The sequence below is a fragment of the Cervus elaphus genome, chromosome 4, assembly GCF_910594005.1.
Source record: "Cervus elaphus chromosome 4, mCerEla1.1, whole genome shotgun sequence".
In the NCBI taxonomy this organism is placed as follows: Eukaryota; Metazoa; Chordata; class Mammalia; order Artiodactyla; family Cervidae; genus Cervus; species Cervus elaphus.
Window position 1 is genome coordinate 12,470,575 of NC_057818.1, and position 135,315 is coordinate 12,605,889.

General features: G+C 47.2%; 2 protein-coding genes and 1 non-coding gene across 5 annotated transcripts; 2 read left to right on the forward strand and 1 right to left on the reverse strand.

The window, feature by feature from the left end:
- The first annotated feature begins 9,034 nt into the window (after positions 1-9,034).
- On the forward strand, positions 9,035-20,707 carry KLHL36 (kelch like family member 36). Of its 3 annotated transcripts, none has more exons than XM_043898195.1 (5): positions 9,035-9,207; positions 11,659-11,737; positions 16,392-17,465; positions 18,988-19,145; positions 20,008-20,707. In XM_043898195.1, exons 2-5 carry the CDS (start codon positions 11,678-11,680, stop codon positions 20,561-20,563), a joined length of 1,848 nt encoding a protein of 615 aa, XP_043754130.1. In that variant the 5' UTR covers positions 9,035-9,207; positions 11,659-11,677; the 3' UTR covers positions 20,564-20,707. The 3 variants fall into 3 exon arrangements, with proteins under 3 accessions (XP_043754130.1, XP_043754132.1, XP_043754131.1); XM_043898197.1 differs by lacking the exon at positions 9,035-9,207 and adding an exon at positions 9,215-9,657; XM_043898196.1 differs by lacking the exon at positions 9,035-9,207 and adding an exon at positions 9,272-9,635.
- Positions 20,708-42,173: 21,466 nt separating this feature from the next.
- USP10 (ubiquitin specific peptidase 10) lies at positions 42,174-107,043 on the forward strand. Its single transcript, XM_043898198.1, has 14 exons — positions 42,174-42,404; positions 73,650-73,718; positions 78,151-78,211; positions 82,614-83,660; positions 93,337-93,428; positions 93,954-94,063; positions 94,576-94,631; positions 94,858-94,961; positions 97,286-97,385; positions 98,163-98,340; positions 100,649-100,814; positions 101,914-102,058; positions 103,310-103,375; positions 106,055-107,043. Exons 1-14 carry the CDS (start codon positions 42,213-42,215, stop codon positions 106,240-106,242), a joined length of 2,574 nt encoding a protein of 857 aa, XP_043754133.1. The 5' UTR covers positions 42,174-42,212; the 3' UTR covers positions 106,243-107,043.
- On the reverse strand, positions 79,043-79,149 carry LOC122692914. Its single transcript, XR_006340728.1, has one exon. It is a non-coding gene; the product is annotated as a U6 spliceosomal RNA (small nuclear RNA).
- Positions 107,044-135,315: the final 28,272 nt, after the last annotated feature.

The following is a 135,315-nucleotide window of genomic DNA, read 5'->3' on the forward strand; positions in this document are numbered from 1 at the left end:
CAAATTTAAAAGTCACAATTTTCTTCAGTATTTGTTAAAATAAGCATTTTTAGCTTTCAGCAGCCCATAACAGCAGCCTGCAGTAGGTAAAGAAATATTGTTTAAGTTAATTAACAGCAAATACCCCACCAAAGTCAATAAATATAATAAATTTAAAATAAATTTTAAACTTAATATTAAAGTTTAATACATTTAAAGACCAGTTATGAAACTGGTATGAACTTGGACATTTAGTAGAGAAAAAGGAAGGAACAATAGTAGAGAAAAAGAGAAATCAAAGAAATCGAAAGAAAAGGGAGAGAAGGCAGAGAACTTTAGAAAGACAAGGAAGCTTTCTTATCCTATAAAATCAGGATTTTGGTCAATCAGTTAATAGTGCATCTGAGAAGTCAGTTGTCCCAGGGAGAATTTAAAATCATCCATACTAGGTGTATTTGAATGGACCTAACAAGTATTACTCCTTGGAAGGAAAGTTATGACCAACCTAGATAGCATATTAAAAAGCAGAGACATTACTTTGCCAACAAAGGTCCATCTAGTCAAGGCTCTGGTTTTTCCAGTGGTCATGTATGGATGTGAGAGTTGGACTGTGAAGAAAGCTGAGCACAGAAGAATTGATGCTTTTGAACTGTGGTGTTGGAGAAGACTCTTGAGAGTCCATTGGACTGCAAGGAGATCCAACCAGTCCATCCTAAAGGAGATCAGTCCTGGGTGTTCATTGGAAGGATTGATGCTGAAGCTGAAACTACAGTACTTTGGCCACCTAATGTGAGGAGTTGACTCGTTGGAAAAGACCCTGATGCTGGGAGGGATTGGGGGCAGGAGGAGAAGGGGACGACAGAGGATGAGATGGCTGGATGGTATTACCGACTCGATGGGCGTGGGTTTGGGTAGACTCCGGGAGTTGGTGATGGACAGGGAGGCCTGGCGTGCTGCTATTCATGGGGTCGCAAAGAGTTGGACACGACTGAGCGACTGAAGTGAACTGAACTGAACAAGTATATGTATATGTTCTTCTCTGAGCACAGGCTGGCTGAAATACACTAGTGTATTTTTTTTTAGTTGAAGTATAGTTGATTTACAATGTGTGTTAGTTTCAGATGTATAGCAAAGTGCTTCAGTTATATTTATATCTACTCTTTTGCAGATTCTTTTCCGTTGTAGATTATTATAAGATGTTGAATTCAGTTCCTTGTACCAGATAGTAGGTCCTTGTTGTTTACCTGTTTTATATAGTAGTGCATATCTGTTAATCCTAAATCCCTAATTTATCCCTCCTCCCTCTTCCCCCTTTGGTAATTATAAATTTGCTATGCCTGAGTTTATGTTTTGTAATAAGTTCACTTGTATTATTTTTTAGATTGCAGATAAGTGGTATTATATGGTATTTGTCTTTCTCTGACTTACTTAGTACGATAATCTCTAGGTCCATCCATGTTGTTGCAAATGGCATTATTTCATTCTTTTTTATAGCCCTGTATCTTTCTTCTTGCATGGACCTTCTACTACAATTTCCCATTTCCCTTTCTTTATGGTGGTTAGAGAACCTAAAGAATCTTTCAAAACCATTAATGTGCAGAATGAAGCCCTTCACCTGGAGTTCACAATCCCTTCCACCTTCTCTTCCCTGATTTCTACAGTTCATTTGATGTCGATTTCCTTAGTCGGTGGCTTCAGGTTTTCCCAAGTTTCATCTCAGCTTTCATAGAGACAATATTCTTTCTTTTTACCTTCATGTTTCCATGATTTCTGCAACACTTGGTGGAATCAATTATTGACAATAATAAACACAACTGTCATACACAAGCTTGGGAGCAAACACACTGACTCTGCCTAAGGGTAGAGGACAAAGATGAGGAAGAAGTATGTGGGCGGAGAGTTCGGTATGCACGTGTGTTTCACAGAAGAAACGGGACAAGTTCATTAACCTAGTGAGTCAGTTAAATGAAAACTGGTTAAGAGAGTGTCTTTAAAAAAAATAACTATAAAAATTAAAACTTGCTTTGAAACTCGAGGTGCCTTTTCTGTGTGTGTCTTAGCTCATATTACTTGGTCATCCATCATGTGCTCTTTCAGTCAATAAATATTCCTTCTGTGAACTCACAATACTAGACATGTTGCTGGCTACAGGCTGATTGGCAGGGTCACTCTATTATGCCCATTTTATTGGTAGGGAGACTGAGGCTCCGCCAGCTGTCATTGCCACACACATTTAAGTACAAGTGCCAGGTCTTTTGGTTGTACATCCTCATGTACATCCTTACCACGTAAGGCAGAGGGTTCAGATTTCTCTTCCTCTTAAACCAGAACTTCAGGTTCTCCATGTTGACAGTACGAGGGAGAAAGCAGACTATTCTATAAGCCATTTTGAAAAACTGACAGATAAATAGATTGAAAGGCAAATTTTCCCAGTGTTTGGAGTCAGAGTGCTGACAGCAAACAGAAGGCACATTAGATGGATTCTGAAGAGAATTTATTTTTTTGAAATAAGTGTGTATGTATATATCTATGTATGTATTTATTTATTTATTAGGGCTTCCCAGGTGGCTCAGCTGTAAAGAATCTGCCTGAGATGCAGGAGACACAGGAGTTGCAGGTTCAGTCCCTGGGTGGGGAACATCCCCTGGAGGAGGAAATGGCAACCCACTCCAGTATTCTTGCCTAAAAAATCCCATGGACAGAGTAGCCTGGCGGGCTACAGTCCACGCAGTTGCAAAGAGTCGGACACGACTGAGCATGAGAATACAGTTATTTATTTGGCTGCACTGGGTATTAGTAGGGACACTTAGGATCTTCAATCTTCATTGCAGCATGCAGGGTCCCCCTTTTTTTATTAATTAGTTTCATTTTTGGTTGCACAAGGTCTTCATTGCTGCACGTGGGCTTTAGTTGCATTGAGCGGGGGCTACTCTCTAGTTGCAGTGCATGGGCTTCTCTTCTGCCAGAGCACAGACTCTAGGGTACACGGGCTTCAATGGTTTAAGCACAGGGGCTCAGGAGTTGTGGCTTCATACTGTGTGTAGGATCTGTTAGTTGCCACATGTGGGATCTAGTTCCCTAACCAGGGATCTAATCCGGGCCACCTGCATTGGGAGTGCCCAGTGCTAGCCACTGTACCAGCAGGGAAGTCCCTGAAGAGAATCTAAATTAGGGACTATAGGGAGTTCCCCACTTCTCTCCTCCTGCCCTCCAGTCTCCATCTGGTGCCTCCCACTGGTTGGACCCAATAGGAAATCACAGGGGAGGGAGCCCGGGTGATGCCTTCCATCAAGGTCAGGCTTCTAGGACACAGAGAAAGTGAAGAATGAATCTGAGCACAAGCAGATGGGTAACAACCAGAGCCCACCCCGCTTGCCAATTGGCATCACTGACATAATTCTTTTTTCCTTTATGGTGTTAAGAATTCTCTGAGACTGATTCAGAAGGAAGGGGCAGGGGGAGGACATGCCAGCCCACCAAGGGGGTCAGAGGGAGAGGGTAGGGCCTATGATAGACACAGGGAACTGTATTCAATATTCTGTGATAAACCATAATGGAAAAGAATGTATATACACATATAACTGAACTACTACTGTACAGCAGAAGTTAACACAACATTGTAAGTCAATTATACTTCAATAAAATAATACATACAGATATACACAAGTAAAGCTACTTCAACCACCCTGGCCAGGCACCCAGCTCACTGCCAAAGGGTTTCTGTTCTCATAGAGTCCAGCTTCCCCTCCATGGACCCCTGCAAGCACCCCATGTCCAGCCAACCAGAGTTCCTCCTCAACTGTCTGCTGCTTCACTCCTCCGGGTCTTTGCACATGCTGTTTCCTCTGCCTGGGACCCCCTTCACCACTCTCATCTGCCTAGAATCTCCCACTTAACCTTTCAAATACAGCTCAGGTGTCACTGCTCCACAGTTTTAAGTCATGCACAGAAAAGCTTTATCTCAGGGGTGCCAGGGAAGTTTAGCATTTGGAAAAAAAAAAAAAAAAAAGTTCATTCCTGGAATTAACCATGCCAACAGAGCAAAAAAAGAGTGAAAAAAAAAAAATCTCTGGGGATCTGGAGATGTATGTGTGAATGAAAATAACAGTGAGCCATTATCACACACAGGTCATCATGCTAAGCCTTCTCCATGGAAGGGGAGGCAGGTAGACTCTACTGTAAACCTCATTTCTCAGAGGAGGAAAGCAAGGTAGAGAGAGGCTGAGTAATTTGCCCAAGGTCACATAGCTGGCAAGTGGTAGAAGCAAGGGCTGAACTCTGGGATCTTCACACCACATGTTGTAACCACGTGGCATACTGAATGAATGATTGAATGAATGCAACCACCAGAACCAAAATAATGGTCGATCCAGAGAGAGGACAGCCTTGCTGAGTCAGGATGGGCTGTCCAGGTCAGTCCCTGTAGTGGGGGAGAACAAGAGCAGGGACAGGCAGTTCAAAGATGGAGAAGGAGGACACCCCCTCCCACGGAGCAGACCCTTCCCTGGGGACCTAGTGTTCCTCCTCCCCTGGGTCCCGATGGCTGGGGGCCAGCCTCCACCCTCCCCTTATCTCACTATATTACAACTTCGAGTTCATGTGTCTCTCTCCCACCTCGGATGCTGGGCCCAGTTTCACTCAAACTTTTCTGGCCAGGACTGTTTGTCCACCTCGGGACAGTCCACTTTTCTTGAATAAAGGAGACAAACAATATTCAAGACTTCGGGAGCCCTGGTGAGAACACAGCCAGACCCCACTCCAAGAAGCAGTAGAGCAAGAAGTCAGTTTCTGGCAGGAGGTCAAAGCAGGACCAGCTGCTTGGCTGACGAGGTATCAACCAGGCACTTGCTCTTTTCCCTAAGAAGAGTCAGGCTTGGGCCTGAAGTCTGAGCTTGAACTCTATAGACAGGAAATAATGGGACCTGCAGCTCATGGGGGAGCTTGGAAGAGATGTTGAAAAGGATGTGTCTGAGAGTGCTGCTCCGTGCTGCTCCTAGAATCCCATCAGTACCTCTGGGCTCAGTGGGAAAGTGCTGTGATCAATTAGCAATATCTGCCATGCGTACTCTACCAGATGTAGAGGTATGCATGCTATCTGTTTACCATCAGATGGCAGGGCTGTGGGGGAAGGGGCTGGGCAGATTAGTAGTCATAACAGAATGAACATTTCTCAAGAACTTGGAATGTGCCCTGTTAAATGCTTTGCCTGTTCTATTTAATTTAATCCTCAAGATAACGCTCAGAGATAAGGGACTCTGGTCCCTCCCCTATGGCAGCTCTACAAGAGTCACAAGTTTACCTACTTATATATTTTTTCATATTTATTTATTTATTTGGCCTCGCTAGGTCTTAGCTGTGGCACATGGGATCTTTAGTTGGGGCATACAAACACTTAGTTGTGGCATGTAGGATCTAGTTTCCTGACTAGGGATCGAACCCAGGCCTCCTGCATTGGGAGCGTGGGGTCTTGGTCACTGGACCACCAGGGAAGTCCCACAATTTTATTTATCTGTGTTTAGCACTATATCCGCAGCACCTAAAAGAGTACCTGGCATATGGCTGGCTCTCAATAAGTATTTGCTATTGAGTAGATGAACTCCCATTTTGCAGATGAGGAAACTGAGGCCCAGAGAGACAAGTAACTTACTCAAAGTCATGCAGTTAATAAGAGCTCCTCTAGGGCAGCATCTCTGGAATATTCTGAGAAGTGGCATTGTTCTATAATCTGTGCTATGCACTAGCTACAGGTGACTAGTCAGGACGCGACATGGAGGTAAGGCAACTGAGAAAGTGAATTTTAAATTTCATGTAATTCTAACTAATTGAAATAGAAATGGCCCAGCACAGCTCTAGAGCTTGAGAGCTCAACCACCCTAGACTGATACCAAACACCCGGTCCAGGTTTTCCAAGTCAAATGAAAACACTGAGATTTCTTTTCAGTTATAATTCCACTGGGAAGGGCAGGGGGGTGTAGCAGTGAATGAATCTACAAGTAATTGTATTACTTGCGTGGCTCTCTTGGCCACACAGTTCTGCGAAGGCTTTTATCCACGCGCCGGGTTTCACACAAGAGGCTTGAAGATTCCATAGGAGACGTGGCTAGTCAGGGTTACCTGCTGACCTTGGACCACAGCCAGCTGTGCAGCCCTGAAATGCCAAGCATTTCATTTTCACAGCTGGCAAACCGGGAACCATGGCAAACAGAGTCAGGCTGTGGGCAAGGCCAGCTTCGTTAGAAACCTCAGCAGTAAGTGACCAGCAGTTCTGACCTGACAGGTCCCAAGACAGCATCAGCTCCAGGAGAAGCCATGACACGCAAGAAGCTTCATGTACTTCGTATCTGCCTGCCCTGCCCCCTTCTCTCTACCCCTCTTAGGGGCTGGCGGCTTCCTTTCCCTCTGGTCAGGAAACAACAAGATCTTAAGAAAGCGCCTGAAGCTGATGAATGAATGCTAAGTTGTCAATGACTCATAGAGTCCATTTTCAAATGATTTCTATTTTAACAGGAAACAAAGTCTTCAGCTAAGGAAGTTTTCTAACTGGTAGACCGGCATCATCAACAAAAGTTCAAATTTATGGAGCTTTGTGCATGGGGCTTTATGCTTCACTGGTGGCTCAGATGGTAAAGAATCTGCCTGCAATGCAGAAGATCTGGCTTTGATCCCTGGGTTGGGAAAACCCCCTGGAGAAGGAAATGGCAACCCATTCCAGTATTCTTGCCTGGAAAATCCTGTGGACAGATGAGCCTGACCAGTTACAGTCCATGGGTCGCAAAGAGTCAGACACAACTGAGCAACTAACACGCACGGAGCACTGATGGGCGTGGTCTGCTGCTGCTGCTAAGTCTCTTCAGTCGTGTCCAACCCTGTGCAACCCCATAGACGGCAGCCCACCAGGCTCCTCCGTCCATGGGATTTTCCAGGCAAGAGTACTGGAGTGGGGTGCCATTGCCTTCTCCTGATGGAAGTGGTCAGCATGTATTAATTCATTTATTATTCATTCACTCATTATATCATTCATTCATCATGTATTAATTTGTCAACACCACGAAAGGAACAAAGGCTACCCCATTTGGAGATGGGAAACGTCGCAGCTGGTCCAGTTGGCACCAAGCCAGGGCCCAAATCCAGGCACAGCTGGGGAGGCAAATCCTGAGGAGAAGGAAGCAGGAAGCAGAAATGCCATCTGAGGGGAAGAAAGTCTTTCTTTTAATCTGAGATTAGGGACGACCAAGGCCTAGGCCAGGAAACCTCTGTGGCTTCACCCATTTATTGGTCTGTTGCTTCTTACCCTCCAATCTAAACAGTTACAAATTTACTGGAGGGATGGAGCCAAGAATTCCACTTGCAGACGTGATCCAGGGTGGCCTCCAGGCCAGTTCACTTATGCTGGGCTGCAATTTTTCTAGATTACTCAGCCTTTGGGAGGAAAGCTGGGCCAAGGACAAACCTCTGGTGAGAACAGAGTGTTTAGAGAGCTGCCTGCCTCCTCCTTCTTCCCTCCTCCTCCAAGAGACTCAGGGACCTGGAGCCTCCCTGGGGAGCTAAGGCTGCAGCTGCATGGAGCAGTTCTCCTAGGCCTCACCCCATCCCCAACACCTCCCTCCCTATCCCTCCCACCCACCCCCCATCCCAGGCCCAGCTGTTCTGGGGACATGGCTGGCAGTTCACTGACACCTCTCCAAAGGGCCTGCACCACTCAGAATCACGTGCATGCATCCGTGAAGAACACAGGCATGCAAAAAACATAAGGCTGATCTACACTTAAGTACTGACAGCTGTTCTCCTCGGGTGGGTAATGTTTTCCCTTTTGTGCTTGTCCCTTTTGATACTGAAGTACTTCCTTAGTTTCTTTTCTTTGTCTGTGCTCTGCGGCCTGTGGGATCTTAGCTCCTCAACCAAGAATCGAACCTGCTCCATGACAATGAAAGAGCCGTGTCCTAACCAATGGACCGCTGAGGAAATCCCAAATCCACCCTTTTTAAGTGTACAATCCAGTGGTTTTTCATCTATTCAGAGTTGTGCAACCATCAATATGACCAAATTTCAGAACATTTTTATCACACTCCCGCCCCAAAACATCCCTTAACAGCCACACCATTTCCCTCAACATTCCAGCCCTGAGTAACCACTAATTTCCTTTCTGTCCGTATGGATTTGCCTGTTCTGGACACTTCATATAAATGGACTGACACAATACCCGGTCTTCCATGTCTTTCACTTAGAATAATGTTTCCAAGGTTCATTCAGGCTATAGTATAAGTTTGACAATGATAGATACGTGGTGGTTAAAGCTCATTTATTCCTCAAATACTTAACTAACAGGCTACCAGGTGCCAGCGTTGGGGCTGGCAGCAAATCCTGCCCCGGCGGGCTTCCAGGGTTTCCAGTCGGGGAGAGAGAAAGTGAAAGTGAAAGTCACTTAGTCGTGTCCGACTCTTTGCGACCCCATAGACTATACAGTCCATGGAATTCCCCAGGCCAGAATACTGGAGTGGGTAGCCTTTCCCTTCTCCAGGGGATCTTCCCAACCCAGGGACTGAACCCAGGTCTCCCACATTGCAGGCGGATTCTTTACCAGCTGAGCCACAAGGGAAGCCCCAGGGAGAGAGAAGAGTAAGTCAAATGAACAAGGAATGATTGAGAAGATTAGAAAGAGAGGAATGGTGACTTTAACACAGGGGCCAGCGAAGACCTCGCTGTAGGTGAACGCAAAGAGGCCGGCCGAACGCGATGTCCCCGCCCAGCACTCAGGTCCCCCAGGCCCGGGACCTCGCCTGTCCGGTCCACGCCTTGTCCCTGCGCCTGTGACGGCGGTCGACACCCAGGAGGCAGGTCGCGATGCCTGACTCTTGAGTGCCCCGCCGGGGCCGCAAGCTAGTCCCGGGGTCGAGGGTGTGCGGGCGGAGGGGTGGGCGAGGACCCCACGCAGGCCCGGACCCCGCGCAGGCCCCGCCCTCCCGGCGCAGGCTCCACCCCAGCGCAGGTCCCGCCCACCCGGCGCAGGCCACGCCCCTAGCAGGCCCCGCCCCCGGGCCGCCTGCGCCCACCGGCTCCCGGCCGCCGCCATTGGCCGCGCGAGCCTCCGCCTCGACCTCGCACTTCCTGGCGAAGCCATGGCCGCGATCCCGGCCGGCCCGCGGGCTCCGGCGCTCCCGCCCCGCCGCCCCGCCCGCTCGGCCCCGCCGCCAGGGGTCCCTGCGCCGCGCCAGTAGCGCGCCCTCCCAGGTGGGCCTCTGCGCGCGCCCCGCTCCTGCGCGGGCCGGGAGCCGCGCGCCGTCCGGGGGCCGGGGCGGGGGGCGGGCCTGCTTCGGGAGGGTCGCCGGCGCCGCGGTTCCGCCTGCGGGAGCCCTTTGTGCTCGGCGGAGCGCCGGTGAGGACCGCGGGGCGAGGGGCCGGCCCCGAAGCTCGGGGCTGGGGACGGGGCCGCCGCCCCCGCAGGTGGGACAGGTGCGGCCTGCGCGGCGGCGCGCGGCCCTGGTGGGCGAGTGTCCCTGCGTCCCGCCCCCGGCGCCCTCTCCGGGCGCCACCCCGCTCCGCGCCCTCCCCCGCCTCGCGCCCCGCGCGAGCCCGCCCGGCGGCCGTTGTGCCGGCGGTTCCGCCTAGGGGTGCCGGGTTCGAGGAAGCGACGGCGGCGTCCGCCGAGAGCCGGGCCGGTGAGTGCGGGCAGGCGTCCAGGTACACCTCCACCTCCACGACGCGGTTACCCCCATCCCCGGAGCGCCGCGGTCCGGCAGGTTTCAGGGTTGAAACCCGGGCTCCCTGGGGACCCTTCCGGCCGCCCGGACGTGGCCTCTGTTCCGTGTTTAGTAAAAAGACCTCTCAACGCCTCACTCGGTGTCGCCACTGTGCCTGCGGATGGCCTGGACCTGCTTGCAGAAAGCACAGGAGGCAGCTGACACCCACACTCCTGGAGCAGCTGGCCCCCCGAACCGCTTGCCCTCAGACAAAAGGGAGCCTCCGCACGAAGAAAACTCTCTCTAGAAACGTTGGCCTAGAAAACAAAGCTTTTAGCACTGAAGGCAGACCTGAGACCTGGCTGGCTGCCTAGGGTGGTGGAGACCGTCTGCTGCGGGTGACCTTGGGCGGGCCCCACGGCCACCTGAGCCTGGGCATCAGGAGCGGCGGTGACACCTGTCTCGGAGGGTGAAGGTGAAACAAGGAAGTCAGGGGTGAAGAGTAGGATGGATGCTGGTGTCCTTCCCTTCCGTCTCTGAGCCCCCAGCATACTAGGGGCAGTCAGAAAGGATTGGGGGGAGGGCTACAGCTGGTCTTTGTCACAAAGCTGCTAATTTGCCAAAAGAAATCTACTTATTCCTTCCTTCCCCCCAGGAAACTGGCAGGGTAGACTGCACGGGGATCGCTTCCTCCCCCTCCCCTGCATCACTGGAGCCCCCTCTTGGTTTCCCTGATTATCTTAACAGAGCGCTGACTCCTTGTCACACTGTTATTTGTTAGCAAAAGCTGTGTATTCAGCAGGTGACGCATTGACCCTTCTCAACTTGGATAGCAAGGCATAGATCCCTCTGGAAACCCTCTGTCCCAGTATATGGCTTGTGCCCATGTTGCTGGCTTAATCCTTCCTCCCTGTGCTCCCATCCTCTGAGGTCCCCCAGAGCCGGGCTGTGTGCCCTTAGTGAGTTGCTTGACATTTCCGAAACTGGAAGAAGCCTATCACGGGGTGAGTACACCAGCCCTTGCCATAGACTCCACCATGAAGTGTGTAGAGGTTAAATTGCTTGTTCAAGTTTATCTTGGATGTTCCTGTCAGGGCATACCCCCGTCCCCTCCCCCATTCTCTCTCAGAGGTTTCCTGCCTCTGGGTGTTTGTTTAATGGCCAAGTGGAGTAGCCTAGGGGTTGAGAGCCTGCGAGCCTCCCTACCTTGGAATCCTGACTCTGCTGCTGCTTCCTGAGTGTGAAGCTGAGCAAGTTCCTTCCCCTCCTTGTGTCAGCTTCCTCCTCTGTAAACTGAGGGTAATAATGGTGCTGGCCTCCTGGTGATGTTGTGGGGCTGAAATCAGTGAGACACAGAAAACAAGACAGCGCCTGTGTCCGGAACATGTTTTATACTTGGTAGTCATCACCGAACCATATCCTGAACATCACGAAATTTTACAAGGATGGGACTCTCAAAGCCTAGGCCCCTTTCAAGGGCCCATGTCTGTCCAGTTTTGAAGCTGAACAGATTCAGGTTTGATTCCCAGCCGTTCACTAGCTTTGTGACCTTGAGCTCAACATCTTCATCTGTGAAATGGGTTAAGTGACATCAGCTTGGTCAAGCCGTTGTGGAAGTTTAATGTGATAGCAGGTGTCAGTCCCTTAACTTGGTCCTGGGGTCATAGTCTGGGTTCTGAAATGACAACTATTGATATTGTGGTCTTGATCTATTGGAAAGACGTCCTTCTGATAAAACATCCAAAGGTAGGTGTTTGTAGGCGAGCTTAGAGACAAGACGAGGTGGGACTTTAGCTGAGAAGGGAACGCTTACTATGTGTTGTCTGATTTTAACACCCGAATGTTTCCAGCGCTCAGCGTGACAGAGTGCTTGGAAGTACAGTGTTCTCTCTCTCTTCCCTCCCTTCGCTCTTGCTGTCACTGACACCTGCCAGCAGAGCCTACGATTTGTGAATGACCTCGAGTTATTACCGCACGCTCAGAAACCCTATTCTTGTCGTAGGGCTGCGATCTCGTTTGTGATGGAGGGAAGCCGGCAGACGCGAGTGTCTCGGCCGTACAAGATCAGCGAGTCCTCAAAGGTCTGTGAACGGGTCACTGTGCCGATTGCCCAAGAAGCGTGAGGTTTTTCTAACAAGCTCATTCTCATTGTACAGGCTGATTTTCTATTCTTGGCATTGGTGTTAATCTCCTTAACGATGACTAGAGGCGGCACAGGCAAGAAGTGGAAAAATCATAAAATCAGAGCGGGGGTTGAAGGCAGTGGTGGATGTTAGAAACACAACTGGACTCCTTTATCCTGCACCTCGACCCTGAGAGGTGTACAGGACAGGGTGGATGCCATGGGATTCCTGTTTCCACCTGAGGCTCCAAAGATGTCTGTCAAGAAGCCAAGCCCCCAGCCTTATAGTGGGGCAGCACTTGGCATACCTGATGTGAAAGGCCAGAGCCTTTCCTGGTCGTGACTTTCTGGGACCCTAGGGGTGAGTGAGGGTGGGTCCCCAGGGCGCTGCTACCTACCTGTGTCACACTGACTGCATCAAACTCATCCTGGGAAGAGGGAGGGGGCAGGCGTCTCATTGGCAGTACATATACCCAGCCCCACCCCAGACCTGCTAAATTAAAATCTGGGAGCAGGACCTGGTAATCTGTAACCTTTAGCAGACTCCTCAGGTGACTTGAAACGGCCCTTGTCCCCACAGTCACTGTAGATAAGGTTCAGGGGACCAATTTGTGGGACAGTCCCCATTTACACCTGTTTCTTTATAAATATCAGTAGCATCCTTTTCTTTAAAAGTCTCCTTTTTTGAAGATTAAATGTCATCGTTGGACTAGATCATGCATTCTCCATGGGGCTGACGTTGCTCACAAGGAGCTGCAGTGTGTTCTTGGGGGTGTGGAAAGAATTTTACCCTTTCAAAGTACATATAATACGTGCCCAGATATATAGACTATATTATGTATTTAAATGACACAGTGAGCTATTAGGAAAAAAATATCTTAAAAGGAGACAAATGAAGAAAGATAAAGAAATACCATTTTAGATAAAGGGAGCTGCGAGCAACTTATAGATGAGGAGAAAAAGAGGGAGTGAGGTTCAACAACAGATGTGTGAAAAAGAAGAATGGGGTGTAATTTTCAGGGGAGGCTGGTCCCCCTGAGAACTCTGTTTCCATTTGAGCGGACTGAGAAGGCTCTTGCCAAGCCCAGCTTTATCTGCTGTGAAAACCCAGAAAGGTCTCACTGCTGCCTCAAAGGGGCTTTGTTTCGGAGCTTGGCTGCCGAGACAGCGTAGCTTTCTAAGTTCGACGGCGCCAGAAACCTTTGTCCCTTCAAGCCAGATTCTGAACCAGTTTCTCTTTGAATTGAAGCTTTCAGGAACAGGCTTCTCTATCCCTTGGTTCGTTGTATTTATGTTCCTAACATTTTATACTTACCAAGTGCCCAAATCATAACGTGCCCTTGAGTTTCTAGACATTCATCACACCCATGTGGCCCGAACCTGGATAAGTTAAAAAGAACATAACCAGACCCCTCCGGGTCCCTGCAGTTGGCAGAGCCACTCTCCCAGCTTTCAGCTGCGCGGTTTCACCTGCCCTTGAACTTGTATGAATGGAGTCAGGGGCGGATCCTCTGTGTGCCTGCTCCCTGCTCTCGTTACCCTGCTTCTGAGGGTTACCCCAGTTACTGCGTGTGGTGGTACACCTTGCCTGTCTCAGATCAGTGGAGTCTTCCATTCTGTGGCTGCCCCTGCTCATTTATCTCCTCTAAAATGTGTCGATCCAATTTGATGGTGAATTCTTTGTTTTTTAATGTTTGTTTGTTTATTTTGGTTGTGCCACGTGGCTTGTGGGACTTTAGTCCCCCGACCAGAGATTGAACCCATACACCATGCAGTGGAAGCGAGGAGTCCTAACCGCTGGACCACCAGGGAAGTCCCTGAGTTCTTTTTTAGTGTAAGGTACCCCGTCCTCAGGTTCCTTACTGGCTCAGCGGCAGAGGGTCCACCTGCCAATTCAGGAGACACAGGTTTGATCCCTGGGTTGGGAAGATCCTGGAGGAGGAAATGGCAACCCACTCCAGTATTCTTGCCTCGAAAAATCCCATGGACAGAGGAGCCTGGTGGGCTGCAGTCTATGGGGTTGCAGAGTCGGACACGACCTTACAACTAAACAGCAACGACAACCCCATAGCTCCTCCTTTCTGCCCAGCGTTAGACCCTGAGTACCTGTGTTTCTTCACCTTGCCTAGCCCTTGAGGATGGTGCTAAAATAAGAAATGAAGGAATGAACAGGGTTAATGTCATGGGAGAAAGTCAAAGGTCAGAGTTTCTAAATTACGTGAAGTGCTGCAACTCTTTTACTGATGACCCTTTAAAGTCGGGAAGTTACGTTTGTCTGTTTTTAGTTCTTGGCTCTGCTGCTGCACTAAACAGCTGGAAACAGGCTGTGATGGAGACCCAGGTGAAGAACTAGACGAGCCCACTTAGCCTGGAGGCCCAGCTGTAGAAGCAGTGAAGGCGTCCCTGCCTTGGCTGTCTGCAGCAGATGGCCCCGTGGCAGCTGTCCTCCGGGGCTCTCCCTATCCTTGCCCCTCCCCAGGGCTGTTTCCTTTTCACTCCGCAGCTAGGGGCGTGTGTACCTCTATTTAACTGTGATAGTGCCGGTGCCCCCACCAGCTTGGAAGCAACCAGGAGACCAGGGTGGGCTCAGAGCCCACCTGAGGCCCCTCACTTGCTTCTCAAGGACACTAGCCTTCACTGTCACTTGATAGCCCACTCCTGTGGTGCCTTTTTATTTCCTTCCTTCAGTCTGCACCCAAGAGGGGCCCCAAGCCAGCTTGTGCTGGAGCCCAGACCTTTCCTGCTCAATTGTAAGCCAAAACCAGGCCAGCCCAGCTCTCTGTGGATAACCAGAATAGGCAGAAATATCCATGTGTGGACCTCCAAGAAGCCACCCTGTAATGTCAGGCCGGAGAGACTGGCTCTGTAGACTTGGAAGAGAAGGGAGCTGTAAGGATCGGCTGCATGGTGTCCTCAGATTGTGAGGATGTTGCCTGAGACTCGTATGGATGGAGCCATGGGTGTTGGAACTGGCTGGACGGGAAGGACCACAGGGAGATAAAGTGGCCCATTACTAGTGCATCAGAGGTGGTAGCAGATTTGGAAGGGAAGGAAAAACCAAGTCCCTCCCATAGAACACATGTTGAGAAGTAATCTCTAGGGACCTGTGTGCAAGTCAGCCAGCTGCTTGCACCTGCACAGCCTCACCCCCCGTCTTCCTTTCTGTCATCCCCCACCTCCACCCTCACCAGACTTAATGCCCAGCCCTCCCAGCCCTTTTTCCCAATCACCCTTGAATCGCCCTGCTGATGTTTCTGAATGGTCTGTTTTACCACATATTGAATCATCTTGTTTTTATAGGGAGTAAATAGAGCAGTGTGAAATATCCTGATTATTCCATCCAGGATTTAGAAACTGTTGTCTAAAGTCTGAGTTTTCTTTGTATCTTTAAAAGCCCAGGGCAGATAGACAACAGTCAGTCAATGTCCACCAACCTGAATGTATTGAATTAACTCCTATTAATTATTCGTGTCAATTGATTTGTTACTTCCTATGTAGTGTGGTGATGAAAGGTTTGGGCTCTGGAATCAGATCCAGGTTGAAATCCCAGCCCTGCCTGTCAGTCACTGTGGGATTTTGGACAGATTTCGTGGTCTCTCTGAGCCTGACTTTTCCTCATATGGAAATACAATTGACGCTCCCTTGGAGGGTTCCCATGATGCTCAGACAAGAGCATGCAGTCACGTGCACAGGGGGGTGTGTAGCAGTGTTCCTGCAATTTACATACGTTTCTTTTAACCCGGGCCATGACTGCTGAAGCCGTGTTTCTGAAAGTAAGATTCCCCAGGCACGTTAGTCTCTGGGCCCCACAATCTTGCTGGATGGTCTCTGTAGCCTGTGTTGGCACTGTGCCTCCGTGGGGACTGAAGGGCCCAGCAGGTGACTCTGCTGCCGCTCCCCTGGGGCCAGCTCTGTGCCAGGTTCTGTCTCAGGACCCCCGCAAACCTGGGTGATGAACACCCTCAGCCTCACTTGTGAGACCAGGAACGGAGGCTCAGAGCCTGCTTGAGACTCAGAGGCTGCAGAGCTGGGGCTCCACCAACTCCCATCCCACCGGAGAGGCTCCGCCCCACATAACTTCACCCTCCCCATGGGACAGCATTTGCAAACCTCTGCCATGACACGCACTTGCTGAGAAGGAAAGAGAGATGGGAAAGGAGGGAATGAAGAACACTTTGGGGAATTCTGTTTATAAAGGAGGAGGATGGGGGAAAAAGAAAGGAAAAAAGAAAGATTGAGTAAATTTAATTTGTAAAGAAACGGAACTGAAAGTTGCTCAGTCATGTCTGACTCTTTGCTGACCCCATGGACTGTAGCCCACCAGGCTCCTCTGCCCATGGGATTCTCCAGGCAAGAGTACTGGAGTGGGTTGCCATGCCCTCCTCCAGGGATCCTCCTAACCCAGGGATCCAATCCGGGTCTCCCGCATTGCAGGCAGATTCATTACCATCTCAGCCACCAGGGAAGCCCAATACAAATGTAGACACACGCACGGTGGAACACCCTTACTTTCTGCGAGGCGCTCTGGCGCTGTGTCTCCCATCCTCTCTCCCTCTGCCGTGTGTTGAGTGCTGGTCGGGCTCCCCTCCTGACGGGCGCTCTCGCCGCTGCAGGTGTACCGCTGGGCCGAGCACGCCGGCACGGTGCTGCAGCGGCTGAACGAGCAGCGCCTGCGCGGCCTCTTCTGCGACGTGGTCCTGGTGGCCGACGAGCAGCGCCTGCCAGCCCACCGCAACCTGCTGGCCGTGTGCAGCGACTACTTCAATTCCATGTTCACCCTGGGCATGCGCGAGGCCTTCCAGAAGGAGGTGGAGCTGATCGGCGCCTCTTACATCGGGCTCAAGGCCGTGGTGGACTTCCTGTACGGCGGGGAGCTGGTGCTGGACGGCGGCAACATCGACTACGTGCTGGAGACGGCCCACCTGCTGCAGATCTGGACTGCAGTGGACTTCTGCTGCGAGTACCTGGAGCAGGAGGTGAGCGAGGACAACTACCTGTACCTGCAGGAGCTGGCCTCCATCTACAGCCTCAAGCGGCTGGACGCCTTCATCGACGGCTTCATCCTCAGCCGCTTCGGCACGCTGTCCTTCACGCCCGACTTCCTGCAGAACATCTCCATGCAGAAGCTGTGCGCCTACCTGGGCAGCAGTGAGGTGCAGCGGGAGTGTGAGCACGACCTGCTGCAGGCCGCCCTGCAGTGGCTGACTCAGCAGCCCGAGCGCGAGGCCCACGCCTACCAGGTGCTGGAGAACATCCACTTCCCACTCATCCCCAAGAACGACCTGCTGCACCGCGTCAAGCCCGCCGTGTGCTCGCTGCTGCCGCGCGAGGCCAACTGCGAGGGCTTCATCGAGGAGGCCGTGCGCTACCACAACAACCTGGCGGCCCAGCCCGTCATGCAGACCAAGCGCACGGCCCTCCGCACCACCCAGGAGTGCCTGCTCTTCGTGGGCGGCGAGGTCTCCGAGCGGTGTCTGGAGCTCAGCGACGACACCTGCTACCTGGATGCCCAGAGCGAGCAGTGGGTCAAGGAGACGCCCCTGCCAGCCCGGCGGAGCCACCACTGCGTTGCCGTGCTGGGGGGGTTCATCTTCATCGCCGGCGGCAGCTTCTCACGGGACAACGGAGGGGATGCGGCCTCCAATCTCCTTTATAGGTATGACCCCCGCTGTAAACAGTGGATCAAGGTGAGATTAAAGCCAGATTATTTCTTTACTCTTGAGGACTTTCCATCTCCTTAACCTTAGTCTTGACTGCCCCCCCACCCCCTTCTCTTGGGCCTGGATGGCCATCCTGCTTCTGAACTAGGTGTGATAAAGTGATGAGCCCCATCACGGCCCCCTAATGGGGGCGGTGAGGGGTGACTGGCCACCTTCTGCAGGGATGGGCCACGTCCAGAGCACCGCTGCCCCATAGAACTCTCTGTACCGGCAGAACCGTTCTATGTCTGTGCCATCCAACGGTAGCCACCAGCCACCTGTGGCAATTGAGGGCTTGAAGTGTGGCCCGTGGGACTAAAGAACTGAGTTTTCAGTTTTATTTCATTTTCATTCATTTAAACTTGAGTGTGAATAGCCACGTGAGGCTAGTGGCTACCACCCTGGATGGCACTGGTCTGGGGACTTGACCCATAGTTCTGACAGCCTCCCCAGGTCTCGGAGTCTCCGCCAAGCCCCTCTCTGGGACGGGCTTGGAGGTGCTTCAGGGAGGCTGCAGAGGCTTATTCCTCGTAGGAGCCATGGCCCCGTGGCAGGCGTGGTGGCTAATTCTGGGAAGGGCCTGGGTCTTGGTATCAGACCCAGGTTCACGGCCCAGCTTGGCTAAATTGTAGCTGAGAGTTTCAGGCCGGTTCCATGCCCACTCCAAATCTCAGCTTCTCCCTCTGGAAACAGGTCGGGGGACATTGACCTTCCAGGGTCACGGTTGTAGCTCACATTTTGGGGGGTCGGGGTTGTGCTCCTTTGCTCCCCAGAACCACAGCGCCACCCACTTGAGTCTGTCCCGGTCTTTATACTCACATCTCAGTCTGCTGACCTAACTCGGGGCTTTCCTGAGCTCAAGGCTCAGAAGGGACTCAGATGACCTTTTGATTTTATTCTCAAAAATCTAAAACCAACCACTTTGTAAGTCTTGCCACAAGAAGGAAGCTCCCAGCCTTGAAGGCTGGCCTCCAGACCTTCATAGCAGTGGCAGCCTAACCGTACGGTCGCCTGTGGGACTGTCTTCATTCGAATGTCCTGCTTGTCGTTAATATCTTTAATTCGAATGTCCTGAATGTCTTTAAAAAAGAAAACAGAAGCTTGGATCTCCTGTTGGTAATTTCCTGCTGAGTGTCACTTTCTGCCCGTCAACATGGATGGCAATCAGTACTAATTTTTAAGATATCTGATTGTGGGGGGCCAGGGGAAAGGTGAACTTACATTTCAGAAAACCAGTCCATCAGCCGCTGGGACCCATGTGTCCTGCAGAATTCTATTCCACGTGTGCCAGACAGGTTTGGGGAAGTGAATTCTCCATGCCCTTCATGGGGATTCATGAGGTCTTGAGGGTCCCACCTTCTTCTTCCAGTTTGGCTCCCTTCCCCAGACTCACGTGGCCGCTGCCTCACCTGGGCTGTGTCTTCCGTGGAGCAGGTTGGGGACACAGTGCTGGATGTTGATGCTGACCCGAGTTTGGGAATGGGGAAGTACAGGTGTGTCGCCTCCACAGGTGGCCTCCATGAACCAGCGCCGCGTGGATTTCTACCTGGCCTCCATCGAGGACATGCTGGTGGCCGTCGGCGGCCGAAACGAGAACGGCGCACTCTCCTCAGTGGAGACCTACAGCCCCAAGACCGACTCCTGGTCCTATGTGGCCGGCCTGCCAAGGTGATTGGGGCTTGGGGGCAGACCTACAGACGCTGAGGCTCTGGGATGGCGGTTGAGCCCACCTGCCTCTCTCGGTATCTTGGCCTCCAATTCCAGGCAGAGTCTCCTGGCTTGTAAATACCAGCATGAGGAGCAGAGGGCATAGTGGTGACGTGTCAGGGCGCCTGTTCTGGGCCTCCCGAGTGTTCCATTTCCAAGTCTCTTCACTGCCTGAGTTTCAGGGAGTGGGTTCTGGGTTCAGGGAGTGAGAGATTTACTGAAAGCCTCTCAACTTTGGGCAGGAGGCGTTCAGAGGGTAGAGGCTGTCTGTGCTCCATCTGACTCGAGCAGGTGTCCCCATCCCGTGCTGTCTCTGCTTCTTCATCCGTGAAGGGGACGTGATGACTGTTCCACCCTGTCCAGCTGTCCGTTCACTGCGTTTGTTATCATCACGAGTTTAGCAGAAGGGCCTGTCATTTATCTGACCAGCTCCTTGCAATCAAACCTGCAAGGGCAGCCTCTGAAGCAGGCTTGCTGTGGAACACGCCTGAGTGTCTAGGGATCTTTGTCCCTGGGAGTTAGAAGAGGGTATGGGGTAAGCGTCTGGGTGTGGCTCCCAGCTCCTCCACTGAGCTGCCAGGGAAGCCCTACCCGGTCACCTGTGAATAGAATGATGACCGTGTGCCAGCCTGGGCCTCATGCTTCACGTGATGAGTTGAGTCCCTCGATCCCCAGAATAACTAGCAGGGTGGATTGTAACGCACCTAGTTTATCACCCAAACCCAGACGACCGTGGATGGGGAAGCTGACCATGGAAATCTTGACCTTGTCCTAGGCAAGCCCTTAGCTTCCTCTCTCCCTCTGTCCATTCACCCATCTGCAGGTTCACCTACGGCCATGCAGGCACTATCTATAAGGACTTTGTGTACATCTCGGGGGGCCACGACTACCAGATCGGCCCCTACCGCAAGAACCTGCTGTGCTACGACCACCGGACGGACGTGTGGGAGGAGCGGCGGCCCATGAGCACGGCGCGCGGCTGGCACAGCATGTGCAGCCTGGGGGACAGCATCTACTCCATCGGCGGCAGCGACGACAGCCTGGAGTCTATGGAGCGCTTCGACGTGCTGGGCGTGGAGGCCTACAGCCCGCAGTGCAACCAGTGGACGCGCGTGGCGCCCCTGCTGCACGCCAACAGCGAGTCGGGCGTGGCCGTGTGGGAGGGCCGCATCTACATCCTGGGGGGCTACAGCTGGGAGAACACGGCCTTCTCCAAGACCGTGCAGGTCTACGACCGCGACAAGGACAAGTGGAGCGAGGGCACCGAGCTGCCCAAGGCCATCGCCGGCGTGTCGGCCTGCGTGTGCGCCCTGAAGCCGCGGCTGGAGGACAAGAAGAGGAAGGGCAAGGGCAAGAGGCCCCAGGACCGCGGCCAGTGACCCCCGGCCTGCCGGCAGACCCGCAGCCACCCGGGAGAACCCGGCACCATTATGTACGACTTAGCAGCTTTTTTTTTTTACTTTTATGATTCTTGGTATTTCTATGGTATCACAGTAACCGATTAAATATTCTACATGACTTGACATATCATCTTGCTTGAGTAATTAACCTGGGGCCCAGGCAGGAGTGGTCCCTGCGTCTGTGCGGGGCTGCTTCCCAAGTCATCAACCCCTGTGGGTGCCCCCCCACCCCCGCCCCCCGACCATCCCGCTGAGAGCAGCCAGGGCAAGAGTGACCCAGAAGTTTCTGTAGTGGAATGAAGGGCTCCGGTGCGACAGTGCAGGCCCTGGAGTCCATGCCTCCCCAAACCTGTCTGAGCTTTTCAAAACCCAGGTTCCTGGGCCCCACCTCAGAATTATCGATTCTGAAACCACCAGGAGTGATGGTAGGGGTGGGGGGCCGAGAGGGGGGCTGAAAACTACTGCCCCTGGATTGCCTGAGTGTCAGCCATGCTTGGGAATCACTGGCCAGGTGGTTTTTTACAAGCAGGACAGAGAGACTCCTGGAGAGTGACCGAGGGTCACCAGCAACCCAGGCAGTCAGGTAAGGTGTGGGACTTCTCACCAGGGATGTCTCCCCACTGGCCTTTCTTCCTCAGGTAACCGTTTCTCCCGGTTGGTCATCTTCCCGAATTCTAGAAGGGAACAGGTAATCAAGGGAGAAAGGAAAACAGGCACAAGGCTCTTGATAAGCGTTATTCTGTAATTTGTGCTTTGGTCTTTTTACTGTCTCTTCTGGAACCCACTGTTTCTTAGATTACTGATGTACTGAGCCTCACGAATCTCCATTTATCACTCAGGAAAGAAGGGGGCAGGTGGAACGTGCCATTGTATTCTATGACCCCCGCTCTGAGACACCCCAGGAGGCTCCCACATGAAGGAGGGCCCGGGGACCCCTGACCAGAGGAGGCTGTCGGAGCTTCTCCGCAACTCCAGCGCCAGATCCTATCCCTCCCGGCCGTCGCCAGGTAGTCCTGTGCTGGGGGCACACTCTTCAATAAGTCTCGAGCTGCTTCCCACCATTAAGGACGGGTGAGATCCTGGCCAGGCCTCCTCCCAGGGGTCGAGGTCTCCCAGTCTGTATGAGCTGTGATGGTGGATTCCGCACCTCCTCCTGAGATGCGTGACCACCCCTGCTGGTCCCGCAGTTACCAGAATTGATAGCAGTAGTGTGTGCCCTTTAAGGAGCGTTCGAGACTCCTGCCCAAGCCACCTGTCACACCAGGACAATGGGTGTGGAGCAGGTTTTAATCAGCAGCCAAGGGAGGCATTAGTGATCCGTGCTGTGGCAGAGATCTTACTGCAGAGACGAGAACACCTCTTGATTTATTGTTAACGTTGGCATTAGAATAAGCTCAGTGAACTTCTTCTTTTCCTTTTTTCCGTCTCTTTATGGCACTTCCTTCCCCTTCACTTGAAGGTTCACTGTGGTTTTGGTTGGCCTGTTTCCATAGTGACCAGGAGAACTGAGAGCCAGCTGAGAGTTGAAAACTTGGTAGCCAAATGACCGCCGCCTCTCATGAGATGGGTGACCTGTCTGCATGTTTAGTCTGTGGAAGTCGCTAAAGGCTTACAAACCCTTGAGAGGTTCTGCAAGGCATACAAATAAACCAAAAAACTGTCCACCTTCTTGGAGCTCCTTGATACAACATTTCGGTGTATTGAAGGCTCTGAGAAGTCCTGTGTCACCTGTTAACCCTCCATCAACCCTGCACCTCCAAACTGCATTGAAGGGGAAATTCTTTCGTCTCAAACTTAATCCAGCCGTCCACAGAATCCGCGTTATAGCACTACTGCCAACCTTGGGAGAGCTTACCCTCCTCCTGTTCCAAGGCAGGTGTCGTTGTTCCCTGAAAGGCACAGAACCTGTGGTCTGTTCCCAGCTCAGCCCAGGTCATGAGCAAAGAGGTGTTCATTCAACCAGAATCCAGGGGCAGATTGGGCTGAGCACATGGAAAGACCATGCTTGCTTTGAGGAGCAGGAAGGCTTTGACCTCGGGAGGAGGACAGCTGTGGGTTTCTAGCCCAAGCTAGCTGTTGTGCTTTTGACAGTAAGGGTGTGCTGCTGACCTCTATTCCGATTTTCTCGTGCCTTGATGTCTTTCTTGCCACTGTGAAGGATGTTTGTGATCTACGCACCTTAGAATCTGGTATGATTGAGGCGTGAGTGGGCTTTTAAAGGTAGGGTCGATGAGAAAAATTTCTTCTTGTAGACCCACTTCAAACAGTTGGCAGTGGCTTCACTGTGCCAAGAAAGGTTTTTCCAAGCTCTTTGGGGTCCATGGAGAGGAGCTTTGTGACCCGGGGGCAGTGCCTGCCTGGGTGGGGCAGTGGTGGGAGAGCGCAGCGTGGGACTGTGGCAGATTTCTGCTGTCTGCACTTTTAAGGTGGAAATCAGTGTGCTGTGCAATCCAACTAAGACTGGAGGAAAAGTCTGTAACCCAGGTGGGCAGAGCTTTGGGGCACACTTAGCAGGCGGCCCTTCAAACTGCAGAACCACAATAATATGATTTCCAGCCGCAGTGACAAAGGCTTGGGGTCTCCTGGCCGCCACGCTGAGACAGAAATGGTAACTTTCCCCATCGTGTTGTCAAGCTCAGCGCTCCCAGCTATTTGCCTTGAACTTTGACAACACCTTGATTGTCTTATTTTGATCTTTCAGAATGATGGGGTTTATTCAAGTTCTGGTTTTTTTTTTTTTTTCTTTTAAAGAACTAGAGTTTTAACTTCATGTGAGTGGTACGTTTTGAGTTAGATCCTCACCTGAGTTGGAACCCTGTTTGCTTAAGATGTTAATGTAATGACAAAGAAAGCTGAAGAATCCTTGTTACTTACAGTGGTCTGTCTGCTGTTTATACAGAGGTTATCTTAGCACCTTGCTTGTGTGTATGGCTCAATCTGTATTTCTAACATCCTGCTGCTTTTAGAAATCTAGACTGTCAGGTGGTAGGTCTAGGTCCTTCTAGGTCTTAATCTGAGCAGAAAACCTCATGTGTGTATTTTTATTCTGAATGCCCTTCCCTTTGCCCCTTAATCATAAGTTGGCCACATGGTGACTTAGTGGGAACTGCAGAAGTCAGCCCTAAAGGGTGTTCAGTGCTGGATGGCAGCCCAGATGCCCAAGGGAAGTGGCGTCCCTTGCAGGACTGGGTCCCACTCTTGAGTTCAGGTGAGTTAAGGGCCTGGCCTCTAAGCCAGTAGGGACCTCTGGGAGACAGGCAGCCATGTAGGAAGTGAAAGGACTCCACTCCCACCCCTTGTATACCTAGTAGCCTCCTCCTCCTCTTACCCTTTCCTCCATAGCATGCGCCTTGGCCAGCATCTCACTGAGCTTGTGGCTCTCAGGTCTTCTGGTTAGAATCTTGAGACCCCTGTTCCTAAACCTGGAGGGGCAGTTCCAGCCATGTGGCATGGACATCCTTGCTGTCTCCATGGATTCTGAGTACCTTCAAAGGGGAAGAGGCCATGTCCCTGACCTCCAGGATAAACCTCTGAAATGTAGGGCCACTCTCCAGGGGCTTGGAGAGCCCGCCCGCTGTGTCCGCCAAGCCTGGCAGTTTTTAAAGTTTTTGAAATGTTTTGATACTTTTTTATACCATTTGCTGATAACCATTTTGTAGTTGCCTGCCAGGGTTTTCATTTTCCATCTCCTCACCACCACCCCTCCCGAGGTCAGCGCCAGGGTCTTGTCATAGCCGCCTCCCATGGACATGACTCTCTGCCATGGCTACGATCTGATCCATGCTTTTGAGTTGTATGAGGTCACACATAGCCCAGGAATGTGACTGTCTTGGGCCCCAGCTGAGCAAAAGGGCAGTGTGTGTGATGAGGATGCGCTAACACCCTGAGACGTTGAACATTTCTTCCAAAGCTCCTACCTCAGCAGAGTGTGCAGAGTTGAAAAGATCCCTGAGGGCCGATCCATCTGTCACCTTTCCAATATGGGTCATTTTTCAACCCAGGGCCTGGCTGGGTCTTGAGTCACTCTTGTCCGTCCACCCTTTCTTTTATAAAGACACATTAACTTGAAATCCAACAAAAGCTGTAACCTAAACCATCCTGCACTTTACAGAGTTTTGGAGATCGCTCTTTTTTTTTTTTTTTTCATTTTTACACGGGTAGAATTTGTGGCTTTGCAGGGTGTTCGGTTCAGTGGTCTCAAGAAATTGTAGTTTGGTTGCCTTAGAAGAATTAATGAATGTACAAATTTGGGGGCGTGGGGCCGGAGGAGAAAAACCTTCCTGTGTCAGTTTTCTTTGAGAAAAGGAACTCTACTTTTCCAAGTTACTCGAGCCGTCTTTACAGGTTTGCTTGTGATGGAAGGAAAAAGCCCTTTGGATCAACTGAAATGCATCATTACTACCAGCTCCCTTGCAGAATTAGATTTTTGATGATTAAGTATTGATAATTCATTGAGTATGTTCTGGCTGTTAATGTTACTGAAGCCTGTTACCATGTGTGCTATTTTTTTGATTTGTTGCTTTTGTATTGTAACTGTATGACACCCAAAGCTTTTCTGTTTCTTATCTCTTCTTAGTTAATTTCCTGCATGTTGAATTTTTTTCCCCTTCTGTTTATAACTCCATGAAGTATTCAATTCTTGAAACACATTAAAAATGACTTGCCTGCTAGGGTATGGCTTATTTTATAATTAAAGCCCTAGTCTTGTGTGGTTATTGTAGTAATCTTCAGTCCTATTTTCTCTGCCCAAATGAAAAAGGACTTTGCATGTTGAGCCCAAATATAATTTGGAAGTTAACCAGACTGCCTTTCGGTGTCATGGGAGGCAGGGGCATTCCCAGTCAGCTTTCACTATGCTCCTAATTACTGTATTTTACCAAGTTTTGTTCAGTTCCTTAATGACAGCCCGAAGTCCTATGACCTGAAATTAAACTATTTGCCTAAATTTGTGTCAGTTGGGATAATCTGATTAGAAAAGAAAAACAAGCAATGGGTTATCTTTATCAGAAAGATAGTAGCATTTCCTTAAGAACAGAGTCCCTTTACTGCCCTTAGGGCCCAAGAAGAGGCAGATAGATAGCTCTGATGCCCTGCAGGGGTTTCAAGGCCACCACCAGCAAGCAGACAAGCCCAGACACTGTGGTTAGGCGTTGCTCCCCTGAGCCTTTGGTAATTCAGCTTTGGGAGAATGGTGGGAAGAACCTGCCTGCCAGTTTCCACCTGTAAACTGGATTCAGATTTGCCTCTGAGCCACTGAGCTGCCCCAGATGGGATACCAACTAACAGATAGTAAATTCTCTTGGATTCTTTTACTTCCAGAAGAATCTTAGGTTAGAAATGAGACGCCTCCCATTTTCCAGATGAAGCACCCAAAGCTTGGGCTAATTATATTACCCACATTGGACTACCTCACCTCCCCAGAAGGTCCACGTCCATTTGGGTCCTTTGAACAGAGAGAGAACCTTAGACAAGGACTTGGAGGCAGGCGGCTGACCTGGGGAGCTGGGAAGCCGAGCGAGACCAGGAAGGAGGAAAAGCTGCTCACAGGGTGCTTTATCTGTGTCTGAGTAGTGAGTCACCCCAAGCCGTGGCTTAAAGCCATGGCAGTTATTTTTGCTGACGAATCTCAGGGTTGACTGGGCTCATGGAAATAGCACTCTCCTGGGTCTCACAGTCACAGCCAGATAGGAGCTCCCCGAGACTTACTACACGTTGGGGCCTGAGACAGCTGGGGCCCCTCCCCCTTCATTTCTTTCTCTCTGCTCTGCTCCCCACATCCCCCTGGTCTCTCTCTTTCCCCCAAAGTAGTAGGGTTAGTCACTCAGTGTTGGCTGACTCTTTACAACCCCGTGAACTCTAGCCTACCAGGCTCCTCTGTCCATGGAATTCTCCAGGCAAGAATCCTGGAGTGGGTTGCCATTTGCTTCTCCAGGGGATCTTCCCAACCCAGGGATCGAACCCATATCTCCTGCACTACAGGCAGATTCTTTACTGTCTGAGCCACCAAGAATCCGCCATATCTCTCTCCAGGTCTTTCTTTACCAAGTGTCTTACCTGGCAGCCAAAGTCTCCCAGAACAGGTGTCCCAGGTGTGACTAGCAACAGCCACGTGGCTGCCATGTCCTGCTCCTCGAGGGCATCACAAGCAACCCCCCTGCAGTCCCATGGTTAACACTCTGAACTCCCAGTGCAGGGGGCATGGGTTTGATCCCTGGTCAGGGAACTAAGATCCTACATGTGGGCAAAAGCAAAGATGCCCTAGGTTGGAGGTTGAGGGATGACAGAGATGGCACCTTTTTTGAGGGGTATCAATGAATTGGAAAGTCCCACAGCAGCCAGTGTATCCTCACACACCCTCTGCCCAAGGAAGGAGGGTGGGAGCTCCCAGAGGCCCTGGCGACGTCCACTCCAGGGCTGCCCTGCTCAGAGCTGGCTGTTTAGAGAGCTCCCACCCTCCTTCCTTGAGGCAGAAAGAAGCACCCTGTGTGATGCAGGGGCATCCTGTCAGTGTGTGGCCAGCCCTGAAGCAGAATCAGAGGAGGGCAGAGGGTCCGTGTTGGACCCCAGAGGCACCTGCTACTCCTAGTACTTAACCTAAGTCGGCCAGCTCACACCCAGCTCTTTCAACTGCTTGGAAAAGGCCACCATGCACATTCCCTGCATGGGATGTTAACGCCCCCAGAAGGCGCTGCTGGGATGCAAACACCAGAGAAAGGGATATTACTCAACCACGAACAGGAATGAAGCATGACAATGGTGACAGCATGGATGAAACCTTGAAAATACTGTGCTGAGTTGAAGAAGCCAGGCACGAAGGGCACCATATTGTGTGATTCTGTTTACATGCAGTGGTCAGAACAGGCAAATTTAGAGACAGAAAATGGGTTAGTGTTTGCTTAGGGCTAGGGGAGGCGTGTGATGAGAGAAGACAGGAGTGCAGAAGTTAAAGGATATGGGTTTCTTCTGTGGTGATGAAGGTACCCTAAAATTGACAGTGTTTGTGGTTGCACATGTCTGTGACTGTATGAAAAGTCATTGAATTATATGATGTATGAATCATATCTCAATACATTTGTTTAAAATATCAAAGCAATACTTTACCCCAGAGACTTTCCTGGCAATCCAGTGGCTAAGACTCTGAGCTCCTAATGCAGGGGACCCAGGTTCGATCCCTGGTCAGGGAACTACATCCCACAAGCTGCAACTAAGAGTTCACATGGTGCAACAAACACCTGGCATGGCCAAATTAATAAATAAATATTTTAATTAAAAAATGAAAATAGTAATTCACCCCATTCTCTGAGTTTTGTTTATTGGTCTCCCAGATAACTACAGGTTGAGATTCAGACTAGAAACCCCTCTCCTTGGGTTCTAAAATTGGGGTTCTAAAAAAGTAAGAATAGGATTTCCCTGGTGGTTCAGTGGTTAAGTCTCCGAGCTCCCAACGCAGGAGACACAGGTTCCGTCTCTGGTCTGGGAGGATTCCACATGCCACGGGGCATCTAAGCTCGTGGGCCACAACTACGGAGCCTGCAAGCCCTAGAGCCTGAGTTCTACACCTAGAGACTAGCTCCATGGAACTAGAGAAAGTCCGCGTAGCAACGAAGACCCAGTGCAGTGAAAAATAAATAAATATTTTTTAAAGGGTAAACATTCTTATAAAAACAATTGTTTTTTAAGAGTAGCATTAAAAAAAAAAAAAAAGCCTTGATTTCAGCCCTGCCAAGGGAGCAATTCTGTGTGTGCAGACCTCGGGGTATCCTTCAGAGGGCGCTCTAGAGCAGCAGTCCTCAAACAGTGGTTCTTGGATCAGCAACATCTGCATCCCAGGGAACTTGGGAACGCAGATTCTCAGGCCCCACCCCAGATCCGCTGACTCAGCCACTCCTGGGGTGGGGCCCAGCAATGTGTGTTTCCATGAACCCTCCTAGGGAGTCTAAGGCAGGCTCGACTGAGGATCACTGCTCTCTAGATGGTTCTGTCTCCTTTCTGCCCCTGCAGGCTTTCCTGAGCTATGAGTCTGCCAGATCCCCAACAGCTGTGCCCGGTTTGCACTGACCAAACCTGAACCACGGGGCGTCCCTCTGGTTAAAGTCCAACTCAGCCCGGGGATAGCCAAAGACTTGGGCTCAAGAAGGCTGGCGAGGTCTCCTTTGCAGGGCAAACCTCTGCAGGGCCACACACCTGCTGCATCCCAGGGAAAGTGAACCTCATCTGTGCACTTGCTTGTTGATGGGAGGCAGGAAGTGCTAGGGTGTGGCCCGACCCTTTGAATCCTCTCCAGCATCCGCTGGTGCTGGGACTTCATGCTTGGCTCAAGTGGAATCTTTTGACCAGGCGTGCCATAGCAGTGATTCATCTTCCCAGGGGTCACCTAAAGGCACTAAAAATATCACTCCTGTCTGCAGTTCTAAGTGCCTCAATGCTGTGGGCTTTCTTTTTTTGTTCCAGACTGAAATTCAAGAGACCAGGATTCCAGTCTGATCTTCCTAACTAATTAGCCTCAAACAAGGCTCTGCTTGGTGTCTCCTCCTTTTAGAACAGGGACTAGATCTCACCTCGGCCACATGGACGGAGCACAGGGCTGTGCTTCAGGAATGTGGCTTTTTGCTTTCACTCTGAAACATGCCACCTGGACAAGAGATTTTATCTCTTAAATCTCAGTTCTTTACACTGTGGATGAGATGTCCCTCAGAGTGTGACCTGCCTAACCCTTGTCTCCTATGCAGCTGCCCCAGAGGAAAATGTTTAGGCCAGGAAATGTTTAGGAAACTCTGAGGTGAGATCTTCCTCTTGGAGACTCACATCAGGCTACACATTTTTATATTATAGCCTCTGAAAGTCCCATTAAAGACACCTATGTAACTTTGGTTAGGACCCTTCCCTGGTGGCTCAGATGGTAAAAAGTCTGCATGCAATACAGGAGACCCAGGTTCCATCCCTGGGTCAGGAAGATCCCCTGGAGAAGAGCATGGTAACCCAGTCCAGTATCCTTGCCTGGAGAACCCCATGGACAGAGGAACCTGGCAGGCTATAGCCCATGGGGTCGCAAACGGTTGGACACAACTGAGTAACTAACACAGCTCCGGTTAACCCAAGGTTTCTCAAGCTTGTTTGTGCCTCCTTGCTAATAACTATAGAGGGCTTCCCTGGTGACTCAGTGGTAAAGAATCCACCTGCCATTGTAGAAGACATGGGTTCAATCCCTAGTCTGGGAAGATCCCAGATGCCTCGGAGCAACAAAGCCCAAGTACCATAACTATTGAGCCTGTGCTCTGGAGCCTGGGAGCCGCAAGTACTGAACCCCAGACACCTTAGAGCCTGTGCTCTGCAACAAGAGAAGCCACCACAAATGAGAAGCCCATGCATCCTAAAGAAGAATAGCCCCTACTCACGGCAACTAGAGAAAAGCCCATGCAGCAAGAGAGACCCAGAACAGCCAAAATAAATAAAAATAAAATTTTTAAAAGTAAACAAAAGTAACTGTAGAGATTTTATGTCATCATAACACCTTTTAGGAAACAGGAAGCTAAAAGATTTCTGTGTCTCATCAACTCTGACAAAGATTTGGTGATATTCCCATCACCCATTTGGAAAGATGTCACAGAGATGTCAAAGAATCCTCCATAGGATTCCTCATGGAGGACAGTGGCATGATGTGGTTACTATGTTTTAAGGTCTGGCTCTCAGTTTTGCGTATCTAGAATCTTGGTCTGGTTAATGCATATGTGATGGTTAATTATATGTATCAACTTGACTGGGTAACAGTGCCCAGATATTTAGTCAAACATTACTCTGAGTGTTTCTGTGAAAGTGTTATTTGGATGACAGGAACACTTAAATCGGTGAACTTTGGGTATAGCAGGAGGCTCTCCATCATGTGGGTGGGGCTTCAATGAGGTGAAGGCCTGACTAGCACAGAGACCAACCTCCCCAGAGCAAGAGGGAATTCTGCCAGCAGACAGCCTCCAGACCTGAGCTACAACACACTGGCTCTGCTCAGGGTATCCAGCCTGCCAGCCAATCCTGCGGATTTGGGGCTTGCCAGCCTCTGTAATTGCATGAGCCAATTTTTTAAGAGAAATGTCTCTCTCTATATATATACACACACACACACACACACACACACTTTCTATTCGTTCCATTCTCTAGAGAACACTGACTAACATAACAGCCCCAAGAAAACAACTCAGGGAACTGACTACATGAGCCAAATTCTGGAAGAATTCAGCCTAGGGTCCTGTGTACTGTCCATCCTTTCCCCTTTTTAAAAAATCTTAACATAAAATATAGTCAAGCCTGCAGGTGGCCAGGGCTCTGCATGCAAAGCTTTCTTTTTTTTTTTTTTTTTTGCAAAGCTTTCTTTACTCTTTATCTGACTTGCTTTGCCACCACCAGTAAAATGGCAGTGGTTTTGGAAAAGCAGCATTTTTTTCTTTTTCTGTCTGCGTGGCATAGCATGTGGGAGGTCTTAGTTCCCTGACCAGGGAGTGAACCCTTGCCCCTGCAGTGGAAGTTCAGAGTCCTAGTGCCTGGACCGCCTGCAGTGGAGGCAATGTGGTCAGGTGCCCCTCTCCTTTCCTGGGAGGCTGCCCTCCCTGGAACCTGCACATGCTGATAAATTAAAAATTATTGCATAACTAATATATCAATACTGCTAATAGCGGCAACACTAACTTACATGCAAAATACTTTTATTTAATCATAGAGCAAGCACAGCATAGTAATTACCTACCCAATGGTAATTATGCTTTTATTATTTTTTAATCCTCTGTGAAAAGAAAGCATCTTAAATTGGAAAGAAACAATCCATGTCACAAGCCAGTTAGTCAAAAAATGTTTGTTTGTTTGGAGAACCCAGAATGATCATGGTAATTTCCACCCCTTATAAAGCGCTTATCATGGACCAGGCATCATGCAGAGCCCTGGGGCTTTGATGTGTCCTCACGGCCATGATGCAGATGCATCTCATAAATCATGATTCGAGATGAAGAAACAGAGACAGAAAAATTAAATCTCTTGCTGGGGGCGGGGGCAGAGCTGAAATTGAAGCCTTGGAGCATATAACTCAGAAGTAGAGCAAGGTAAGCCAGCATGTGGCCTAGTCAGTGTGGGTGTGTTAGTCACAGAGCCCTGTTGATGAGCATGAAGAAAAAGATAAGGCACTGTGCCTCTGAAGGAAGACTGTCACTCCCTTGGCTTGTGTTTCTCTCTCTCACCAGACTGAGCAACCAGAGAGGTTCTGTTACTGAAGGCAAGTTCGTGTGCCCGACGCAGTGAGGTCAAACAAACCAAAACCTCAGAGTCTGAAGCAGAGAAAGATTAATTGTAGGGTCAAGCAAGGAGAATAGGTGGCTCACGCTCAGAGAAACCCGAACTCACTGATGGTTGTTAGAATTCTCATAGGCAAAATTTAGGTGAGGGCTGCAGGAGGTGTGACTTTCTTCTGATTGGTTGGTGGTGAGGTAACAGGGTGATGCTCCAGGAATCTTGTGTTCAGCCTGAAGTTATCCACCTGGGTGGGGGCCTTAGTTTCTGCAGAAGAACCTGAAGATATTGTTTGAGAGGGAACCAGGACTCTACCCCAAGTCTACACTATTGTTTCTTGGCTGCTCCTTGCTTGTTTCTGGGCTTCCTTTGTGGCTCAGATGGTAAAGAATCTGCCTGCAGTGCAGGAGACCCAGGTTCAATCCCTGGGTCAGGAAGATCTCCCGGAGAAGGGAACGGCTACCCACTCCAGCATTCTTGCCTGGAGAATTCCATGAACAGAGCAGCCTAGCAACATACTTTCTTTCCCTTCCCTGATAGGCAACTATCTGAATCTGCCCTTTGGGATTCAGGGATGGTCAAGAGGGCTGAATGAAGCCTATTTCTTACAAATGAGAAATGGCGCACACAGAAAGGATTTGTACCATGGAGGGCACCACAGGTCCTACTCCATTTCACTTCTAATAATAGTTAAACACCTCATCTTAGACTGTTTCCTCTACCCACTAAAACAAATCAGAAATCCAAATGACATTAGAATAACGTTGCCTCTCTTACCTTTGACATCAGCTAACAGGTTCCATCACATTAATGTCTTTCCATTATTTCCCCTGTTAGCTGGCTCCTCTGTAGCATCCTATTCAGGATGGCTTAATTGGGAAGTCTATGAACTTTCTCTAGCTTCAGGCATGGCTATATCCAGGAGCTCACAAAGCATCTCCAGCCTGCGATTCAGTTGAAGGCTCTTAACTAGTATCAAGCCCTCCTGTCTCTTTGCGCTCCTCCAACCTCACCACCTTCCTGTCTCCAGCAATTTACCTGCCAATACCTGAGATGTCTTTCTAAAATGAAAATGTGGGGACTTCTGTGGTGGTACACTGGTTAGGACTCTGAACTTCCACTGCAGGGGGCATGTGTTCGATCCCTGATCAGAGAACTAAGATCCTGCATGTCACACAGAGCAGTCAAAAAGAAAAAAAAAGTTCCAGCATTCATTCTTTCAATAACTATACAGACTCTATTTTGCATCCTTCCTTGAATCCATCCCCCCACTCTGCTGCCTTCCTTATCAATAAGCTTAGTGGACCTCTGACATGGGTTCACTATTATATTTGAATGTCAAGTTCTAACTTTGTGAAAATGAAACTTACACACCAACAATATTAATGTATTTATGGCACTCATTTGGTGGTAAGTAACAAAATGCCAGTCCAAAGTGGCAAAGGTTTGAAAGGGTTGGGGGTCTCAGTTCATGTGGAATTCTGAGTTGTCTGCAGATTCAAGCTGCTGTATCCAGGGACTCAAGAAACATTGTCAGCTATCTCTTACCTCTGCCTTTGTCTCTCTCTCTCCATCTCTCCATCTTTTATCTCTGCTGAAATCTGCTTTTTTTTTTAATTGACGTGTAGTTGATTTACAATATTGTGTTAGTTTCAGGTGTACAACAATGCGATTCAGTTATACATGTGTACACTGGAGAAGGACATGGCAACCCACTCCAGTGTTCTTGCCTGGGATACTCTCGTGGACAGAGGAGCCTGGCAGATTACAGTCCATGGAGCTGCAGAGAGTCAGACATGGCTGAACGACTGAGCACGCGCACTATTACAGGATGTTGGCTATAGTTCCTGCTCGGCTCCTTCTAAAGTAGGGGTTCTCACGCGACCACAAGCTGCCCACCCATTAGAACCTTGGTGTGCCGTGTGTGGCTGCATTACAAGGCTGTCCGTCTCACTGGGCTCTGATCTATCCTGGTGTTACTGAGTCTAAGCTCATACTGCTCACCACAGACACGTCAATAATGAAGAGATGAGTTTGGGGGGCAAAGAATAGCAGTTTTACTTGGAAAGATGGCAAACCAAGAAGAAGGTGGGCCCACCCATGCACCAAAGAACCATTTTGTCTGAGTTAGAATTCAGACTTCTTTTACACTAAAAGGGGAGGGAAGAAAGCAAGACACTTTCTGGTTCTGGGCTGCCTCTGGAGGGGTGTATTAATTTCTTCCTTTCTGCAATCATTCACAGGTGGGCCTGACCAGGATGTTTCCTATGGGCTAAACAAAGCTACTAAAAATATATATTTGTGACATGCTTAATCTTTAGACTTGGCATGCAAACTTTTAGTTGAGGAAAGTGGGATCTAAGTTCCCTGACCAGGGATCAAACCCAGGCCCCCTGCATTGGAAGAGCAGAGTCTTAGCCACTGGACTACCAGGCAAGTCCCCTCAAAACTCTTGCATTATAGTAATCAATCTTCACTTGAGAGTAGAAAGGATACTTATTTTTCTAGGCTAAAGAAGACTGAAAGAAAGCTATCCTATCTCTCCCCCACCCCCAGCTGTCTGTTTGGCAGAAAAAAAAAATGTTAGATGAATATCAATGACAAATAAGAATTTCTTGGAAGAATGGGAAAGGTTGGTAGGGGTGACTGGATCAAGAAACACGAAAGAGTATTAAATAGTGATGTCACTGCTTTAACTCAGTGGAAACATGAACGCATGGCAGCTAATGGATTAGTCTACAGGATATAAGCTTCCTTTCCTCATGCCAGTCCATTTCAGTATCTATGCTGTGAGGCTGGCAGGACACACTGGACTTTCCTCTTATGTGATAACTGAGTTATAGAAAATCAATGATTCGTTCAGGGATTCAGAGTGACTTGAGGCCAGAATCAATGCAATCCAGACCCTTGGTACTTCTTACCTTGGCTTACTCCTCTTCTTGAGCACTTTCCCCCTGGCCAAGGTCCTTTAAGATAGAGGCACCTGTTCTGTGGTCTGGGGACAGTGCCCAACCCTGGGGAGGGCAGAGATGAGGAAATAAGTATGACAGAGAAGAGAGGAAATACACTGTATAGGTGTTCTGCTCCAGAAGAGACTTCAACTACATGAGTTCTGCCAGTCAGAATAAAAGGGTGAGAGGAGAAGAAATAAATGCATGAACACACCCTTTGGGGAGCTGATATGAGAGGCAGCAACTTGCATTTCCTGGTCCATCTGCTCACTTCCTTCCTTGGGCAGGTTGCTGGGCTGAATTTGATGTTGATGTTTAAAGATTAAATATACTTGAGATAACATGCCCTGCAGAGCAAGCCGTGATTAGGGTGGCTCCGGGGGGACAACCTGAGGCTCCATTCTGCTCTGGGATGAAAACCCCCAGAGTTGATTTTATTAAATGACACAGAGGGAAGAAGGCCACGTGACAACACAGGCAGAGACTGGAGTGCTGAAGTGCTAGGCCGAGGATCACTGGCAGCACCAGAAGCTGCAGAGGCCTGAAATAGATGCTCCCTCAGAACATCTGCTTGTCACAGCAGCCTTAGGAAGCTCATACAGCCACTAGGCAGGTTCTTTCTTGCCTAGAACACGAGAATGAGATTACTCAGATGCACAAATTTGGCTCAAGGGCTTTTACCCGACCCTTCCCCATCCCCACTCCTGCCCAGGGGACAGCCCTGCCAGGCACCCGTCCAACTCTCTACCCGCTGCCCCCAGCCCCTTCCCATTTTCCCTCTCGCTTCTCAGAGGACCTAATCAGATACTCTCATCTCTTAGATTCAATGGTTCTCAAGATTTCATCTTGTTTGCTTCACTTACTCCTTTTTCCTTCCTGTTGTTGTTGGTTTTTTTTTTTTTTTTTGGCCTTAAATATTTTTCAAGCAAATCCCATACATCCCGTCATTTCACCTGGATATATTTCAGCATGTGTTAGTCGCTCACTAGTGCTCAAGTCTTTGTGACCCCATGGACTGCAGCCCACTGGGATCCTCTGTCCATGGAATTCTCCAAGCAAGAATACTGGAGTGGGTAGCCATTCCCTGCTCCAGGGTATTTTCCCGACTCAGGGATCAAACTCAGGTCTCCTGCATTGCAGGCAGATTCTTTTCTTTTCTTTTCTTTTTTTTTTTTTGCAGGCAGATTCTTTACCATCTGAGCCACCAGGGAAGCCCATATCTCAGCAACATCCCTTGAAACATAAGTGGGGTTTTCTAGAACAGCCCCAATTCCACTAGCACACCCAATACATTTGTTGGCAGTTAATTCCCTGGTCTCCAGGCCTTACGCACACTACTAGATTGTCTCAAAGATGTCTTTTTGTATGAAATAATGCCATTTTCAGCAACATGGATGGACCTAGAGATGATCACACTAAGGGAAGTTAGACAGGGAAACAAACATTATATAATACTGCTTTTATGTGGAATCTAAAATATGATACAAATCACCTTATCTACGAAACAGAAACAGACCCACAGACATAGAGAACAGGTCTGTGGTTGCCAAGGGGGAGGGCAGTGGGGGAGGGGTAATTGGTGGTTTGGGGTTAGGAGATACAGGCTAGTGTATAGAAAATTGATAAATACCGGGGTCCTACTATAGAGCACAGGGAGCTATATTCAGCATCCTGAATCAACCACGACGGGAAAGAATATGAAAAAGAATCTGCTATATGTATAGCTGAATCCCTCTGCTGTACAGCAGAAATTATCACAACATTTAAAATCAATTATACTTCAATAAAATAAAAATTTTAAAAAGAAAGAGGCGGGGGGAATAAAGGATTTCCCTGGTGGTCTAGTGGTCAACATTCCATACTTCTGCTGCAAGGGCACAGATTCAATCCCTGGTCAGGGAAGTTGTGTGTGCCACATGGTGGGACCAAAAAAAAAAAAAAAAAGTAAGAGTGTCTTTTTATGGCTTGACTCAATTTCCAAATCAGATCCCAAGCAGGCCTTTGGAAAACCTTAGTAGTGATTTGAAAAAAAAAAAAAAGAAGTGGTAGTTTGGGCTTCCCTGGTGGTCCAGTGGTTAAGAATCTGCCTGCAAATGAAGAGGACATGGGTTCAATCCCTGGTCCAGGAAGATGTCATATGCCACAGAGCAACTAAGCTCATGTGACAACTGCTGAGCCCAAAGGCTGTAGAGCTCTTTCACTGAAACGCAGAATAGCCCCTCTTGCCGCAACTAGAGAAAGTTTGCCTGTAGCAATGAAGACCCAGTGCCGCCATAAATAAATCAAACAATCTTAAAAAGCAAAACTATAGTTCTATCTCATGAAACTGCTTTAAAAAACAAAGTGGTGGCTTGACTTCTTTCAGCTTTCAATACTGGAGGGGGTAGCCTATCCGTTCTCCAGTGGCTCTTCTTGACCCAGGAATCAAACTGGGGTCTCCTGCATTGCAGGCGGATTCTTTATAACTGAGCTATCAGGGAAGCCCCTCTTTCAGCTTCCTCAGCCCCCAAATGGGGAAACCAATAGTCTTCACCTCACTGGGCTTTGTGAGAATTAAAAATGGTCACTTGTTCATTCATTCATTCAAAAAATATCTATTGAAAGGCTGCCAAACATCTGGAACAGTTCAGTTCAGTTCAGTTCAGTCACTCAGTCGTGTCTGACTCTTTGCGACCCCATGGACCGCAGCACGCCAAGCCTCCCTGTCCATCACCAACTCCCGGAGTTTACTCAAACTCAAGTCCATCGAGTCGGTGATGCTATCCAGCCATCTCATCCTCTGTCATCCCCTTCTCCTCCTGCCCCCAATCCCTCCCAGCATCAGGGTCTTTTCAAATGAGTCAGCTGTTTGCATCAGGTGGCCAAAGTATTGGAGTTTCAACTTCAGCATCAGTCCTTCCAATGAACACCCAGGACTTATCTCCTTTAGGATGGACTGGTTGGATCTCCTTGCAGTCCAAGGGACTCTCAAGAGTCTTCTCCAACATCACAGTTCAAAAGCATCAATTCTTCAGCACTCAGCTTTCTTCACAGTCCAATTCTCACATCCATACATGACCCCTGGAAAAACCATAGCCTTGACTAGATGGACCTTTGTTGGCAAAGTAATGTCTCTGCTTGTTACAGGTGTGTAAAACTATCAGGGAATAAAGGTAAGCTTCCTGGAGCTTAGAGTCTAGTGGAGGAGATGGATAATCCACACAGAAAACAAATATTCTGCACACTGTCATCCAGTGAGAAGTGCTGTGGAGGGGAAAAACAAAAATAGAACAGGAGAGACCGTGGTTGGGCAGAGAAGAGGTCCTTTCAGAAAAGTCCTTTTGGAGCGGGTGGCCGTAAGAAACCAGAGATCTGAGGGAGTAAGGGGAAAGAAAGTTCCAGGCAGGCAGAGTGGCACATGCGAAGTAAAGTGGGGGGACCTGCCTGGTGCCAAGTTGTCCTTCTCAAAATTCTTAGTGTTTTTTTTTTTTTTTTTTTTTCTGGCTGCATTGGTTCTTCACTGTTTTTTTGAGGGCTTTCTCTAGTTGTAGTGAGCAGGGGCTACTCTTTGTTGTGGTGTGAAGCCTTCTTACTGTGGTGACTTCTCTTGTTGTGGAGCACAGGCTCTAGGTAATCGGGCTCCAGTAGTTGCAGCATGTGGCTCAGTAGCCGTGGCTCACGGGCTCTAGAGCAGAGGCTGGATACTGTGATGCCTGGGCTTAGTTTGCTCCGGATCATGTAGAATCTTCCCGAACCCAGGATTGAACCTGTGTTCCCCTGCATTGGCAGGCAGATTCTTATCCCCCGTGCCATCAGGGAAGTCCTCAGATTTCTTTTCATTTTACAAAATTATTGCTGATCCCCAAAACTTTTGTTTTTGTGAATTCTATCTTATCACCATATACCAGTTAGGAATGAAAACCAAAATATTTATAAAAACGTATGACAATTTATTTCTCATAAATTCATTGTGTATCAGTGTAAAACATAAAATATTTTTAATGAAATATAACTTTTCAAAACAACAACAAAATGGTGTTGAGAAGAGTAGCATTGTTTTGTATTTTGCAGCTGCATCCTCATATCTGCTTGTGACTTCAGTTGCTTGTGATATGTCGCTTTGATTCAAGTGTGAAGAAAATCCAGCCTCACACAGGGCATGCAGCTGGGAAGGCAGAGAGGAGTATTTTCCTGAAAAGTATGGTTCTCAAAAAGGAATGGCCTTTTTTTTTTTTTAAGAAGAAAATTAGGAAGGGCCTTTTTCAGTAATTGTGTATATTTTTATTTGTTGCTTGCGAAAAGCAAATTTCTTAAAGGAAAACTGCAAAGTGGAATGTGAAATCATCTCAATGAATTTTTCAGTCTCTGTTAGATTAAAATCCACTGGTCTGTCTTAGTACTTTGAATGGATCTTTTATTCATGCATGATTTTATAACATCCTTCATGGGTCATTTGGAAAACACTGATTCAGTGAGTCATGCACACCTTCCAAATATGAAATGTTCCATTAGCATTAAAAAAAAAACCCACAAAACAACAACAACACTCATTTGTTACTATCACCATCAATCTCATCAGAAAAGTCTTTAAATGTTGGGAAGCTGCTCAGCTCACAATGGTGGATATGTCTCCCCAATTTCCAATTTTTCTTAGAAAACTTGAATTTTATTATTGGCAATATCCTGTCAAACGCCCCGTGCCCTTGCAAACATTATCTCCCTTTCCAAAAAGTCTGGGAATCATAACAATAATTTCCATCATTTATGGAGCTCTTGCTCTATGCTGAACATCTTACTAAGCAATTTACATACGTTTTCTTGTTATTGTATTCATTTCTACTACATTCCTGAAAGGTATCATTCCTCCCATTTTACAGAGGAGGAAACTGAGGTCCAGAGAGGTAGGTACTTGCCCAAGGTCACATAGCTACTGGTACTCTTCTATACTATCAGAGTTTCAGGAAAGAATTTTCCAGGTAGGATAGGTCTAACTGAAAAAGTCTAACCCCTTGAACCCAAGAATTAACTCCTGCTTGTCAGACCATGTAGCCATTGGTTTAGATGGGAAACTACGGGGCCCCTCTCAAGAGGTAGTTATCAAGGCTTAGCTCAGATGTTACCTCCTTGGAGAAAACTTATACCTTCCCTGGGATATAATAAAAAGTCCCTTATCATTAATTGATTTGTAGTTAAAAAGTGCTAGGTGCCATATTCCATGAGATAGATATATTAGTTTCCTCCTGGCAACATGCTTGCAAAGTAAATTGTATTATTCCCCTGTGTTAATTTCCTGTTGCTGCTGTAACAAGTGGCCACAAATTTACTGGTTTACAAATTATTTTGCAGTTCTGTAGGTCAGAAGATTCACTGGGCTGAAGACAAGTCGTAGGCAAGGCTGTCTTCTTTCTGGAGGTTTTAGGAGAAAATCTGTGTCTTTCTAGCTTCTAGAACTGCATTCCTCCATCTTCAAAGCCAGCAGCCTAGCATCTTGAAATCTCTCTCACTCTGTCTTCCCTCCTCACTTAGTTGTTAACTTCTCTGATTGTCTGATTCTCTGGCTTCTTCCCTCTTTCTTTTTTAAAGGATCTTCGTGTTTACATGGGTCCCACCCATTTAATCCAGAATAATCTCTTTATCTCAAAGTCTTCAATTTAACCCCATCTGCAAAGTCCCTTTGCAATGTAAAGTCACATCTGTACAGGTTCTGGAGATTGGGAAGTGGACATTTTGGGGATGGGATGACTGCTTATTATCACACCTCCTTTTACAAAAAATTCACAGAAAATTTAAGAAAGTTTACCTGCTGAAATTCATGCAGCCCAGTGAATGGGGGTGTTGGGGTTTTATTTCAGGCTTCCTTTGAGGGGGGCTGTGGTAGGACTTTGTTCCAGTGTGCAGGCTCTCTGGCTCTCTAGTTGTGGGGTGGAGGCCCACAGCATGTGGAGGTCTTAGTTTCCCAACCAGGGATTGAACCTGTGTCCCTGCATTGGAAGGTGGCTTCTTAACCACTGGACCACCAGAGAAGTCCCTTTCAGGTCTTTCTTGACTGTGCTTTCCTCCCCTGGTTCTCATTGCAAGTATAAGGGCCTGCTAAGGACTGTAGGGCCTACAAGGAAGTGTGCTAGTTAGTTAGTTGCTCAGTCATGTCTGACTCTGCAATCCCATGGACTGTAGCCCACCAGGCTCCATTGTCCATGAAGTTCTCCAGGCAAGAATACTGGAGTGGGTTGCCATTTCCTACTCCACAGGATCTTCCCAACCCAAGGATCGAATCTCGGTCTCTTGCATTGCAGGCAGATGCTTTACCATCTGAGCCACCGGGGAAGCCCAGGGCCCCCAGTGCTTGCTCATATTTCCCTTTTCACATGTATCTCCTTGTATTGAAATCAAGTGGTGCCACCATTAAAAAAACAAACAAACAAAACATGCCGTTGAAATTCTCTGGCAGGCCAGTGGTAAAAAAAAAAAGAAAAAAAAAAAAAGGAAGAAAATAAGGTGTTCTCCTGGTGCTGTCTCTGTAAGTGATTTGAAAATTAGAACTGGGTCTCACTGATCATAATTTAGATTTTTTGTTCAAGCACCATTACAATAAAAACCAGATGTAAGCCACCATAAGTCATCAGTGGGTTTTCATATCCCTCCCTGTCTTTATGTATAGGTAGATTTTTTCCTGTGGTTTTAATCACAGCATGGATACAATATTATTGTTTCCCTAGTTTTTAAAAGTTGTTTCTTTTTTTTTTTGCCAGTGTGTTCACACTCATTTAATCTGCTCCTCACAGAAATCTTATGAGTTAAGAAATTTTATTAACCTTATTCACGGGTGACGAACCCAAAGACTCAGCGGGAGGGGCCGAAGCAGGTGGTACCCTGCATGGTCAGGTGGGGCTCACTGTTTCTGGAACCAATGGCCCGAAAACTGGTCTGTCCGCACACTTGCATGTAGGTGTGTGATAGGTAACACTTACTGGATGCTTACCATTTGCCAGGCCCCAATCCTAAACGCTTTACGGGTGCGTTTTTATTTTTTAAAAATATTCTCCGATGCCTAGTTAAAGGCGTGGCACAGTGCAGGCGCTCAGTGTGTTTGTGGAATGAATGAAAAGTGAACAAACGAATGAATGGGTGGATGCGACCTCCAAAAACGCGACTGCTCTGAGATCTTCAGCCAGGGGTTTGGCGGAGCGGGCCGACCTCAGGCCGCAGCTCCCGGCCCGTACTTCCCGAGTCTCGCCCAGCACCGCCCAGGTGGCCTCCCAGAAGCCCGGGCCGAGTATGCGCTCTGGCCTTATCACCTCTGTCCCCCGCGCTTTCCCCTCCGGGCCCGGGAGCTCTGGTCTGCTGCAGGCGGGCCCGCATCCGCCTAGGGGTGCGGGCTCAGGGTCCACCCTGGCCGGCTCCCGCCGCTCACGCCCACCTGTCGGCCGCGCATGCGCAACGCACGCCTGGCGCGCCCGGCCTCCCCGCGCCCCGCGGCGCGCAGCCAGTGCGCAGGCGCGGCGGCCGATGTGAGTGTGTATGTGCGGGCGAGAAGATGGCGGCGGCGGGGGAAGCAGCGTGAGGAGCCGGACGAGCGCCGAGGCTCATTGAAACGGGCCGCCATGGCCCTCCGCAGCCCGCAGGTAGCCGCCAGCCGGCGCCCTCGGCGGGAAGGGGCCCCAGGCCGCGGGCAGGCGGGCGCCGGGGCGGACGGGCGGGCGGGCGCACCCCGGCCCTGAGCGAGCGTGTGGGAGTGGGGGAGGGCGCCGGGACACGCTGCCCGGGACTAGGCCCCGAGCCTCCCGCCGCCTCCGCGCCTCGGCCGCCCTCAGCCCGGCCCGCCCCGCCCCGCGCCCTAGCCCGCCGGGCCCCACCTCGTGGGGGCGGCGGAGAGGGGGCGCCCGGGCCGGCCTGGAGAGGGTATGGGGGGGGGCGCGAAGGGGTTAACCTCAGGGCTGGACCGCGGGGCGAGCCGGCGGTAAGGATGGGGCCCTGGCCGTCCCGGGAGGCTGCCGGGGGGCTTCGGGAGGCCCGGGAGCGGCAGAGCCTTCCACGCCCTCCGGCTGCCTCTCTGCCCGCAGCGAACCACCAAGATTTGGGGGTGCACCGTTTTCCCCGTGGCACTAAAGGTTGCTTTCGCAGTTTGATTGACCCCGTGGCGGGGGTTTGGTGGGAGTGAGGGGGATTGCTGGTTTCCTGGCTTTTAGATTGAAGTGACTGAGGAGCAGCTTAAGGTTACTGTTGCAAAGGGGACTCGAAATAACTCGCCCGGACCGTACTTTTATTAATACCTGCCTTTGAGTGACATCCTTTGCATGAATCCGTCTCAGCCCGGCTGACACTGTACTAACGCACACTGTCAGAGCGGTCTCTCAGGCTTAGGGGCCACTTAATCCCGTAGTGGAAAGAAAGGAACGAGCACGCTTTTAGGGAGATAGTGTAGAGTTGAACTCAGTCCTCCCTACTCCCCCAAATACAGTTGCTCGGTTTGAAAATCAGCATGTGGTCTTATTTGTCGGGCTTTCTGTGTAGACCACTAATTTGTCGACTTCCAATCCATAGAAGTTGTTGCACTTTTTTGTATCAACTCAGTGTGTTGTAGTATTAACTTTGTATTAAATATAGGGAAGTGGAACAAAGTAGCTATTGGAAAACTGGTGGCCGGTAAATCATAACCCTTTCTAAGCAGTTGGTTTTTGTTGCCCTTTTGGGAATGGAGTAGGTTTTAATAACTTGTAATTAACGCGTGTCGTGGAATTTAAGAGGCGATAACTTAAAAATGAGATCTTACAGGAAGCTGCAGTTTTGTTAAATTTTTGGCGCTTCGGTTTACTTTACAACTGTCCGCCTTTAACTTTTTGTTCACTAGTACCTCTGCTTTTGAAAGTAACTCAGTAAAGTTCTATGCACACACAAAAAAAAGGGCTTAGTGGTTGAGTAAGTTTTACAAGTGTGTAATTCAAAGATTTCTTTCCTTAAGAGATTTAGTATTTGCCTTTTTCTCAACTTAAATTTTAAGATAGATAGCTACAAAATAGGTACAAGGTTCATTGTGAACGAATGGGTCGTAGTTGTAGTGATTTTGAACAGAAAGAAGCATGTTTAGGCATAATTCACTTCATTATCATAAGCACCAGTCGCAGGGCAAAATTGAAATGTTAATGAGCAGTGATAATATGTAAACGATTGTAATTTCGTTTTCTTTCCTTGTCTTAGTATTTGTTTTATACAGCATTATTGCCTGCATGTTGTACATCTTTGGAAAATTAAGGTGGCAACAGTTAGCCGAACATAAATGTTAGCAACACTTTGGGTTTATTCTTTTAAAGTATGATTGAAATGCTTTTAAGTTCTAGCATAGACAAGGTAGGAAAGGAAATGGTATGATTTCTCATACTTTTCATAATTTTCTTTTTGGAAGCGTAGTAATGAAAACAGGTAGTGAAATCATGTATGTGACAGGATTTAATGGTTGGATCCTGCTTAAGTCAGGCTGAACATTTTAATAATTTAGTTTTATTCAGTTACCTCCTGTCCTAAGGGTACTGCCTTGGTCATTGCCATTCATTAATTCAACAAATACTGATTGAGCAATCAGCCTGTGCTAAGGACTGTGATGCATATAACGTGTTTACTGTGGTGGTTCACAACCACAGATTAGCAGTAAGGGCTCTATTTTGTTATATTTTTTCCTTAGGTTTCTTTAAGGGTCCTATTTTAAAATGGGATTTTTAAGGTTACAGTTTAAAACATTTATAGATTATATCCTATTTCCATAGTATTGATTGAACCCTTTTCCCTAGATTGATGTGAAACAGTGAAAAACTTGGAAACCTTTCTGATGTGGATAGCTTTCAACACATTTTAACAAACCCAAATAATGAACTTTGACAATTGAGGTGAAAGTACATCTCTGATTAATATTTGTCGTCACGAGGGAACTGATGAAATGATTTGGGATAGTTGATTTGAACGGACCAGTGCTGTCTTAAACCAGAAGAAGCGTTTGTGATCATTGCAGTTGTTCTTAGTGAAATCTCTACAGTAACGCTTCTTACACCCTATTTGAATATCGTGTGGCTGCTCCTGTCCTGGTCCTCTGCAGCGGGCTCACGCCAGTCTTTTCCTTACCTCTGATAAAATAATGTGGCCCCTCATTTTACACTGTGGGGTTTCTTGGATCCAGCTTACAGCAGATGTTGGGTGTTACTGAAGCATTGAGTATCTTTGTAGCTGACAGCTGTTAGTAGTTCTCCGAAGAGAAGCGTTTTTACTGGTGTTTCATAGTGAGCAGCTGAAGCAAATACAATTATTTGAAATAGAGGATATTTGGAGATACCAGTGTTCGTTTGTAGAGTGACAGCAAGATCTTGAAACAGGTCCTCACACTAGATACACTGTTTAAAGTTTGAGGTGATGGTCTCCTCAGGGGTTCCTGCAGACAGCAGTGGAGGTGAGCCCCATCCAGGGCCTCCCCTCACGGAGCCCACCTTGTGGGGACCAAGTGATGAAGTGATGGCAAGTAATAAGTGGACCCGCCTCACTCTAAATTTCTCTCCAGAGCAAAAGTTAGGATGTTTATTTCAGATTTTTTTGAATATCGAACTGACACGACTTGAATAGTGGGTCACATAGGAAAACTTAAGGAAGAAAAAAATTCCAAAGCGTAATTATTATTTAATGCCAGGCCTAGTGGCACATTTACTTTCTGCTGTGCTCAGACTATAATATTCAAGTAATTGAGAAAAGTTGTGTCATCTCAACCTGAAGTAGTTACATCAAGATTATTTGTTTGTTTGCTTGTTTGTGTTTTTACAAATTTCAGACATGCAAGTACTTGCTGTTACGAGATCTGGCTTTACAAGTGGCACATTGAAGGTGGTTGCTGAGGACACTCTTACCGACAATACACTAAGTATGAAAGCCAGTGGGAAGCGCTTGCTTTTGAATCTGTAATCACGCTGTCACCGTTCTCTTTCCTGCCACACAGGCAGGAATCACTGTGGCACAAAACAGATAGATCTGTCTGCAGTGGAATTCCCTGGCCTTGGGCCCCTGGATTACTGTCGTTTGTCGCGTCAGTGCTGCTTCAGCAGTGTAGATGTTCAGTTCCAAAGACTTGCGTGTGCTTGGACTGCAGTTTTCCTGTTTTTGACGTGATCTCCCAATAGGTCTTTCTGTGATCTTTTCTGTCAGTGCTGGCTGGAGGAAGAACTGAGTGTAGGCAAAATAAAGATAGCCCTTGGGGTAGGTTTATAGTACTATTTGTTTCAAGGATCAGACATTGTAGAATCTGTCATAAACCTCAAGGTGGAGTCTTCAGAGTGCAGACTTTTCATGAGTGGGCCACTTTCTGACTATTTGAAAGCTCCTCAGCCATGACCCCATTTTCAGCAGAGGACCCGAGAAACCAATAGCTCTGTGCTGCTCCCTGTCTGGAAAGGCCCTGTGCTCAGGTTGCCCTCTCCCGGGAGTAGGCTTGGTGAGGTGTAGAGGTGGAAGTGTGGTTTGGGGTGGGGAGGACACAGCTGGTCTTCCTGGACATGCTCTCTCTGGCTGCCTTGAACGCTGAGAGATGACCAGGTGCCCGGACCACGTGCTAGCCCAGGGCTGCTCCTCTGCTTGCCCCTCTCCTGGGCTTCATCTGCGGCTTTTTTTTGGTTGTCATCCTTCAGGTCAGTTCTCACTTTATTTTTTCGGTTATCAGCTCAAGGACCATCTCACCATCTCATAAGCCTACACTCTGTGATTTAAGAGTCTCACAAGTAGTGCATTGGAAATAAAAATACCTCCTAGTAGAAAGACTGGTACTCCACTCTTGTGCCTTTGGTATCCAAGTTTTACACCTAGCTGCCTGCCTTTCTCTCTCTCTCTGATGATGGTACAGTTTTGTTTCCCCACTTGTACTTGTTTTGTGGAGAAATGCTTTTTATCTGTTTGTACTACATGCACACAGTTGGCATGCCAGTGCTCTTTTCTAGCAAAGTAGTCTTTAAAGTTTCAGAAGATTCAACGTGATAGCTGCAAACTTACTGCCATTGGAGCTACTGTGAAAAAAAAAATTTAATTTGAATAATATTAGAGATCTCAAGTATGCTCTGCTGTAAGACACTGAATGTAGGGAAAAAACCTTGCATTTAAGACTGAACAAAATAGAGGGCTTTATGTTACAGACCTGTTATTGTGGATGAGCTGGCTGGGGAGGGAAGGGAGGAGTCCCATGAATAGCCCCCACCCCCCACACCCCCATCCTCACCTGTCTCCTGGAGCTGTAGTTCCACGAGAGCCATCGGATGCACTGGAAGTGGTGGGGACTCTTTTTTGGACCATTTTCTCAATTTACTTTCCTTATTGTTCAGAAAAATAGACGTTTATCATTATTGTGAGTACAAGTTCAAAGTATTCTTTGTTTTAAAATATGTTGAATAAAGCTGGATCTCTATAAATTGTCTGCTGCAAGCCATGGACCTTGTAAACTACAACCAGAACCGCCCAAGAACATTTAATACATGGCTGTGTGTGGGGAATTTTGATTTGGCTTCTGGGCTAATGAGTTAGTCTGCATTGTTTAATTATTCTCACATAAAGATAGTATCCTTTTCTCTGGATATAAGCAATGTGTTTTAAATTTTATTATACTCATTTAAATTTAGTTAGGGCCAGTCAACTTGTGAATTTATTTGGTATTCTGGTAACCGTCAAGAGCATTTCTAGTTTTCCTCTTCTTATGTGTCTCTCCTATTTTAGACAGTTTATAACTCCAGAGGAGTGAAGCAATGCCTCTTGAGAGACTTTCATCATTAAAATATGTACTCTTTCTATTTTTTTCTGAAAATATCAGTCTTTTTACTTTTGATAGCACTTAGGAGGAAATAAAAGAGAATTTGAAGATGACGTTTAATTCTCAAGTGTTTGGAGATTCCTGCCTGATGTTGTAGAAAACTCCTGTCTCTTGATGTTTAACTGGTAATTCTCCTTGGATGGTTACCAAGATGTGTGTGTTTATTTGAGACCTGGAGAGTAGGCCTTCGGGGTAGATCTGCTCGTTGGACAAAGAGGAGAATATTTATTATGAGATGAAGCATTGCAGCAATCAGCATGTGGACCGGCTGTGTAGTTTATAAGCTGCATGGTTTGTGAAGTGCTGTGGCTGGCATGATCCTTAACAGCAACCCTGTAATGCATTCCTGTTATCACCATTTTACAGCTGGGTAAAGTGAGGCTCAGGAGGTTGTGACTGAAGTCATGTGGCCGTGAAAGGCACTATCGGGGACTTCAGGGCAGGTTTGGACTTCTGGCCTCTGCCATTTATACTTGGCCAGACTGATAAAGGCCTGCTGTCTCACAGTGCAATTTCCTCATGATAGTTCTCAGAGAAGGTTTATGGAATGACCGAATGAATGAAATAAAGGTTTACATGTTTAAAGTAATTATTTAGGGCTGGAAAAAGAAATGGCAAGCCACTCCAGTATTCTTGCTTGGAAAACCCCGTGGACAGAAGAGCCTGGCAACCTACAGTCCATGGGGTCACAAAGAGTCAGGCACAACTTAGCAACTAAACAGCAACAACCAGTCTGTTATTAATTGCTAGAGTCTGTGTAGAGTGCATTTTGGTAAAACTTGTTCTTTGATTTTATTTTTGAATACAAAATAAAAACTTGAATTTCTTTTCTTTTTTTTTTTAAGACTTGAATTTCTGAAACAGACATTTTTAAAGTAAAAAGTCACTCTCTCCCCCCCTGATCCTTGGTCCCATTGGTCTGTCTTGTGTGCCTTTCCTATTCAGACACTGTTTTTGTCCCCTTGTCTCATAATGCAGTCTTCTAACCAGATGGTTGGGCTTCCCTTGTGGCTCAGTTGGTAAAGAATCCACCTGCACTGCGGGAGACCTGGGTTTGATCCCTAGGTTGGGAAGATCCCCCAGAGAAGGAACAGCTACCCACTCCAGGATTCTGGCCTGGAGAAGTCCATGGACTGGATACGGTTAGTCCATGGGTCACAGAGAGTCGGACACCGAGTGACTTGCGCACACACACGACCTGATAGTCAGTGAGCTGGACTTTTTGGAGCACCTCTTGTTTCTAAAATTATTGAAGCTGTCTATTCAAGTAGAATAGAATTTTTCTTCTTTTTATTGGATTTTGCCAGGGGATGGAGCAGATGTTCTGGAGGTTAAAGTGGTTCTCTGTGACCCAGTGTACTGAGAACTGTGGAAGTGCTGTAGAAATTTGTGACTATTAAAATGCCTGAATAATTTTTTTTTTTTAAGAAATGGTATTTTGAAGACATTCAACCCCTTAATTATAGCAGTCATGGTGTCCAGTTTCTATATTGTAAAAAAAAAAAAAGGCCTGATTCAGATTCAAATTCTTATCTGTTGGTCAACTCTGCATTAAAGAAGACCCCTGAGAGGACAAACCTTTGGTTAGTTTGAGAGGTTAGTAGGTCATCAACCTTGGTGACTAGTGGGGAATTGGGTAATGAACCTGAGCTTTCTCCTGTCTTATTCAAAACCAGACTTTCCTCACTTCCCCCCTTTGTTTATTTCTTTCTTTATTTTTGGCCACTCTGCAATCTTAGTTCCCTGACCAGGGAGTAAACCTGTGCCCCCTGCAGTGACCTATGGAGTCCTAACCACTGGAGCACCAGGAAATTCTCTGAAAGATGAGCTTCTTTAATTCATTAGTTATTCGGAGGCAGAGTGGGAGATACATTTTGCTTAGTAACATTAAGAAAATAATTAGTGGTAAATTAAAACATGAAGTTTTTTTAATGCTAAAAAAACTAAAAACTTAAAACTACATACTAATTTGATCAAAAAGCAAATTAGACTGAAATATTTGAAAAAGATTGAGAAAGACTTTTTCATAAAATATTTGTCAATAAGCTGGTTCATGTTTGGTCTCCTCCCCTTGTATTTATTGAAATACTGCAGTGGCAAGAAAAGAAAAGCAAATTCTAAAGAACTGTCCCACTCTTCATGTCTGCTTCCTCTCCCCAGAAATCATATTCCATCACTTCTAATAAAATGCAAAGTCAGGTCTTCCAAGGGTAGTATTCTGTGCCTTTGGAATTAATTTGTAGTATACCAGGCACTTTTATTCAGAACTGCATATAAAGGACTTTTTATCTTTTGTGATTGCTCAAAGAATTTTGGTGGCCAGGCGTTAGCAGGATAGAGCGGAAGAGAGATCTGTACTTTGGGGGTTGACAGGGTAGTAGGAGAGGGAAACCTGCTAATTGGTGAATCCCCTTTTTAGGGTGGTAATTCCTGTAATAGAAGTGTGAACAGTATAGTCAGAAACTTTCACTCATTCGTTCAGTAGGTAGTTATTGAGTGGCTACTGTGTACCAGGCACTGAGGATGGAATGATAAGCAGAGATGGGCACTGTCCCTCTTACCAGGGAGCTTACTGTCTAGAGAGAGAGACTAATCAGATAGTCACAGGAATGCAGAGGGCCATTCCACACTGAAGACCGCATCTGGAGGGAGGGCAGGGGAGGCAGGGGACCAGCTCCCAGAAGCAGGGCTTTGGCCGATACCCAGTCTGAGATGGCTCTGTGGCTGCAGGGCCTGGGGAGCCCCTGAGAACTCAGAACTGGGTGCCAAGGTGGTGGGGGGGGGGGGGGGGAGGTGGCCAGTCTTACCCTGGGGAGAGTGTGGAAGAGGGTGACGCACTCGCACGCTGCCTGCCCCACAGAACCATCCTGCAGGCTCAGGGTGGCCTCAGCTTGAGCTTGGGGAGGGTGCGGTGGAGGTGGGAGGAGTGGCAGCGCCATGTGGGTTGGAAAGGGAGCGTCAGGGGAAGCTGAGAAGAAGCGTCAGGAGAAGCTGACTCTCCTAGAAAGGCGACATTTGAGCAGAGAAGCTCAGGGATGGGGTGTGGGGGGAGCACATGCGGAAGAGCAGAGTCTTTAGGCCTGCTGCCTGTTTGGGCACCTGCGCCTGGTGTGTAGGGTGGGGTGCTGTGACGCTGTGGGGGGATTGGGGAACGAAGGACCTTGGTAGTCCAACCTTGGTGGTGGTGTCTGTGGGAAAGCGCAGGCTCTGTGAGGGTTGCTGATGGAGGTGGTTGTTCTAGGCCCGGTTGGGATCCTCCCCAGGGTGGCAAGGGTGTCCTCTGCCGGCTCTCCTCTAGATCCCAGAATGTTTGCTCTGCTCACCTCAGCACCTTAAACCCTAAAACTTTGAGGGGGGAAAACGTAGGACATTTGTTTGGGAATATCTGAGGCAAATTAGTGCAAGGCAAATAGCCCTTGAGTGTCCTCGGTGATAATTGGATAGCGTCGTTAGGGAAGGTCATTTAGGGACATCAGTTAGTTCAGTTCAGTCGCTCAGTCATATCTGACTTTATGACCCCAAGGACTGCAGCACCCCAGGCTTTCCTGTCCATCACCAACTTCTCAGAACTTCTCAAACTCATGTCAGTCGAGTCGGTGATGCCATCCAGCCATCTCATCCTCTGTCGTCCCCTTCTCCTCTTGCCTTCAGTCTTCCCCAGCATCAGAATCTTTTCCAGTGAGTCTGTTCTTTGCATCAGGTGGCCAAAGTATTGGGGTTTCAGCTTCAGCATCAGTCCTTCCAATGAATTTTCAGGGCTGATTTCCTTTAGAATGGACTGGTTGGATCTCCTTGCAGTCCAAGGGACTCTCAAGAGTCTTCTCCAACACCACAGTTCAAAAGCATCAATTCTTCAGCCTTCAGCTTTCTTTATAGTCCAACTCTCACATCCATACATGACCACTGGAAAAACCATAGCTTTGACTAGATGGACCTTTATTGGCAAAGTAATGTCTCTACTTTTTAATGTGCTATAGGTTGGTCATAGCTTTTTTTCCAAGGAGCAAGCGTCTTTTAATTTCATGGCTGCAGTCACCATCTGCAGTGATTTTGGAACCCAAGAAAATAACGTTTCTCACTGTTTCCATTGTTTCTCCATCTGTTTGCCATGGAGTGATGGGACCAGATGCCATGGTCTTAGTTTTTTGGATATTGAGTTTTAAGCCAACTTTTTCACTCTCTTCTTTCACCTTCATCAGGAAGCTCTTTAGTTCCTCGTCACTTTCTGCCCATATTCTCTTTAATTTTTGGAGAGGGGGGCAAATTTAAAAACCAGCATTTATTCCTTGATTGTAAAGAAAATATATCACCCATATATCATGACTCTGAGATGACTTCTGTTAATATTTTGAAATGCTTCCCTTTAAATTTTAGACATTTGGATTCATTTTACATAATGTGCTGTGCTGTGTTGCTTAGTTGTTCAGTTGTGTCCAACTCTTTGCGACCCCATGGACTATAAAGTCCATGGAAGAAGTCCATGGAATTCTCCAGGCCAGGATTCTTTACCAGCTGAGCCACAAGGGAAGCCCAAGAATGCTGGAGTGGGTAGCCTATCCCTTCTCCAGCAGATCTTCCCAACCTAGGAATCAAACCAGGGTCTCCTGCGTTGCAGGCGGATTCTTTGCCAACTGTGCTATCAGGGAAGCCCTATTTTATATAATAATATTTCTTAAGTCACGGTCCTTGGTCATGGTCTTCTCAGTTGAACCACCTGGCATCCTGGTGGCCATCCAGACACATTGAATAGGGACCCCTAATTAGGCCCCCAGCTGTTTCCCTCAGCCCCCCAGGGCATCAGCCTCACACAGGTGTCAGAGCCTCCGCATGCTTTTGTTTACGCCTTTCCCCTTAACCTGCCAATAGAATTAACTGAGTCCTATTTTGGACATTTAAAAACGTTTTCAGTCGAGGTTAGGTATGAACAACAACAAAAGACGCCAGCTGTGGCCCTCTGAGAGGTAATGTTAGTAATTTTAGCCCTGAATCGAGTGACTTGTGGAAACAGAACCGACTGAGGAGCCTGACATGTTGCCGCTTTGAAGACCTGCCACCCTGGGTCTTGAGCATGAGAGTTCAGTTTTGTTTGAAGTTCAGCAGCTAACTGACAATTCCTTTCTGAAAACATTTATCCAACTCTTGCTCTATATTGTATTATATTCCCCAAAGCCATGAGAAACTGCTGGGTGCCATGTGGTGAGATAGGACTCTCGTGTGAGGGGCAGCTCGGGCTCTGCCCCAACTCCGTTTAACTGTGACTGTCTGCCGTCTTTGAGGATTGGGGCATAGCATTGAGCCAATTTGCCACTGGAAATTCTTGCAGCCTTTTTTGTTGTTGTTGTTGCTGGTCATGGATTTGTCAGCTTAGAAGTTCTTGTCTCCAGTTTTTCATAAATTGGTGCTAAAATAACACTCTTGATTCCATCTTGGTTCTTACTGAATTCTTGGCTTTTCCGTGCCACACTACACAGTGTGAGTTAAGTGCCAGGAGCACAAACTTTCTTTTTTATGTGTGACTGGAGTTCTGTTCCATGAAAAAGAGATAGAGATTGCTTTGGAAAAAAATCTTGAGCAGCCTCTTTAGTTTTGGCTGGAAGCTTCTCTGGCTGTAACTGAACTTCACTCCCAATGACACTGTAGCAATATCCTAGCCATGACTGGGCTTGGATACAGAGTTGCCGCAGCTCCCTTTGGAAAGACTTGGCCTCTCACCCCCTGACACATGTTGAGCAAATGAGTCTCTTTTCTTTTTAAGATGGACAGAAAGTAAAATATGTTGCCATTTTGTTTCTTTGCCATTGATTTCTTTTTGTTGAAAGCTAGATCTGAGTTAGCTTCCTCCCTTCCCTGTGAAGAAGGGAAGGACTCCCAAGCGTGTCCTGCACGGGGAGCCTGGAGGGCCCTGTGGACTTTGGTGCTGGGGATGCCCTGCCCTTCCTCCTGGTCAGTCAGCTCTTCCGGGAGGCCTGCAGGCTGCTGGCCCCGGATGGGCCGAGTGCCCGAGCGGTGGAAGGAAGGCATGGCCCTGCCTGGCGGAGGGCACAGCACACAGACGTCGTCTGGCAGAACCTACTTCCAGTCCTAGGAGTGAAGGTCAGGACCACAGGGTGCAGGAACCACAAGGCACAGATTTGCCCTCCCTAGACATACCTTTATAGTAACGAGAGCTGCTGCAGAAGAGGTGGGCTGCTCCTCAGGTTTTCAGATGGATTGCAGTTCTTGCGTTAAGAATGCAGGTGACCTCTAGGCTTTCTTTAAGGGTTTCATGACTCTCATTATTCCTGTTGTGTAGTTTTTTGAATCCAGGCGACTCATCTGGATATCAGCTAATCTGTTTTGTTTCATTCTTTGGGCTGTTTCTCAGCAGGTTAAGCTGAGATCAGAGGACCGTTAATGATGCAATAAATACCTTCATGGTATCTTTCCCCATGGTGGTCCAGAGCATTGATCCTTTGTTGACCTGGTCTGAGCAAATGCCATTATCTCCAAATTCCAGAGCCACAGAGCTGTCTGCCTTCCCAGGTGGAGAGCCTGAGTATGTCACTGGTGAGTGTGGAAAGAGAGCTTTTCCATTGGCTTGCCGCCTCAGTTATGTTTGTGTTTCCTACCTTTGTCATCTTAGATATCTCAGCCAGTGTCATTGTTCGTCCACTGGTTATTTTTTGAACTCAGCTATTGCCAACAAAAATGAGCACAGATAAGTTGTCTCTGCTGCAGCACGCTACCCGCTCTGTCCACGCGCTTGCTCCCTGGCCCTGGGCCATTTGGAGTGCGCGAGTCTTCTCAGGCAGGCCTGCCTCCCTGCCCTCTTTATTTTAGTTTTTCAAAGTGGACAGGTTGGTTTATTTTGCATTTTTCCTAGGACCAGACCTTATAGATGGCATTGTTGTTGTGTACTTGCTAAGTTGTGCCCGACTCTTTTGTGACCCCTGGACTGATGGGGTACAAATGGTAATATTTTCAAGTTATTGCCTCTTTTCGATTGTGTATTATTTTTCAGTTGGCAGGATCATAATTGAAACTGAGAATATGCTCTAAAATACCATACTTAGAAGTAACCTTAAAGTCGTTGTTCATTCACTAAAGTACATGTGCGACTTTTTTCTTACCCCACAGACTGCAGAACACCAGGCTTCCCCTGTCCTTCACTGTCTCCAGGAGTTGGCTAGAATTCAGGTCCATTGAGTCAGTGAAGTTAAATTGTTTTATGTCTGACAATAGCAGATGACGTTCCACCATTTAATTCTGTTTATGTTCAGGAAAAAAGACTTTCTGACCTAATTGGAGATTTCCAGCTCTAATGCCTCCATGAGTTAAGCTTCAGCTAGTATAGTGAAAGAATGAAATGTTGGCTTCATTTTTTAATTTCTTTTCTGCCCTCTTTAAAATCGCAGCCTCCTGCATCCCCACCACCTTCTTGCCTTGCTTTCTCTTCAGAGCACTTAACACCTTCTGATCCTCTTCATCTGGTATCCTAACAGTTATTTGGTTCATTCTCTCTCTCCCTTTACTAGAGTGGAAGATTAGTGAGGGGAAGGAGTTCTCTTGTTCACTGTTACATTCCCTGAGCCTGGAATGTAATAAGTGCTCAAAATATGTTTATTGATGAATAATTAATGGAAGATATAACACAGTCTGTACATTTAGGAAATCCCTGGTTGACTGTGGGAATGAGGCTAATCACCTGTTAAAATCCAGAGTAACTCAGGTTTGTTAGGAAAGCAGTTTGCAAAGAGGAGACTCGAACTGAGTTCTGCGTGTGAGAAGCCAGCCGGGACAGGCATGTTAGCTGCTGCTTGTAGCGGCTCTGGAAGGTATCTAGTGTTCTTACCCTGTGTAGGGAGTGGGTGACTCAGTAGGTGACTGAGGCATAGGAAACCATTGGGGCAGGTTCTGAGATGTGCAGTGTGTTGAACTCTGCAGACATGGCAGGTTCTGCAGGGGGAATTCAGGCAGTGAAGGAGGTGGGTAATGACTGGCCTTGAGAATGAATGGGATTTGGGCACATGGAGAGAAAGGAGGAGGGCATTTGATGTGGGCTGGTGCCTCCAGCGTGGGTGGTAAACGATCAGCCAGCCTGAGAGAGGAGTTGGGAGCCCTGCAGTGGTGTCCAGGATACAAGGTGCAGCTTGCTGTGAGGAGGACCCTGGGATGCCGTGCTACATGCCCTGTTTCTCAGGCTGACGCTACATTAAAAGTCAGCGGGGGATCCTGTTAATGGCATGTTTGGCTTCTGTAGGTGTGGACTGGGGGGTGGGGGGATCTGAGAGCTGCATAAACCCCCAGGTTGTGTCTCTGCTGCTGGGCTGGGAACCACACTGTGAGTAGCAGGGTGGTATAGGACATGAGGAGCGTGAGAGCGTCTGCATGTCCTGAAATCATGTGCCGAAATGTGTGCATGTGCATTCTTGAGGTGGTGGGCCTCACTTGCTTGCATCACTTCCTCACCACCGCCAAAAAGGTTAGGGGAATCAGTGTCTCACAGAAGTAATGTGCCGATTAAACAGGATCCTAGCTCCCTGACCAGGGATCACTTAATTGGGATGCTTATTTTAATTCATGCAGTTGCTGCTGTTTTTACCAAATGAAATCTTTTGAGCATTTTGATGTTTTGATGAGATTGTCCAGGAACTGGGGTATATATATAATTCAAGATAATCTTCCAAGTTTCTCATCCAAGAGTTTGGAAGAACAGTGAAGTTTGCTGTTGGCATGAGTGCAAAACCTGGCTTTGAGGAAATAGTGGACCTTTTGATTTCAAGGTTAAGCCAGAACATAACAGTGAATGAATCTAGGGGTTGGCAGCTTGAACTGTGGAACTGGAGTATAACTGAGCAGTCCAAGTTGAAAGTGTGAGTTTGGAATTCATCTGCTTAGTTGAAGCTGTGAGAGTAGGTGGACTGCTTAATGGGAGAATGAATATCCAGGTGTCAGCCCAGAGGAGAGAGAATGGTTAAGAGCCAGAACCAAGTCCTGAAGAAGGTACAGGGTCCCCTCCAGGAAAGATTATTATGAAAAGTGTGTGTGAGAGAGGTCTTATTATTAATCAAGTGCTTGATAGATTGATGAGCTTAAGGATGTAAAATTATTTGGTTTGAATCAGGTTATTTTTGGAAAAGCAGAATGTTGGAGGCGAAAGATTTCATTGAGTCAAAAGAGCAAATGGAAAATGAGTTCCATTACAAAGCAATGTCTCTGTGAAAAAGACATTTCTGAAAAGTTGCATTGGAGTGGAATGTTTCTATCAAATTATTTCTAGTTTAGTTGTGTTATAGTTTTTCTTCTGATTGTTGGGCTTTAACTTGTTAATGACCAATAAACCCTTAAAAGCACTAAGAGTTCCCATTTTACAAACATCTGCTCTGGAGAAAGTAAAAAGCATCTTCTCTGGATGTCTGTCGAGCAGTGGGTGCTCTTACGGAGTGAGCATTCGCCTCAGATTGTGTTGTAGTTTCTTCTGTCTGGTTTAGGGCTCCCCCTGAGTGTGGGGATAGTTACGCTACCCTCACCCCAGTTTCTGCTTTGTTTCTTCCACACCTCACTCCTTGGGTCTTGGCTGTGCCCCTGTGTTCAGTGATTCAGAACCCTGACTGCACATCACATTCACATAGGAAGCATTTGAAATGCTAAGTGAAGCCTTGCCTCCCACCATGGAACCCAGAATTGTGGCCTGAGGATGCTCAGTTGGTCCTCAGGTGTCTCAGGGCTGAGAAGCACCGCCTGATGGCTTTGTCCTGTGCAGCTGACCCTGTTCCCCAGCTTGGTGAGCTCCACCTTTGTAGGAAAAACAGTATTGTGAGCTGACTGGGGTAAAATTTATTTTCCAGAATTCTGAGCTCCACATGTTTACCTTACAAGAGACTTTCTGAAGTCTTGAGTTTCATTTTTCTAATAAAATACTTCTAATCATAACATAATTTACATATGTAATTCAAGAATGGAGTTCAGTGTATTGTTTTGGCTGGTCAGGTAAACTATACCTCCATAATTACAATCTTTGGAGGCTGTTTTTCAGCAGGGCATTAGGTGAAGGTTAAATAGAGAAAATAAAAAGTGGACTCTTTCCTCAGGAGGCTTGGCAGATCCTTAAGCTCTCAGTACCTGTTCTTGTATTCTTTTATTTTCAGCAGATAGTAATTTTGCAGCTTTTACTGTTTTGACCAACTCTTCTAACTTTGGTCTTCATTAACAGCCAAAGCAGTTCATGAGAGGAAACATTCTATATACTTTCTCCTTAAAATTGGAAGGAGAAGAGTGTGTGTACCAGCTAAGACGAGTCCTGTTTCTTAGGCACCTCTCTGTTTTTCAGGGTGTTTGAAGACACCATTGGCAGTGACCAACAGAGGAAAATAATCTATGTAGTCACACCTCTTTTGTTCCAAAATGTCTTTTAACATGGAGCTCTGATTTAGTGATGTACTTTCCTTTCTGGCAGGTGGCCTTCAGTAGTCAAGCTTTCGTTGGTTTGGTTCCAGCATATTTCATTAAGTGAAAAATCCTGTAGAACAGATGGATTTACAAGTTTCTGCTCATGTAGCATTTTGTTTAATGCAGCCCTAGTTTTGATTCAGCGTTGTTGGCACTGATTGTCTGTGTGTAGTGTGGGGTTGGGTATGTCAGGGGATCTAGGCAGTTGTAAAGGCCAAGCCAGGCATGAACAGTCTGAGGTTGGAGGCTTAGAGAGGCCGGTTATAGTGATAACAGGCAGCGGAATATGGATGCATGCACTATCGTTTAGGTCGTGTTGTGTACCACTAGTTAGGGTCTTTGAGTTAAGGAACATGAAATCTTAAAGAGCCCTCGTGTGTGAGTATTTATCAAGTGCTTAAGAATTCTACTTATGTAAACAGAAAATCAGTATCGTGGTCCTTGATCTTCAAGAGCTGTTTTTATAATACAACTGCCTCATCTATTTATTGATAGATGTGTGTCTAGTTAAAAATGTCAACCATTGCAAAGAGTCAGATACAACTGAAGCAAAAAAAAAAAAAAAAAAGAAAAAAAAAATGTCAACCATATTGAGGTATAATTTAATACAATAAATGTGCCAATTATAAGCTAGCGCTTTGAGTTTTGACAAATGTATATACCAGGGTAACTGCTCCCACAATCAAAATAGAGAACATTTTCATTGCCTGTAAGTTTCCCTCATGATGCTTCACCACGAATCCTCATCCCTCTCCCAGGCAATTACTGATCTGTTTTCTGTCACTATTATAGGCTAAGTTCCCGTTTGCTAGAATTTTCTTTATGTGGAATTTTATAGAGTACTCTGTGTGTTGCCTCCTTTCACTCAGCATACCATTTTTGACATTTGCCTATGTGGTATAGTATTCCTTCCTTTTCAGTGCTGGTACTAGTCCATTGTAGGGATGGACCACAGTTATCTCTTCACCTCTTGGTGGGCATCTTGATGATGCCCTAGATGGGCACCTCTTGTTCTAGCATTTGGCTGTTATGAATGAAGCTGTTGACCACATTCACGTGCAGGTCTTTGTGTGAACATACGTTTTCATTTCTCATGGTTAAAATGCCTAGAAGTAGAATTTTTCTGTGTCATATGGTGGGTGTATGTTTGACTTTGTAAGAGGCTGCTAAGTTTTTAGAAAGCGGCGGTCACCTTTCACATCTGCAGCAGCAGTGCCTTGTTCCCCTCTGTGTCCTCACCCACCCCTGATAGGGTTCCCAGGAACACGAGCCGTATCTGTGACAGGAAAGTGAATCTGCCTGCAAGCAGGGGGTTCTTAAGGAAATAGGCTTTAATAAAGAAGTTTAAGTAGAAAAGAGCGGGGGCAAGAAAAACTGGGCAAATGCCCCCAACATGCTAGACACAGGGGACTTACATGGTGGTCAACGATGGAGGGCTGGGGAGAAAAAAATGTACTTTTACAGTTGATCTGACCTGATGCACATCCACAGTTTGTTTTGCCACTGCCCCCCATTTTTCCCCTTTAAGGTTTAACACTTTGGAGGTTTGATTTTTCTCTAGTTTGGGAGACCATGTGATTATTGTGAATGATTTTCCTCTAGGTCAGCATATATTCTCTTATTAAAGTTTTCTATAAAGCTTTAATTAACTTTTCTTGATTATGGTTAAATGTTATGTTTAAAAATTGCATGTTATATCTTGACTATGTTAAAAGTTTATATTTAGAAGTGAAAATGGTGCCCCTGCTCGCCCACCTCTGGTGATAGTAAAAACAGGAGCATAAGAAACAATGAGAGCAGTTGAGTTGGCGTTCCTCAGCCTGCCGGCCTCCGGAGTGGAACTGTTGCTGTAGAGAGGGCGTTGGTCCTCAGCCCTGGAACTTGGGTTGGTTGTGGGCTTTGCTTTTCTTCCTCCTCTTCCTGAACTCATTTGTTCAGCAGAGCTCCTGAGCACCTGCTATATGCCAAGTACTGATGCACGCGATGGAAAAGATGAATTGACTTGGTGTCTGTTCCTTTTTAAAAAACAACTTTATGGAGATATAATATACATGCAGGGAATTTAATTCATTTAATGTATATAGTTTGATGAATTTTGACAGAAATGGTTCTTTTTCATTGGTGTTCCACTTTCCTCTTCCCATCCCTTCTCTTTCCTTCCTAGATTAGCACCAAGGTGATTGAAATGAAAATAGGTGGAATTTTGAACTTCTTTCTACTAGGAGTATCCCAGATAACAAGTACCAAATTGACTCCCTAATTTATCAGCTCTTTTCCATGTGATAAAAAGTCTATATAGCAAGTTACTGTATAATGAGGGCTCTTTAGTAATAGTTTAGAGCAAAGCAAGTTAAAATTTAACTGACATTGTGTAATGTACAATAGGCCTGGAAAGTTGGTAAAAGTGGATTTCTGTTAAGTGAATCATGTTTTCTGATTTGGAGAGTACAGTCTGTGGAAACAAGTTGCAACTTAGACTCCCCATGAAAGCACTTAAGTAAATCCAGTCTATTAAAAATCTTGGAAAAGTGAAGGGATAACTTTTTAAAAATTATTATTTTTTTGCCACGCCATGTGGGATCTTAGTTTTTGGCCACGCTGTGCAGCATTTGAGATCTAGTTCCCTGGCCAGGGATCAACCCCATGCCTCCTGCTTTGGGAGTGAGGAGTCTTAACCACTGGACTACCAGGGAAATTGCTGAGAGGATAGCTTTTGATAGGACTTTAATAGTCAGAATAAAATACACAAACCACATGAAACCAACACTTGACATTTGAATCTTAAGGAGGGAGTGGCTTTGTCACACTTTTTCGTCCATTTTTTTCCTTCTTGGGACTCCTTAGCCCCAAGAAAGTGAGGAGAATTCTGCTGCAACCCTGGGTAGTCAGTCAGTCGAGGCATAAACCTTCTTCTGCCCACCTCTTCCTCTGTCTGCTTCTGCCGTTTGTAGTACTGTCTGCAATGCGCAGTTCACGCACATGGTGACAAAATTATAAATATCATGGTGTCCCAAACTTTGTCTGTCTTATTCAGAATTTGTTCTCGTAATCAAGCACAGTTCAGCGTGGATAGTTGGTGCTCAATACATGCTGTTAAATCAATGAAATTCCTGCTGTGCATTGAACACTGTCACCTCCAGGTGTCCCCTAGGCCACCCACACCAATTTCCAAAGTTAAGGCTGAGCAGTGACTGTTCAGTAGATGTCACCATCCATCAGGTACTGGGTCCTGATTAAAAAAAAATAAAGAAATTTAAATGGTTCTTTTTATGCAAGTACTGATCTGATTTCTTTTTTTTTTTTTTTTAACTTCACTTGTTAATAGTTCTCCCATTTAAATAGCTGTACATTTTGGTGGTTTTTAGTATATTCACAGAGTTGTGCAGCTACCCCCACAGTCCACTTTAGAACACCTCATCTTTCCAGAAAGAGGCTCCATACCCATAATGATGACTCCCTGACCCCTTCCCACCCAACCTCTGGCAGCCACCCTCTTTTTTCTTTCTGTCTCTGGGGATTTGCCTCTTCTGGACATCACACACTTCATGTGGATGGATTCTTGCAGCACATGGCCCTTGAGTCTGGCTCTCTCACTCAGCATGATGTGTTCAGGTGCCAGCCACCTGGTAGCCATGTCAGTCTGAGAACATTCCCAAAGCTGTGTTTCTCCAGGTTAGATCCAGGAGATCCTTTTGGAGCTAGGAAGAACTGTGGAGATGGATTTAGTCTGGCATACCCTGATTTTAGGGATGAAGTTAAAGCGTTTATCACTCGGAGCAGTGTTTTTTTAGTCATTAAGTCTTGCCAGACTCTTTAAACCCCACGGACTGTGGCCCACCAGGCTCCTCTGTCCATGGGATTCTCCAGGCAAGAATACTGGAGTGGGTAGCCATTGCCTTCTCCAGAGGGTCTTCTTGACCCAGGGATCGCACCTGCATCTCCTGTGATGCAGGAGGATTCTTTACTGCTGAGCCGCCAGTGTATTAGTCCTTAACGTTTCCTCCTACCTCCAAAATTCACTTTTGTATTGGGAAAGAGGGAGGAGGGAGGGAGAAGACTCTACTTCCTGTTTGGTTCTGGCATTTGACCCTGCGGGGCTGGGCTTTGAGTGTTCTAGGGACACTGCCTGGGTCTGACTCACAGATGCCCGACTGCTGCAGAATCTGTGAAGTACAGTGCACACGCAGCAGTGTTTATTGATCACGCCTTTGTAGCCTAAGTTTTTACCTCAGAGGCTCACCTCCCGTTTCTCCCAGTCCTCTTGAGGGCGGAGGACACGGATTTGGTGGCAGCCTGCACAATGACTTACGTTTCTGGAGCTCAAACCTTGGAAACTGTGTTCCGGCGCCCCCTAGTGCCCGTTCTGGGGGTCATCCTCCGGGTTCATGCTTCGTGCAGGAGGTGCTGTTTCCCGTGGCTGCATCAGATCCCTGGAGAGCCAGCAGCGGGCCACGCAGGCGACTGGCAAACGCCTTTCCTTCTCCTCACCTCTCCTGGGCTGAGGCTGTCTTTGCTTTTCCTTTAGCAGGAATACTGGTATTTCCAGTTTGGCCTGTGCCTTTCGCAGGCTGTACAGCCCTAGGCCCTAGAGGGCCTTCTGGAGTCTTCTGGCAACCCAGAGTGGCCACACCCTGGCGCTGGGCTGCAGTGAAGTCTTGCTTCCACCCTAGCTGTGCCAAGGGCTTGTCCCTTTTCCTGACGTGAGTTTGTGCATATATTTTTCATGTCCTCTATAGAAAGGATCAGAAAATAATCAGACAGGAACAGTAGGAGTTCTGAAGGCCTGAGCTGGGGCCAGTGGAAGGGAGGGGAAGCGGAGCTTTATTTTGGTTGAGAGGACCCCTCCACCCCCAGGCCCCTTCCCGGGGGTCGGGGCAGCCCAGCACCCTGTGCTGTGTCCCGACCCCCCCCACAGCTGGGAGCAGAGCTTCTGTGGTTGCTTTCTTGGTCCTCCTCTTGACTTCACTATTCATTCAGCTCTGGTGGGCCTGGCTTAAACCTCAGGGATCTGCCTGACTTGACAGTGCCAACGTTTCTGTAGTGCTCTGTGGTCCAGCGAGGGCTCGCAGTGCCCGTTGCCTGGGTGCCTGGGCGTGCCGGGCCGCCACAGGCTTGGCAGGGATGGGGAAAGTGGGGTTGCACTTCCTCCCTCACCAGCCTCACAGTCGTGAGTTTCAGCTCTCGCTGCTCCCATGGGACAAATGAATGCATGTGGCCAGTGCCATTTTCTTCCCCACAAGATTGTAAATCCTGTGAAATCAGGCACTGAGTCATTTTCATCTTGTATTTTTTAAACCAAAACTTAGCATATTTTTCTTTAAAAATAGACTTTTAAAATATATTTATTAATTCTCCAGAGGAAGGAAAATGTTTCACACATGTATAAGAAGAGGGTAGGTAAAAATTTTCCTCACAGCTGAGTGTTTTCAGTTTTAGTTTAAAAACAACCCCAGCAAGCTCTTTATTTGGAAAAATTTTAAATAATTGCAGAAGTACAAAGAGCCCCCGTTTGATTTTTTATTCATGTTGACTGGTTAGGGTTGAACCTCACTTAATCATTGGGGTGTGTTTAATTTCTCTCCCTCTTTACACAGATACCTGTACAAACTCACAAACACATGAAAATACAGACACCTTTTCTCTTACTCTTTGAGGTTTGAGGGTGGGTTACATGCACTGGGACCCTTTAGCCTTCTTGTCTGCTTGAATGTATATTTCCCATGAATATTCTCTTAAAGTAACCGCAGTTGGACAGCTATCACTTCCATGTGTTGACATGGACGCAGTATCTTTTTCTAACCCACTGTTCGTATTCTGGATTTGTTAGTTGACCCTATGTTCTCCTTTTATAGCATTTCCCCTCCAGCGGAGGATCCGGCATAGGGTCAGATGTTGCATTTAGTTGCCCTGTCTCTTTAGCTTCCTGTTATCTGGAACTTTTCCACAGCCTTTTGTGACATTGAGTTTTTGGAAGAGCACAATCCTGCCCCTGCTTTTTGGTAACGTTCTTCATTTTGCCAGACATCTAAAACAGTTTGTGATTGAAAATTGGGAAGACTTTTGGGGATGGTGAGACTGGAACAATTGCACAATTGCACTCACCTCACATGCTAGCAAAGTAATGCTCACAATTCTCCAAGCCAGGCTTCAGCAATACGTGAACTGTGAACTTCCAGATGTTCAAGCTGGTTTTAGAAAAGGCAGAGGAACCAGAGATCAAATTGCCAACATCCGCTGGATCATCAAAAGAGCAAGAGAGGTCCAGAAAAACATCTATTTCTGCTTTATTAACTACGCCAAAGCCTTTGACTGTGTGGATCACAATAAACTGTGGAAAATTCTGAAAGAGATGGGAATGCCAGACCACCTGACCCACCTCTTGAGAAACCTGTATGCAGGTCAGGAAGCAACAGTTAGAACTGGACATGGACCAACAGACTGGTTCCAAACAGGAAAAGGAGTACGTCAAGGCTGTATATTGTCACCCTGCTTATTTAACTTATATGCAGAGTACATCATGAGAAACGCTGGACTGGAAGAAGCACAAGCTGGAATCAAGATTGCCGGGAGAAATATCAATAATCTCAGATATGCAGATGACACCACCCTTATGGCAGAAAGTGAAGAGGAGCTAAAAAGCCTCTTGATGAAAGTGAAAGAGGAGAGTAAAAAAGTTGGCTTAAAGCTCAACATTCAGAAAACTAAGATCATGGCATCTGGTCCCATCACTTCATGGGAAATAGATGGGGAAACAGTGGAAGCAGTGTCAGACTTTATTTTGGGGGGCTCCAAAATCACTGCAGATGGTGATTCCAGCCATGAAATTAAAAGACGCTTACTCCTTGGAAGGAAAGTTATGACCAACCTAGATAGCATATTAAAAAGCAGAGACATTACTTTGCCAACAAAGTTCCATCTAGTCAAGGCTCTGGTTTTTCCAGTGGTCGTGTATGGATGTAAGAGTTGAACTGTGAAGAAAGCTGAGCGCCGAAAAATTAATGCTTTTGACCTGTGGTGTTGGAGAAGACTCTTGAGAGTCCCTTGGACTGCAAAGAGATCCAGCCAGTCCATCCTAAAGGAGATCAGGTACCTGGGTGTTCATTGGAAGGACTGATGCTGAAGCTGAAACTCCAATACTTTGGCCACCTCATGCAAAGAATTGACTCATTGGAAAAGACCCTGATGCTGGGAGGGATTGGGGGCAGGAGGAGAAGGGGACGACAGAGGATGAGATGGCTGGATGGCATCACCGACTCGATGGGCATGAGTTTGAGTGGACTCCGGGAGTTGGTGATGGACAGGGAGGCCTGGCGTGCTGTGATTCACAGGGTCGCAAAGAGCTGGACACAACTGAGAGATTGAACTGAACTGAGACTGGAACATTTTAATGGAAGTTGGCTGCCCTGAATTTCTGTGATAAATTCTTTGGTGTCACAAGACTTGTGATGCTTCACCTTTTAGTCAGATACAGTTTTAGTTAAACAATTGTCACTAAAATTCAGGGCAGTGTAATTTATGTCTGCTCACTGGGGTTTGCAGTTGAATAAATCCTTGGGTTTTTCTATCTTTTGTAGTTTTAACTTCATAATTTAACTTTTCTTCCTAATTTTTTTAAGCTAAATTCTACTTTACAACGATACTTCTATTTGGCTTTTTGGAACAGTGTGGATAAAAAACACTTCTTCATAGTGATGCTTCCTGTGATTATTTGTAACTGATGTAGATGATTTTGAAAAGCACTGAAATGATAGCCTCCAAATTTATGTGGGATAGTATATTTTATTATATTACTTCCCTTCAGTGTTTGAGTGGTTACAAAAGAGACATTAGTTTCTTTGCCCATGAAAATACATGTTTTTTCACATGTGATGGCAGGAAATTGTCTTTTATTCGAAGTCTCCCATACTTGATACTTGAGTGACTTTGTGCAACTCAGATTGAGACTTGGCGCTAGCCTCTTAGCAGCCCCTTCTGTAAGCTCAGTTGCAAAACTGACATGACTGTTCTTTAGATTGTTGCAAGTGTTAATTACTTACTTTCAAAAACTCATGCATTTTAAGGATTGAAAATAGATCCGATTAGGGCAGAGAATGTGATTCATGTGCATTTTTATGGAGCTGTTTATTGATATATGTGAGCTGGTGTTAAGAGAATTATGTTAAAGTTCAGAGCAGCTCTGGCTAGCCATTTGTCAGGTGTTAAATGATACTTTAGCATTGCATAGTTGATAGTTAGCAGTTGCAGCAGTTGCTTATGGTGTCATTTTTGGATTAAATGTTTTCATCAAGTCCTAATCTGTTGTCAAGGAGATCATGAAACATAGGTGCAAACACAGCTTCTGGAAAATGGGTATATGATAGTTGTAGAGTGATTTGATAACATTGACTTTACAGTTAATCTTTTGAATAAAGTATTTTTGCATGGTTCAGAACTAAGAACTCTGAAAAGATACATCCTAAAACATCTCACTCTCCATTCCACAACCTCCACTGACTTTCCCTCCTTCCAATATCTGTTGCTTTTTAGAAATCAGTTTTTGGCTGTGCTGGGTCTTTGTTGCTGTGTGAGGACTTTTCTCTAGTTGCAGCAAGCAGGCTCTAGAGTGCTGGCTCAGTACTTGTGATGTCTGGGCTTAGATGCTTCTCGGCATGTGGAATCTGCCTGGGCCAGGGATTGGACTTGTGTCCCCTGCATTGGTGGGTGGACTTCTCACCACCAAGCCATCAGGTTAGTCCTGATTGATCTGTCTATGGTGGTTTAGTCGTGAAATCATATCTGACTCTGCGACCCCATGGACTGTAGCCTGCCAGGCTCCTCTGTCCATGAAATTTTCCTGACAAGAACATTTACTTCTCCAGGGGATCTTCCTGATCCAGGGATTGAACCCGAGTCTCCTGCATCGCTGACGAATTCTTTACTGCCGAGCCACCAGGGAAGCCCCTACCTTTATGCAGATACAAATCAGTATTTCTATTTTCCTGCCTCCTACCCTGCCCCCCCTGCCTTTTTTTAACCCAAAGAATGTTTTCTTAATTTAACAGTGTTGGAGATTTCTCCCTGTACATGCTCCTTCCATCTGGAAGGCTGCACCAGGAGCTCTTAGTCCCCAGTGGAGGTGCAGAGTTCTAACCCTGGACTGCCAGGGAGTCTTCCTGCCCTTCCTGGCGCCCTCACCAGTGAGGTTTGTGATCACGCTAACGGTGTGGATCTGTGGAGAGATTATTGACATGAAGTTGTAATGAGAAAGCACACTTAAAATCTGTAGCAGATTTTTCCAAATAATACTTTAAAAACAAAGAATTGAGTAAAATCAAAAATAATAGGAGAAAAAGTCTTTCCCTGGAGCCTAAGCATTTACTTGCCTTCTGCGATGGCCCACACTCTGTGCTTCTCTCTGGATCTGAATAAATCTACTTCTTACCTATCACTTTGTCTCTCTGAATTCTTTCTGTGATGAGACATCAAGAACATGAGCTTCATTAGATCCTGAAACCAGCTAGACCGTCCCCGCTTGTCATCAACACTGTTGCAGACGTCTTCCTGCTGTTCCTTTTCGACAACTTTTGGGCATTAACAACCGGTTGGGAAACTTCCTTGGGAGGGATAGCATCTGAAATCAAGGATGCGCGCTCATCCTCTCCTGTGAGAACTCCAAAATACAACTCGCTGCTGAACAACCATCAACAGGAGAATATTAGATCCCACCAAAAAAAGATACCCCACGTCCAAGGGCAAAGGAGAAGCCCTGGCAAGACGGTAGGAGGGGCGAAATCGTGTTTAGAATCAAACTCCATACCCGCCAGAGACGCTCGGGGGGCTCAAACAAAACCTTGTGCACTCCAGGAGACCCCACAGAGACTGAGCCAGACCTGCCTTTGAGTGTTTGAGTGTCTCCTGTGGACGTCCGGGTCATCAGTGGCCTGCCGCAGGGGCAGGGGCTCTGGGTGCAGCAGTCCTGGGTGTGGCATAAGCCCTCTTGTAGGAGGTTGCCATTAACCCTACCTTAGAGCCGTTGAGCAGACGACCCACAGACTGCAGAACAGTTATACCAAATAAATTCTCATACTGTTAAGAAGTTCTGGGACCCACAACAGATTTCCCAACCTGGGGATTTGGCAAAGGGATTGAGAGCCCCCAGGGAATTTGACTTTGGAGGCCAGTGGGATTTGACTACAGAACTTAGACAGGACTGGGAAACAGACTCTTGGAGGGCACAGACAAAACCTTGTGTGCAGCAGGGCCCAGGAGAAAGGAGCAGTGACCCCCTAAGAAACTGACCCAGACTTGCCTGTGAGTATTCAGCAGTCTCCAAAGGTGATGTGTTGGTTGGGGACAAACCAACAGGGAGGGAACACAGCCCATCAACACAAAATTGGATTAAAGATTTACTGAGCATGGCCCCTCCCATCAGAACAAGACCCAGTTTCCCCCACAGTCAGTCTCTCCTCCCATCAGGAAGTTTCCATAAGCCTCTTATCCTTTACCCTCAGAGGGCAGACAGAATGAAAGCCACAATCACAGAAAACTAACCAAACATCACATGGACCACAGCCTTGTCTAACTCTATGAAACTATGAGCCATGCCGTGTAGGGCCACCCAAAATGGATGGATGATGGTGGACAGTTCTGATAAAACATGGTCCACTGGAGAAGGGAATGGCAAACCACTTCAGTATTCTTGCCTTGAGAACCCCATGAACAGTATGAAAAGGCAAAATGATATGACAGTGAAAGATGTCTCCAGATTGGTAAGTTGCCCACTATGCTACTAGAGAATAGTGGAGAAATAACACCAGAAAGAATGAAGAGACAGAGCCAAATTGAAAACAACGCCCTATTGTGGATGTGACTGGTGATGGAAGTAAAGTCCTATAATGTAAAGAACAATGTTGCATGGGAACCTGGAATGTTAGATACATGAATCAAGGTAAATTGGAAGTGGTCAAACAGGAGATGGCAAGAGTGAACATTAACATGTTAGGAATCAGAGAACTAAAATGGACTGGAATGGGCGAATTCAACTCAGATGACCATTATGTCTACTACTGTGTGCAGGAATCCCTTAGAAGAAAGGGAGTAGCCATTATAATCAACAAGAGGGTCCGAAATGCAGTCAGTACTTGGGCACCATCTCAAAAATGGCAGAATGATCTCTCTTTGTTTCCAAGGCAAACCATTCAATATCACAGTAATCCAAGTAATCCCCAATAATGCTGAAGAAGCTGAAGTTGAATGGTTCTATGAAGACCTACAAGACCTCCTAGAACTGACACTCAAAAAAGATGTCCTTTTCATTGTAGGGGACTGGAATGCCAAAGTAGGAGTCAAGAGATACCTGGAGTAACAGGCAAATTTGACCTTGGAGTACAAAATGAAGCAGGGCAAAAGGCTAACAGAGAGCCACAATCACAGAAAACTAACCAAACATCACATGGACCACAGCCTTGTCTAACTCTATGAAACTATGAGCCGTGCCGTGTAGGGCCACCCAAGATGGATGGATCATGGTGGAGAGTTCTGTTAAAATGTGGTCCACTGGAGAAGGGAATGGCAAACCACTTCAGTATTCTTGCCTTGAGAACCCCATGAACAGTATGAAAAGGCAAAAAGATATGACACTGAAAGATACACATGGACATCATCAGATGGTCAATACCAAAATCAGATTGATTATATTCTTTGCAGCCAAAGATGTAGACGCTCTATACAGTCAGCAAAAACAAGACTGGGAGCTGACTGTGGCTCAGATCATGAACTCCTTGTTGCAAAATCGAGACTTTAATTGAAGAAAGTAGGGAAAACTGCTAGACCATTCAGGTATGACCTAAGTCAAATCCCTTACCATTATACAGGAAGTGACAAATAGATTCAAGGGATTAGACCTGATAGACAGAGTGCCTGAAGAACTGTGGACGGTTTGTGAAACTGTACAGGAGGCAGTGATCAAGACCATCCCCAAGAAAAGAAATGCAGAAAGGCAAAATGGCTGTCTGAGGAGGCCTTACAAATAGCTGTGAAAAGAAGAGATGCGAAAGGCAAAGGAGAAAAGGAAACATACACCCATTTGAATGCAGAGTTCCAAAGAATAGCAAGGAGAGATAAGAAAGCCTTCCTCAGTGATCAGTGCAAAGAAATAGAGGGAAACAATAGAATGGGAAAGACTAGAGATCTCTTTAAAAAAAATGAATGATACCAAGGGAACATTTCAGGAAAGATGGGCACAATAAAGGACAGAAATGGCATGGACCTAACAGAAGCAGAAGGTGTTAAGAGGAGGTGGTAAGAACACACAGAAGAACTATACAAAAAAGATCTTCATGACCCAGATAACCATGATGGTGTGATCACTCACCTAGAGCCAGACATCCTGGAATGTGAAGTCAAGTGGGCCTTAGGAAGCATCACTACAAACAAAGCTCGTGGAGATTGTAATGGAATTCCAGTTGAGCTATTTCAAATCCTAAAAGATGATACTGTGAAAGTGCTGCACTCAATATGCCAGCAAATTTGGAAAACTCATCAGTGGCTACAGGACTGGAAAAGGTCAGTTTTCATTCCAATCCCAAAGAAAGGCAATGCCAAAGAATGCTCAAACTACCGCACAATTGCACTCATCTCACATGCTAGCAAAGTAATGCTCACAATTCTCCAAGCCAGGCTTCAACATTATGTGAACCGTGAACTTCCAGATGTTCAAGCTGGTTTTAGAAAAGGCAGAGGAACCAGAGATCAAATTGCCAACATCCTCTGGATCGTTGAAAAAGCACGAGAGTTCCAGAAAAACATCTCCCTCTGCTTTATTGACTACACCAAAGTCTTTGACTGTGTGGATCACAACAAACTGTGGAAAATTCTGAAAGAGATGGGAATACCAGACCACCTTAACTGCCTTCTGAGAAATCTGTATGCAGGTCAGGAAGCAACAGTTAGAACTGGACATGGACCAACAGACTGGTTCCAGATAGGGAAAGGAGTACGTCAGGGTTGTATATTGTCACCTTGCTTGTTTAACTGACATGCAGAGTACATCATGCGAAATGCCAGGCTGGATGAAGCACAACCTGGATCAAGATTGCTGGGAGAAATATCAATAACCTCAGATATGCAAATGACACCACCTTTATGGCAGAAAGCGAAGAAAAACTAAAGCCGCTTGAGAGTGAAAAAGTTGGCTTAAAACTCAACATTCGGAAAACTAAGATCATGCCATCTGGTCCCATCACTTCATGGCAAATAGATGGGGAAACAATGGGAACAGTGAGAGACATTATTTCCTTGGGCTCCAAAATCACTGCAGATGGTGACTGCAGCCATGAAATTAAAAGACGCTTGCTCCTTGGAAGAAAAGCTATGACCAAACTAGATAGCATATTAAAAAGCAGAGACATTACTTTGCCAACAAAGGTCCGTCTAGTCAAAGCTGTGGTTTTTCCAATAGTCAGGCATGTATGGTTGTGAGAGTTGGACTATAAAGAAAGCTGAGTGCTGAAGAATTGATCCTTTTGACCTGTGGTGTTGGAGAAGACTGTTGGGAATCCCTTGAACTGCAAGGAGATCCAACCAGTCCATCCTAAAGGAGATCAGTCCTGAATAGTCATTGGAAGGACTGATGTTGAAGCTGAAGCTCCAATACTTTGGCCACCTGATGGGAAGAAATGACTCATTGGAAAAGACCCTGATGCTGAGAAAGGTTGAAGACGGGAGGAGAAGGGGACGACAGAGGATGAGATGGTTAGATAGCATCACCAACTAGATGGACATGAGTTTGAGCAAGCTCTGGGAGTTGGTGATTGACAGGGAAGCCTGGCGTGCTTGGGTTGCAAAGAGTCAGATGTGACTGAGCAACTGAACTGAAGCATTCTGATGGTTGACCATGAGGTTTGTTCCTGCAGACTGGTGGAAGGCTTGCTGGGTCATGGTTCCTCCCCTTCCTCTTCATTGACGTGATTTTATTGAATCATTTGAAATTTTAGTTCTCTTACTGGATTGACCAATTTCTGTTTTTTTAAAAAGACTTTAGATTGTATGGAAACTCAAATAAGAAAGTATACATAGAAGTGTGATTTCAATGAGTATTTCATTTATTTTTATCTTTCCAAGAGAAATCCAGCCTGAAGAGAAAAGCTTAGCAATTCTTTAAGAACATTCACTTCTTATCCTAATGTGTCTTCCCCACATTGTGAATTAAACAGCCGCTCAGAAGGTAGCGTGGATCTCTTTTACGTGGACAACATTCCTGTTGTTGGCATTAAATAAAGCAGCATGAGTCTTCCTTCATGTTTGCTTGGGCTTCACGTCTACAGTATCGATCATCTTTTGGATCCTGCTTGTTTGTTACTGCTTTTGTATCCCTTGAATGCATTTTCTGGAATTCTTAAGCAGCCCACCTCCACCCATCCCAAGTGTGTATGAGAGTCACAATTATTTTGCCTTTTGCACTTGAGTAGTAAACTATAGAATAGAATTCTATGAAAACAAAAAGAAATACTTTTTTTCTTGGAACTTTCATAGCATTGCTGTCTTACAGTATTGATCTTGGTTCTTTAAGATCGTCTGTTGAGTTTGTAAATTTAGTAATTTAAATTTAATAATCCTTTGATTTCTTTGAATACTTCCTTGTTCTCGCTTCCTTTTTTCCTTGACAGTCTGCTTATTTTACCTGTTAGAATTTCTTTCATGATACAGATTAGAATTTTAACTTCTTTTCTGTTTCCTATGTTTTGTTTACACAGATTCATTTTCCCCTGTTTTAATAGTAACCCTCTTTATTCCTGTTTATTGCTGCCTCTCATGTCTTTTGATTTTTTGTTGTCCATTCATATTCAAGAACTGAAATCATTAATTTTTTGGTGGATGTGTTTCCTAGGCACATGGGAAGTTTACTGTTTCTCTAACAGGCTTTCCCTGTGAAGCTCCGCCCCCCGCCCCCTGCAAAGTTCCCTTGTTCCTTTTTGTAATGATTCCTTCCTCCGACCTTGAAGCCATGGATCTGTTTTCTGTCCTTAGCTTGTGGCCTTGTAAGTCTGATGCTTCTCTTAGTGTGATGCTTTAGAGAGTCATTGATTAGTAGTTCATCATGTTCATGTATCATGTCAACCTCTTGATATAGATTTGGCTTCTTTTCAGTTTCTGGTGGTTATGAGTACAGTTGCTGTAAATTTCAGCATACAGGGTTTTTTTGTTTTTTTTGTGTGTGTGTGTGGACATTGTTCTTCATTTCTCTTTGGTAAGTGCTTAGGAGTAGGCTTGCTGGGTTGTGTGGTAAGTAAACTTTATAAGGAACTGCCACCCTTTTTTTTCCCCTGAGTTGCTATGCCTTTCTGCATCCCTAGTTGCTTCACATCCTTGCTGGTAGTTGGTATTGTCTGGAACATTTTCCCCCATCATAAGGCCCATCATTTTGATTTTCTTCCATAAAATCGTAAGGTTTTTATCTAGACTTAAAGATCTCTCTGCAGTGGGACTATAAAGGAGCACCAGACAGCGTTGTCTGTTTACTGGGGAAAGGGTCTTGGGGGTTCTGGCTAATTATTTATAGGATTGATGTAACACTTTTTTCTGAAACTGTATGATTTGTGTATGTTATGGGATCTGTGATTCTTTTTTTTTTTCTTCCCAGTATATTTTTGGAGATTTTAGCCCTGATGAATTCAATCAGTTCTTTGTGACTCCTCGCGCTTCAGTTGAGGTAAGACAAAATTTTGTTTTATTGAGTGCATGCATAGATTTAATTGATGATTATGTTTTAGATCTGTTGTTATTGTTGTTGTTTTATTTATGCCTTTTAAATAGGAATTCCAATGTACAGAAAAGTGTGGAGGCTAACATGAAAAAAATGACTGGACCCACCCATTGGATTTGACTACTGCTATACTTGTAAATAGCAAAACATTACAGAGACAGTTGAAGCTTCCGTTGTATACTCTCATTCCCCTTATTCCCCAGAAATACTGAAACTCTGCCAAAAATGCACAGTACGTTTTGTTTTCTGGCTGTGATTTTCACCTCTTTACTGTGCATGTACTGTGCACTGTTGATTGTTTGGTGAAAAATGTCTCACCAGGGGCTTCCCCAGGGGCTCAGTAGTAAAGAATCTGCCTGCGATGCAGGAGATGTGGGTTTGATCCCTGGGTCAGGAAGATTCCCCTAGAAAAGGAAATGGCAACCCACTCTAGTATTCTTACCTGAGAAATTCCATGGACAGAGGAGCCTGGTGGGCTACAGCCCATGGGGTTGCAGAAGAGCCCTGACTTGTGACTAAACAACAGCAATAAAGTGGTATCATACTGTATTCATCATTTTGTAGTTCGTTTATTTTAAGCTAAATATTCTTTAGATTTATTTGGACATTTTGTTCTTGTTCTTTGATTTTAATTGTTAAATTTTTTTTTTTTGGCTGTGCCCTGTGGATCCTAGTTCCCTGAGCAGGGAATGAACTTGGGTGCCCACAGCAGTGAAAGCGCAGAGTCCTAACTACTGAATTGCCAGGAAATTCCCCGTTAATTGTTCAATATTGAGCTTACCTGTTTTCATGTTGAGGGGGACTATCTAGGTCTTCAGTTCTTCCATTATTATAGAAATGTGGCAGTAATCATATTTTGTTATGTCTCCTCATGCTCGTCTGTGGGTTTCTCCAAGAAATACTCCTAGGAATGGAATTTTGGTGCCCTGCAAGGAATAAGCATCTTCAGCGCGTCTGCTTTCTAAGTGGTTGTCACAGTCTGCACTCCCATCACTCGTGCATGAGAGTTTTTGTTGTTGTTCAGTCACTCAGTCATGTCATACTGTTTGTGACCCCATGGACTGCAGCACACCAGGCCTCCCTGTCCCTTACTTACCATCTCCCGAAGTTTGCCCGAGTTCATGTCCATTGCATCGGTGATGCCATCCAGCCACTCATCCTCTGATGCCCTCTTCTCCTCCTGCCCTCGATCTTTCCCAGCATCAGGGACTTTTCCACTTTTCTATTGAGTCAGCTGTTTTCATCAGATGACCAAAATACTGGAGCTTCAACTTCAGCATCAGTCCTTCCAACCAGTATTCAGGATTGATTTTCCTTAAGATTGACTGGTTTGATCTCCTTGCTGTCCAAGGGACTTTCAGGATCCTCTCTTCTCCAGCACCACAGTTTGAAGGGATCAGTTCTTTGGTGTTCTGCCTTCTTTATGGTCCAGCTCTCACAACTCTACATGACTGCTGGGAAGATCATAGCCTTAACTATATGAATCTTTTAGATCCCATTAAAAAGAAAAATTTTTGAGAATTCCCAGTATGCTGTGCTCAGATGTTCTGATTGTGTCCAGCTTTTTTTTGACCCCATGGACTGTAGCCTGCTAGGCTCCTCTGTCCATGAGATTTCCCAGGCAAGAATACTGGAGTGGGCTGCCATTTCCCTCTCCAGGGAATCTTCTCAACCCAGGGATCGAACCCGCGTCTCTTATGTAAGTCTCTTGTATTGACACTTGGATTCTTTACCACTAGTGTCTCCTGGGAATCCCCATTCTCAGTATAGACATACTTAAAATTTTTGTTAATCTGATGGAGTAAGTGGATTTTTGTTGTTTTAATTTACATCTCCCAGATTACAAACATTTGAGCACCATTACATTACTTTCACATGTCCATTGGCAGTGTAGATTTCTGCTTCTGTTAATTACCTGTTCTATATCTTTTGTCCATATTTTTATCAAATGGCTTGTCTTTTTCTTATTGATTTGTAGGGTTAATCTTTGGGAGTACATTTTAAAGTTTTAATGTCATGTATTTTTTTTCCTCATAGTTTGTAGATTTTTTTTTTTTTTTTAATTTTTTATTAGTTGGAGGCTAATTACTTCACATAGTTTGTAGATTTTTAAAAATATCTTTTAAGAAGTTTTTTCCTTCCCTGAGGTCATAAAGACATTTAAAAAGTTTTTAAAGTTTTTGTTTTCACTTTGGTATGTAATTAAACTTGAGATTGTAGTGTTGAGTGTGTGTGTGTATGGTATTGGTGGTGGGGATCTAACCTCTCATCCCATTGCAGTAGCAAAAAGATTTAAAAATATTACCTTCTTATTGAAGGTCCTGAGTATTGACCTCACAATATGGTAGCACTGTTTTCAGAGTAAGTTGGTTTGGTTTTGTATCTAATACAAATAAATTTCAGCTTTTTCTGTTGCTCAGTTTCCTTTGTGAGATTTTGTATTTTTGCTTAAAAAATTCTCTATTCTTATAAGTAACTGTATAATTAAAGAGAGAACTTTGAACAATTCTTGCAGTTTTATTCTGCTGCATTTCTATTACATCCAGTTACCACAAAGGGGTATCTTAGAGGTGATGGAGGTTTGCTGCGTTAGAGGCACCATATGCAGTGTATAGAGTAAAAAAAAAAATACACACGTTTTCTGTGCCTGAACTCATTCTGGCATTCAGTAATTCCCAGTTATGCACTTACTAGGTTAACAAACCAAAGTAAGTGTTTTAAACACACTGAACAGAAAACAGCAGTATGGCCCTGGGGCATGCCGGGGGCTCTGTTTTCAGACCCTGGCTCTCCTACTCCCTAGATTGTGTGTGAGTACAGTGTGATTTCAAAAAACAAGACTTTGAGTGCCTTACAACTTAGATTTTTATCACCAGGGGGCACCCTAGTGTCATCAGTGGAGTAAAGGCTATGTCTGGGAGTTTGCTGTCTTCTGTGACTGCAGAGGGATGTCATCTTGAGTTGTGGCTTTCCCAGACACACTGTTTGGCTCCATGTGTCCACGCCAGTGGTAAAGGCTGGGGTACCGGATGGGAGCATTGGAGTGGTGTGTGGAATGGTCTACAGGCTCAAGTGCCGCCCACCTGGGCACAAAGTGCTTTGCCATGATGAATGCTGGAATGGCCCTGTGTGGTGAAAATATGCACTGCTCTCAAGTCCAGAAAGTGGTCAGCTCCCTTTGTTTTCTTGGGCTTCCCTGGTGGCTCAGACCGTGAAGAATCTGCTGGCAATGCAGGAGACCGGGGTTCGATCCCTTGGTCGGGAAGATCCCCTGGAGAAGCCCCACGGACAGAGGAGCCTAGCAGGCTACCGTCTAAGGGGTCACTAAGAGTGGGACACGACTGAGTGACTAGCAGTTTTGTTTTTTTAGCTTCTTATTTGTCATTAATTCTCTCAGGAGAGTACTTGGAGGGATAAGCTTTTATCTCTGAGACTGTTGCATTGACTCCCTAAGAGTCAGTAGGAAATCAGCTGAGGCAGTAGCTCTGAGACAGTTGTGGGCCTGAGCGTCTCCTGGGCGCCTCTGGACATGCCGACCCTGGGGCCCCGTCCCGGCACCCCAGGCTGTCGTACTGCCTGTGCTGGAGCGTGCAGGCTTTGAGAAGTGCTGCGGTAGAAGCCGTGTTAGGCTGTGATCCTTTTGTTCTTTTGTTCTGCCTTCAGATTGCAATTATCTGTCCACTTACTTACCCCTTTCCATTCTAAACTTTCTCATTTCAACCATTCCAGCTCCTAAGTATTATGGAATAGCCAGGAGGGGCAAACAATGGGCATATTCATGATACCTTCCTGCATCTTACAGAGAGCCCAGGCACTGGCCATTTTGCTGTCTCTCTCGCAAACAAGGAGTGCGATTGCCAGCTGTGTCCACTTATTTAAGATACCCTGTCAAAAAGAGAGCTGTGATTCTCAGGCTTCTCTTTCCAGCTGCTTTGTTCACTGTCCCCAGGCTTGGTTCCTGCCTGTGGCTGAGTGGACGTGTAGTGATGGTGAACAACGTGTGCAGATGGCCACTGGTCAGTGGACAAAGACAAGCGTTTATATGCTATTTGATGTGCACTCTGCAACTCCTGTGAAACAGAGGGTGTGTCGTGAGCCTTTTGTAGCTGGTTGACATGGCCATTGGAGCCCGTTTTTTATTTTTTGCCTCATTTTCGGATCTGTTTGATAGCAATCAGTATTGGAAAGCATTCTAATGGTGTTTTAAAATGAAGATGTTTAATCTTACTGTCTCCCCATCTGTGTTATTTTGTTAAAAATAGTGTTATGAGAAGTTGCATGGATAAATAGCCTTTTAATGAGGGTTGCTTTAATGAAATAGCATGTGTTGAACTTTAACAATTTGTTGAGTTAAACTCTTTTCCCCTTCCCTGGGCAGCTTCCTCCATACGGCGGGACAGTTCTGTGTGGCGCACAGGCTGCTGGTGACCTCCCCGACGGTAAGCCCTGCCCTCTGCTCCCCAGTGCACGCGCTGCGGGTGCAGGCTTCCTTCCTTTCCTTTCCTGCTTGATGTTTTTGCTGTAAACTCCAGTAGCTTTAATCACCAAACCACTTTGGCTAATGAATTAAAGTTTATTCTGTGCTTCAGAGTGTCAGACTTCCAAGGTGAGTTTTGGAAATAATTGCTCATTTCTGTTTGTTTTGTAAGAATCCTCTGGCACAGGAGTACCCTTCACAGCCAAGGCTGTCTGTGTGGGTTCTGGAGTGGGCTCTCTGTTGAGTGCACCGGCTGTTGGGCCCAGAGCTGGCAAGTCTCTGAGTACGTGCCTTCCACCCGGCTCAGTGGCAGCTCGTTTCTCTTGTCCTGAGTTTGCGGCTATGTCCACGCCTGTCATCAAGGCTCTTGGGAATTCAGGTGACCTCTTCACCTCCTGTCCTGTTATGACTGAGTAGCTGGCTGTCTCTGTCCCAGACACTGAGCTGATCACTGGGGGTGATGCTTACTGAGTTGCAGCCTTCTCATGTATGTCACAGTGTCACTAACAGTAGGGTCCTCTCGTCTTGCTGGCTGCCACTGCACGTGTCAAACCTGTCTGGACCGCCTTTCAGTTTGCATCGTGCTCAAGGTCCTCAGTGGCCTTGGAGAAGCTGGAAGCTGAACCTTTTCTTTGAGAGCAGTGATTTGGTTCCCTGTTTCTATAGCATGGTCAGAAAGGGTTTTATTATAATTTAGATTTAAATATAAACCTTGCAGAGACCATGTAAACTTTTTATCTACAGACAAATGAGAAAGTGATTTTTTTTTTCCATTTATTTTTATTAGTTGGAGAAAAATATGGAGCGCTTCACGAATTTGCATGTCATCCTTGCACAGGGGCCATGCTAATCTTCTCTGTATCGTTCCAATTTTAGTATATGTGCTGCCGAAGCGAGTATGAGAAAGTGATTTTATCTAAAATTATTAGCAGCTTTATAAGAAACATAAGGTAGGACAGTTCTAATGATGACTTAGGACGAGGATAAAATAAGAGATGCCAGAGGGACCCAGGCACCCTTGCTGGGCCTCCCAGCCTCTGGGGCCCCCTTGTTAATCTGTGGGTTGAGGTGCTCCCTGACTTCCAGTACTTGGCACACAGCTGCTGTGCTGCCAGTGTTTGCTTGGGCTCACAGATGTCTCGCTGTCTTCCCTGTTGTCAGAGCCCTGGTTCAGGTTGTGCCTTACCATCCTCCCAGGGGCTTTGGCTGCAGACGAAGGCTCCCCCTCCCTCTCAGACCCCCAGTGTCGCAGGGCCTCTCCCCTCTGCTCCACTCTCTCCTCCTTGCTCCCACCACGTCCCCCACCCACCCCAGGCTGGCATTCCTGCTCAGTTAACGTTTCCTGGCCGTTTCTCTCCGTTCTCCCCTCTCTCCTCTCAAGTCCATCTTTTAATCTGCCAAAAACACAGCTGCTCACACTGAGAGAAGCCAGCTTAAAGGCCCCCGTTCCCCAAGGCCTCTTCTGTCCTGTTGTGTAATTTTCATTTCTCCTACGGTGCCAGCTCACTGTCAGGTAGTCCGTGAGTCTGCCCCCCTGTTTTAGGCTGAGTTCAGCTGTGGGCGGTGGAGACCGCAGCGCATCCGGTTCTGTGTGCACGGTGCAGTGTCTGCAGAGTTGTAAACCCTCGGGAGGGTTTGGATGAGTGCTTGAGAGTAATTTGTTCTGGCACTTCCCACCACGGCCGGCTCCGCACACTCTAGGTGGGGGCTCCTAATGTGGCCTTTCTAAGTTAGTCCCCAAAGCGGGAAGTAGCCTTACCCCCTCCCCTCCCCTCCCCTCCCCAATCTGGTTATCCTGCCAGCTCCTCTGACCTCTCTGTAGTTTCTGATCCAAATAGATCTCTTTTTGTGTGTGTTGAGGAGCATTCTGTTTTTTAAATTTATTTATTTTTATTTGAAGGATCATTACAGTGTTGTGTTGGTTTCTGCCATGTACCAACACGAACCTCCCTCCCACCTCCCACCCCCTCCCACCCCTCTAGGTTGGCACAGGCCCCAGTTTGAGCTCCCTGAGTCATGCAGCAAATTCTCGTAAAGCTGTAGAGGCTTTATCTCACCCACCCTCTGCTTCGTCATTTCCATCTTTGATGTCTGTCTCCCTATAGATGTAATCCCCTGAGGCAGGGACCTTGCCTTCCTACTCTCTGTACCCCTCCCCCTTGATAATAAACACTGCACATGGCTGAGAGCGCCATGATTGTTGACCTGACTCACTGTAAGCTGATTGGAGAAGTCAACTGAGGAAGCCACTTAAGTAGTGGTTCTCAGACAGACGTGGGCATGAGCATCTCCTGGGTGCCTCTGCGCATCTCGGACTTCAGATGCCCATCTGGGCACCCCAGGCTACTGTACTGTGAGTGCTGCAGGGCACAGGCTTTGAGAGGGCCGTGTTAGGGTGTGTTTGTTGTGTTTGAGCTAATTTTCCTTCCCCCAACAAATCTCCTGCCTGATGATCCAAGTGCCCATGAGCTTGTAGGCCCTCCACCACTTTTCTAGCCCGACAGGTTGGACCTTGTCCAGACTTCTCTGCCCTGGAGTGCAGTGGATGTGTGTGTCCACAACCCGTGTTCCTGCATAAGAAAAGGAACTGAACTGTTCTGGGTAGGACTCAGCCTTGCAGCGATTTGGTCAGACTGTCCACAGTCTGGTAAATGTTTTGGTAACAACTATAGCATATCAGAATGATTCCATTAATATCACATCACATTCTGGAGTGTTGTATGTTACGATAAGATTAATGATTACGATGTAGAACGCACTGTGTCTGTCAGGAATAACCAAACTCTGCACAGGCTGCGTGGTAGAGCACATACTAACTTCACTGTGACTCCTCATGTACGTCCCAGTCTCTGAACGGCGGCCTCCCTGCTTCAGCTACATCCGTCATGGTCCACAGAGCAGCTCTGCATCCTCGCAGCCTCAGTGGATGGAGCTCCCTGGAAGCAAACTGGACAGCTCACTTTTAGGGATAATGGAGAAATACATTTCCTTTGGTGATTGTTTTCAAAATAAGGAAACCACGAATCAGTGCTCAAGGGCCAGAGGATTGAAATTGTCCTCTCGGTATCTCTATAGATGGTTAGCTGTAACCATCATCATGTTCTTTTTTCAGGAATGTTTTGCTGTCTGGCTGGTGTATTCTCCCCACTCGCAGGGTGTGTGATATCAAACCAAATGGAGAATTAGAAAACTATTTAGGGCCCTGGCCCCTCTGTGGGGCTGTTTTTTCTCCTCTAAAAATACTTCCAAAGTAAAATATATTCAGTTTTCTGAGTAGAATATGATTATTTTAGTACTGTGATTTTTTTTTTTCTTGAAATAAACGCCTTGAGAAAAAGTGGGCCTCTTGTGCTAGACTTGAGAAATCTTCAGTAGTGCATGAAAAATAAATTAAAAAACACATCCTTTCCTAACTTCAAAATGTTTAACTATTTCATCAGATGACATTGGTGTTTAGTTTCTGTTGAGAAACTCATTTGATTCTGAAACTCACCCTAATTTTCAAGATGTGATCTGTGAAAAAAATGTCCATCTTAAATGGAAAGAACGTGTGGATTGTTGTCAGTGGGGAAGAGGTATTAAAGGATTTCAAGGAGATTTTTAAAGGTTTGCAGTCCTAACTTTATCTTTTGGGATTTTTGGAAGCACCGTCCTTACTCATGGAGTTAATCCAATATGAATTAATTTAGGAGAAGTCACAGGCACTCATGCAAGGCCATTTTTGGGCTTCAGTTAAGGTTGTTAATAGAAGAGTCTGGGAAATGGATAATTTGAAAGAGTGCTTTTGTATAATTCATACTTTTTGAATTATTAAATTGGACAAATTAGAGAAACCATATATATATGTACATATATATATATACACATATATATATGTACATATATATATATATACATATATATATATATAAAATACATAGAGAGTGTGAGCAAGCAGTGGTTTTCAAGTCCCCAAGTTGGTCATCTTGATTTTTAAAAATTAAGTTTTCCAAAATATATATGCCCTAGTCTTAGGTATAAAGTAAACTAATAAAATCAGATTGCTTTGAGGGACATGTTCAGACAGGCAGAATAGCATTTGTTTCCTATTCATAGTTTCATTTTAATTTCTACCTTAACTGCCGTGAGTACAAAATGGATACCAGCTTCTGTATTTCATATCTTCAAACTAAATACAATTTTGTGGTTATTATTTATTTCAGCAGATTACTTATTTAGCACAAATTAAATGTTATAGCTTTGTTAATTACTGTAAGATTTTAAGGTTTCAGTTTCAAAAAGAAATAATTACTGAGACTTTCATAAGTTGTATAGCTGTGTTCTTAACTAGTGGGATATTTACTGATCATTTTCTTTCTAAACAGGGCACGACTATCAGAGAATTGAATTTGGTGTTAATGAAGTAATTGAACCCAGTGACACTTTGCCGAGAACTCCCAGCTACAGTATTTCAAGCACATTGAATCCTCAGGCCCCTGAATTTATCCTTAGCTGCACAACTTCCAAAAAGCTCCCTGATGACATTGATAAGGAAGTGAACTACAGCTCCGCCAACTGCCAGTACCCGGGCCCTGCCCTTGCCCTGGATGGCGGCTCTCATGCCGAGGCGGAAGCTTTAGAGAACGATGGTGTTTCGGGTGGTCTTGGACAAAGGGAGCGTAAGAAGAAGAAAAAACGTCCCCCTGGATATTACAGTTACTTGAAAGACGGTGGCGAGGGTGAACCTTCGGCGGAAGCCCTGGTCAATGGCCACGCCGGCCCAGCAGTCCCCAACAGTGTAGGTGCCGAGGACGCAGACTTGATGGGGGATGTGCCCATGGCAGGAACCCCCCGGACTTGGGGCAGCCCTCAGGATGCCACGGACTTTGTCAGCGACGCCGGGCCTGCTGGGGCTTTCCCCGGAGCCCTGGACAGCGGGGCCAGGACTGCAGGGCAGCCCGAGGTCTGCCCCGGGGCCAACTCAGAGGCCTCCTGCCTCCCTGCCGAGGCCGGCAGGGACACCCTGTTGAGGACAGCTGTGGCTCAGCCCTCCGTGGGGACTGATACTACTGAGAACCTTGGAGTCACTAATGGACAAATACTTGAATCCTTGGGTGAGGGCACAGCTGCCAATGGGGTGGAGTTGCACACTGTGGAGAGCTCGGACTCGGACCCCGCCAAGGCCGAGAGCGCCCCACCTCCTGCGGATGCCCCGGCCTCCGCAGCGGGCACTGTGCCTGCCAGTCAGCCTGCCAAGTCGTGGGCCAGTCTTTTTCATGATTCTAAGCCCTCTTCCTCTTCCTCACCTGTGGTTTCTGTGGAAACTAAGTATTCCCCTCCCGCCACGTCTCCCCTGGTCTCTGAAAAGCAGGCGGAAGTCAAGGAAGGGCTGGTTCCAGTTTCAGAGGATCCTGTAGCCATAAAGATTGCAGGTATAGTTCAAAAGATAGAGGTCTGAGGCCAAGATGGGAGCAGACAGTCTGTGTTCAAATGAATTTCTGAACAATACCTGTGCCTTATGTGTCACTGAAAGTAAAATGACATATGAGCAGAATGGGGTGGGGAGGGATATCTTACTTTTACATTAAGTGGAAAATCCATGTCCGTTATCAGTCATTTTCTGTTGACATTTACATTTCCACGTCTTGCCTTCTGACCAAGTAATTGTGCTCCCTTGTGTGACTAATGGATAGTCCTGTCTGTGTTCCAGTTATTACAACCTCGGGGTCGTAATCCCTGAGGATTCTACTAACTTTGGAGTTATTTCTTAGGATATAAGAAAGTATTGGTTTTTTTTCTTTTTAATGCGTGTATTGTATTGAGTAAATGGATTTTATTCAGTTTTAGCACAGCAAGGCCAACTCGACTGGAAAAGAAAAACTGCAACAGTTTGGCCTGAAGTTAATGTTTCATTTGCTATGCTAAGGCTCAGAAGGTAGGGCCAGTTCACAATAAAACTGTAAAGCCTCATGGCTTCTGTTTCTAAAGTTAAAGTGGGCAGTCAGAGGCAGGAGCGTGTATGTTTTTACACATGACTAAGAAGCTGGGGCTGTTTCTCAGGATTCATTATCCAAAGAGTACCAGTAGCCAGCACTTCAGATTCTTACCCCATTAGCCCAGTTAAAATGAACTGTCTTTTTTTTTAGTTTATTGGCTGCATTGGGTGTGTGTTGCTGCTTGAGGTTTTTCTAGTTCGGAGAGCAGGGGCTACTGTCTGGATGTGATCATGCTTCTTATTTTGGTGGCTTCTCTTGTTGCAGAGCACAGGCTCTATAGTGAGGGCTTAGTGACTCAGATGGTAAAGCATCTGCCTGCAATGAGGGAGACCCAGGTTCGATCCCTGGTTTGGGATGATCCCCTGGAGAAGGAAATGGCAACCTGCTCCAGTACACTTGCCTGGAAAATTCCATGGATAGAGGAGCCTGGCAGGCTACAGTCCATGGGGTCACAGAGTTGGACACGACTGAGCAACTTCACTTTCTTCCTTCATTTCCTTCTTTTAGCAGTTGTGATGCATGAACTTAGTTGCCCCGAGGCATGTGGAACCTTCCTGGATCAGGGATCAAACCTGTGTCCCCTGCATTGGCAGGCAGATTCTTAACCACTGGATCACCAGGGAGGTTCTGAACTGTCTTATTTAGGCTTTAATGTTTGCTGGTTTAACATTTTGGCATTCTGACAGCATTTGGTACCAGGATGACGGTGAAAGCAGTAGAGAGGTGCAAAATGTATACTCTTTTACGAATGGTCAGAATTCCATCAAATATAAAACACATCCTTTTGTTGGTAGAAAGATGACAGAAGCAATACTTGAAAAAGTTTTTAAATGAGCATTTTATTCCTATACAAAATACATTATTTTGAGTAATCTAGGTGTCTGGGTTTCTCTTAAAATGAGAAGTTAATTGATAGATGCATCAGCATTTTGGACTTTTAAAATGATAACTTTTAGGTTATTTAGGTGAATTTTTTATTGTAACTTTTTAAAACGTGTTCACTGCAAGGGAAAGCTGTAAGAGTCAAGGGAGAACAGTAACAGCCTTTGTGTAGATCATTAAGTTAAACATCATTCTTAACCTGTAGTGGGAGATGCATGGTATGATGCTTTTAAAAGGGGACATTCTAATTTTAAAGTCAGAGTGAAAGTGACAGTCGTTCAGTTGTGTCCGACTCTTTGCGACCCCATGGACTATATGGTTCATGGAATTCTCCAGGCCAGAAAACTGGAGTGGGTAGTCATTCCCTTCTCTAGGGGATCTTCCCAACCCGGGGATCGAACCCAGGTCTCCCACACTGCAGGCGGATTCCTTACCAGCTGAGCCACCAGGGAAGCCCTTAAAGTCAGAAAGCATTGTCATTATGTTTATATTCCTAAAATTGCTTCACAGTGGGTGGTGGTGGTTTAGTTGCTAAGTTGTGTCTGACTCTCTTGTGACCCCATGGACCGTAGCCTGCTAGGCTCTTCTGTCCATGGGATTTCCCAGACAAGAATACTGAAGTTGGTTGCTATTTCCTTCTCCAGTGGACCTTCCCAACCCAGGGATCGAACAAGGGAGTCCTGCATTGTAGGTGGTCTCCTGCATTGCAGGCAGATGCTTTATTGCCCAGCCACCGGGGAAGCCCACTTCACAAAGAAAACCTCCATTCCTGGGAAATTTCCTCAATCTTTATTTAAAAGGAGAAAGAAAAGATTCATTTTAAATGTTTTAAAGCATTCTAGTCAAATAACTTTAAATGTGGTTTGATACATAGTTTGCTGTGTATGTTAAAATCTAGTTGACTTGCTAAAATCTGATGGTAAACTACTCTCTAGAACATTGTTAGGAAAGACCCTGGTGGTCCAGTGGTTAGGACTCGGCACTTTCACTGGGCCAGGGCCTAGGTTCAAGTCCTGGTTGGGAAACTAAGATCCTGCAAGCGATGCAGCTCCTCCAAAAGAGAAATAAAATAGAGCAACACTGGGTGCTCTTAGTTATTTGTATTCCTGTAGAGTATTGCTACAGTCTAATCACTTTTGAATTGATGGTTCCCCATTACCTCCCCCCAAGATTTATTTTTTTTAACCCTGTTTTTGATTAGGTCAGATAATGTTTTCATTATCTGAGCAAAAGCATGGTTCCTTTTAAAATGTTTCATTCTTTTGAGCCTGGTTACTGAACCTTAGAAATGCAGAATGTAGTTGCTGACGGTTTTCAACTGAGTAACTGTTGGAGTCACACTGAGCTTAGGTAAAGTAGATTGTTTAGAATTTTTCCCCCTTTGTCATATTCCCCTCCTGGGAGGTTTACTTGATAAAAATGAAAGGCATATTGAGGTTGTAGTTGGTCAGATCACTACCGCAGACGTAACTTTAATGGTAGGCCCACTTACCTTAAGCAGCACTTAACTGTGAAATTCTAGCTCCTTAGTTAAAAGATCTGTTGATGTTGGCTGTCATGGAATTTGACTTGCATTAACATCTAAGCGGTTCTGCTGAGAGTAATTTTTATGTGTATCATTTTTATTTATTAAATTTGGGAAAGAAACAGGAGGAAACAGCAGTTTGAATAAGTTTATTCTCTTTTGAGTTCTTAGAAGGATATTAATATCCACAGGCCAATTTTTGACCCCAGGGTCATTTATTTTGGGTGTCCGCATTTCTGGATCATCTATCTGCCCTGTCATTATGTCTGTGCTTAATGCATGCTGGGTAGTTTTGTGTAACCACAAGTGAAATGTAACTCAGATCAACTGCACACAGAAAATAATAGTCATACACAGCATTTTGGAGTGAAATGTAGCCAGATTTCAGTTACTCATGGTCTGTTTATCCATTACTGCATTGCATTCTGCTTTTACGTTCTTTGGTGGCAAGGCCATCTTCATGGTGTCATTTGTCAACATTTTGTTCCATTCGCTGTTTTTCTTAAGTGTAAACTCTGATTTAAGCAGGTGACGGAAGGGAAAAGCACTTCCCCAACCTGATGGGAAGCATGAACCTGCACAGGAGGCCTGCAGAGGCTTGGGGAGGCTTCCATGTTTCAGGAAGTGGTTTATGTCAGTCTGAGAGGGAGTATATGTCATTTTTCAGTAGGAATGACTGAGCCAGGAGATGAGCAAAAGGAACATGAAAATCTTAATTCTTATAGCTTGTTTTGAAACTAAGTGCAAAACCTGAGGCACAGACCCATGTTGAGAGTAAGTGTGACAGATACAAGCAGAGGGGGCAGCCTCAGCTGGTGCTCCCTCCAGAGCCTGGAATGGAACATAGCCTGGTGAGTGATGAACATTAAACTCCTCCTGGGCTTTTACTGGGGATCACTTGTCCTCTCCCAAACCTGAATTATATAAAATGCTTTCAGATCACACACAGAGTTATTTCGTTCTTTATGTTTTGCTTTCAAAACTGTGCACCAGTGTATTCTGTTTTAAAGGTGTGTAAATAATGGTGGCAAGGAGAGAGACCAGGCTGAATGCCCAAATAGGAGCAAGAATTCTAGTCTCAGAGAACTCTGTAAACTGAGGTCTTAGCTGAAAAACATTCTGTTCTGTGGGGTATTGAGGCTCTAGTCATGCCATTTATTATGAATTTTAGTAAAACACACTTAATAGATGATTTTATACTGTTTTAGACCTTAAAATTGTCACTGGAGAGAGCCATAAAATCACTACAAATTGGATCTGCTCAGAAAAATGAATTCTTGGATCTGTATTTATTTTAAATAATATACCCTGATTGAGCTTTGCTTTGGTGGTTTATAAATCATATCTATTTTTCTCCTGTCCTTGGGAAATAATTTCTCCAGTGTTTTTCATTCTCTTCAAATTCTCCCAAGTAGCCCAGGTGGTGACCATGCAGCAGGCCCTGAGTGGGGGAGGTCCAGCCCCTGTGTGCAGACTCACATGGGTGAGAGTTCAGTTCACATCTGACTTGACAGGTGTATGTCCTTGCAGGTGTTTCTGTTCTGTATCCTTTATAGACCTCCCTATATGGGACTCCCTCTTCCCCTATGACAAAATGTAAGTTGATTTGTCGCCAATGGGTAATGGCACATTCTGGTCACTTAACAGTCCTCCACCTGATAAGATAACCAGGATAGTGTGTGTTCTTGCACAGTGATGTAATGAGGAAGAAAACACTTGGAGAATATTCTAAACAGTTAGGAAGATGACAGAAAGGCAGGTCAACAGCATCAGAATGTCACTGACAAGCCAACTGTTGAGCCTGAAATATCAGTGAAAGTTCTGTGCCTTGCGTTTTCATGGATTTTAAATGTTAATATGACCTCTAGGTGTTGACTTTAGGAAAACAAAATTTGATGCATAAAATATGTAAGAATAATCATGGCTTATGGACTTCTACGTTTCACAGTGTTAGTATTGCCATTGAGTTTATAAATCATTTCATTTGAGTGATTTGTGGTAAGGTATGTGGTTTACTGTATATGTCTTGAATTGTAAGAAAGGCTCTTAACCACTCAATGTTTTTGCCTGTCAGCAGATTTCATAAGGTTGCACTTTAATTCAGCCATTTAATGTTTGAGCTATTACAGAGGTGAGAATAACGGTTTCAATTTTGTATCTTCTGTGTGATATGGAGTCAGTGCTGGCATTTTATGCCATTCCTGTAACACCATTCCTCCGCAGACCTGCCAACTCCTGTGGAAAAGATGGCTTGAAGAGAGCACCCTCCTAAAGTTACTGTCTAAACAGATCCAAGTAGTAAATTATACATACCAACAATGATGGATTGAAGAGAAGGCTTTTCAGGGGGAAACTTGTTACTATAGTCAACTTCTGACAATTTGCCCTGAAAGAAGGTGAAATAGATAACCAACAGTGATGACTTGGGACCATAAGTCAGATTTAAAGTTTCAACCCCAGGAAATACCCAACTCTCTCTCTCCCCTTTGGCTGCCCTTCCTGGTTTTGATTTTTTGACCTCCATAATTACAGTGCTTATTGGACTTTAGCAAAATAGTAAATGAAAACAGTGATGTTGTTATAAAAGGAACTTAATTAAATAGTGGTTATACCAAAAGATTGAAAGCGGTGTTCATTCTGGCTTGTCTGTACATCGTGAATATTGACTTCTGAATCAGAGCAGTACCATTCATTGATTCTAGGAGGACTCACTGAACAGGATGGGGACTGTTAGGATCACCTTTGTCTTCGCACCTGTGTGGTTGGGGCGGGAGGAGAGGAGCAGCCGTCCGTGGGCCGTCAGGTGTTAGCGTCTGCATCAGTGTGTAGCCGTTGGCGCTGTGCCGGGGAAGAGATGCTCAGTGCACAGTGTTGTAAGACTGAACGTTAAGAGAAGAATCTCAGACAGTAAGATACTTAATCTTCATTTTTTCCACAACCTTTCTTTCCTTTCAAAATATACACACTCACAAAGTATTCAAAACTTAACTTTAAGGAATTGAAGCAAACATTTCCATTTGAAGCACTGAAAAATGTTGGTCCTCTCAGACTTCCATCCTGTAGTCCCCTTCCTTCTCTCTCACTTGTATCAGCTCTTTATTTTCTGATCAGGATTAGGACCCTCTGTGAGGCACTGACCCTGTGAGACATCATCCAGACCCTCCCCATTTCCCTGCAGGGGCGGCACTGTCTGCCCCAGTTTGCAGGGTGAATGAAGTGGTGGAATCGGGCGGCAGACCCTTGTTTCCTGGCTTGTCTTCCTGGACAAGCCCTTAGCCCACTTCTCTGTTGGAATCCCCACTCCTGCAGGCTTTCTGAGTGGTGATGGAATGACCTAGGGGCTTCCCAGGTGGCTCAGTGGTAAAGAATCTACCTGCAGTTGCAGGAGCCGCAGGAGACATGGGTTTGATCCCTGGATTGGGAAGATCCCCTGGAGGAGGAAGCGGCACTCCACCGTTTTTGCCTGGAAAACGGTCAGAGGAGTCTGGTGGGCTACAGTCCAAGGGGTCACAAAGAGTCAGGTGTGACTGAGTGACTAACACTTTTCACTTCAACTGCACAGGTTGTTCCACACAAACTTGTGTGGAGTCATTTGCTGTAGTCCACAGCTATTAGTCTCCAGTTTACTTCATCCTGTGCGGCTGGTGAACACTCACTGTGTGCTATCTATGGTCTATGTCAGTGGGTCACGGTCGGCCTTGCCTGGAGGACTGGCCACGGAACACGATAGGAGAGGAGCAGCTGGAGCTCTTAGCAGAGAGAGAAGCAGGGGGAAGGAGGCGAGGAGACCTGATGGAGCCAATATGTGTCTGCTTGGAAGTTCTGTTCAGTCAAGTACTTGTGTCTGACTCTGCGACCCCTTAGGAAGCTCTGTTACCTGCAGTTACTGAACAAACCACTAGGTGATACTAAGAGACTTGGCATTGGGGATGAAAGAGTGAAACTTTTCTGTTTTTTTTTTTTTTTTTTAACCTGCCTGCTCCTTGGGCAACCCTGGGACTGGTTCAGGGGAAGGGTTGATGTAGAACTAAAGGTTCTGTCCAGTCAGCACACGCCATTTTCCAGATAAATGTTGGAAAGGAATCAGATAGTAGTCAGTTGTTTTTTTTTTTAAACTTTATTGCATCTAAGATATGTATATTCAGGTATATGGATTATATGTGACCCCATGGACTATAACAATCCATGGAATTCTCCAGGCCAGAATACTGGAGTGGGTAGCCATTCCCTCCCCTATGGGATTTTCCTAACCCAGGGATCAAACCGAGGTCTCCCGCATTGTGGGTGGATTCCCCACCAACTGAGCTAACAGGGAAGCCCAGTAGTCAGTTTTAAATTGGCTGTGTTCACAGATTCCACAGGGCTGGGTTGCTTCAACCTCCAGGTGTTCGTTCAGATTATTCTGGGCAGGCAGCTCAGTGAAGAGCGTGAGAGGGGAGGTGTTTTCCAGCCAAGAGCAGTAAGTTCCTGACCCTTTTTGCACCTCCTTCCCCTTTGAGAGTGGAGTTGGCCTTGTCATAAATGATTTTTTTAAAAAAATCTGACAAAATACACACCCAAAGCACCTTTAACCATCTGTACATGCATTTCTGAGGCCGGTAAAATGGTTGTGTGGAGGAGAAGTTTCAAATAGGATCTTGCACGCATGTCCTGGTCATTTGCTGTCTGTTTCCTTCATTGTCTGTACTGAGTAGGAATTGATGCTGTCAAGCCCCTTCCCCTCCTAGCCCACCCCCACCTTGGGACACTTTGCTTCCAGCATCATCAAGGAAGTTGATGCTGCTATTTAGTAACCCCCCTACGCCATAAACCGTGTTGAGTCTGCCCTTCCCCTGTTCCTCCCTCCTGCCATCCCAGGATCTCCTGAGCCCCTGCCGTCCCTGTGTGTGCTTCCTCTTGGTGGAAGGCACCACACTCAGTTGGAGAGATTTCCTCTGGTGCCATTTGCTGTTGCACGTCTCCTGTCTCCCTCCTCAGCCAGGCTTCCCGCCCCCAGTGCCCTCCACTCTGGCTTTCCCCTCCTGAGGCCCTCCAACCTGTGTCTGCCTCCACTGCTGGGTCCAGCTGCCCTGTCCTCGATCACCGTGACAGTTTCTCCTCAGCCTGTCGCTTGGATGGGGGTGGTCCAGAGGCTCCATTCCCCACCCATTGCTCTCAGGATGTACGGCCCTGAGCTGCAGGCTCCCGTGTGCGTGTGTGAGTGGAGATGTGTCACTGGCTGGTCTGTGAGGGTCCGCGTACTATTCACTGGTATCGTCCAGGCACCCTTATTCGAGCTTCTGAAACCCTCAAACTGAGCCCCTCATCTCGTCATAGTCCCCCAGAGCCAGCAGAGAACCTGCTTGTCCACATGCATGTCTCCTCTGGGCGGAAGGCAGCCTGCCCAGCTAGAGACACTTCCAAATTTCCGGTGCCGTTTGCTGTCTCAAGCCCCAGCCGCCTCCGGTTTCTCCAGTCCTTGGATCCAGTGGAGCGTCCCCTCCCCTGCCCCCGCCCCCCCCACCCCCCAGCAGACCCTGCACGTGTTGGCCCCCCCGCCCCCCAGTCTTCAGGCTCTGACCGGCAGGGCCACCCCTCAGTCATGTCTGCCTGCAGGTCCTGGCTCCCAGGCAAGGCTTAACCAACAGCAGCATGGCATTTATCAGAGGTCCTTGTGTTAGGAAGTTGGTTTTGAGCTTTATGACTGTGTGCCCCATATGGACAGCCGGGGGTGGGAGGAGAGGACCTTGGCAAACTTAGTCTTAACTGAACAGATTCCATGGCCTCTCTTTTGAGTTGGTCATGTTTCACTTTTTAATAAATGGGAAAATTATTCTCTATGCTTCCTCAGTTAGAGGACAGAGGGCATTTTATCCTCACAGGAGAGAGGGAGGAAGTGGGTGTGTTTGACATTAGAACCTTGCGAGTTAATTTCTTCATATAACGCTTAAGTCTGGGACCTGCCAGTGCAGCTATGTATTTAGAAAAGAAAGGCTTCTTTTGTTTTGAGTGTTGCCTTGGGGTGGGTGCTGATACCAAATTCGTGCTCCCTTGTTGCACTGTTCACAAGTCACGGGAGGCAGTGTCCTGTGGCTGCAGGTCATGAGTTTCGGGTACTGACTATGCCTCCTGGCTCCTGTGAGGTCACAGGCAGGCAAGTTAACCTGGAGCCTCGGTTTCCTTTTGGTGAAAGGGGATGGTAGGGCTACCCCGGGATCTCTGAGGATGAAGCACAGTGAGTTAACACTGTGAGCTGGAACGCACTTGCCGAGAAAAACTGTGGCTGTCACTGTTAAAGGATTCGTAAGGGGACACAGGGGACCTTGTAATAAAACAGTTCTATTTAAAGCATAAAACATTATTTTATTGCTATTTTAAGACCGGGGAAAAGTGATGTCAAAGATGAATCTGAGGATAACAAAGCTTGTTCCTAAGTCTGTTGCCTAATACTGTTAATACTGTTTTTTAAGCCTTTTCTGTTTCTCATTAAAACAGTTCTTGTGCTTCCTAGTTGATAAATGTCAGTGTTTGGGGGTGGGGGCAAATACCTTTGAAAATTCTAATCATTCAATAATTACATGCTAGTGAGCTGAACGAAGCCTTGATGGAGCCTGCCTTCCCAGTGGGTGTGACTGTGCTCTGTAGTAAGCCGTCAGCTCCCAGAGCAGAGCAGGAGGATTGCTCCTGAGATGCCGTTAACGCCTTCACTGTGCTCCCGTCTTTCAGAGTTACTGGAGAATGTCACCCTGATTCATAAACCGGTGTCATTGCAACCCCGCGGGCTGATCAACAAAGGAAACTGGTGCTACATCAATGCTGTATCCTTCTCAGATGCTGTCCCCAGAGCTGGCTTTCTGCAGCATCCTCTTCCCAGGGCACATTTGACTTAGTTCAGCTTCTGTGGGGTGTCCACAGAACTTTGGATTTGAAGTTTTGAATCCAAAACTTTGGTTCCTTATTGCTTATCAACTGGGTTATTTCTGACCACCCCCCCACACCCTGCCCCCCCCAAAAAAAAGATGATGACTGACAAAATCAAGCAAGTTTAGTTCTCATTAAAATGGTCCTGAAAAAAAAGGGTGGGGATTCCTGAATAGGGTAGAGGGACCACTTAAACTGGAAATGTTGTGCTAATTGACTTAATCTTGGTTAAGTCAAGATCTTGTTTATAAATTCCTTGGATATCACAAGGCAGTTGTTGTGGGGATTATTTGGTTTGGTCCCTTTTGTGTTTACATATCTCAGTTGTTCAGTGTTCTTGGCTTATTGAGTTTTGTGTGCTCTTTCCACACTCTGGAGCGTCAATTTCATTTCCTTTACGCTTCCTCACTGCTGTTATTTAGACACTGCAAGCCTTGGTGGCTTGCCCGCCGATGTATCACCTGATGAAGTTCATTCCTCTGTATTCAAAAGTGCAAAGGCCTTGTACGTCCACACCCATGATAGACAGCTTGTAAGTAAGCTGCTGAGAGCATGTCAAGGAGTGGGCTTCCCCCTCTGATAATTAGATTCAGATAGCAAAGTTTTTGATTTCCTATAAATCAATCTTGTTAGTTCTTTTTTTTTTTTTTAATTTACTGTTCATGATTTTGTATGGAAGTTAACCAGAAATGCAGTTGTTTTATCTGTGTTCTTCAGTGTTAGTTGAATAAATTTTAATGTTTATTTATTTATTTTTTTAATGTTTAGCAATTTGTATCTCTTAAAAAGATTTAAGAACTCACTAGCCTTTACCGCATTGGTTACCTAAAGTTTGCTATCTTCATACAAGGTAATACTCTACTTAGCCATCAGGTCTCTTTAGTGATAGTATGTCTTTTTTTGAAAAACGTGTTGACTAAATTCATTCATGTCTTCTATTTTTGCTTTATATATCTAAACTGTCATTATTAACATGATATAAATTATGATATTGATGTTGACATTGAAAAAAAGTGTACTAAACATTTTTTCCCCCGTGTTTAGTGTTCGGCTAATGAATGAGTTTACTAATATGCCAGTACCTCCAAAACCCAGACAAGGTGAGTGGGAACAAGGGCTTCTGATATCACTACATATGGGGAGCTATGAAGTCAGATGACTAAGACTGAGCAATTCAGTCTTGCTGGGAAAAAAATGTCTTTTTACATGCAGGTTGCTATACCTAAGCTCTTAAGTTTGGGCGACGGTGGGGGGAATTTTGGTGATCATGCTTTTTGTCATTTCAAAAATTGCGTTGTGAAAATCTGTGTCCTGTTTCCGTTGCAGCTCTTGGGGATAAAATCGTGAGGGATATCCGCCCTGGAGCTGCCTTTGAACCCACATATATTTATAGACTCCTGACAGTGATCAAGTCGAGCCTGTCTGAAAAGGTGGGAACTGACGTTCTGTAGTGGGCGTGAAGCTCATGCCATACCCATTGTGTGTTTGCTGCTTGCCCTCTGCTTTCAAGTGTGCGGTGAAGCAGGGGTTCAGTGGATCTGGGCTGGCTCTGGAGGCAGTTGCTAGGATGGGTTAGAGTGTGGAATGACTGTCATGGGGGTCAGACAATGTGTGTATCATTTACTGTGACCACTACTGCTGTGTGTTCATTCCATATATTAACTTACTTCCCCCTATGCAGGTAGTTAGTGTGATAATTGTTTGCTTGTTACGTTTGAGGAAAGTGAAGTCACTGTCCAGGGTCCCAGCTAGGAAGAGGCGGAGCCTGGCAGCCAAGCCAGCTCCTTGCCCTCTGAGGGACTGCCGCTGCGGGGCCTGGGGCCCTGAACCACGCCAGCATTCGGGAGGGCTGCTGTCTTCCTCATGCTCCTGCTGCAGCAGCTCCTGGGCCTGTGACTTTCTGACGACCTACATTTTTAATCATGCACTGTGCTGCTGAAGGCGTGGGGCTCAAGGCCATGGAGGTCTTGTCCAGGGCCCTGACGCATGGCCTTGAAAGGAAATCAGGGCAACCTTAGCACAGTGAACTGGAGCATTTCTTTCCTCCCCGATGGAGTTTGTGATGAGTCAAGACGAGCAATGAAATGATGGTCAGGGAAATGCTTTAGGAAACAGTGAAGGAAATTCTGTTAAAACTGAGTGAAGTAATATTGTTTGAAACCCCGTGGTTTAACAGAAGAGTGGATACTCTGGGCAGTCCATCAGGATACCACCAGGGGCTCTTCCTGTGCTCGCAGCAGAGCCTTGAGCGTTAAGTTTGGAATTTAGGGATGTTTCTGTGTTGGAAATGCACACATGGAGTCATTGTGCCCTCTGCTTTCAAGGAGCTCATCCTCCAGTAAGGGAGTTAGATCAAGAATTTAAGAAAACAGGCAAGACAAGCTCTAAGGTAGATGCGTGTCCAGATGCTTTAGAAGACCTAGGACGCCCCCAGCTCAAGGGGAGCAGAGGTAAAGCCAGGGGCTTCCCCTAGCTGAGCAGTGCTGTGATCCTGTGGCTTTTATATCACTGTTGGCTTGTTGGGGTCCATGTGACACCCCCTCAGGATTAGTGCTTAGCTGGAAGATCTCACAGGACTCCGGAGCTGTTCCTTCAGTGGGTTTAGCAGAGCCTGAGGACTCGGGCAGCGTCTGCAGTCTCGAGACTCCCGTTCAGGTGCAGCCACACAGTCCTCACTTAGGTTCTCCCACGCCACACTGGGGCAGCGTGTGGGATGTGGTCCACCCGGTACGCTCCTTGGAGTCTCGGTGTTCAGGGGTTGTGTTAGGGGCTGGCTGCCTCACACAAACCCAAATTCCAGACCCCTACAAGGAAAGCCAGCACTCAGCAGAAACCACACTGTGTGCACGATTTGGGCATGCTCCCTTCCTGGTTCCCAGAATGGGGGGAGCCCTCCCGAAACCCAAGTTCCCAGATGCCAGCTGAGGCCCAGCCCCGCGAGCAGCTCTTTCCCAGCCCTGTGAGCTCTTCTCTGTGTCTCGGGCTGTGCCAGCCTCTGCCGTTTCCCACAGACACACACCAGAAGCCCCCGTCCACAGCTCCAGTTACACGAGAGTAAGCAGATCTGCTCAGAGACCGCAAGCAGAAGAGCTTGCAGATCCTTGAAACATGCCCATGGTTATGCTCCAAAGAGTGGAGCGTGAAGTGATCATGATAAATTACACAGTCAGACGAACCCATGTGAGATGACACATCTCTGTGTGATTCATCTACCAGTGATTGTGCTGATGTGTGGAACAGGCAGCTGAACCTTTAAAGGAGTAGTCTTTCACATGTAACATCTTTTCTCCCTTGGTTGCCCACTGTCAAAAATGGAAGGAGACATACAGAGGTTGCTAATTTTACAGCTTACAGTGTGCATGGGGACCCCTGGAGTTGTGCAGTGGGGTGGCCTAGACATTGAGTTCATGTTTTTATTTCATTTTAATAAAAAAGCAACTTTTAAAATAACTTATCATAAAGGTAGTGTCTATTTATTGTAGGAAATTTCAGAAGTACAGAAAAGCAAAATTGAAAAAAACAAACAAAACACCCTTTTTATTGCTTAGAGATAAATGTTTAATCTCCCTCCCTCTCCTCTTCTTCACCATCTTAATTGTCAAGAAAAAATCCATACGGTTTTGGGGAAACTCTTTATGTTAAGTCTTATTGAACATTCAGGAGAAGGCTAGTTTGTATATTCAGATAATATATTCTGTGCAGGCCTTGGAGAGTAATCTGTTAAAATTAACACGATCCTATTGGACCTTCTCAGGGTCGACAAGAAGATGCTGAAGAGTACTTAGGCTTCATTCTAAATGGACTCCACGAGGAAATGCTGAACCTAAAGAAACTTCTCTCACCAAATAATGAAAGTAGGTTACAGTGTGCTTACTACAGAAGCGTGTAGAACATTTCTTTAAGAATCTTTCTTAGACAAATGCTATATATAATCCTCATATAATAAGTTGCCTTCTCCACAATAGTCATTCACCCTTCAAGAATCACTTGTTTGATAACTAGTTACTTTTATATTGCTTATTATGTACCACTGAGAATGTTATATTTTGTATATGTAAAAATTTGTCCAGAACCTTTGCTTTTTTCCCTACAACTTGTAATTAAGAAAATAATTAAACATAGAGAAAAGCTGGAAGAATAATTTGGTGATTACCTGTATGACTGATGGATTCTACAGTTGTTACCACACTGTCCTTACTGATCTGTTTCTATCCCCCTTGCTCCACCAGAGGAGTTTTTACTCTGAAAGTGATTCAAAATCAAGTTACAGATGGTGGTTTAGTTCACTTCTCCTGGTAAAACGTGCGTCCCCTGAGGTAGGGGTGACTTTCCTGGTACCCTGAGTCCCCTCGCAAGTGAAGGAGCCTGACTGTGATTACACGGCAGAGTCTGCATCCCCATCCCACCTGCGTGCCCCAGGTGTCCCCTGGTGTCATCCATCCCTGGTCAGACCAGCAGGGACACGGGGGCATCGTGCCATTGCGTTTGTCCGCAGTGTACCACTCACCCTGAGTTCACTCTGACACTGCAGTTGACAGATCTGTGTAGGTGGCTCGTGTAGAACCTTCTTTTATTTTTGTTCTTTGTGTTAATGTGTATATAGTAGCCTAAGCAGATGGTCTGCTTTTCAGAACTTACTATTTCCAATGGACCCAAAAGCCACTCAGTGAATGAAGATGAGCAGGAAGAACCAGGAGAAGGAAGTGAGGACGAATGGGAGCAAGTGGGCCCCCGAAACAAGACCTCAGTCACTCGCCAAGCGGACTTTGTTCAGACCCCCATCACGGGCATTTTTGGTGGACACATCAGGTTTTACGCTTTTCTTTTTCAAAAATACTTGTTTATTTGGCTGAGCTGGGTCTTAGTTGTGGCATGCAGGAACTTCCATCTATAGTAGCAGCATGTGGGATCTAGTCCCTGACCAAGGACCAAATGCAGGCTCCCCGCATTGGGAGTGTGGAGTTTTAGCCACTGGACTGCGGCGGAAATCCCGGTTTAGCTTTTTCTGGAATAATTTAGCATGTGCATTTTTTTAGTGTTTTGCCATTTTGCTGGAGGGCGTGGTGTAAGATTTGTCCTAAGACATTTTGGGTGGGATGGTTTGCCTCTGCGCTGTGTGCCTGCTCTGTTCTCGGGCCTCCTGACACTCGCCTTGCCGGCCCCACAGGACCCATGGTGGCAGCCCTGTGGAAGGCAACACCCCGCCGGTCCACCAGTGGCTCCTGGCCCCCCTCAGCCCTGAGCACACTGACATTCCCCCCGTCAGCTGCTCACAGCCTGGAAGGAGGAGAAAGACAAGTTAATGGGAATACATGTTTCTTTAAGATATCCGTGTATCTGGTTGGAGGGGTTTCAGGCCCTGGAGCCAGCTGAGCTGGGAAGTTGAGGGAGAAGCTTTTACATTGAGGAAGACACGTGGCACCTCCTTGCCCTAGCGCCCTCAGGCCAGCTGCCCTTTGCTCATTCACGAAGTCCTTCTAGAAAGTTTTTGCTTATTTAGTTAAGTTGGAGCTGTTCAGTACCACGTGATGTGGAGTTCAGTAGAACTTGTGCTGACTCCAAGGACCTCCTTGCTCCTCCAGAGTCCTCAGGGACCTCATTACAGATCAGTCTTCTTCTGAAGGCCTTAGCTTCACCTCCAGGAGTGTTTGTTTTTTTTTAAAGTGAGACTCTTAGTTTTCCATTATTCTAAAAGAAGTAATGCTCTTTTCAAGGCATTGGAAGTTCGGTCTCTCTGCTAAAACAGCTTAGGTTGAGTGCCTTTCACGATCAGGCCTCCCAGGCTGGTCCCTCGACCTTGAACGTGTGGTTCCTGTGCCCTCACTGTGGACTGGACTCTGCGGGCCCCTTCCTGTTTTGGAGTCTGTTGCGTCAGTCTCCAACTGAAAGGTTTTCTCCTAAAATCCACCCCCTTCTGGGAGCTTTTCAGTTTCCCAAGGAGACCAGCACCTTTCTCCACGTTTCCCACCCTCTTGGTAAAGTCCAGACCCATCACTGCTGTCCGCCCTGTTACTCTTTGGGACCAAGGGAACAGCCGCTGCTCTCTGGGCCGCCGCCTCACGAGGGCCTGGGGTGCTGCCGTGCTGTGTGTCGGGGAAGCGGCGGGAGAGAAGAAAACCCTGGCAGGAAGCTGCTGACCTGCCCTTCACAGCAACTCCTCATGAAGTCTAACCACTGTCCACCCGTTTATTTGTGTGTAAATTAGGGAACTTGTGATGCAGTCAGAGTTCTGTGTTGAGTGCCTTGCTGAGGCTTGATGAGACATAGCCCCAGCATATACTTTTACTCAGAAAAACTTAGACACAGGAAAATGAATTGGAAAACCAGCAAGGAAGCAAGGCTGAGCTGCGTCCGCCTCCCTGTCTCACACACCCTGCTCTCCTTCCTTTGTGGAGTTGTTTTCAGGGGTGAAGGCTACCCAAGATGTTCTGTGTACCTTGGAGTTCACTCTTATTAAAACAGCCTGCGAAAAAATAAAAATAAAAAAATAAAACAGCCTGCGGGGACTTCCTTGCCGGTGCCGTGGATAAGAATCCGCCTGCCAGTGCAGGGGACACCAGTTCAATCCCTAATCTGGGAAGATTCCACACGTCGTGGAGCAACTAAGGCCGAGCACCACACTACTGAGCCTATGCTCTAGAGCCTGTGCTCAGCAACGAAGCGTAGCCCCTGCTTGCTACAACTAGAGAAAGCCCGTGCAGAGCAATGAGGACCCAGCACAGCCAAAAATAAAATAAGAAAAATTTAAAAATCAGTCAGTCAGTAAAACAGCCTGCGACACTTTGAGAGGATACAAAGAGAGCCAGCATTTTGACTGTGGCAAGATCGTCACCTTTGCTAACTGGTGCATTAAATAAAGCAGAGAAGGCCTTTGGAAGCCTTCCAAATTTCCAGCTGGTGGATTGAGTTGCTAGAAATTCTTTCAAGGTGGTATTGAGCAGAGTTACCTTAAAATTCAGCATAGTTTTGGTGTTTCTGTCCTCTCCTGTCACCTGACAGAGATGCTGAATTATCTTGCTTGTGGCACCGTAATCTCGTTTGTTTTCCTGTCCTGCTGCGTAACCTCACGGGGCGCGGGGAGGCGGGCTCTTAGGTGTGCTGTGCTCTCCACCCCCAGGTCTGTGGTTTACCAGCAGAGTTCAAAAGAGTCCGCCACCCTGCAGCCGTTCTTCACCCTGCAGCTGGACATCCAGTCCGACAAGATACGCACCGTGCAGGACGCGCTGGAGAGCCTGGTGGCCAGAGAGTCTGTCCAGGGTTACACCACCAAAACCAAACAAGAGGTGCGTTCGCTGTCTGTCTGGGATGTTTGTCCTGGGGCCCTCCGTGGGGCGGGGGGTGGGGGTTGCAGGGGACACGGATCTGGAATGAGGAAGAGTGGGTTTCAGCTCTGCTCCTCAGATCAGTTGTTTAACATTTTTTGGACTGAAAGCGTCTACGTTTGAGAATGAAATGGCTGAAACATCATCGTCTCTGGTTCTGACTGTGGAACTGTAGTCACATTTTCATTCATTCATCATTCGTGTAGTGTGTGAGACACTCAACTGTAGATACTCCATGGGGATGTAGAGATGACAGGGCCATTTCCACCCTTGGGATCTCAGTCTGAATGGAAAGACAGGTGAGAAAGCGTCTGGAAACCAAGAAAAAGCCAGGTGGTGGTGGCCCCTAGGCTTGCTTCCCCAAAGCCTGACACCCTTCAGACACCTTCAGCCAGACAGGCGGGCACTTTTCCGAAAGTTTGCTGGGTGTTTTTTCTGTGCTGCCATCTTTTGGATTGTGACTTGAGCAAGTATTTTCTACCGAAAGTATTCTCCATAGAAACACAGGAAGCATCACCACGTTTGAAGGTACAGAGAACAGTACATAAAGAGGTTAAATTTGCTTCTGAAGATACATTTAAATAAAAAGCAGCATTCAGTAGACTTTTGAAAGTGCTTAAGGGGCATTTCAAATGGATAAAACTGGAACTGTTATAAAACCAATGGTTAGACCAAACATCTTTTTTTTTTTTTTTTAGACCAAACATCTTTAAGGTCATTTAGAGCGTCTAATGCAAGAAACAAATTGGCCTCAGCTTTCTCTGTATTGTGAGAGTTACTAAAAAATGAGTCAGTAACGTATGTAATTTAAGGTGTTACTAAGTAAGCCTTTGAATTTGTATGCCAGTTTAATGCCCTAGGACAAGAGTTCTTAACTTGGCCTAGGGCCCCGAGCTGCGTCTGTAGGGATGTCAGCATGTGCTGAGGGAGGTCAGTGGCGCTCAGAACGAGCCCGCGGGCCTCTGTAGGGACCGGTGCCGCAGGAGGCGCAAGGCGCCGGCCCGGCAGGCTGAGGCGGCCGCCCGCAGTGAGACGGCGCGCCCGCTGTGCTCTGTCTCAGGTGGAGGTCAGCCGCAGAGTGACTCTGGAGAAGCTCCCCCCTGTGCTCGTGCTGCACCTCAAGCGGTTCGTGTACGAGAAGACCGGCGGCTGCCAGAAGCTCGTCAAAAGCATCGAATATCCTGTGGACTTGGAAATCAGTAAAGGTAACAGCGGTGGAAGGCAGGAGCGTTCATGGCGACACTGGTGATGCTGGAAACCAGCCAGTTGCTCGAAGCTTACGCTTTTCTGTCCCCTGTCAGGATTCAGAAGCGCGCTCTCCTGATTTTTTCGTTCTGCATTTCTTGACTCCTTAATAGAGTTTCAGGTTAAAATTCTCACTAAAATGGCTTTTTAAAGACAAAGTAAAAAAAAAGAATAAGCCATATGAACATATTACTAGGTGAGAAAAATACTAAAAAATATAAAAACTTTATGGATCAGTGGTAATAAATACTTTTCCTTACACTGAAGATTAGCAACTGTGGGAGCAGCCTGCTTAATTGGGCTTTCTAGAGGATGGGAATGTTGCCCTCTGGCGCCAGTGGCCCTGCTCAGAGCTGCAGCCCAGCACCAGGTCTCTGCCAGGTCACTGGGGCTCCAGCATGGGCACTTTGTGGTCCAAGCACCCCATTGTCCTGCTAAGAGTGAACTTGAAGGAAAACTTCCCTGGAAAGCTTCAGAATTTATGAGAGATGTTATGTGTGAAACTACAGTTCCCTCAGGAGCATAACAAGCTAAAGGTGATGCTCAGAGTGTCCAGGTGCCTGGAGACAGAGGACATGGATGCGGTCCTTGGGCTCCTGGAGGACCAGGCCTACCATCCTCCTCCTCCCCACCCTCCCCACACCACCCAGCCCTGTGACCTCCTAGGCAGCAGGACCTGCCGGGCATCGGGCCTGGGATCACCTGCTCCCCAGGGGCCTTGTACTTCCTCTTCCTACAGTGGGCTCTGGCTTTCAGCCCTGTTCTCAGGAGTGGCTGTCTTCTGCCTATAGGTGTGCTCCAGTGCCAGTTCATGGTCTGCTTGAGGACCAGAGAGGGGAAGAAATGCCCACCAAAAGTCATCTCACTGTTTACTGGAGTTTTGTGATCTGGCTCACATGGATAACGTTTCACATCTTAGGCTTTCCAGGGCTGCTTTGTTTCTATCTTGCTTTTCCATTTTTTAGAACCTCTGCCTGTAAGGAGTTTCTAGCATGAGCTTGAGGCTCACTGCCCATCCTCTGATGGGTGGGTTCTAGTGATGTGGTTACTGCCTCGCTGCTCAGTTGCCTGCAGACGAAGGGCTGGAGTGCTGGCAGGTCTCCCTGGTCCACCGGGTGGTGACTTTAATGGAGGCCGCTGTCTGTCCCTTTCTGACACCCTAGTATGTCAGCACTTTTATAGATTAAAATTGTTGATATTTTGTTTTTCAGAACTGCTCTCTCCAGGGGTTAAAAATAAGAACTTTAAATGCCACAGAACCTATAGGCTGTTTGCGGGTAAGTAAACTTTGTACAACATGATATTTCTTGGAAATATCATTATTATTAAAACAATGATTAAAAGGTTTTATACGCAGGTACAATTTTGTACTGTTGTAATACCATTTAATGTAGAGAAAAATTGTTGGTATCCCTGTGGACTTTATTAGTCTGGGAATCATTTGAAAATGTGTGTTTTACCTAAAATTTGGTGTGTTTGCAATTTGACAGAATGTCCTCTTGGCTCTAAAGCCCAGCCCAGTGTATGACCTCGTTTCACACGATGTTTCTGTCTGGGAGCCAGAGGAGTGAGGTTGTCGGGCTGGGAACCCTCCCTACTGGGGCTGGGGTGCCCATGGCCAATTGTGTTTGCTTTTCTGGCCATTTTTATTAGAATTTTCTAGCTTCTCTCCCACTCTCCTTTTGTGTTGCCTTCCATGAGCCTGTTTGTAATGACTGCTGTTTATTGGCCCTCACCAGTTCATTGACCTTTCCACCAGATACTTCTTATGTAGAAGCCCATTTAGTCCTTGACAGTTTGCTGAGAGGAACGCGGTGCTGTCCGCATTCTGTAGAAGAACTCACTGAAGCTGTGGAGGAGCACTGATAGCTCCGTGCCCTTCCGTGGCAGAATAGAGCCTCGCACTCTTGCCCTGGGTCCACCCCCAGTGCTCGGAATGTGGATGTGGGCCCTGGTCGGTGGGTGGTTCAGAGGCTCTGTGAGGAGGTGTAGGGCCCGGTCAGCCTTTTCTTCCCACTGGGTCCTGCTCCCTTTGACTTGTTCTTCTCCTCAAGGTGGCTCATCACAGCCTGGCCCCAGCCTGCTGGAAGCTGGTGGGCACTGCATTCCCCTGGCCTGCTGTGGGCTGGATGCTTGGAGGCCTCTCTGCGGCCTGCCTGTGAGGCCAGGGGCCCCCAGGGTGCAGCCTGGCCCCTGAGATTTGTCACTGAGGTCCCAGGGCACTAACATGTTTCCCTGAGTCCCCTGCAGCTCTCCCCTGGGGTCCTTGCAGTGGGGGTGATGTCACAGGCAGGATTAGGAGTCTCGTCTCCTGGTCAAGGGGACCATGGTGAGAGCATGGACTCCACCTGCCTGCACCCCTGAGTCCCCATTGTGAGCCTTCCGACCTCAGAAATAAAGTCACTGGATGGGTTGCAATTTTCTGTACAATGGGAGTAAAGAGGTACTTATTTAAAAATGGTTTTGACTGTGGGACAAAGAAAACGAGTTAGTACAGTGCGTAAGCTTTTGAAAATCTCTGGTTCTCAGCTGTGCTTCTGTGACAATGAGCTTGCTGGGTATCCATGACAACGTCACCACATTAGCTATGGGGTTACTGTTTAAGAAGCCCGAATACAGGTAGAGGCTTCTCTTCTGAATATTTAGAATGAAGTGTCTCAAAGGAAATGCAAATCAGTTAAATCCACAGGTCCTTTCAGTCCCAGTGACCTGGTCACTAAAAAAAAAAAAGAAAAAGCCCAAAACTCTTTCCCACGTCGCGTAGGCCTTAGAGGGGAAGTGTGGCAACCTCTCCGCTGGGGACCTGCAGGACAAGATGAAGCCGCCTCCTGGTGTTGGTCCCTTGGCTGATTTCCCACCCAGTGGCCCTACAGTCTTGCTCTCCTCATGTGACCAGTCACGTTCATCACTGGTGGGCCAGGGCCCTGTCCCCTTTGAGCCCCAGCAGGGCCCAGCTCTAACCAGCCCAGGTCCCTGGCTCAGGGCAGGTTCAGGTCTTCTTTACAAGGGGAGAGTGCGCTGACGTTCAGGTGTATTTGTTGCTGAAATTTCATTTCAGATTGTGCCTCTCTGCCCTAGAGACTCCTTCATGCCACTCACGGTAGCACATAGCTCCCCCTGGCCGCACGGCCGTTCCCTTCCCCGAATGTCACCAGAGGCTGCTTCCTTCACCAGCAGGCTCAGTCTGCTGCTTGGGCAGGCCATCCCTGGGTCCTCCTCTTCATGGAAGGGGGCAGTGCCTTTCCGAAGAAAAACAGAGCAGTGACCAGTGTGCCGTGTCTACATGGTGGCTTCACAGGTGCCCACCCAGCCCAGCTAACTGCCCAGGCGACCCTCCTGGGGCAGTGCTGTCCTTGTCACGGATGACAGTCCTCAGCAAATCTCAGATTCTGTTTTTTTTCATGTAATGTAAGCCTATTTCTAAACCACTAAACAGTCCTAATCTGTCCTATGAAAAAAATTCATCTTATTGTAATGTACTTGGCATTCCTCCTAGTGGGTTAGGCTTTTCCATGTTTCCACGCTGTCCCGGATTCAGACACTCTGCTGAGAACAGTCTGGAAGTGGGGTTGGCTGGATCAGGGCCTGGGGTTTGGGTCTCAGTGTGTGGTCCCCCAGGGCGCCTAGCTGACGGCTCTGCAGGCCGTGTCTCCTGTGTGTCCTGCTTCCCAGGGGGCTCTCTCCAGCCCCAAGTCTTCACAGGGCTCACAGATGGGACGACCCCATTATAAACTGGCATTTCTTTTATGGTTTGGGAGGTTTTGAACATGTTATTAGAGTATAGATGTGTGACTTTGTGTTGTAACTTGTCGGAGGGTTTTGAGTTTAGACAGACTCGCTGTGTGTGTCATGTTTCTCTGTCCCACCTGCCTTGGTGTTGGGTTTCGCGGGACTGGGGGGTGCCGTAGGCACTGGTGTGTGAAGCTGCTCTCACGGCGCCCGGCCCTCTCTTGCAGTGGTCTACCACCACGGCAGCAGCGCCACGGGCGGCCACTACACCACGGACGTCTTCCAGATCGGGCTCAACGGCTGGCTGCGCATCGACGACCAGACGGTCAAGGTGGTCAGCCAGCAGCAGGTGGTGAGGCCCGCCGCCGAGCGCACAGCCTACCTCCTGTACTACCGTCGTGTGGACCTGCTGTAGCCGCGCCCGCGCCGCCGCCCCGCTTCTCTTTAGTGGCTCTTTAGAGAGAAGCTCTTTCTCCCTGTCGCAAAAATGGGCTAGAATGAAAGGAGACGCCTTGGGGTTTGTGCACAACATAGCTTCTGTTGACTTCTAACTTCCAAATCAAAATCATCTGGTGAAAGAGACTGTCGCTTAATTCAAGAAAATACACGAGAAACACATTTCTGAAATAATGCTGATTCCTGAGTAAGAAGGGGAACTTGCGTTTGATTCCCGGTCTAATTGCATAGTAGAGTAAGTCCTGCACCAGCAACAACACTTGTAAATTTGTGAAAATGAATTTTATCTTTCCTTAAAAAAGATGAATTTTTTAATCCATCACACTTTCGTCCCTCACCCTTTAGTTTTTGATAAATGATAAAAACGAGCCAGTTACCAGAGAAGAAATAGTTCTTCAAAAGATAAACAAACACAAAAAAAGTTGCTGGTTCCTAACAGGAAAAATGCATTTTAATGATTGTGCGCTGAGAAGATGCTTCCGTACACACTGCAGATCAGATATTTGGAGTTACGACGCCCGTCACATAGAAGGGCGATTGTAACTTTATTGCCATCAAAAGATTTCAAAACACACTCATGCTCCTGTGTACACATAATGAAAAAGGAGCAAAATGATGAAGATTGCTATTTCCCTCCGTCTGCTGTCTAATTCTGCTGTCTGCTCTTCTACGATGCCGCGTCTCTAATTGTACACAGTTAGTGATAGCTAGGAGTATACAGTTGTCGCCCATCAATAAAAATCACAAAGTTGGTTTAAAACTGAATGTGTGTTGTTTCTTTGACGGCGAGTGCCTTATCCAGTAACCAGTGTTCAAGCAGGTAGGACTGTGCTGCCGGAATTAGAGTAAGCCCTTGGTACAGCCTGCTGTGTTTGTGAACGCCAACCCAACCCTTAGATGGTCGTTGTTCACTGTTCCAGAGTTGCTAATGCTAGTGATTTGGATAGGTGGATTTTTTTAAGATCTTCAAATAGCAGAAGTGGGGGGTGGTGAGTGCTGTCCCCATTGTGTTGTCCCTGCGTTGCTCAGTTCACGGGGCGGGGGGGGGGGTCTTGCACAAGCATCCCCGTCGTTGCCTGCCACCAAGCCTCTTGACCATGCCATGGACACCACCTCTGCATGTGGAAAGGAAGCCTTTCGAGATGGAAGAGATGGAGAGACATCATGCATGTCCTGACGCCCTGGCCCATGGCGCCCTGCACAGGCCCCTCACAGCAGTGAGCTGGGGTCCCCAGAGAAGCCGACTTACGTGGTCCAAGCTCTTCCTTTTAGCGTCCGCTGCTCATAGCCATGTGTCACTGTGAGCTTACTTTAGAACTACAGTGCTGTGAGAGCACGGGGAGCCGCACCCAGTGTTGTGTACAGGACAACAGCATGTACACGGATATGGCCGAGTCACCATGCTGTACCCCGGAAGCGCGACATTGTAAATCAGCTGTACTTCAATAAAATATATGCACATTAAAAAATTGCAGCACTAATGTCGTCCCCTGGGCCGGCTTGCTGTGTCGTTGCTCTGCTCTGAGTTGTTTAGCTTCTTAACGAGTCATAATCAGCCTCTCATTAAAATGATGTACGATTGTTATGGAACATGTGGAGTCTAGAGTAAGTTTGGGGAAAGCAGTCTGCACAGCAGTAGCCCCACCACATGGGTAGGAGCCTGTTCCAGAGCCTGGCACTGTGTTCTACACTCTGGTCGGCGCACTGGGACAGGGCGTCCTGTATGAGTGGCTTGCTTATCCTGAGGTTTAGCCTCTGTAACTGGCGTTACAGTGTCCCTGTGAGTCAGCAAGCATCCTGTCCAGAACGAGGCCTCCCAGTCGGGAGGCGCCATTCCCAGGAATCTGAAACGGGCCAGGACAGAACGGTGCTGTTGTTGGTATACTGCCTGCTTCCAGATCTTAGCACTCACCCTGTGTATTTCGGTATTTTCCCTCGGATGTCATTCGGGGATCTCTGCATGGTCTTTAAATTGCTAAGTCACCTATTTTGTCAAGCCCAAGGTATGTTGGAAATGACTGAAATATTACAAAAGCTTTCTTCAAAAGATCTTGTCTCTCTCAGAAGTGGTTGGAGATGAATTCAGTCCAGTGGGCCATCGGGCGTCTCGGTCACCCTGTCCCATGTGGAAGTGCTGCATTCACTCCTGAGCGCTGCTGTCCCTTCTGGCATGTCAGACTTGCAGATTCCGTGTCTGGCAGCTAGTAAAGGGCTCCTCTGTTAACCTGTATACGAGTGTGTTGTCTGAAAGACCACCCATGGCTTGCCAATCCCTGACAGCTGTGGTCGTGTTTATGACAGAGACACAGCTTCCCAGTTTTCTTGTGCTTATGCAGGATCAGCACGCCTGGCTGCAGAGGAGCAAAGCTCAGGAAGGGGCTGACCGTATAACGAGGAGATGCCAGCCTGGAATTCACAACTGTCTGCCTTTGGTCCCTGGAGGGACTGATTGGCCCTTGGGAAAATGAGATCTAGCAAGTCCAGTGCTTTCTAGGGTCCCAGGTGAACTGTGGGCCTCTCCATGTCCTTAAGATTTTGGACTCAATGTTCAGTATTCTGTGCTGCAGATTTTAGTATTTTTTAGAAGTATCATAGACTGTTTCCTTGGCTTTAAGGTTATTTACACTCGGACCTTGGCCCATGAACCTTGTTGTTGGGGTTGTGAATTGAGTGATTTGACATGTCTTAGTCACTGGCTTTTAAAGCATTGTGAATGCTAGGCTGACATTGGAAGCGTTTCATTGGGGGTTTTTTCCTTACTGTGTGAAATACGGTGAGCAAGACCCGGAAGTCCTCCTCCAGGAAGAATAAAACCGGGTTTATCTGGTTGGTATGTTGTGTGCCCAAAGCCAAGAAAGCGCATGTGCCGCTCTTCACAGTGGAAGATGGGTTCCATTCCGAATGGAACGATGGTAGTTCTTCCTTTGTCCTGTTTGAACAGCCACGTTCAGCTGCCCGGCCCAGCGGCTCAGGGCAGCCGTCTCTCCAAGTTCTCAGGCAGGCAGTCAGTACTCGTGGTCTGCTGTGTGTAGTCAGGTAGTCACAAGCAGTAACTTTGTAGTCAGCAGATGCATCATTGTCTGTCTTTCCCTTTGTGGAAATTTCTGGTGATTGCTCTCATAGGCTACTTGTACTTGACTGGACCAACTAGTGAGAGAGCCAAGATGGCAGTCAGAGGCCGTTGCTTCGAGTTCACCAAGGAAGCCAGTGAGCTCGGTGCTGCCCAGCTCTCGGCTCACCGGCAGGAGTCGGTGCCTTCCCAGTGTGGCTCCTTCAGCCTCGTGGTTTGTGACGCTTCCCTTAGGAAGTGCTTCCTGCACCAGGAGAGACCGGAGGCTTTTCTGTACTTCTCTGTCTCAGGAAGGAAAGATACCTTGTTGACTGGCCCCAGCGAAGGCAATACCTGTTACCACAATTTCCTGAGGGTCATTGGCTTAAAAAACATTTTGAGAAAAGTCTTAGTGTTTAAAAAATCGTCCACATCTAGAGTAAGGCCATGTGTGAACAGCCTTTCTGTACACATAACGCTGGTTCTTTCTTTCAGTCATAGCAGATTGCCAAGCAGGCGTGCTTTTTCCTCATTAAACTTTTGCTCTTGCTTCCTAGCATTTTTTAAAAATCTGTTTTTATTCATCCTTTGAACTGATCGTTGCCATCTTATTTATATACCTTTTGGAGATGAATGTATTTCAAGATGAATGCTTGAAAAATGAGATTTACTGCACAGCTTGACTTCACCCTGTGGTGATACTTGTTTTATTCAGGGATAAGCAAACGAACCATTGAACAATTTCTTGGTCCCCGAGCCACTTTGCTCTACACCTGAAACTGATACAATGTTGTAAATCAGCTACACCCCGATATAAAATAAAAATGAAAAAAAATCTGAGTTTTGGTTTCTTTCTCCTCAAGGGGAGTGTACCTAGCTGCTGTGTGATTCAGGAAGTGTTATTTGACTCTAGGACTTAACGTGCATCGAGTGATACCGTTCAAGATGTTTTCATCTTTCATGAACTCCGTTTCCTCCTGGATTCCATTTCAGTGTCTGCTTTAATCTGACATGTGTAATGTATTTACTGTTGGTTTCCTAGCAAATCAGTATGAGGGTAGCTTTGTTTATTCTGCGGCATCAAAGCACTCAGACCCGAGTGTGTTTGAAGCACTCCTGGAGCTCTTCCCGAGAAACCCCGTGTCCGTGTCGGCACAGTTGGGAGTTAGGTGGACCTCGGCCCAAGGTTTGTCTTGTCCTGTTTTGAAATCGTAGCTGGCTTCTGTTTCTTTAGACACCTTAATGCACGCAGTGGTTCTGGTCTCAGCTGTCAGGCCCTCCGCGAGCCTTCACCGAGCTCAGGGCCGCTCTGAGACCCTGGGGTGGGGTCAGGTGAGCCTGACCTTGAGCTCTCACCTGTTCTCCAAAGAAAGTCGACTTCCTCACGGATTTGCTGAGCATTGGAGAGTCTGTACGTGACTGAAGAAAACAATTTTTCCTCTGCTGTAAAAAAATAAAAGACTGCAGGTCTTTTACATGAGCGTGGATTTCCTGACCAATCTGCGAACGGACTCACTCCCTGTGGTCAGCAGCGGGCCGGGCTCTGGGCTGTGATGCCCGGCGGGTGGATTGCTTTCTGCTCATCTTGTCACCTACAGCTGAAAGCAGTGGCCTCCTGTGCTGGGCGGAGAGTTCAGTGGGTTGGCTCCGCCCTGTGGCTTCACCCTCCTGACTTTGCAGTGAACATCCACCCTTCACATCCCAGGCCAGCGAGGAGGTCCTCCTGGGGGGCATGCGGTGATGTGAAATCTGTTTGTTTTTGTCAAGGTGTGAATTAACTTTGCAGTAGTAACACTCCCTTTCTGGGAGGATCTCTTCTGATTCTTAGGGCTTCAGACCCTCCAGGTGCGCTGAGGCCACCCCTCCCGGTGCCAGATGGCCGCCTTCAGTGGAGCCCTCTCCTGGGGCTGATGACCTGGAGCAGGTCCAGGGGTGTTGGGGCCTGTGGTCGCTCTTGGAGTGCTCCTGTTTGCTGCCCTCCCTCCCCCAGAACCTCCCTCCAATTGCCCCTCTCCCTTCTCCTCTCTGCGCAGCCCTTCTCCTTTGGCACATTTTCTTAGGATGCTCATAATAGCCAAGAGGACGTGGGGCTTCCTAGGGACCAGGCCCAGCTATGGGGGCTTCCGGACACGTGGCCCTCTGACAACTGGGAGGATTTTGTACCTGTGCTGTGCGGCTGGGGGGTTGCCCCAGCCTGAGTCTGCTCGGAGCCTCTGTGCTGTGCGGGGTGCTGGCGCTCACCCCTCCATCCCCAAGGCTTGCCCAGCTCTGTCCTGGCCCTTGGGAGTGAGCTGGAGTGGCCAGCGGAGCCTGGTGATACAGCAGAGAAGCAGAAGGGCAATCTGGAGGAATGCTCCATGCTTATGGTACTAAAAGTAATGAAGGGGTTAGAAACTGGGGTGCAGAAGCACCCAGCCGGTGCTCCGAACTCCCCCTGCACTAACCAGCTGTGACCCTGGGGAGGTGGCCTGGTGTCTGAAGTGGCCGGGGATGGCACTGGCACATGGGGTCAGGGACAGGGTTAGGCCAGGTGACAGGTGGCGTCTGTGAGCAGAGCCTCGGGGCTCAGCAAGCCTTGGTCACCTGCATCCCTTCTGGAATCACAGGGTCAGGTCTCATTTCTCATAACTCGCCTTTCAAGTTCTCTGCCTTCTCCCTGCCTCGACCTTTGACCCTGCTTGCCTGTCCCCTCAATTGAGTTCTGCTGTCCTGTCAGTTCTGGATGCTTCTGTTGAAGCCAGGCTTTAATTTTTTGTTAAATTCACCACCACACAGAAAGAGGAAGCCAAAGATTGGTCCCGTGTAAGATTTGCATCTAACCTAAGTATTTTGGTCCTGTTAGTCCTAATGGTGACAGTATGTAATATGATTCAAAAGTCGGAAAATTAAAATTGAAGTTCACTGCAAAAAACAGTACACAAACAGCGGCAGCCCCAGCAGGACGTCCTCGCAGGGTCCGCCAGGGTCCATCCTTCAGCCCGTCCTTGCTGTGGGCGGGACCTGTGACCTCATGGCTCATCCCAGCCCTGGGGTCTGACCCCCTGGCCCACTGAGCAGCTGACTCTCTGGGTCTTTGCAGGCCCCTGGTGCTGACACCACCGGCAGGTTTGTGGCTTATGGAGCAGGAAGGGCTGGGCCAGGTCCTGCCCCCTCTTCACGGAAATGACAATATAACCTGGAGCGGGGGCAGGGGTAGAGGGGAACGTTTGTTCTCTGCTGGCATCGGTGGTGGTGGTTTGGAAAATCTTGTGAAAGGGAACCAAGTGGCTACCATGAGTCTGCATATTCATATGGTTTGTATTTAACTTGGAACGCCCGCAGCCAAACCCTTTAATTTCACTCAAGTAAAAGTGATGCATTGACTAAACCATCCTGTCCTACTGAAGTTGGTGCTGAGGGGAGGGTGGTGGTGTCACATGGGGGTGGCAGGGCTGGGCTAGAGGTGTGACTTGCACACAGCCCAGGGCACATAGCATATTCACACTCTTGTGCAAATGTGTTGAGTGTTTCCAGCACCTGGGACCTCCACCTCTGTCTCACCGGTGCCTGACGTCTGTCCGTCATACATCACTTCTCACCCTTGGTGCTGTGGCCATCTATGTGTGGGTGGCTGCCCTGTGCATGGTGGGGTGTTAGCAGTGTCCTGGCCTCACAGTGGGTACCAGCTGCACTCCCCCTCCAGTTGTGACAACCAGAAACCTCACCACACATGGCTGAATGTCCCCTGGAGGCCCACATCACCCCTGGGTGGGAACCACTGCCATAGGGAGTTTGTTTAGGATCTCGTAGAAACAACATCACACAGCCTGTACCCTGTGTCTGCTTTTACCCAAGGTTATCTGCACTTGTAATCACCCTGGTGTAGCAGGGTCAGTGCAATCTCTTGGTGTTGAAATCCCCAGGGGGGTGGGAGGAGGGCTTAAGCTCACAGAAACCTTGTATGCAGAACGCGCCAGTTTTAGTAACAGGGTGTCCACTGATAAATGATTCTCAAAATGACAAACTCTTCATAGTCCAGATAGAAAACCGTTTTTGTCCCGATTACCACTGGTTGAATGCTCAGTTCAGTTCAGTCACTCAGTTGTATCCGACTCTTTGTGACCCAATGGACTGCAGCACGCCAGGCCTCCGTATCACCATCACCAACTCCCGGACTCCACCCAAACCCATGTCCATCGAGTTGATGATGCCATCCAACCATCTCATCCTCTGTCATCCCTTTCTCCTCCTGCCCTCAATCTTGCCCAGCATCAGGGTCTTTTCCAGTGAGTCAGCTCTTCGCATCAGGTGGCCAAAGAATTGGAGCATCAGCTTCAACATCAGTCCTTCCAATGAGCACCCAGGACTGATTTCCTTTAGGATGGACTGGTTGGATCTCCTTGCAGTCCAAGGGACTCTCAAGAATCTTCTCCAACACCACAGCTCAAAAGCATCAATTCTTTGGCACTCAGCTTTCTTTATAGTCCAACTCGCACATCCATTCATGACCACTGGAAAAACCAGAGCCTTGACTAGACGGACCTTTGTTGGCAAAGTAATGTCTCTGCTTTTTAATATGCTGTCTATGTTGGTCATAACTTTCCTGCCAAGGAGTAAGCGTCTTTTAATTTCATGGCTGGAATCGCCATCTGCAGTGATTTTGGAGTCCAGAAAAATAAAGTCAGCCACTGTTCCCCCATCTATCTGCCGTGAAGTGATGGGACTGGATACCATGATCTTAGTTTTCTGAATGTTGAATGCTCACCTGATAGCAAATGCCAGGCTAACCAGGTGCCATGGATTCTTTGCACAATATCTTCCTTATCTTCGCCGAAATCTCAAGAAGGGGGCCAGACCAGTCTGTCGATAAACGAGGGAGCAAGTTTAACTGGTTGGTGGTTTGCAGAGTCACCTCGTTTCATCCACCATAGATGTTTCCCTCCCACTCAGCCTCGGAGAGGGGCAGAAACCAGCGGCCCTGTTTTTTGGAGGAAGTTTGCGTGAGTGACAGATGCAGCCAATGTCTGGATCCTGCTTCCTGGTCCCAGGCCGGATCCCCCTTTTGCCCACAGGAGGGCAACCAGGGCCGATGGCTGGTTAATCACACCAGCCATGCCCCTTTCATCTCAGCCATGCATTTGCCACCTTGAAAGCCAACTCCCACAGCCCAGTGCAAAACCAAAACAGAACAACTCCCCCACAAAAAAACTGAAAGCAAATACCCTCATCCAAACATCACCAGTGCTTGTCTCTGTATGTTCTCCCCTACCCCTGCAGTCTATTTGTGTATTCCAGTTTCTCTACAGTGGATATTTTTTTCCTTTGTAAGTTTTAGAAATGTTTTTTCCTCTGTGTCCCCAAGCCAGTCCAGGTAGCTACTGGAAGTGCCTCTCCCATCCCCCACCTCTCTAAGGGTTCTAAGGTCTGAAGTTTGGCCGTGTTGCAACCCCAGAGGCTTATCTTGATGCCAACTATTGGGGAAGCACGTGTGTCCAGTCAGTACCCTCTTGGAATTGAAGCGCTGGTTTGAGAATTCACATGAAACTCAGTTGCGTGCTCTGGAATGCAAGCATCTAACTCCACATTTAAATAAAGATAGCACAGGCCATTTGGACACTGCGGGCCGTTCCACTGGGATGAGCTCAGCACAAACAAACCTTCAACATAAGGGTTAAACTCTTACTTAAATACTTACTGGTTTCCAACTTCTGGGGAAATATGCCTGAGAAGAATGTCTTTGGGGTTTCATCAAACACTTGGAAAATAATCTGAAAACATATTTCCAAACCCTAGATGGTTCCAGCCCTAATTGATCCTTAATAACTATGTCTGCACGGGTTTCCTCCATTCTCGTCTGCATTCTTAACACTGGAAATGCCAAGGGGACCTCTGTGCTGAGTATGGGACTGGTGCCAGTAGGCTCTGCGGATCATGGTGCTCTGGCCAGTCTCTCCACCGTCACAAAGGAGCCTCCTCCACCCCAGAAACACCCGGCCAAGCCTGCTGTTAACTGTTAAGAGAATCAGAGCTTGGGGCAATTTCAAGTGAATTTAATTCACCCATCAGACCGTTACTGAGTACCGACTCGATGCCGCGTTTTTCTTGTAGATGCAGGGAGATAAAAAATGAAAGGTGGGAAGTTTGACAGCTCCCATCTTGAAGGGTTCACAGTCCAAGGGAGAAAGCGGGACCCAGGCTCTGGGGTGGATGAAGTGATGAGTGTTGGTCACAAAACAGGAGTCAGGCCTGGGACAGCCCAGACAAGGGGCTGTCTGGGCAGGGTGAGTTCAATTCTAGTCTTTATCTATTCTAGGTCCTTTGCCTTCCTACATTGATTTTAGCATCTGCTTGTCTCTGTCTACAAAAACTCATGCTGGAATTTTGATTGGAAATACCTTAAGCCCTAGAGATCCATTTGGGGAGAATTTACAACTGAATTATGTCGTGTCTTCCAACCCCCAAACACGGTATGTCTCTCCATTTATTTAGGTCTTCTCTGATTTCCTTTTTAAGGATTTCTTTGATTTCTTTCATCAACATTTAGATGAAACATATAAATCACAGACAAGTTTTGTTAGATTTACACTTAATTATTTAATTCTGGGGGAGCAATTGTAAATGCTATTATTTTAAAATTTTCAGTTACCATTTGTTTATTGCTGATGAGTGGAAATAGGGTTGATTTTTGTATGTTGACCTTGTATCCTGAGATCTTGCTAAACTCACAGAAGCTTTTACACATGCTTCAAAATTTTCTTCATAGACAAAGATATATGCATGTGGGGATAGTTCTGTTTCTTTCTTTCCAGTCTGTATGCCTATGATTTCTTTTTTCTTGCCATATTTCATTGGCTAGACCTTCTAGCAAAATGAGGCATAAGAATGTTAAGAATGTATATACTTGTTTTATTCCTGGTCCTAAGAAAAGGCAGTTCTTTCACCATTAAATATGCTAGCTATGGGATTTTTGTAGATATATCTTTTACTGGATTAAGAAAGTTACTTTCTACTCTCAGTTTTTCAAGAGTTTTTTTTTTTTAATATATGTATCATGAATGGAGGTTGAATCTTGTCAAATGTTTTTCTTTCATGCACTAATTAATATGATACTGTTTTTTCTTCTTTAGTCTATTAATATGATGGGCTGTGTTGATTGTTTCTTTCTTTTCTTTTTTTAAATACTCCACAGCCTGCATTCCTGGGATAAGCACCGTTTAGTCATAGGGTAGTATATTTTTTCACACATTGCTGTATTCAATTTACTAATATTCATAAAAAATTCCTGGGTCTGTATCCATGATGCACACTGGTCCATACATATTTCTTGCATTGTCTTTGTGTGATTGGGTGTCAGAATAATACTGGCCTCTTGGACGCCCCTGGTGGACCAGGGGTTAAGACTCTGGGCTTCCACTGTGGGCCGTGCAGGTTCAGTCCCTGGTTGGGGAAGTTCCACGTGCATCATAGTGCAGAAAAAAACAAAAACGAAACAATGAGAACAACAACAAAACAAAAAGCTGCTGTCTTAAAATGAATTGGTAAGTTTGGTAAGTATTCCTTACTTGTGTGGGACTGGTGTTACTTCTACTGTAAGCATTTGGTAGTTTTCACTAGTAAAACCATCTGGGCCTAAAGATTGTTTTTGAAAAGTTTTAAACAAGTATAATTAATAGATATAGGGATCCTGGGTAATAATCTATTTCATCTTGGGTGAGTTTTGGTCATCTGTGGCTACTCAGAAATAGTTTGAATTCATCTAAATTATTCAGTTCAAGTGCAGAGACATGTTCAAGGTATTCTCTCATTGTCCTTCTGGTGTCTCTGGGGTCTGTGGTGTTAACTCCTTTTTATTCCACATGTCAGCCTTGTTTAGAGATTTGTTAAATTTTATTGGCCTTTTAAAAGTACCAACTTTTGATTTCATTGATTTTTCTCTATTGGTTTTCTGTCACTGATATTTCAGTGTCATTGACTTTTGCATTTCATCTTGATTGTTTTCTTTTGCTTGCTTTGAGTTTATTTTGCTTTTGTTTTCCTGGTTTCTTAGTGTAGGAGCTTAAATTATGGATCTTTATTGTTTTTTTCTAACATTTTCTGATGCTATAAATTTCCCTCTAAAGATAGCTTTAGTTGCATCCAACCAATTTGGATACTTCATATTTTTAACTTTCAATTCAAAACATTTTCTACTGTCTCTTGAGACTTCGATGCATGTGTGGCCCAGAGGTGAGCCCAGGAGTTCCTCTCCCACTGCATGGGGTCGCCTTCTTGGGTTCCCTCCTCTTTCCGTCTCCCCTTACCGAGGTCTCTCTTCCCCCTCCCGTGGCCAGAGAGCCTGAACCTTAGTTCCTGGCTCTGCCATGCTCTTCCTGCCCTGCCTGCCTCCAGGACCAAGTAACAAGAGGTCAGAGTGAGGGAGAAGCTAGTGGGGAGGGGGCTTGGGACTTTCCTGGTTGGTTCAGTGGTTAAGAATCCTCCTGCCAATGGAGGGGGACATAGGTTTGATCCCTGGTCTGGGGACATTCCCATGCCATGGGGCAACTAAGCCCATGCGCCACAATTACTGAGCCCTTGTGCTACAACCACTGAAGCCCTCGCACCCTTAGAGCCCATGCTCTGCAGCAGGAGAAGCCCCCTTAATGAGAAGCCAGAGCTCCCCAACTAGGAGTACCCCCTCTCACTGCAACCAGAGAAACCCTGCGCACAGCAAGGAAGACCCAGCGCAGCCAGAAATAAATGGGAAAAAAAGTTCTAGGGTTGACCCCACGTTGTTGGGACCACAGCTTTTCTGACTAGACACTTTTCAGCCTCGGAGGTTCTAGGTGCCTACCCGATCACATCCCTGCTGCAGACCCCCTGGGGGCTGGGATAAACAACGGGAAAAGCAGAATAGAGGGAAAACAACTCGGGGTGTGCCCCCACATTCTCTGACTCTTCCGAGACTCCCTTTGGTGTTGCTCAGTCCAGGAACGGGTTCTCTCTGCTCTGTCTCTGCCCCACCTGGTGTACAGTTCCCTTCCCGCTGCCTGTGAGCTCAGGCCAGGTGGTTCCAGGAGAAGGGTGGCAGCTCACCACCGCCCCAGGGTGCTTTGCATCCCGGCTCCTTCCCCAGTGTGTGCCTCCATTTACTTCTGAGTCGATCCCAGTGAGACAGCCAGCAAGGACAGTGCTAGTCCATCTTGATGGACTCAAAGCTCCTTGATTTTATTTTTAATAACGGTAATCACAGTGGGAGCCCATGACAGCTGAGGGTGTCGAGGAACTCAGTGTGTCCTGGCACCGCAGGGACCGACCCAGGAAGTCAGTCGGGTTTAAGCTTAAAAGCCGTTTTCCTCTACAGTAGCATAAGGTCCAGCCTGAACTCAACTTGCCTGGGTGTGTGTGTCCACTTCCATCCCAGTTGTGTGTGTTGAGCTGATTTTCATTGGAAAACTGGAGAAGGTCAGAGTGGACACGGTCCTGAGGGAGCTGGCTGAGGCCCGTCATGTCACAGAGGGAGAAACTGAGGCTGGAAGAGGACCAGCGTGGGGGGTCCACCTGGTCTCTGTCTCCAGGGCCCGGCTGTAACGCCACTGGAGGGCGCTCAGGGTCTCCGCTAACAGCACAACTTGTCTCCGGAGTGAAAGCACTTGGGTCAAGTCTACATCTTAAATACTAATCATAAGCGCTACTAGTTACTAAGTACTTAATGCATCCTGACCATTACTCATTTATAATCCTGTCATTCATCTCCACAGCTGCCCCAGGAGGTAGATTGTGCTTACGACCCTCATTTACAGTGGGGCGTGAAGCCCAGAGAAGGCAACTGGCTTTCCCAAGGGCACACAGCAAGGGAGAGCTATGGCAGGGATTCAAACCCAGGCCCATTTGGATGGTGCCTCTTCGTCGGGATAAACTGAAAAATCAAATCCTGAAGACATGTCCTCCCAGTGAACATTGGGGGCTGGCTGGCTTATCTTTCAAGGATGGACTTCCAGAATTTCAACGTTCTTTCTGCTGATCAAAGCCTTTCTGATGCATAAGCAGGGAACCAGCCCATGTCTCAGAGACGTCGTAAAGCGGCTAGGTCGTTAACCTCTCAGATGACTTCCATTTACTGGCAGGAAATATTAGTAAAAGAAGAGTTACCCTTGAAACGTTTGTACGCTGATGGTATTTTGTTTGGATTAAGAATTCTGGGAAGCCCGAGAGGCCTTCCTGCGCACAGAGCCGCTGTTTCCCCGCCAGGGTTGGCGCCTTCTGCAGATGGAGCAAGACCCCGTCACTCACGGGAACTTTAGAACCTTCCCTTCCGCTGACACATCCCTGTCCCGGTCAGCAAGACTGCCTCAGAACGGGCCAGGCCCCCGCCCTCCCCTAGGGCTTGTGAGGAGGTGGGACCGGCAATTTCCCCCCAACTCCCCATCTCAGAGAGGCCACGAGGGCCGGGGGATGGCCCCGGGATCCCATCCAGGCACCAGAAGTGCTTCACAGAGGCAGGACGTGGATTTGGTTGCCATCCCTAGTTAACAGAAAGCTAGTTCCAGCTGTCCTGGGTCCACAGTGAGCACAGACAGGGCGTCTCCAGTGTGGGCTGCTTCGCAGGCACACGCCTCCTCCAGGGTCACAGGATGCCCGCTCTAGCAGGTGCCCAGCAGGTCATGTTCCTACATGTGACGGCGCAGTGGGGGGTGGGGGGCCTCTTCCATCTCCTCCAGGATTCCCTGCAGAGTTGTCCCGTTGCTGCCTCTGTTGCCCACTGTCTCCCTTCTTGTTTTCTTTCTTTCTTTCTTTCTCTTCCTTCCCTCCTCATATTTCTTTCATCATCCTATTTTGCACATTCCCCCTAAGGTAATAAATACATGCTCACTGGAAACATCTTTGTTAGACATTCAACAGTAGGGAAATAACCCCAGACCTCTATAATCTCATCATTCATGGTATGCATAATTCTCTTTAGCCTTTCTATATTCATATATGTGTGTATATATATGAATATAGCTTGTACCCTTGACACAATGCTCTTTTCCTCTATTTTGCTTAATATGTTTTAGAAGCATTACCCACACCATGGAAAACACCATTTTTAATGGTTAGTCTAGGGATTTCAGTATGCATCTTTGACCACAACTTAACTTGAGTTAATCTTGAATTACTCCAGGAGAATGAATACAGGACCCTTCTTCAGACAGTATATTTTCATGTACCCCTCCCCATACTAAATGCTTTTATAACCACATTATCATTTCTATACACATTGTAAACCAGCAGCTCAGGGTCATAGCATTTGCTTTAAACAGTCCCACTTACTAACTTTTTCTTTTACAGGGTGTGCTTTGATGTTGTATCTGAGAAATCAGTGCCTAGCTGAGAGCTTCTCCTGTCTTTTTCTTCTAGGAGTTGTACAATTTTAGGTTCTACATGTAGGTCTGTTATCATTGTAGTAAGTTCTCTTTATCCCCGGAAATATCCTTCTTCTGAAGTCCACTGTGCTGCAGTATCACCCCTGCAGCTTTCCTTTCATGAGCATAAGCGTGTTGATTGGTGTACATTTCTCCCTCTCTTTGTTTTTAACCTCTCTGTATGTCTGTATATAAAGTTCGTTTCTTATAGACAGCATATAATTGCATCCTTTTTGTACAGTCTGACAATCTCTGCATATTAATTGGAGTGTTGAGATCATTTACATTTAATATAAATAACATTGTTGAGTTAAATTGTTTTACCTCCTCTTTGTTACTTTTTTCTCACCTTCTCTTCTTTCAGATTAGTTGCATAGCTTGTCTGATTCTAATTCATCTCTGTCATTGTAGATAGTTTAAAAGTTGAAGTTTTATTAGAGATGTATAGAAAGTAGTGACTTTTTTAGTTAGGAATACCTACTTTAATCAGTTTTTACAATAAAAAAGTCTTCTTTTGAAAAAAAATGAGTTATGACACACATACACACAGAGTAGCCGTTTTCCCTAAAATAATGAGCCCAATCATGAGATAATTGGGTAAGGAAAAGGTCAGTAACAATAAAAATGCATATTTGGATTTGCCTCTGGTTATCAGTTAGGAAACAGAATAATCCCACATCGGAAGCAAGAGCATTTTATTCCCTCAGCTCACAAGTGTGGTGTCTACGGTTCTAATTCTCAGAGGGGCAGCATGGAGAGTTCTGGAAATTTGGGAGAAATGAGTTGACTGCTGAAAGCCCAGTCCCCAGGAACGACGAGCTCCCCTTGGCTCACCTTCCCCCCACCGTGGTTCTCCCTCTCCTCGTGCTAAGCTCTCCAGAGCTGTGTGTTCCATGCTCCAAAACTTTCTCAGCCAAAGCACTTCTAACTAGTGTTTTCCAGTTCTTATCATTGTTAAGTCCAGCTCTTGGGTTAGCTGGCGTCTCTCCAGTGTACAAATTTTAGGGCATATTTTGGTGGGGGACGTGAAGGACAAGGCTCCAGTCACTACACTCAGAACTTTACCTGCATTGGTTCATCTGCTCCTTCCAGATGAGGAGGTCCCCTGTGAGGTCCCCGCTGTTATCAGCCCCACTTTGTGGCTAGTGAACTGAGGCTCCAGCCCTTCCAGCAGCGGTGGAAACATTCTACTTGTGATTGTAGTCTTTCAGTGTAGACATTTGTTGGAACCTGGTCAGCTCTGTGCTTTATCAGATTTGAAGTTGACCTCCAGTGATGTTGATTTCAAAACGCCTCTGCAGCCCCCTGCTGGTGAGGTTGGGTCAGTGCAGGCCTTGCTAGTCAGTGAAAGGGGATCGAATGGGAACTTGGGGATGAACCTTCCTCTTTTGTGTTTCGGGTGCCTGACACTTCTCTTTCTCAGCTGAGGCTCCTGTCTGCCTCTGGGGGACCAGGAATGCTTCAGGAGCTCAGCGGGAGAGAGGAGTCTGAGTCTGGCCTGAAATCAGAGATCAGAGGCCTGAAAGTGGACTCCTATAAAGACAAAGGGTCTTCTAATTCCCTTTAGCTCCCACTTATGCATTAAGAGCCAGGCCTGTTACCATCAGAAGGTCTACAAACAGTGAATGCTGAAGACGCTGTGGCAATGTGGAGAGAAGGGAACACTCCTCCACCGTTCATGGGAATGTGAGCTGATGCAGCCACTATGGAGACCAGTCTGGAGGTCCCTTAAAAATAGAAAAACAGAACTGCCATATGACCCTGCAATTCCACTCCTGGGCACATATCCAGAAAAGATGAAAACTAATTCAAAAAGATCCACGCACCCCTATATTCAGAGCAGCACTGTTGACAACAGCCAGGACATGGAAACAACCTAAATGTCCGTCGACAGATGAGTGGAGAAATATATAATATACAGTGGAATATTATTCACCCATAAAAGAGGAACGAAATAGTACCACTTGCAGCCACACAGGTAGGTGTAGAGATTATCGTACTAAGTGAAGTCAGCCAGACAAAGACAGACAGCATGTGGTATCACTTACATGTGTAATCTGTGAAAAATGGTATAAATGAGCTTATTTACAAAATGGAAACAGACTCACAGAGATAGAAAACAAACTTATTGTTACCAAATGGGAAAGGGCGGGGGGGGTATAAATTAGGGGTTAGGGTTAACAGACATCCACTGCTGTATATGAACCAGATAAACAAGCAGGGCCTACTGTATAGCACAAGAAACTATTCAGTTCAGTCGCTCAGTCGTGTCCAACTCTTTGCGACCCCATGGACTGTAGCACTCCAGGCTTCCCTGTCCATCACCAACTCCCAGAGTTTACTCAAACTCATGCCCATCGAGTCAGTGATGCCATAAAGCCATCTCATCCTCTGTCGTCCCCTTCTCCTCCTGCCCCCAATCCCTCCCAGCATCAGGGTCTTTTCAAATGAGTCAGTTCTTCACATAGGTGGCCAAAATATTGGAGTTTCAGCTTCAGCATCAGTCCTTCCAATGAATATTCAGGACTGATTTCCTTTAGGATGGACTGGTTGGATCTCCTTGCAGTCCAAGGGACTTTCAAGAGTCTTCTCCAACACCACAGTTCAAAAGCATCAATTCTTTGGCGTTCCTTTCTAGTCCAACTCTCACATTCATACATGACTACTGGAAAAACCATAGCCTTGACTAGATGGACCTTTGTTGGCAAAGTAATGTCTCTGCTATTTAATATGCTGTCTAGGTTGGTTATAACTTTAATTCCAAAGAGCAGGTGTCTTTTAATTTCATGGCTGCAGTCACCATCTGCAGTGATTTTGGAGCCCAGAAAAATAAAGTCTGCCACTGTTTCCACTGTTTCCCCGTCTATTTCCCATGAAGTGATGGGCCCAGATGCCATGATCTTAGTTTCCTGAATGTTGAGCTTTAAGCCAACTTTTTCACTTTCCTTTTTTATTCTCATAAAGAAGCTCTTTAGTTCTTCTTCACTTTCTGCCATAAGGGTGGTGTCATCTGCATATCTGAGGTTATTAATATTTCTCCCAGCAATCTTGATTCCAGCTTGTGCTTCATCAAGCCCAGCGTTTCTCATGATGTACTCTTCATATAAGTTAAATAAGCAGGGTGACAATATATAGCCTTGACATACTCCTTTTTCTATTTGGAACCAGTCTGTTGTTCCATGTCCAGTTCTAACTGTTACTTCCTGATCTGCATACAGATTTCTCAGGAGGCAGGTCAGGTGGTCTGGTATTCGCATCTTTTTCAGAATTTTCCACATTTAGTGGTGATCCACACAATCAAAGGCTTTGGCATAGTCAGTAAAGCAGAAATAGATGTTTTTCTGGAACTTTCTTGCTTTTTTGATGATCCAGTAGATTTTGGCAATTTGATCTCTGGTTCCTCTGCCTTTTCTAAAACCAGCTTGAACATCTGGAAGTTCACGGTTCACATATTGTTGAAGCCTGGCTTCGAGAATTTTGAGCATTACTTTACTAGTGTGTGAGATAAGTGCAATTGTGCAGTAGTTGGAGCATTCTTTTGGATTGCCTTTCTTTGGGATTGGAATGAAAACTGACCTTTTCCAGTCCTGTGGCCACTGCTGCATTTTCCAAATTTGCTGGCATATTGAGTGCAGCACTTTCACAGCATCATCTTTTAGGATTTGAAATAGCTCAACTGGAATTCCATCACCTCCACTAGCTTTGTTCATAGTGATGCTTCTTAAGGCCCACTTGACTTCACATTCCAGGATGTCTGGCTCTAGGTGAGTGACCACACCATCGTGAATATCTGAGTCTTGAAGATCTTTTTTGTACAGTTTTTCTGTTTATTATTGCCACCTCTTAATATCTTCTGCTTCTGTTAGGTCCATACCATTTCTGTCCTTTATTGAGAAACTATACTCAGTATTTTTTAATAACCTATAATGGAAAAGAATCTGAAAAGCAGTATATCCATATGTATAACTGAATCACTTTGCCGTGCACCTGGAACTAACACAATGTTGAAAATCAGCCATACTTCAGTTAACCACCACCACCACAACAAAAGAGGCCCATTGAACTTGACCTTCAAGCTGATAACCAGCCAGAGGGGAATAAAATTCAGGGTCTGTGAAAGGGGCATCCTTCCTTCCCAGCTTCAACCAGGTGAGGGGAGGGGTGAGAAAGAAGTGTGGGGGGACATATCCCGAGCTGCCCCCTTGGGTACTCCCAAAGTTGAGGGAGGAAGGTAGATTAAGGGGGAGGCAGAAAGCAGAAGGACTCGGAGCTACCCCCAGTGCCACATGGAGGGAGACTACCATGTTGCAGGGTGGGGGACCCCTTTTTGAGCTCTTGTCTAACATTCGGAAACGAACTGTCAGAGGAGACACACGTGCTGACAGAGCAAGAGACTTTATTGGGAAGGGGCGCCCGGGCGGAGAGCAGGAGGGTAAGGGAACCCCAGAGAACTGCTCTGCCACGTGCTTCAGTCTTGGGTTTTATAGTGATGGGATTAGTTTCCAGGTTGTCTCTGGCCGGTCATTCTGGCTCGGTCCTTCCTGGTGGTGCACGCATTGATCAGCCAAGAAGGATGCCAGCAAGGATTCTGGGAGGTCGTAGGACACGTGGCATTTCCTTTTGACCTTTCCCAAACTCTTCCCGTTGGTGGTGGCTTATTAGTTGCATGTTCTTTACCAGGATTTCCTGTCGTAAAACATCTCGCGCAAATGCTTACTACAGTGCATGGCCTGTGGGTGGGTTCAGTCAGTGTGCTTCCCCTAACAACCACGTGCAACCCCAGCTCCAACATGGGGCAGCGCTATGTGTCCAGGCTGCTGTGGGGTGGCCTGGTTAGGAGGGAGTAGCCAGAGCTGAGCCTGAATAGTGTACTGTAGTGTTGATGGGGGGCTGGTAAAAAGCTGTGTCCATGTGCCAACCTCCAGACTGGCAAATGTGACCTTGTTTGGAAAAAGAGTCTATAGATGTGATCAAGTGGCCCATCTCAAGAGGAGATCATGGAGGTGGGCCCTAAATGCAGTGACCAGTGTCCCTCTGAGAAGAGGAGGAGCCGGGTGAGGACTGAGGCAGAGGCTGGGGAGAAGCGACCACGGGAACGCCTGAGCCACCGGAGACTTGAAAGGGCAGGAGAGGTTTCCCCAGAACCTTAGGAGGGAGCCGCACCTCATCCACACCTTGTTTTCAGACTCCTGGCCACCAGAACTGTGAGGACATAAATTCTTGTTGTCTTAAGTGTCCCCACCCCACCGCCCCAGTCTGTGGTCATTTGTTCTGGTAGCCACAGGACCCTAATCTTGGCTCCAGTGTCTTGTAAAAGGATCTGGGGAGTGAGTGGATTCCCCCTACCCCAGCAAAACCACAAAGATCTGAAACAGCTCCCACCCCACGAAGCATCATCATGGGAAGGAGAGAGTGGAGGAAGATGCATCCATGAGAAGCTCCTGATGGCACGTCTCAAACAAGCGACCTGAAACTTTGCAAGCAAGCAGAGATGCTGTCAAGGGACAGAGACGGGGACACTGCTTATTATAAAATTTAAACTAGTTACCACTGCCCACACCACCCCGCCCACCCCGTTCCAGAAGATAAGCACACATCTCTGAGCGGAAGTGGAGTGAGCGGAAGTGGGGTGAGTGTAGCTACCCGTCCCACAGGGATGAGAAGCACGTGGAGGAGGAGGATAGCACGAAGATGCCTTGGCCATGGTCACGTCCGTTCTGGTCCCAGCTTCTGCAGGCTGTCCAGGGCTTCCCCGACAGTGGAAGGTGACTGCTGCCCACCAGGACAAAGCTTAAGGCTGGCCCCCATCCAGTTCCTGCATCTGGAATGTGTTACTTGATTGCTAGAAAAATAACAGACGAACCCAGGGCATTTCTGGTAAAGAGGCTCCGAGGAAGCAGCTCTTGGAGCAGATGACTCAGGCTGTGCTGAGGGCTGTGTGGTCTGCAAGCCACACTGCCTGGAAGCCATTCCCTGCACCCTGGCTGATTCACCCTGCAAGGGGCATCACAGAAGGCTGTGGCCTAACTCCGTGGCTGCCCAGATGCCCTTTTTCAATCACAGTGAATCATGGGATCTGTGTTAGTGTCCTATGGCTGCTGTAGTGACCCCAACCTTAGAGACTTAAAACAGCATGTGAGATGAAATGTGCATGCTCAGTTGTGTCCAACTCTTGTGACCCCATGGACTCCAGGCTGCTCTGTCCATGATATTCTCCAGGCAGGAGTGCTGGAGTAGGTTGCCATACCTTCCTCCAGGGGATCTTCCTGACCCAGGGATCAAGCCCACGTCTGTTGCATTTCCTGCATTGGCAGGCAGGTTCTTTACCACTGAGCCACATAAATCAGCATAACCCTACTGTCCTGCTGGCCTGGAGGTCAGAAGCCAGAAAGGGTCTCACTGGACTAGTCAGGGTTCCCTCTGGAGACTCGGAGAGAATCTGTTTCCTGAACCCCTTGGCTCGTGGCCCCCGCCTCCATCCTCAGAGTGCGTCCCTCAGCTTCTGCCTCACACCTCCTTCTCCTTCAACTCTGACCTCCACTTCCCTGCCTCTCAAAAGGACTCTTGTGATCACACTGCACCCACAGGATAATTCAGGTTAGTTCTTCATTCCCAAATCCTAATCACCTTAACAAAGACCCTCCTACAACATGTGGTGACTGGACTAGTGTTCCCCCAAATTTCATCTCCACTCAGTCCTCAGAACGTGACGTTATTTGGAAATGGGGTCTTTGCAGATGTAATCAAGTCGGGGTCCTACTTGGGTGGGGTAGCCCCCATCCAGTCACTGGTGTCTTGTAAAAAGAGGGAAATTTGGACACAGACACCCAAGGAAGACAGCCTTGTGACATCGGAGTCAGGGATGGGAGGGATGTAGAACTCAGAAAGCCCAAGGATTGCCAAGACCAGTGGAAGCTGAGGAGGTGTGGAACCCATCCTCCCCGAGGTCTTTTGGAGCAAGCATGGCCCTGCTGATGCCTAGATTTTGAACTTCTGGCCTCCAGAGCTTTGAGAGCATACGTTTCTGTTGTTTTACACCCCACCCCCGTTTTTGGTTGTTTGTAGCAGCCCTAGGAGACTGATGCCTCAGTTGTTTTTTGCTCATTTATGTCCAACTCTTTGCAATCGAATTTACTGCAGCACGCCAGGCCTCCCTGTCCTTCACCATCTCCTGGAGTTTGCTCAGACTCAACGTGCGTCAAGTCGGTGATGCCACCCAGCCATCTCATCTATCTGTCAGATGTGGCAGCATTCCAGGCTTCAGTGATCAGGCTGTGCTCCTCTTGGAAGTGTTACTCAGCTCATCACAGAGCCTTCGAGGGGAAGGGAATGTCCATGCCAGGGAGGAGCCAGGGGCGGCAGTCAAGCCAGATGTGAAGTCTAGGTTTGGGACTTCCCTGGTGGAGCAGTGTTTAAGAATCTGTCTTCCTGTGCAGGGGACATGGGTTGGATCCCTGGTCTGGAAGGTCCCACATGCCGCGAGGCAACTAAGCCCGCGCACCTGAGCTACCGAGCCCACACTCAAGCCTGTGCCTCACAGCAGGAGAAGCGCAGGCGCCGCGGCGAGGCACCAACATGCGCCGCAGTCAGAGAACAGTCCGCGCGTCACAACGACACCCAGCTCAGCCAAAACTTAAAAGTGACGTCTGGGCTTGCTGCCACAGGCTTTAGCACACGTGATGCCATTTTGGGCCTGTGGTTTTCTTTTTAACTGATTTCAACGTACAGTTTTTGGGAGAGGATCCTGTTCAGCCCATACGAGAAGTACAAAATACTGCCTGGGATTTTTCACCAGACAGCTGGCTGCTTGGAGGGGGAGTGTGGCTTCCCATTCATCCTCTCCTTGGCCAGGCTTGTCATCACATGGCGTGCTCTGCTTCGGCCAGCCTTTGCCAGAGCATCCCAGTTTGTCGGTGCGTTCTCATGCTCTGTGGGGTGGTCCTTCTGTGCTGTCACTGCAGATGACTGACAGCTTGGCTAGGGCTGGGGGTCCCAGGCCACTTGCCCAGGTGCCTGGCAGTGGGGGCTGACTGGCAGCTCAGGCACAGTCTGGGGTCCTCTGCCACCCCCGCCCCATCCTCTCATCCTCTCATGGGCTACACCAGGCTTCCCCATAGCATAGCCGTCTCTGGGTCTGAGAGACCGAGAGCAGAAACTGCAGACCCGTGGGTCCCAGGCTTGGAGCGGGTGCCCCATCCCTTCCCCCACAGCCTCTTGCCCAGAGTAAAACCACACGGCCAGGCCAGGTCCAAGGGAGGAGCAATAAACTCCGCCTGGTGATGAGCTGAGGGCTGGAGACAGAGGGGTGAAGACACGGGGTCCCCGAGCGCCACCACCATAGTGACTGACCACGTGGCCGTGACTCCCTGAAGGAGACCTCCAGCTTTGGCTTGAGTGGAAAGCGGGACCCAGTCAGCAACAGACCCGAGTCATCCCGCTGACCATACTGACCTGGAACACGTGTGTGCAGGGTGAGGCCATCCTCCCAGTTGTTCCTGGGTCAGAGACCCGCCGGGACTTGCGCATCTGCAGGTCTCACTGACTCACCAGCCACGGCCTGCCAGGGGCTCCGGAAGTCTGTCTTCCACAAGGGCCATTATTTAACAGGAACCCAGAAGACACCCTGTCATTTGGAAGTAATCTCAGTCTGTCTTGGTTTAGGCAAGAAGGAGCCCAGGACCGGGGCGGGTTTTGTGTAATAATAGGTCACAGGGCGTGAATGCCTTCAGTTGCTGCCATTGTTGAGTAGTTTCCTGGGAGTCGGAGATGATTGTATTTCAGTCCATGAACATTTGAGGCATGCCCACTGTGTGCCCAGCCCCATGCTGTAACAGGAAGGAGTGGGTCATCCCTCCCTGTTCCTGTCACCTACTGCGGAACAAGAAGGCACCCCTAAACTTAATGACTCAGAGCATCACCAGTCAGTCATCTTGGTGGGTCTGGAGGACCTGCATTCATGACTGCACGTTGGTGCTGCCTGCCAGCTCCCCTCCCTGGGGGCAGCTTGGGCTTCCTCCTGACATGTGGTGGGCTCCCAAGAACAAGTGCCCCACAAGGAAGAAGTGGAAGCTGCTGGATCCTTAAGGCCTGGCCCAGCATCACTTCTGCCATGTTCTTGGTCTTGCAGTTTAGAGTCAAGGGAACAGCATCCTTCCAAGACTCATGGGCAAACGGGATTTGTAGACGTAAAAAGGTGAAGCCCTTACTGGATTAGTGTGGCCCTAACACATTGAGATGGCTGGATGGCATCACCGACTTGATGAACATGAGTTTGAGTAAACTCCAGGAGTTGGTGATGGACAGGGAGGCCTGGCATGCTGCGATTCACGGGGTCACAAAGAGTCGGACACGACTGAGCAACTGAACTGAACTGACTGAATACAAGCTGTGACTTGGTGTCTGTGTACGGAGAGCAGGGGGCATAGTGGGCGGGTCAGAAGCTGGAGGGGAAGAGCAAGGATCCTCCCCTCGGGGCTCAGAGGGAGTCCAGCCCTGTCGACCCCTCGATTTCAGACTCTGGGCTCGGATGCTCTGAGAGAACACATTTCTCTCACAGGGGTGATGCAAACAGTTACCTCGTTTACTGCAGCAGCTCTGGGGAATTCTCCGGCGGTCCAGCGGTTAAGGCTCCAAGTTTCCACTGCAGGGGACATGGGTTCAGTCCCTGATCAGGAAACTATGATCCTGTGTGCTGAGCTGTGCAGCCAAAAAAAGAAAAAAACCACACTACAATGGCTTTGTCCAGAGGGTCTGTTACTATTCTCATCTCACAGATGGAGAGATGAGGGATGGGAAAATCAAGGCATTTGCCCAGGGTCTCAGGACAAGAAGGACAGAGCTTGGCTTCAGTGTCCATTAGGAGCTCTGGAGGCTCAGGCCCTCCCCAGCAGGTGGGGTTCCCTTGCTGGGGTCTGCAGGGGAGACAGGTTTCCATTCTTTTCATCCCTCAGTCCCCCGGGGCTGGCGTGGAGGGTATATAGCAAACACACTGGGGGATGCTGTTCGTGAGTGAATAGGCAGCATCGGGATGCTTGGCTCCATCCGCAGGCTGACAGGAAGGTTTAGAATCTTCCAGAAATGCCACACCCTGGGTGTGAAACCCAGGGCCCAGCCTGCTCTGGAAAAGCCTGATTGTCACCGGGGAGAAAGCAATCACCAATGCAGCAGTTGCCAGAAGAGCTGTGCTTCTGAGGCATTCTCAGCCACGGTCACTGGGGTTCCCTGGCTCTGCTCCTGGAATATCAGAGAGGAGAGAAGCAGGCAGGAACCTTGGTGACGGCGCGAGCCCAGGCGTATTTCGGATATGGGTTTGGCCTGTTCCAGGTTAATGATTTCAAAAACAGCATGAGCAATGAGTCTCCCAAAATTGTGAAACGTAGTCTCCCCCTTTTTGTAAAGATATTATCATACTTCCATTTTGTTGTTTGCCTCCAAGGATGAAGAGGTTCCAGATGGATAATCCCAAAGAGCAAAAACAAAGAAAGAATAACAAAAAATAAACTCCCCTGTTCTAACATTAGATCTGTTATCAGGTTTAAACTAAAGATGTTATCAGAAGTAGCTACTGGGGAGGAAGAAAAATCCCACCCCTCCTCCTCACCTAAATCAGGATAAAAATTTATTTCTCTTTTTATGTAAAAGAAATGTGAGATAGGTAGTGAGACTGATGTAGAAACCTGTGTTAGTCATAGGTGGCCAGGTGCCACTACTTAAGGCTTCTGGTCCCACCATACCTCATGGTCTAAAGTGGCTGCTGCACTCCAGCCATCATATGCATATTCCAGGCAGGAAGAAAGAAGGAGAACAGTGAAGTATCCCTTGAGGGAGAATTCCTTGAAGCCCCACTTAGATGTAGTTCTACAGACAAGAGAAGGTGCAAGGCTGGCTGGGAAGTATCATCCTTTAGCTGAGCGACAATCAAAAATCTTCCTGTTTTTAAGGAAGAAGAGAGATGAGCTATCTGGAGGCAACTTGAGCATTCCGTCGCTACTAGGCAAGGGATCTAGCATTGAGACTGAGCCTCAGGAAGCTGGCATTATGGCCCCAGGATGGCCACACACTGTGTCATCTGGGCAGTGATGGTTTGGCGACCTTATCACTTCTTATAAACGTTTCCTTGGCTGAGGAGGAATGGTTCATGAGCATTCCAGGGTAGTTGTTTATACTTCAAGACCATGAAAACATTTCCATCCCAAATCCTGTAACAAAAAGCTCCCCGAAGGTTCCAGCACTTTCTAACCAAAGAATTTCATGGGCTACTCTTGTCCATCCTAGAGGAAATCAGTCCTGAATATTCACTGGAAGGACTGATGCTGAAGCTGAAACTCCAATACTTTGGCCACCTGATGCAAAGAACGGACTCTTTTCCAATAAGACCCTGATGCTGGGAAAGATTGAAGGTGGGAGGAGAAGGGGATGACAGAGGATGAGATGGTTGGATGGGATCACCGGCTCAATGGACACGAGTTTGAGTAAACTCCGGGAGTTGGTGATGGACAGGGAGGCCTAGTGTGCTGCAGTCCATGGGGTTGCAAAGAGTTGGACACGACTGAGCGACTGAACTGACTAAACTGACTCTTGTCTGACTACCTCCTTGCTTCAGCAGGTAGCCCTTGCTAGCAGGAAGCTCACAGTTGGGACTCAGGACCTGAACAGATTCAGGAAGAGACAGAGAGGGAGGGAGATGGAGAGAGAGAGAGAGAGATGCTGCATTGGACCTATTAAAGATAAATTACATCACTGATTTGTTAAACGGTCAGGTTTTGGAGTCCACTGGCTCCCAGCCTCTGTATCTCTTACTGTGTGATCCTGGGCCACTTATTTATGTGTGTGACTCTCAGTTTTCCTCTCATTTGTCGGAGATGCCCCAGGTCCCACCTCAGAGCACTGGCATGAGGGATGGGAGACAGGACTCATGGAGAGCACTCAATAGACGATGAGCTTGGGTTCCTAGTTCCCTCCTGTGAGCTCAGGGCTCACCCAGCACCCAGGCACCCAGAGTGGAAGGGAGCTGTGGGGGGGCTGTGGCCCACCATCCTTTTTGGTGCCGTGAGTTCCCCTAAAACCTCCATCCCAGCTCCCCTGGCCCCAGGCTGTCTCCCCAAGGGTACCCCAGGATCTGCCCCAAATGCGAGCCTTGCCTTTTGGGGTCTCCTCATTCTTTCCCCCTAGGTTCCAGCCTACACTGCTCAGAAGGCTCACTCAGGTCCCCACCCCCCAGCCTCGCCTCTCCGCCATGGTGTGTCTCCTGTTCATCCTTCCAGACCCATCTGTCTTGCCCATCTCTCTGCTTCTTTGGGGCAGCTGTTCCTCCCCTGCACGGATCACTGACTCTGGCTGCCCTGGTCACTGGGTGAACACACAAACCAGGTCCTGGCCCTCGGCCACAGGGTTGCGGTGATGTCTGGGTGTCCTGGTTTGTATTCCCCCTAAACAGACCCCAAAACAGGACGTGAGTGCAAGTAGTTTATTGAGGAGACGATCCCAGGAAATACCAGGAGGAGGGAGAGGAGGGAAGGGGCCAGCAGAGGGTGGGCATCACACAGCTACCGCCTCAGCACCTGGAGTCTCTGGGGCCCTGGGGGTCTCTGGGAGCCACTGTCATCGCCCTGAGGGGTGAGGAGCTGGGGTGTTTACACTCCATTTCTTATCAAGTTATTGGTGTGATTCCATGCCAATATTGTGCCATGCCCAGGACGAAGGAATGTCTGTGCCGGCAGCTGACAGGACAAGGCATGGCAGCATCTGCCAAGGTGGACGTGTGGCCTGAGCCCAGCCAATCATGTCTTTCCCTGGGATTTTGCTTCTCAATTTGAAGCCAGGTGGGAGGTGTGGCCTGTTGAACCATAGCTACCAGTGGCCACCTACTCTGCCTCATGGAGTGACCAGAGGTGCCAGGCAGAGCCCAGAGAGGAGGGGGAGGTCAGGGGAGTGGAGGGAGGGGTTGTGACCATCTTCTCTGAGGTCCTGGTCCCAGGTGTGTCTGAACTTGTCTCCTCCTGGGCCTGCCACTCATAGGAGCTGACACATCATCTCATTTTCTTCCTCAGTCTGTCCTAGTTACCTTTCCATAACCTGCAGCTGGCCCTGCATCACGTCTGTTTGTGAAGCCTTCGTTCACTTCTCGGTCCAGACACCCGCCCCCTCTGGGCTCCTTGGAAACCTCTAGATCCCTGTTACTGCCCTCAGCACAGAGGATGCATTGACCATCCACCCGGGGTCCCTCCGTCAAAAGGCTTGTCTCATGTCTGCCTTATTCATCTCTTTTTTTTTTTTCCAGGATGCCTGGTCCAAAGAAAGTCCTCAGTAAATGTCATCAAATAGAATGAAAAATGAACTCCAGCATTCATTTATTTTTAAAAACCTATTTACATTTTCTGCTTGTATTACTTCTTGTGGGGTAACTCAAGGTGGATAAATTTGCTCTTCACTGTTGGCTGAAGAATTCCTTTCATTTGCTCAAAACTACCTCTCTCGAACTTTAAGGGGGTGCCCATCGTATTCTGGGACTTGGTGTTCACTTTTCCTACGTGAGTCATCGTTTTTATATAGTTAAATAATACCACAGCTCAGCCTTTGGCTTCCCAATTTCTTCTTGTAAAAAGCCCTCCTCTCTTTATATGGCTAGACTTTTCTCGGTTCTTTCCTGGTTTTCTCCTGTACCTGCCCACATGTTGGCATGTAGTAGGTGCTCAACTAATATTCAGTGGCTAGAAGAATGAGTGCACAGATATCCTCAGCGAACAGAGAGATTCCTGGGCTCGCCTTCCTAAACTTCAGGTCCTTGTCATAGTTTGGGTTCCCAGAAGCAGATGCTGAGCTGAAGATTGGAGGGCAGGCAGCTTATTTGAGATGTGCAAGGAATACAGGGGCTTCCCAGGGGGCGCAGTTGGTAAAGGATCTACCTGCCAGTGCAGGAAAACCTGGGTTTGATCCCTGGGTGGGGAAGATCCCCTGGAGGAGGAAATGGCTAACCCACTCCAGTATTCTTGCCTGGAAAATCCCATGGACAGAGGAGCCTGGAGTCCTGCAGTCCATGGGATCGCAAGGAGTCAGACACGGCTGAGTGTGCACCCTCACGAGGAATACAAGAAGGAGGTGAGTCTAGTGATGCAGGAAGGGCAGGAATGTAATGTGTATAGCATTAAGCTGATGACTACTGCGTGACCAGCTAGAGAATCTTCTGGGAAACATCCACCTCTGAGTCATCCCAGTCGAGAGTGCAGGGTCTGGGGTATTTACACCCCCAGCCCTGTTAACCATGGTTGGCCGATGTCTCAGGGGCATTAAATCCCAGGCCCTTTGGGGCCTTGACTGTGGAGTGACGTCTCCTCCCAACAGGGAGACGACTGCCTACACCCTGAGCTGGTCCCTGGAGCAAGGGAGATGTGAGCTCCCGTGCTGGTGGGGTGGTCATGTCCGTAGGCAATGAGCAAGGCCAGGCTGCAGAGGGAGCAGGCAGGGACCCCTATGGTGAGAGGTGAGAACTTCGCAGAAAGTACTGACAGCACGCTTGGTGCTCTTCTGGGACTGACTCTTGTTCTTTGAGGGTCTTGGCTGTCCTTGAATCCCACAGTAACCCAGTGTCCTTCCAGGAAACCCTCTTCTGTGCTCAAGCTACCTC

Coding starts and splice junctions, on each gene's coding strand:
- KLHL36 (XM_043898195.1), top strand. CDS start 11,678: ATGGAGGGAAGCCGGCAGACGCGAGTGTCTCGGCCGTACAAGATCAGC. Junction 17,466..18,987: donor GCTGTAAACAGTGGATCAAG/GTGAGATTAAAG, acceptor TCGCCTCCACAG/GTGGCCTCCATGAACCAGCG. Junction 19,146..20,007: donor TATGTGGCCGGCCTGCCAAG/GTGATTGGGGCT, acceptor ACCCATCTGCAG/GTTCACCTACGGCCATGCAG.
- USP10 (XM_043898198.1), top strand. CDS start 42,213: ATGCGCAACGCACGCCTGGCGCGCCCGGCCTCCCCGCGCCCCGCGGCG. Junction 94,064..94,575: donor ACACCCATGATAGACAGCTT/GTAAGTAAGCTG, acceptor CCCCGTGTTTAG/TGTTCGGCTAATGAATGAGT. Junction 103,376..106,054: donor AACCTATAGGCTGTTTGCGG/GTAAGTAAACTT, acceptor CCTCTCTTGCAG/TGGTCTACCACCACGGCAGC.